General features: G+C 41.7%; 3 protein-coding genes across 3 annotated transcripts; 2 read left to right on the top strand and 1 right to left on the bottom strand.

Annotated features, from left to right (window-relative positions):
* Positions 1 to 22783: 22783 nt before the first annotated feature.
* LOC124135711 (eukaryotic translation elongation factor 2-like) lies at positions 22784 to 48804 on the bottom strand. Its single transcript, XM_046501195.2, has 16 exons — positions 48613 to 48804; positions 45924 to 46222; positions 41429 to 41613; positions 40363 to 40556; positions 38841 to 39074; positions 38194 to 38307; positions 37217 to 37355; positions 34387 to 34582; positions 32584 to 32722; positions 31995 to 32114; positions 31570 to 31821; positions 29249 to 29461; positions 28655 to 28837; positions 28014 to 28146; positions 26702 to 27403; positions 22784 to 23577 (listed from the first exon to the last, which is right to left on the bottom strand). Exons 1-15 carry the CDS (start codon positions 48613 to 48615, stop codon positions 27213 to 27215), a joined length of 2595 nt encoding a protein of 864 aa, XP_046357151.2. The 5' UTR covers positions 48616 to 48804; the 3' UTR covers positions 22784 to 23577; positions 26702 to 27212.
* A 12868-nt stretch (positions 48805 to 61672) lies between these two features.
* Positions 61673 to 87471, top strand: LOC124135710 (fanconi-associated nuclease 1-like). The gene is made up of 16 exons (XM_048395940.1): positions 61673 to 61798; positions 66008 to 67212; positions 68037 to 68252; positions 68762 to 68902; positions 69758 to 69962; positions 70731 to 70865; positions 71307 to 71405; positions 75045 to 75179; positions 78087 to 78315; positions 79275 to 79436; positions 79832 to 79991; positions 80460 to 80656; positions 82831 to 82929; positions 83103 to 83231; positions 83682 to 83787; positions 84951 to 87471. Exons 2-16 carry the CDS (start codon positions 66012 to 66014, stop codon positions 84998 to 85000), a joined length of 3264 nt encoding a protein of 1087 aa, XP_048251897.1. The 5' UTR covers positions 61673 to 61798; positions 66008 to 66011; the 3' UTR covers positions 85001 to 87471.
* Positions 87472 to 98044: 10573 nt separating this feature from the next.
* Positions 98045 to 127785, top strand: LOC124135709. The gene is made up of 15 exons (XM_046501192.2): positions 98045 to 98237; positions 107788 to 107889; positions 108526 to 108639; positions 115776 to 116002; positions 117076 to 117278; positions 117815 to 118836; positions 118967 to 119131; positions 119680 to 119844; positions 120374 to 120553; positions 120800 to 120950; positions 121251 to 121421; positions 121616 to 121779; positions 121939 to 122061; positions 122592 to 122774; positions 123586 to 127785. The coding sequence occupies exons 2-15, from the start codon at positions 107842 to 107844 to the stop codon at positions 123628 to 123630; spliced, it is 2961 nt and encodes a 986-aa protein (XP_046357148.2). The 5' UTR covers positions 98045 to 98237; positions 107788 to 107841; the 3' UTR covers positions 123631 to 127785.
* The last annotated feature ends 2756 nt before the right edge of the window (positions 127786 to 130541 follow it).

The following is a 130541-nucleotide window of genomic DNA, read 5'->3' as shown; positions in this document are numbered from 1 at the left end:
AAGATTGTGGATATGTATTCACCATGTTCACGACGTGATGGAACGATAACTCCCTTAGCTAAAAGTTTAGCGATTTCTCCACCTATGATGAAATGTTCTTGGGGTGAGAAGCTAATTTCTTTGGGAATATGCGACTGGACGGGCAACGAAGTAAAGTCTATGTAAGAACCAGTTACAGTCTGCAAGATAAACGGGTCTGAAGATAGTTCTTGCCAGCTCTGAACGTGAAATCGTAGTCTACCCGCAACAAATACATTGTGTGGTATATTGAAAGTGCTCACCTCTCTTGGGGTACCAGTTAGTGCCTCCCCCCTTCGAATTTCTTCTTGTGGAAGGGGCGACTCCTGTCTAAAAAACCCCTTCCTCTCACCGGGTTGCCATGGTTACGGCTGTTTGCATAAGAGGGAGTCTTGTATGCAGTAAACGGCTTGTGGTAGGGCGCCGGGCGCTGCTGACTGTAGGTGAGTTGTTGAGCCAATCTGTTGGTCATACTCATTGACTTGATCGTTTCCGCCAAGTTGTCTCCAAACAGCAGGGTAGACATAGGCGTCTGAGGTGAACACAACTGCTGGAATTGCTTATTGAGATGTGGTCTGATCATTTCCCGTCGGCGGTAGTTTAGCTCTGTGTTCACGTGAGCGAGCAGACTAATGGCATCAGTGGCCTGTTTCGCCAGTTGTTTGATGTCTAATTGCTGCACTGACATTTCCTTGTTCTTAACTTTTAGCAGGTCGCTGGCCAGGTGTAGCAATGGCACAGCTGCCCTAAGGACAGGAGCTTGGAGTTTCTGCATCTTTATGTCATTTGACCGTTCTTGTGATTTGAGCTTAGTCCAGATTTCTGGGTTGACTTTGCTCGTTTTCACCAACTCACAGTTGTGGGGAGACTTGTAAACTGAAAGTTTCTCTTTCAACTTTTCGTCAGGCATTTTCTTGAACATCATATTGTTCATTGCCTCTGCCAACTTTGGTTGTATAGGTGGGCCTAAGAGATCTTCGTTGGTATAATCCTGAAGCAGGGAGTCTAAGATATCACTACTTTCATCCATTTGCGTGGAGTCATCCGCTGTTCCCAGAGCACCTGCAGCCTCTTCAGCTGCCACCGCGCTAGAGTCGGCATCATCAAAGAGGTCTTCCATGGCGCCGTTCCCGCCACAGTCAGACAGCTCGTCGCTGGACTCATGGCCCATGGCGCTCCCCCCCTCCCCTCTTTCATCATATGGAGGACGGGTCACAGTTGCACTAGCAAGGCTGAGGGGTGGTGTCTGATTCACAAATGAAGCCATAGTGTCTCCAAGTTTGGAAATAGATGATGTCATACTGGATATCAGCTGCTGAGTGTTCATATTCTGTTGCATGACTTGGGCTAGAAGCCAGTCTTGACTCTCATTAGAGGGTGTAGTCGGGGACTTGCCGTTGGAGGCCTGGTTATCTGCCGAGTTACTAACCTCTTTGGCTTGTTTGGAACTGGATTTGGGTTGTTCCTTAGATGCCAGGGAGCGCTTTTTAGCGCTTTTAGGACGTGGCTTTTGACATCCTTCTCCACCTTTAGATGATGAAGCATTCATGTCATCCAAGATTTTGCCGAGTACATCATTAGCTCTGGGAGAGTGCTCCGCTGATTGCAGCATAGCGTCCGCCATCTTGGCTGGTACCCCCGTGGGGCTGTTGTTGATCACCTGTTCTGTTCTTGGTAAAGAACAGATGGATGTTGATGACCACTCAAACGGTAATTGTACACGCTGAGAGTAGATATTCCAGCTCAAACGGTAATTGTACACACTTTGAGCTAAAGGGCATAGATTAAGTCACTGAATTGTCAGAGCATAATCACCCTTGTCTTCTTCCTGCAAGGTTCGTTAACGCACTGACGCCTGGTTCGCTCTCGCTATCTCACGTGATCACGATCTACGTCGTGATTGGTTGAAATATAACTGTGACTGTGTCATCAGGAATCTCAGTGTGGGTAGTAAGGGGAAACAAATCAGTGGTTAGTGTTAGGGCTTAGTGAACACCTGAAAAGAGTGGTTCACAATCGCACACCCAGAACTGTGTAAAATAAGGAAAAACATTGCAAGAGGCAATGGAATAATCAATGACAGTTACGCCCTTACAAGTAACTTGCCCAAAGTTTCTATCTGAACCCACTCTTCCATTGATAATGTATAACCCATGATTTCTGCATATTTCAAATGGCTTACAACAATGATTATTGACATGATCTTTGTCCTGAGATGTTCTTGTAGATGGGAAGCCAAGGTTCACCATATGCTGCAGATCCTGATCATCGCTTGTCAGGCCCCGAGGCAGGTCTACGTTGGGTTCAAGCTCTCCTAGGGAGACGTTGTCTGGACAGGTACTGGTGCGTGCATTAAAGTCTCCCAAGAAAATTATGTCATATTCAGTTCTAAACAGTGCAATAGCATGCTCTAGTTGAGTAAAACAATCTATATTGAAATAGCGAGATCCTTCTGGGGAATATATATCATGCCTATCATAAGGTCTTTATGTTGTTAAAATGTTATGTTTAGCCATATACACTATTCACTGCTTCTGTGTATGATTATATGGGGTATATATTCCCGAATTGCAACTAAAAGTCCTCCTGATCGAATAATGCAGTATTAGGATATAGGGAAACTATGAATTTTGTACCCAGGAATATCAACCCTGTCAAGGTAGTTGAGATGTGTCTCAGCCGATTACATCACAATTGTTGATGAATTGTAAGAAATCAGGTGATAAAAGTCTAGTATTTAGACTGCATACAATTAGATACATATGTCGAATGCCAGGTGGACATCCAGGATTTCGTTTGTTTATGACCTGGTCAAGTCTGTTTACATTGTCATATTGAGGGAGTTGGAGGTCAAGGTGACCTCAGTGACATTCCAGTGCTGTATACATTAAACAAAGGAGATATAATTTCTGTGCACTTTGGAAATGTAGCAGGGCGTGTTGTCATCCCACAGATGACATCCTCACCTTGTCAGCTTGCTGACGGGGTTAACCTCTTTGGTCATGTGGACAAGGCGTCCGACCTCTGCTCACAAGGTCCGTGGTTCGAATCCCATCACGGGACACGGAAGTTTTATGGCCGCTACAGAAACCTACTGAAACAATTAGGTATTTTGGATAAATGACGTAGTAAAGGAACCTATTGAAGTGGTTTGCACCAAACAATACCCCTGAATGTCGTGGAGCTTTTGTCCCTAAAAGCTTTTAAAAAAAATATTGAAAGTACAAACATACAGTAAAATGCATTTCTCCAATCACAAAGATCAGTTTTTGCCTCAGATTGGTCAGAATTAGGACTCACTCATTTACATCATCTCAAAAAAGAAACAAGTGACGCCAGACCCATTGGACTCCCCTTTTCTTGGCAAAACGCAACCTTTAGGAAAGAATGTTCCAGACAGGTACAAGACGTCAATATCATTCAGCCCAGTCATCTGAATGGCACCCTCCCATTGTCATGGTTAAAAACGTGATAGCTCTTACCGCTTTGACGTAGATTATAGACACCTTAATACAGTTACCGATCCCATATTTTCCCCTCTACCACGTTTGGAAGGTATCGTTGATGCTGTAGGCCCCAGCCATGAGATAACTTTAGCGTTCTTAATTGTGCTAGTTGCTTTTTGGCAAATACCACTCCATCGAGACACAAAACACAAGTCGGCTCTCATTACATCAGCTGGTGTTTTTGAATGGAATCGCCTTCACTTTGTTCTAAAAATGCTCATTTCAGCAAACCATTTCAGAGGCAGTGAAAGAAATGAATTGGTGTTACATACTTATATATGTAGATGACATCATAACGTTTTCTGCACATGTGAATCACCTCAAGGCAGTATTCCAAAAGATCAAAGAAGCTGGACTCACCTAAAACCAATCAAATGTAAACAAGTCACCTACTTCAGGCATGTCTTCAGCAAAAATGGCATCCTTAGCTTGTCGATACTTCAAAAATTGATTCAGTCACACAGGTCCCAACCCCTGAAAATGTCCATGACTTGCATCATTTCTCAGGTTTAGCCTGGTGTTATCACGCATTTGTAGCAAACTTTTCTGGCATCCCCATGCCTGGCGAGGTTTACATTGTTTGTTTGTTGCTTATCGCCACACTCAGTAAAGTTCCAGCTTTGTGACGGGGTCTGTAAATAGTGGAGTCCTATTGTAACCCGATCTTCACAGGTTTCTACATTGAGAAGCCAGCTTGGTGTCGTCTGTTTTGCAGAGTCATGTTTAGTGGCACCAGAGCAAAACAAGCACTGCCCCGTCACTATGGTTATAAGTGTAGCTTCGCGTGGCACCAGAGCAAAACAAGCACTGTCCCGTCACTATGGTTATAAGTGTAGCTTCGCGTTACACCAGAGCAAAACAAGCACTGCCCCGTCACTATAGTTATAAGTGTAGCTTTGCGTGGCACCAGAGCAAAACAAGCACTGCCCCGTCACTATAGTTATAAGTGTAGCTTCGCGTGACACCAGAGCAAAACAAGCACTGCCCCGTCACTATAGTTATAAGTGTAGCTTCGCGTGGCACCAGAGCAAAACAAGCACTGTCCCGTCACTATGGTTATAAGTGTAGCTTCGCGTTACACCAGAGCAAAACAAGCACTGCCCCGTCACTATAGTTATAAGTGTAGCTTCGCGTGGCACCAGAGCAAAACAAGCACTGCCCCGTCACTATGGTTATAAGTGTAGCTTTGCGTGGCACAAGAACAAAACAAACACTGCCCTGTCACTATGGTTATTAATGTATGTGTAGCTTCGTATGACCCCAGAACAAAACAAACACCGCCCTGTCACTATGGTTATTGATGTATGTGTAGAAAACAGAGACTGACTCGTCACCATGGCTATATGTGTAGCTTCGTTTACCCCGTGAACAAAATAAACACTGCTTTGAGACTATGATCATATGTGTAGCTTCGTATGTCCCCAGAACAAAGCAAACACTGCCCTGTCACCATGGCTATATGTGTAGCTTCGTATGTCCTCAGAACACATCAAATACTACCCTTTCACTATGGTCATATGTGTAGCTTCGTTTGTCCCGTGAACAAAATAAACACCATGAACAAAATAAACACTGCTTTGAGACTATGATCATATGTGTAGCTTCGTATGTCCCCAGAACAAAACAAAAACTGCCCTGTCACTATGGACATATGTGTAGCTTCGTTTGCCCCGTGAACATAATAAACACTGCTTTGAGACTATGATCAAATATGTAGCTTCGTATGTCCCAAGAACAAACAAACACCATGAACAAAATAAACACTACTTTGAGACTATGATCATATGTGTAGCTTCGTATGTCCCCAGAACAAAACAAAAACTGACCCGTCACCATGGCTATGTGTGTAGCTTCGAATACATATGCGAACACTGCCCTGTCACTATGGTCATATGTGTAGCTTCGTATATCCTCAGAACAAAACAAATACTGCCCTGTCACTATGGACATATGTGTAGCTTCGTTTGTACCGTGAACAAAATAAACACCATGAACAAAATAAACACTGCTTTGAGACTATGATCATATGTGTAGCTTCGTATTTCCCCAGAACAAAGCAAACACAGCCCTGTCACCATGGATATATGTGTAGCTTCGTATGCCCTCCGAACACAACAAACACAGCCCTGTCACTATGGTCATATTTGTAGCTTCGTATGCCCTCAGAACACAACAAACACTGCCCTGTCACTACGTCATATGTGTAGCTTCGTATGTCCTCAGGACAAAACAAATACTGCTCTGTCACTATGGTCATATGTGTAGATTCGTATGTCCCCAGAACAAAACAAACACTAGCCCGTCACTATAATTATATTTGTAGCTTCGTATATTCCCAGAACAAAACAGACACTAACCCCTCATTATAATTATATTTGTAGCTTCGTATGCCCCCAGAACAAAACAGACACTAGCCTATCACTATAATTATATGTGTAGCTTCGCGTGGCACCAGAGCAAAACAAGCACTGTCCCGTCACTATGGTTATAAGTGTAGCTTCGCGTGACACCAGAGCAAAACAAGCACTGCCCCGTCACTATGGTTATAAGTGTAGCTTCGCGTGGCACCAGAGCAAAACAAACACTGCCCCGTCACTATGGTTATAAGTGTAGCTTCGTATGTCCCCAGAACAAAACAAACACTGCCCTGAGACTATGGTCATGTGTGTAGCTTCGTATGTTCCCAGAACAAAACCTGTAGTGTTTATGATAAACGTGCCGCCAGAAACTACGCTGGTGTGTCACCTCAGCTGTATTTTATGGATCTTCACAATATTTGGAGGAGTATTTGTGACAATGTGTACAATACAGGTGATAGTGATCTCCACACTCGAAACCCATTTATCTGCCGTGGAATAGAACGTCACCTACATGCTATCTCACATGCTTGACGAAAGACGCCCCTCTCCGGGGCAGAATACGTGTCATGGTCGTTTCATGGTGACCCATATTCGGGTCATGTTTGCCTGGTACAGACCCGCATATTTCAATACTGCAGGGATTCAGCTTGAATAGTACTGGTGCAGCATTACCCAATATGCATTCACTCATACATTCCACCAACGTGCTGTCAAACAAATAAATACTGACTTCTTATTATCCATCTGCTATACATGGCATTAGCATTCAGACCAATTTCTTTGTAGGGGCCCAGACTTGTTCATCTCAGGCCGGATTTGGCAACAGATAACGTCAGTGTGTACGTGCGTGTTACGTCGACCTGTGCTTCACATTCTTTTCACAACTCTACCTGAGGGAATATGTGGTACTCCACTGCGCAGGTCACGGGTAGAGGTGGCGTTTGAAGAGAGAATGGTCCACATTGAACACATGTAATCTAGCTTTAGCCTGTGTAATTAGTACCGTGTGTGAATCTGAGACATTGTCTCTGTGTAATTAGTAGGGTGTGTGAAAATGAGACATTATCTCTGAGTAATTAGGATCGTGTGTGAAACTGAGACAATGTCTGTGTAATCAGTAGCGTGTGTGAAACTGAGACATTATCTCTGAGTAATTAGGATCGTGTGTGGAACTGAAACATTTTCTCTGTGTAATTAGTAGCGTGTGTGAAACTGAGACTGTCTCTGTGTAATTAGTAGCGTGTGTGAAACTGAGACTGTCTCTGTGTAATTAGTAGCGTGTGTGAAACTGAGACTGTCTCTGTGTAATTAGTACCGTGTGTGAATCTGAGACACTCTCTCTGTGTAATTAGTACCGTGTGTGAAACTGAAACATTATCTCTGTGTAATTAGTACCGTGTGTGAAACTGAGACTGTCTCTGTGTAATTAGTACCGTGTGTGAAACTGAGACATTGTCTCTGTGTAATTAGTACCGGGTGTGAAACTGAGACATTGTCTCTGTGTAATCAGTACCGTGTGTGTTACTGAGACATTATCTCTGTGCAATTAGTACCGTGTGTGAAACTGAGACACTGTCTCTGTGTAATTAGTAGCGTGTGTGTTACTGAGACATTATCTCTGTGTAATTAGTACCGTGTGTGAATCTGAGACATTGTCTCTGTGTAATTAGTAGGGTGTGTGAAAATGAGACATTATCTCTGAGTAATTAGGATCGTGTGTGAAACTGAGACAATGTCTGTGTAATCAGTAGCGTGTGTGAAACTGAGACATTATCTCTGAGTAATTAGGATCGTGTGTGGAACTGAAACATTTTCTCTGTGTAATTAGTAGCGTGTGTGAAACTGAGACTGTCTCTGTGTAATTAGTAGCGTGTGTGAAACTGAGACTGTCTCTGTGTAATTAGTAGCGTGTGTGAAACTGAGACTGTCTCTGTGTAATTAGTACCGTGTGTGAAACTGAGACACTGCCTCTGTGTAATTAGTAGCGTGTGTGAAACTGAGACTGTCTCTGTGTAATTAGTACCGTGTGTGAATCTGAGACACTGTCTCTGTGTAATTAGTACCGTGCGTGAAACTGAAACATTATCTCTGTGTAATTAGTACCGTGTGTGAAACTGAGACTGTCTCTGTGTAATTAGTACCGGGTGTGAAACTGAGACATTGTCTCTGTGTAATTAGTACCGGGTGTGAAACTGAGACATTGTCTCTGTGTAATCAGTACCGTGTGTGTTACTGAGACATTATCTCTGTGCAATTAGTACCGTGTGTGAAACTGAGACACTGTCTCTGTGTAATTAGTAGCGTGTGTGTTACTGAGACATTATCTCTGTGTAATTAGTACTGTGTGTGAATCTGAGACATTGTCTCTGTGTAATTAGTAGGGTGTGTGAAAATGAGACATTATCTCTGAGTAATTAGGATCGTGTGTGAAACTGAGACAATGTCTGTGTAATCAGTAGCGTGTGTGAAACTGAGACATTATCTCTGAGTAATTAGGATCGTGTGTGGAACTGAAACATTTTCTCTGTGTAATTAGTAGCGTGTGTGAAACTGAGACTGTCTCTGTGTAATTAGTAGCGTGTGTGAAACTGAGACTGTCTCTGTGTAATTAGTACCGTGTGTGAATCTGAGACACTGTCTCTGTGTAATTAGTACCGTGCGTGAAACTGAAACATTATCTCTGTGTAATTAGTACCATGTGTGAAACTGAGACTGTCTCTGTGTAATTAGTACCGTGTGTGAAACTGAGACATTGTCTCTGTGTAATTAGTACCGTGTGTGAAACTGAGACATTGTCTCTGTGTAATCAGTACCGTGTGTGTTACTGAGACATTATCTCTGTGCAATTAGTACCGTGTATGAAACTGAGACACTGTCTCTGTGAAATTAGTAGCGTGTGTGTTACTGAGACATTATCTCTGTGTAATTAGTACCGTGTGTGAAACTGAGACACTGTCTCTGTGTAATTAGTACCGTGTGTGAAACTGAGACACTGTCACTGTGTAATTAGTACCGTGTGTGAATCTGAGACATTATCTCTGTGTGATTAGTACCGCGTGTGAAACTGAGACATTGTCTCTGTGTAATTAGTACGGTGTGTGAATCTGAGACATTGTCTATGTGTAATTAGTACCGTGTGTGAAACTGAGACACTGCCTCTGTGTAATTAGTAGCGTGTGTGAAACTGAGACACTGCCTCTGTGTAATTAGTCCTGTGTGTGAAACTGAGACACTGCCTCTGTGTAATTAGTAGAGTGTGTGAAACTGAGACATTGTCTCTGTGTAATTAGTACCGTGTGTGAAACTGAGACATTATCTCTGTGTAATTAGTACCGTGTGTGAAAATGAGACTGTCTCTTTATAATTAGTACCGTGTGTGAAATTGAGATACTGCCTCTATGTAATTAGTACCGTGTGTGAAATTGAGACACTGCCTCTATGTAATTAGTACCGTGTGTGAAACTGAGACACTGCCCCTATGTAATTAGTACCGTGTGTGAAACTGAGACACTGCCCCTATGTAATGAGCAGCGTGTGTGAAACTGAGACACTGCCCCTGTGTAATGAGCAGCGTGTGTGAAAATGAGACATTGTCTGTGTAATTAGTACCGTGTGTGAAACTGAGACACTGCCCCTGTGTAATGAGCAGCGTGTGTGAAACTGAGACATCGTCTGTGTAATTAGTACCGTGTGTGAAATTGAGACACTGCCTCTATGTAATTAGTACCGTGTGTGAAACTGAGACACTGCCTCTGTGTAATGAGCAGCGTGTGTGAAACGGAGACACTATCTCTGCGTGATAAGTACCATGTGTGAAACTGAGACACTGCCCCTGTGTAATGAGCAGCGTGTGTGAAACTGAGACATTGTCTGTGTAATTAGTAGCGTGTGTGAAATGGAGACACTATCTCTGCGTGATAAGTACCATGCGTGAAACAGGGACATTGTTTCTGTGTAATTAGGATAAATAAATATTGTTTTATTAGTAGATTTATTTATTTCAAACAAAAACATACTACAATTATTATATTTTATTATTATTTTAGGATGATGGCAGTTATAGAAAAGTGCCTTAGGTTTCAAACTTGTAATTGTAATTAAATGGAAATTGGGTTTGTCGAGTATCAGTTAATGGCCAACAGAGATTCATTTAACAACGAGCGGTAATATAACTGAAATACAGATCAAAGCGGCGCTCAACCCAACTCAATCACTCACTCACTCATTCACCCTGACTACTGACACGATTTCCTCAAAGGCAAAGCATATTCATTTATTCTGAATCAACCCATATGAATGACCAAGGAAATCCTCATTACCTATAATCCATGCAACGAAATTCTTATTACCTATAATCCATGCAAGGAAATCATTATGACCAAGGAAATCCTTATTACCTCATACAAACTCACACTGTTACTCTGGTTCAAGTAAGGAATTTTTCCGATCAATACAGTCGTTGCTTGGTGTTAGCATTTTGTCCCATCCATATTCGTTATATCCGAGGTCGATGTATTTCTGTCCATCAAACACAGACCACAAGTTTCAGACTGTGTCGTCATTGAAGAAACCGTCTCCTTCTCACAAGTCAGGCAAAGGCAATCCTTATTACCTTTAATCCATGCAAGGAAATCCTTATTACCTATTATCCATGCAAGGAAATCCTTATTACCTATAATCCATGCAAGGAAATCCTTATTACCTTTAATCCATGCAAAGGAAATCATTATTACCTATAATCCATGCAAGGAAATCCTTATTACCTATAATCCATGCAAGGAAACCCTTATTACCTATAATCCATGCAAGGAAATCATTGTGACCAAGGTAATCCTTATTACCCATAATCCATGCAAGGAAATCATTATGATCAAGGTAATCCATATTACCTATTTTCCATGCAAGGAAAGCATTATGACCAAGGAAATCATAATGATCCATAAAGGAAGCCTGAAGCTGGTAGAGAAATGAAACACAACTACAGTCAACATCTTTATTATACATCAATGTTCATTGTCTCCCAATAGTGTCATGTTGAGAAGGTCACCTTCAACACACCTCGGATGTAACGGATTTCACATTTGTTCGTTATATCAAAAGCATTCTGCTCTGATCAAAGCCGACGATGAAGACACAACACTCATACTGGTTCCAGATTCTTGGTGTTCATCGCTGCTTGGCATTTTGTCCCATCCATATTCGTTATATCCGAGGTCCATGTATTTCTGTCCATCAAACACAGACCACATGTTTTAGACTGTGTCGTCATTGAAGAAACAGTCTCCTTCTCACATGTCAGTATTCTTGAGTGCAGCAAAACAAAGATTATAATTCGGTTCTTTTGATACAAAGGGGTTAAGTATGTTAAATGTTTCCTTTTAAAAAAATAGATATTATTTTTAGAATATGGCACTGATACTATATATTGGATACAGTAACATAAATTGGAATTGATCAGCGGATATATAGTCTTTATCTGTCACAGTAAAACGACTTCAGTACCGTGTGTCCTGGACCCACTAAGTTTTCAGAACATCCAGTATGTCAAGCGAACAATATATTTTGTACATCCAATAGTCGTTCCTCAGGCACATTACCTACTCCTGCCCACTGTAGGTGATGAGCCACGCCTTCACTGGTTGAAGGTCATACTCCTGTGGGCCTCTTCCCCCAACGAACGTAATCACACCATCCAACACGATGTACACCCTTTCGGGAAAACAGAAGTATGTTTTAACCGCCTCGTCTGTTATGTCATCTAGAGCGACGGGACATCGCACATTCTCATCTCGCAAAAACTTTGCCGCCTGAACCCGGTCGTTCATGTCCTTAGCTGATTCAATGTAATAACTGTTTCTCTTGAAATGCCACCCGTCTGTTGGATGCGCTTCCTTCACGTATATCAGAAGAAAGTCAGCGATATGTCCATAGTTTTGAACAATGTCGTTGAACTTGCCCAGTTGGGCTATGAACGGAGGTCAGCTGCAGCTTCCAAAGTTGAGAACCAGAGGGCGCCCCTTCTTCATGAAGTCGAGCAGACGGTGTTTGGTTTTACCGTCTGCTGACCAGACGTATGGGTTACAAGCTTTGTCATTCTGTTCAGGATCCGGAAATCGCTGTTTCCACGCCATAATCAGAACATATTTCCAAGTTTTCAGACTGAGGAAACTATCATATAAATCTTCTTCACTAATAGATGCTCCGACAAGAAAATCTTTGAAATCCTTCAGGAAATTTCTTCGTAGAGGTGGACATATTCTTGAGAGGTTGAGTGTAATAAAGTAAATGACGACCTTCAGAATACAGGTGATAGACGCGAACATGTTGGAAAGTATCCATGGTATCTTCGTCGCCCTTCAACTTCCTGCTTCCTGCTAAAGACAATATTTACACTTAGCAACAATACCACACACACACACACACACACACACACACACACACACACACACTCTCTCTCTCCTAAACTTCTCCAACCCCCTCTCCCTCTCTCTCTCACACACACACACTCTCCTAAACTTCTCCAACCCCCTCTCCCCCTCACACACACACTCTCTCCTAAACTTCTCCAACCCCCCCTCTCTCTCTCGCTCACACACACACACTCTCTCTCTCTCCTAAACTTCTTCTCCCCCCCCTTCTCTTCTCCCCCCCCCCCCCCCCCCCCCCTTTCTCGCTCACACATACACACACCACCTACCGACCTATTACATATTTCCCGTATATCGACCAATCCTAGATATAAACCATTGTTTGTACTCCCCTATCGTGATCAACCAGACAGATTATGTAACTTACTAATAGTCTGTCCTCTAACAACGTAATAAACGGCACATTTACTTTCTGAAATGGACACATACCTCGGAGACCTCAATTTGTAGACAGTTCCGAGCCAAGCAGTACACGTCAACGAGCAGCCGATCGACATTGTGCTCAGAGGTTATATACTTGACGTTGCGTTTCGGCGCAACTTCCGCAATGTCCGAAAACCGTTAGGTAATGCAGGGGTGTGATTTTTTTGTCGTATGGCAAGCCGTTTCACATTTATTACGGAATGACAGATATCTTCAATTCTTTTTATGATATCCTGAATTAAGTTGAAGATATCTTCAATTGAATTGAAGATAGCGTGAATGGAATTGAAGATATCTTAAATACAGATAATTGTAGATATCTGCAATAAATTTAAGATATCGCGAAATGAATTAAGGATATGGTGAAGCGTATTACTGATATCTTGAAAAGATTTTGCTGATATCTTAAATTCGATTATTGATATCAAAATATCATTTAAAGATATCAAAATGTTTTGTTATGATGTCAGTAATTCAATTCCTGATATCTTGAAACAAAATACAGATATCAATAATTAATTATTGATATCTTCAATTGTTGCCATTATTAAAGACGTTACTTTAATAATTTTACTTAAATTAGATAACTGATATCAATAATTGATATAAAGATATCAAAATTATTAATGATATCTTTTATTGGATTTTTGATATCAGTAACGGTCAGAATTAATGATATCTTGAATTGAATTAAAGATATCTCTAATTGAAAAGAAGAAATCTAAAACGAATTAATGATATCTGTAATGCATTTGTAGATATGTTTAACTTATTTCAAGATATCTTGAATTGAATTTATTTCTAATGTATTTATGTACAGTAGGATGGGAATTGTTTAATGATATCTTAAATACATTTAGAGATATCGGAAACTAATGTGTTGATATCACCGTAACATTTTAACATATCAGTAATTGTATTATGGATATCAGAAATGAATTTAAGATATCTTTAACTATTTTTGATATCTTAAAAACATTATTGATATCTTTCAATAAAATACCGATATCTTTAAAACAATTGAAGATATCTTTAATTCCGTAATAAATGTGAAAACGGCTTGCCATATTGTCGCTCGCTCGCTTTGATAAACTTGTTAACACTGACCTTTGACAATCAATGCTTTTCGAAATATCGTGATAGCATGATCTGTTACATATTTTCATATGTTTCTCTAAGTATATTTGCCTGATTCAATACATGTAATTCACATTTGAATTACTCAGAAATAACAAATTCATAAAGGAAATGTTTATTCAGCAGCCTAAAGAAAATAATATATTTTGATAAACATATTTATTAGATACATATTGGTACAACACTTCATCAGATCGTGTTCACAAAGTAATAACCTTTCATATATTACACAGTGGTTTCACAATAATATTATTAAATATAAGCTACAAACCCCTTTCCTCTTCAAAAGAAAGCTCTGTAGAGTCGATTGTACGAGTCTAACAATACCATGAGCTTATGTTTATGAATCATTATCAAATAGTGATGATAATAGGTGTTCGCAAAAAGGTGAGTGTATCCTCCTCCACCAGTGGCATCCGTCACAAACACGTGCAAAGGCAAGTCAATTATTCACGTGAATAAACACATAAACATATGGTATAAATCAAAATATGTGACGCATTTGTCACTGATACGTCAATTTTGGAAATGGTCCCCACATGTCCGCCATAATGCTTTCTGAAAGCTTTACCGAGGTCTTGGTTGTTGTAACCTCGAGCAAAACAATTTCTGAGCAAGAATCGTATGAAATCTTCCTAGAAGGAGCATGCTCGATTGTGTCTAAACAATTGTGAAATGTAGACACCAAGGACTGGAGCTGCTGGAATATTGCTCGAAATAGAGGGTAAGTTGACTATTGGGAAGTTGAAGTGATTCCTCTTGTCACACAGTATTGTGGTGGGTGTTTTGGCACTCTGAATCTTTATGCATAGATCTAAAAATGAAACATATGAGACGGTCTCACTGGTCTCCTTTATCTCTAAATTGGTGCTTATAGGGTTGCCTACTTCTTGCCTAAATGTCTTACCCCAAATTTTTACATTGATGTTATCAATGATGAAGTCCAGCATTTCACATATATCTCTCTTTTTCAGATCATAGTTCGCGGTTCCGCTAAACAAAGATCTGAGGACATCCCTTTAGGGGTCACATCAGGACCACCTTTCATCCGACCAATCAGAGCTTCGCTTACCAGATCAGGAAAGTGACAGTGGGAATGTGTTTGTTTCCTATTCACCCAACCTCGAAAATGTTAACACGGGGTTTTCCAAACGAAAGTTACGGGCTGTACGACTGATTCAGTTAAAATCATACATTCGTGACCAAATCGTGTTATTCCGGGGCAAGCCGAATAGCGAATCGTGCCCCTCTCGTGGCCATTTTTGCAACCAGGTTCCGTCTAAGCGCAAAGGGGCATAGTTAAAAGAATTGTCTACTCGTTGCGTAATGATTCATATATCCCCATATATTATATAATTTCGGATGCGATTTGAAGCACATCGGGACATGCGGTATTATACAGCATGATTGAACACATAAAACTGTATCTTGTGTATATTTTTAGATGCAAGACATACGTAAAATCAAAAATTATTCCCGAGGGATTCTTTGACCGAAGAACTTAAAGTCATACGCGCATTTTGATTGGTTTGTCGTAGTTTCGCACATAACATTCATCGATAGGGGGACGAGTCTTCTTGCAGGTTACGGAAAGAGGCGAGTGGTGACGAATGAAAATCATCGTCTATCTCTTTCTTCAAAGGGATAGTTTAACGGAAGAGACCCGTGGGAAGCACTGCCATACGATCTCGACCTAACATTTGATATTCCAGAAATGTTCATTTGTTCAGTTTTCAAAATTTTAAGCCAGAACTTTGTCAACATATTTTTCAAGCGTAGTCTGGAATAGAAGTGTATAATCGAAACTAGTGTCGTATTGCTCGAGAAAGCTACTTTCTGATTGTCTAATATCGACTTCTTGTTAATCATTCAATTGGTCGGTCAAAGTTCACGAATGGTTTGTATGTTTGTTGTTTAACGCCGCACTCAGCAATAATCCAGCTATATGACGGCGGTCTGTAAATAATCAAGACTGGACCTCGCGAAAGGCCGTTCTGACGTGAACCGTCATGGGATGTCCTCAGATCTTTGTTTAGCGGTAGCGAGAACTTAGATCTGATGTTAATGAGATTGACAATTTATCACAAAAACTAAATCTGCATATGAATGACTGTAAAGATGTTTTAATTTTTAGTTTTTGTACCGTGTGGGAAACTGAGACATTATCTCTGAGTAATTAGTACCGTGTGTGAAACTGAGACATTGTATAATTAGTACCGTGTGTGAAACTGAGACATTGTATAATTAGTACCGTGCGTGAAACTGAGACATTATCTGTGTAATTTGTACCGTCTGTGAATCTGAGACATTATCTCTGTGTAATTAGTACCGTGTGTGAAACTGAGACATTATCTCTGCAATTTGTACCGTCTGTGAATCTGAGACATTATCTCTGTGTAATTAGTACCGTGTTTGAATCTGAGATATTGTCTGTGTAATTAGTACCGCGTGTGAAACTGAGACATTATCTCTGAGTAATTAGTACCGTGTGTGAAACTTAGACATTGTCTCTGTGTAATTAGTACCGTGTGTGAAACTGAGACATTATCTCTGTGCAATCAGTACCGCGTGTGAAACTCAGACATTATCTCTGAGTAATTAGTACCGTGTGTGAAACTGAGACATTGTATAATTAGTACCGTGCGTGAAACTGAGACATTGTATAATTAGTACCGTGCGTGAAACTGAGACATTATCTGTGTAATTTGTACCGTCTGTGAATCTGAGACATTATCTCTGTGTAATTAGTACCGTGTGTGAAACTGAGACATTATCTCTGCAATTTGTACCGTCTGTGAATCTGAGACATGATCTCTGTGTAATTAGTACCGTGTTTGAATCTGAGATATTGTCTGTGTAATTAGTACCGCGTGTGAAACTGAGACATTATCTCTGAGTAATTAGTACCGTGTGTGAAACTTAGAAATTGTCTCTGTGTAATTAGTACCGTGTGTGAAACTGAGACATTATCTCTGAGTAATTAGTACTGTATGTGAATCTTAGACATTGTCTCTGTGTAATTAGTACCGCGTGTAAAAATTGGGACACTGTCACTGTGTAATTAGTACCGTGTGTGAAACTGAGACGTTATCTCTGTGTAATTAGTACCGCGTGTGAAACTGAGACGTTATCTCTGAGTAATTAGTACTGTGTGTGAAACTGAGACATTATCTCTGTGTAATTTGTACCGTCTGTGAATCTGAGACATTATCTCTGTGTAATAAGTACCGTGTGTGAAACTGAGACATTATCTCTATGTAATTAGTACCGTCTGTGAATCTGAGACATTATCTCTGTGTAATTAGTACCGTGTGAGAAACTCAGACATTATCTCTGAGTAATTAGTACCGTGTGTGAAACTGAGACATTGTATAATTAGTACCGTGCGTGAAACTGAGACATTATCTGTGTAATTTGTACCGTCTGTGAATCTGAGACATTTTCTCTGTGTAATTAGTACCGTGTGTGAAACTGAGACATTATCTCTGCAATTTGTACCGTCTGTGAATCTGAGACATTATCTCTGTGTAATTAGTACCGTGTTTGAATCTGAGATATTGTCTGTGTAATTAGTACCGCGTGTGAAACTGAGACATTATCTCTGAGTAATTAGTACCGTGTGTGAAACTGAGATATTGTCTCTGTGTAATTAGTACTGTGTGTGAAACTGAGACATTGTCTCTGTGTAATTAGTACCGTGTGTGAAACTGAGACATTGTCTCTGTGTAATTAGTACTGTGTGTGAAACTGAGACATTGTCTCTGTGTAATTAGTACTGTGTGTGAAACTGAGACATTGTCTCTGTGTAATTAGTACCGTGTGTGAAACTGAGACATTGTCTCTGTGTAATTAGTACCGTGTGTGAAACTGAGACATTGTCTCTGTGTAATTAGTACCGTATGTGAAACTGAGACATTATCTCTGTGTAATTTGTACCGTCTGTGAATGTGAGACATTATCTCTGTGTAATTAGTACCGTGTGTGAAACTCAGACATTATCTCTGAGTAATTAGTACCGTGTGTGAAACTGAGACATTGTATAATTAGTACCGTGCGTGAAACTGAGACATTATCTGTGTAATTTGTACCGTCTGTGAATCTGAGACATTATCTCTGTGTAATTAGTACCGTGTTTGAATCTGAGATATTGTCTGTGTAATTAGTACCGCGTGTGAAACTGAGACATTATCTCTGAGTAATTAGTACCGTGTGTGAAACTGAGATATTGTCTCTGTGTAATTAGTACTGTGTGTGAAACTGAGACATTGTCTCTGTGTAATTAGTACCGTGTGTGAAACTGAGACATTGTCTCTGTGTAATTAGTACTGTGTGTGAAACTGAGACATTGTCTCTGTGTAATTAGTACTGTGTGTGAAACTGAGACATTGTCTCTGTGTAATTAGTACCGTGTGTGAAACTGAGACATTGTCTCTGTGTAATTAGTACCGTGTGTGAAACTGAGACATTGTCTCTGTGTAATTAGTACCGTATGTGAAACTGAGACATTATCTCTGTGTAATTTGTACCGTCTGTGAATGTGAGACATTATCTCTGTGTAATTAGTACCGTGTGGGAAACTGAGACATTATCTCTGAGTAATTAGTACCGTGTGTGAAACTGAGACATTGTATAATTAGTACCGTGCGTGAAACTGAGACATTATCTGTGTAATTTGTACCGTCTGTGAATCTGAGACATTTTCTCTGTGTAATTAGTACCGTGTGTGAAACTGAGACATTATCTCTGCAATTTGTACCGTCTGTGAATCTGAGACATTATCTCTGTGTAATTAGTACCGTGTTTGAATCTGAGATATTGTCTGTGTAATTAGTACCGCGTGTGAAACTGAGACATTATCTCTGAGTAATTTGTACCGTCTGTGAATCTTAGACATTGTCTCTGTGTAATTAGTACCGTGTGTGAAACTGAGACATTGTCTCTGTGTAATTAGTACCGTGTGTGAAACTGAGACATTATCTCTGTGTAATTTGTACCGTCTGTGAATCTGAGACATTATCTCTGTGTAATTAGTACCGTGTGTGAAACTGAGACATTATCTCTGTGTAATTTGTACTGTCTGTGAATCTGAGACATTATCTCTATGTAATTAGTACCGTCTGTGAATCTGAGACATTATCTCTGTGTAATTAGTACCGTGTGTGAAACTCAGACATTATCTCTGAGTAATAAGTACCGTGTGTGAAACTGAGACATTGTATAATTAGTACCGTGTGTGAAACTGAGACATTGTCTCTGCAATTTGTACCGTCTGTGAATCTGAGACATTATCTCTTTGTAATTAGTACCGTGTTTGAATCTGAGATATTGTCTGTGTAATTAGTACCGCGTGTGAAACTGAGACATTATCTCTGAGTAATTAGTACAGTGTGTGAAACTTAGACATTGTCTCTGTGTAATTAGTACCGCGTGTGAAACTGAGACATTGTCTCTGTGTAATTAGTACCGCGTGTGAAACTGAGACGTTATCTCTGAGTAATTAGTACTGTGTGTGAAACTGAGACTTTATCTCTGTGTAATTTGTACCGTGTGTGAAACTGAGACATTATCTCTGTGCAATCAGTACCGCGTGTGAAACTGAGACATTGTCTCTGTGCAATCAGTACCGCGTGTGAAACTGAGACATTATCTCTGTGTAATTAGTACCGTGTTTGAATCCGAGATATTGTCTGTGTAATTAGTACCGCGTGTGAAACTGAGACATTATCTCTGAGTAATTAGTACAGTGTGTGAAACTTAGACATTGTCTCTGTGTAAGTAGTACCGTCTGTGAAACTGAGACATTATCTCTGAGTAATCAGTACCGCGTGTGAATCTTAGACATTTTCTCTGTGTAATTGGTACCGCGTGTGAAACTGAGACGTTATCTCTGAGTAATTAGTACTGTGTGTGAAACTGAGACATTATCTCTGTGTAATTTGTACCGTGTGTGAAACTGAGACGTTATCTCTGAGTAATTAGTACCGTGTGTGAAACTGAGACATTATCTCTGTGCAATCAGTACCGCGTGTGAAACCGAGACATTGTCTCTGTGTAATTAGTACCGTGTGTAAAACTGAGACATTGTCTCTGTGTAATTAGTACCGTGTTTGAAACTGAGACATTGTCTCTGTGTAATTAGTACCGTGTGTGAAACTGAGACATTGTCTCTGTGTAATTAGTACCGTGTGTGAAACTGAGACATTGTCTCTGTGTAATTAGTACTGTGTGTGAAACTGAGACATTATCTCTGTGTAATTTGTACCGTCTGTGAATCTGAGACATTATCTCTGTGTAATTAGTACCGTGTGTGAAACTGAGACATTATCTCTGTGTAATTTGTACCGTCTGTGAATCTGAGACATTATCTCTATGTAATTAGTACCGTCTGTGAATCTTAGACATTATCTCTGTGTAATTAGTACCGTGTTTGAATCCGAAATATTGTCTCTATGTGATTCGTACTGTGTGTGAAACTGAGACGTTGTCCCTGTTTAATCATGTTAATCAATAATTGTTTAAAAGTTAGGTTCATTTAATGCAAAAAAAAATATAGAACATATTTAACAATATATTATTATAAGAGGATGACAGACATGGAAACGTTCCTTGGGTTAGAAAATTGTAATTGTTGTGTTAATAAATGGAATTTGAGTTCAAGGCTGGAGCCCTTTATGTGTATCAACAGTAATGCCATGCTTCGCTAACTGTGGGCTCAACATAAATTCCTATTCATTATTTTTACAGATATTTGGCGTAGAAACATATTTTGGTTGGATCAGGGTTAATAAATGTCGAAATAAATACGATCAATCAGTATGTGCAATGCATATGGTCCTATGTTGTATTTTAAATACCTTACTATATATTTTTGGAACATTCTAAATAAATGTTACAGTACTTGAACAATTCTCCCACAATAAAAATGTAATGTACATATTTTGTGCAAGTAGTTTGAGAAAAAGCAGTGTTGTAAATTGTAATATGCCTGCAGCGCAACTGGCCGATGCCCTATATTCAATAGACCGCCTCGTGGTTTAGTGGTAGGGCGTCCGCCGGAGAGAGGAAGGTCCGGGGTTAAATCCCCGGCCGCGTCATACCAAAAAACGTTAAAGATGGTATTTCACAGATAGCACACCTATATCGGGCCGACGTTGGCTATGCATCGGCAACCGCCGGCAATATCGTCATCGGCAAACTGCAGCGGTCCGCTGTCGGGCCAATGCTGGTGATTGGCACTGACATTACTGAACCTGATATATGATTTGATTTTGTTAGAATAACATAAAACAAAACAAAAACATTTGTCGATAACAATGTGGCAAATATTAGATCTAATATATTTACGAATAATACAATAATTCCATTCGAACTAAAAATATTAACTTTATTTTTAATTTTGAAATGAAATAGATCAAACACATACACTGACCATTTTGGCTGTACATATACGACAGAGAAGATACAGACGGGATTCGTCACATCTTACAATTCATTCTGCAAATTACAAGATGTTGGCAAAAGTTTGAAATATCGCGATCGGTTTTGTTACGTTGGTCCAACGTTTTCACAACATGCTTCAAGGGAAGCTACTCTTGTAATAGAGGGCGCTGTCACTCACGCGCGTCTTTTCAAGCAGACGACGCGAAAGGATGATACTTGGGCTGAGGGAAAATCTTTTTTTGCGGTAAGTGTTTACTTCATTACAGTGTTTACGAGGTGTTCAATTCATTTTCAAACCTTACAATTGAAAAGAGAAACAGTGTTCATTCAAAAGTGTCAACGTGAGTAGAGAAATCTAGGCCTTTATGTTTTGGAAATTAGAGAAACACACTGCCTATTTTACGCCAGTGACAAAATCCGAGGAATATGTCGTGACACTGCATCTTCACTATTTATATTTTTTAAACGCCATATACATATTTCTAGCAAAACGCGGGGACACGGGCAAATGCAAAACGTGACAAGATATGTTTTATTTTCATGTACGATGTACAACCCACGAGTCACAATCCCGGGGTGAGAGGATGACAGCGGCAAGCAAATGAATAGCCAAATAATTACTTACATTAGCAAACGCTGGGGCGATGTTGGGCCGTTGCAGTGCCGATGTAGGGCCGATGAGGTTTGCCGACGTTGGGCCGATGTCGATCCGATAAGCAAAACTTCATCAGCCCGATGAAGTTTGCCGACATTGGGCCGATGGTGTAGCCGACGTTGGGCCGATGCAGGGCCGATGATGGTATGCAACCTGGGTTGTTGTTACCCTGTTACAATGTGCTCGGCATTAAGGGGCTTAAACAATTACTGGTTGGCTCGGAGTCAGTATTCTGTGTCTGAGTGGGATATTCATGTTAAACTGCGGTATGGTATCTCAGTGAGCTAGTACTATAAATCGGCATCAGTCCGGACTAGTACAACCAGCCACACACACACACACGCACGCACGCACGCACGCACACACTCACGCACACACACACGCACGTGCATGCACGTAGCTATATAAGTGCAATAATCATGGACGCGACGTTAAACGCAATTTCACCTCACCTCACCTGTATTCAATAAAGAAATCATGAAGATATTGGTTTTGAGAAACGTTCTTAAGGATTCGCTGTGATTATGATTCATGGCTTTGTTAGTACCAAGATATGATCCGCTTCACTGTGGGCATCCCTTCCATATTAAGCTAACAAGCGGTGCTATGACTGAAAGTAGTGTTAAACCCAACTCTCCCCCCCCCCCCCCCCCCCCCCCTCCCTCATCCATTCACTCACGCTGACTACTGACACGATGTCCTCAAAGATAAAACATATTTATCTATTCTGAATCAACCCAATGAATGACCGACGAAGTGCCTATTACTTATAAACCATACAGAAAGCCTGAAGCTGGTAGAGAAATGAAACACAACTGTAGTCAACTTCTTTATTATACATCAATGTTCATTGTCTTCCATTAGTGCCATGTTAAGAAGGTCACATTCAACACACCTCGAATGTAACAAATTTCACATTTGTTCGACATATTTATAGCTGCTGCTCTGATCAATGCTGACGATGAAGACACAACACTCATACAAACTAAACTCACGCTGTTGCAGTGGTTCCAGTATGAGATTCTTCAGATCAATACAGTCGTTGCTTGGTGTTAGCATTTTGTCACATCCATATTCGTTATATCCGAGGTCCATGTATTTCTGTCCATCATACACAGACCAAAAGTTTTAGACTGTGTCGTCAAGAAACCGTCTCCTTCTCACCCCTCAGACACCTTGAATGGTCACGAATTTACTGCATGCAATTATCAGCTTGATAAGGAAATTGAGTTCGTGCGCCTGGAATAAAGATTAAGGCTTCCCTAAGAAATTTGACCAAGTGACCGCAGACTTGTTTGCGCAGGTCGTTTGTTCGTAATTTCGTTTGCGTCAAAGAACAGAATCACTCTTTCTGCATACCACGACCATTCTTCCTTATTTTCCTCAAAATCACCGATGACTCCCGCCATTGTGATGATCAATAGCAGTCCCACCATCATTTGCAAAACCCGCACTGCTGAATTAAACGATGTGGATCAACAAAGGCCAACTGTAAAATTCAACCTTGCACATCACGTAATATTTCCGTACTTTGAAGTTTTTATCGTCGTCGCCACTGTAGTGTATTTGTAAGACTGTACATCATGCACAGGTACTTGTACGACCCACACCTAACGTAGGAGGAACATCAAGCAACAGCCTGGAATAAAGATTAAGGCTTTCCTAAGAAAATTGACCAAGTGATGTCCAGGCTGAGACACGTACAGATAGATAATATTCATAATACTGACCATGCTCCAAGGATGTTAAACAATTTCTAGATAGCTGCGCCCTTCACATATGAGACTGACTGAAATCAGCACTTTACGTTTTAATTACCCAAATATAACACAACAAAGGCTATAACCGCAGTTAACTTTTTAATAAATATTGAGGAAAAAATTACCAATTTTACAAATATGACAATACTATAGTTTATACTGAACTGCTGAAGTCCGATAACTCCTTGATGGCTAAGCACGCCGGGAGGTAAAGCAGTCTTCCTCCACTTTACCTCGTTAAATATTTTTGTCTGTCTATATATCTTACGTACAGAAGATTTAAGAAATGAACGACAATACGATTCCAATAAAACAAAAAAATGTTTTATTCAACAGAACTTATGATGTCGCTTGCTCGTTTGTTGAATACAATGTACAAACAGAACAACATGCCTTAGAAATAGATTCTCCAGTGAAATGTATATAAATCATAACATATATCATATATCTTATATAATGTATAATCCATCTTCTAAATTTACTTGTATGTAAACAGCACTAACTAACTGTTAAATAATTAACAAAAATCAATGAACACAGGCAAATAAATATTTTCAGAAGTTAAAATATTCATCTTCTCTAAGCATCAATTTAGTGAGTAGGGTTTAACGCAGCTTTTAACAGTATTTCAGTAAAAGCTGGTCAGCTTGATGTGCGAAGAAGGCCCCGTGTTAGTCAGGTATCAGACGTTTACCACTTTGGCGAAACATATGAGCACATGTTTTGTGCTGACAAACCTGGAATCATAATCAGGGCCAATCTGGGTTTCGAACTCATGATCATAGGAGTTAGGCATGCCAAAGGGACGTAACTCTGCACGGCAATTACGACACCTTAGACGAGCTGGCTACTAACATCACTTTAATGATATATATCTAATTGCGACCCGAGTTCACTTCTATTCTGCTTTTAATTACTTGTTTCAGAGCTTCAGATGTGACTGAACCACAGATTCTCAAACTCTACATTTTCGCCCACGTATATACATTATACGTCGTACTATAACTGGAATACTGTTCAAAGCGACGTCAAACGCAACTGGCACACTCCCTATACACCGTTTACTATTCGGTGTATGAAAACACGAATGCTTAAAGCTCAAGCTCAAAAGAACAGCTTGAAAAGGTGATATCCATGTAAAAGTTCAAACCCAGTACTCATGCTTTAACCACTGGGCCATCCACACACACACACACACACACACACACACACACACACACACACACACCTTTTCAACACAGCCTCTAGAGATCTGAAATGTTCTTCATCACTTGATCCAGTCATCTTGATGACACACTACTTTGTCCAAGCCTTGCAATATCTGGTCCATTGTGGCCTGAAATAAGGCTGGTGCAGAGGCAATGCCAAAAGCAAGACGGGTATACCTGTAGTCCCTCGGTGTGTTAATTGTCAAACACTTCTGACAATCTGTATCAACTTCCATCTGTTGATATGCATGTGCTAAGTCTATTTTGGAAGCAAACAAATCTTCTATTTTGTGCAATGGGTACTTGTTAACATTCAACACTGGGTTCACTGTAGACTTGAAGTCCACACAAATTCTCACTGTTAGATCCCTTTTGATAACAGGTACAAATCGGAGTTGCCCACTCACTGTGATCCACTTTAATCAATACCCCATTCTTCTCCATTTGTGTAATATCTTCCTTCCCCATGTCCTGTAAAGCATAAGGTACCGGTCTTGCCTTTCATGAGCCTTCCTGAAACTCCCTCTTAAACAGACAGGTGAGCTTTAATACCTTTAATTTACCAATTTCTTCAGAGAAAACATCACAGTACTTCACAAGTATCTCTTCCAACTTTTCCTGACTTGAATCTTTTCTACACATGTGTTTGTCATCACCTAGCTTTTTCCAATCAATGTCCACATATAGTAGCCATGCTCTACTTAGCAAATGGGTCCCTTCCCCTTTTACAACATGCAAATCTAACTTGTTCACGCCATTCCCATTTACAACATCAACCTTCAGTATGCCAAAGTTTGAAACAACTGTGTAAGTTCTCGAGGTACTGTGGACTCGTCCAAGTGACAACCATTAAAGCAATCCTTGTACACTTCTTCAGTTATGATGGAATTTCGCGAACCAGCATCTAGTTCCATTCTTAGGTCAGTACCGTTCATGTTGACTGTGACCCACATCACCCTAGAACTTCCGGGTATAGCAAACCTCTGACTCAAACACTCCGATAAATCACCGACGATGAAATCATTATCATTGCCAGTTGTTTCAAAGGCATTTACGTGAGAATTGGGTTTTTTACCGCCATTGCCATAACTTGATCCTGGGTCACGACCCGAACCCTTCATTCGACAAACTGCGTGCAGAAGGCCTCGTTTGCTACAGAACGAACACACTGTATCCTTCAGTCTACAATTGTTGGCAAGGTGGAATGAGTTACCGCAACGATAACAGAACTTAGTGCTTCCAGTCCTAGGTTAACTGTTGAACTAAAACACCTCGGTAGATCCGTGTCTCTTGTCGCCGCCTCGGCAAAGCTCGTCACAGTCCTTTGCCGCTAATTCCATAGAATTTGCAATTGCCAATGCCTGGTCAACAGTCAGGTCATTTTCTGCTAACAATTTCCTTTCAATTGGAATAGTTCTCAAACCAAGCACAAGTTGGTCCCGCAGACTTGTTTGCGCAGGTCGTTTGTTCGGAATTTCGTTTGCGTCAAAGAACAGAATCACTCTTTCTGCATACCACGACCATTCTTCCTTATTTTCGTCAAATTCACCGATACGCCCGCCATTGTGATGATCAATAGCAGTCCCACCATCATTTGCAAAAACCCGCACTGCTGAATTAAACGATGTGGATCAACAAAGGCCAACTGTAAAATTCAACCTTGCACATCACGTAATATTTCCGTACTTTGAAGTTTTTATCGTCGTCGCCACTGTAGTGTATTTGTAAGACTGTACATCATGCACAGGTACTTGTACGACCCACACTTAACGTAGGAGGAACATCAAGCAACAAGACATCAGGTACATAGTCATGACGTCACTGCCGATGCTGGGGCACGTATGACGTATGACGTAGTAGCGCGTGCACATTGGCGCTCACAATATGTAAACAAACCAAACACAACACAGACAAGCCGGTGGTTGACATCATGAGCACCGATCTACGCAATTGGGATACGATGACATGCATCAACAATACCATTGCAGTTGACATTAATGATACCCTTCACACATTGTGCCCGTGTCGTCGGCGTGGGAAACAAACGCTTTAACCAATAGGCTACACCAATGCCTCACACAAATAGGACACTACGCTAAATATTAATAACATAATTTATGATGTATAAATCCATATGTGGCAATAACGTATGCGTCACAAGAGAAGTTATGATCTGAAAGGACAATGTTAAAATCGTGTTTTCTGTGCCAACAAATGTCATTCGACATGTCTCGAAGATGCAGGTGATTCTTGCTTCCTGGAAGCATCGGATGCCACTCAGTCCAGGAAGTCTTCTACAGACGGCATTTCCGGGTCCAGACCTTTCCGTTTCCTAATGGTCTTTATAATGGCTGTAGTCTTGGAGCGGTAGTCCAGCGGACTGCCGGCCAGTGTCTCCCAGTGTCCAAACGTGCACTGCACCAGTCTCGCGGCGTGGTCAGTTTTGGATGAGAGCTCCTTATCTAAACCTGAAATGAACAAGTTTTTAGTTCCCGTATTAGGTCAATACTGTTTCCAGTCGTGTGGTTCACTGTCGGTAGTAGTTCCAGGAATATTTGTCAGTGATTCAGGTTATACTACAGAATATTTACAAATAGATAATCTTCTGCCTTACAGAGACATATCGTTTTCCATAAACACCTGGATCGTTTCACAGGCTTCTGGAGTTACAGATTTGAAAGATTTAGAGAAAACTGATGCCCATAAACTTATGCTACTGACGGAAGTTAAACCTACTCTGCTCGGACTGTAGTGGGTCATGAACAACAGAGTGGACATTAAACATGAGATGACTCTAAAACCAACATTGGCCACACATCCGGCTACACAGAAACACATCTGATTTAAATCAACGGAGATATGGATGCGGACATTAAGAAGCACAAGACTTGTTTGCCCTTAGCGACGTTCCACAGAGCGACGTAGTACCAAGACGACCGTAGCTCCCATACTTAAACACAGACGTCAGTCGTAGCACCAATTTTGTTTTGTGGAACGGCCCAGCAGCTCCCTATCACAAACAGGCAACACTAACACAAGGATAGCAGTTCACGTATATCCATTGTTCGTGTGACCTACCGAAGGCCTTGCTGACGGGGATGTCTGCCTCCATGTAGTAGGTGTCCCAGTCCTTGACGCTCCGCTCCTTAGTAACCCGGCCCTGGCGACCGGTGATCACCTCGAACACTACAGGGGAGACGGACTCTGGACACTGGAACAGGGAAATCAACTTCCATAAAACCACCAGCCTACAAACTGTGGGTTCTCCAGGTTAACACTAGTTAACATAAAGAGCAACAACAAATTGCTTACAGGTTTATTCCGCGTGGAAGTTTCGGGGTAGCATATAGTAACCATCTCTCGTCCAAAAGCTGCATAAAATGAGAATAGGTGTGACTGCGTGTAACTGCGGTCGTAAGCCCAGGCTATGCGCACCTGTTGTGAGATACCCATTGATATGATGCATGGAATATCGGCTCTGATACCCGTAACAAATACATCACCATCGAACAGCCATTTCACATAGGTGTATATTTTCTTTTGCCCGGCAGTTTATTTGAAATGTCATCGCCCATGATGACACATAACAATGCTTTGACACAAAAGTTTCACATGGAATCCCCGTTTTGAGCCAATTCAGGAAACGTACCAAGTATGTGAACAACAGGCACAAACAAGACCATCACTAGACACAGAAGGATATAAAAGTGAGGACGCACCTCCAGGTAGGTCTTGAACATGGGCTGCATCAGTCTTGGTTTGGCTCTGAGTGTGGCTGCACTGAGCGCCCTGGCGGCTGCAGGGAATATCTCCTTGTTCCCTCGTTGCGTCTCGTCCGCGTGCAGCAGGACCTCGTGCAGGTTGAAGCGGACCCCTCGCATCTGTTCCTCACACAGCACACCCTGCAGACAACAGCTTCAATCAGAGGTCCCGTCATTACACAGATCGCAAAGGGTAAACAATAGTTGAGTGGTTGGGTTTAACTCCACTTTTGTCATAGATCATTACCATTAAGGTGAAAACCTCAAGCACGGGAATGGTGATGACAGACCAAAATTACGGATTATGGTAAGGGAGGCAACTCTGCACAGCTCATTGATGTGCGTTACCATTTGATGTTTCTAGGTTTGTCAGCACCATGCCCGTGCTCGTTTGTTTCACCAAAGTGGTAAACGAATAAGACCCACATCACCTCTGGCTCTGCTTCCACATGAAGCTCACTAGTCGTAATACAACAGTTACTGCAATAATGTTTAAAGGGGCGTTAAACCCAAATCCCACATCCAAGTTTTAACACGTGTCAAAGTAGCCACCTTCTTTGTCGTCCACTGGAAAGCTGCAATCACGGTGGGTTCTATGTCCTGCAGGTACTTGGGCTCTCCCTTCGTGCAGTCCATCAACAAGTTAGGTCCAACCCCCTCCGGCCCGAAACACCAGATCTTCTTAGCATACGTGAGATTAATACTATATTTACCGTCCAGGTACAGAGCGCGTTCTCTAGCATCTTGAAACGGGGCGATGACGCCCTGCAAGAGAAACAGCAACTCTACAGAGTAAGAGACTTTACCGTCCCTGCTGGAATATATGATGTCATAGATATATTCGCAGTGAAACGGTGAAAACATCACAGGACTATATTCCGTTATGTTATTACTAAAATAACGAGGGTGATGGAGTAGTTTCGTCTAAGCGTTCGCTCGTCACGCCGAAGTCCGGGTTCGGTTCTCCATATGGGTACAATCTGTGAAAACCAACCGTGTGTCCCCCGCCGTGATATTGCTGAAATATGACAAAAAAAGCAGCAAAAAACCCAAATATTTCACTCGTTAAAACGCGTCTGAAACTGCCAGTTGACCCTCGGTTATCCATACTAATTAGGATTCACTATCGAGGGCATTTGTACCATTTCAAGTGTTTCAAAACAGTTTTGCCATACAATTGCAATACAGGTACAAATTATTTAAACATGATTACAAAACCTATCAAGTCCTTCACGCCGAAGACCCGGGTTCGATTCCTGGCATGTGCACAATGTGTGAAGTCCATTTCTGGTGTCCCCCGTCGTGATATTGCTGGAATATTGCTAAAAGCGGCTTAAAATCAAACTCACTCACTCACTCACATATCAAGTCGTAAATTCATGACATTGTTAGAACGTTAAGAAAGGTATATCTTTGATCAACACGACTCTAACAGTTAAAGAAAACAGGCATTTTTCCTTGTATTACGTAAATCGATACGATCGATAGTGTAGCTGTGCCTTAAAACAATACGCTGGGTGTGGGTGTCTAGTCACACTAGTCTACATGCACTCTTTCCTCCAATTTATCCTGTATCGTTTGTTTCGGTTAACGCCGCATTCGGCAATAGATAGCGGTCTGTAAATAAACGAGTCTGGACCAGACAAATTAGTGATTGACATCATGAGCATCTATCAACGCAACCGGGATACGATGACATGCATCAACCGAATCACCGAGCATGAGCAACTGATCCCGTTAGTCGCCTCTCACGACAATTATGGGTTAATGAAGATCAGTCCAACCCGGATCTTCAGGGGTTTTCTATGCTTGCCGTAAAAGGCGACAACCCTTGTCGTAAAAGGCGACCACCGGGATGGGGTGGTTAGGCACGCTGACTTGCTTGATGCATGTCATCGTATCCAAATTGCGTGGATCGACGCTCATAACGTCAATCACTGGATTGTCTGGTCCAGACCCGATTATTTACAAACTGCCGTCATAAAGCTGGAATATTGCTGAGTGCGGCGATAAACAACAAACAAACAAACCAAACTGTAATAGCTGTCCAAGGGCAAACTAGTCTACATGCACACCTTCCCCCTGTCTAAACTGTGAAATTCCATTAAACCACAATCTAGTAGCCATTTATCGATTTCACATCCTACTGAAAATACGTCAGTATTCTCATTGTCTTCTCCATAGTTGGGTGGTTTTTATGCAACGCCCGCGAGGCAGTGAAGATATAAAGATCCACACAGCGTGTCCACATGCATGGAACTGACTGCAACGCCAACTATTGTTCATAGCAGTGTGATCACAGCGAGTTGGGGGTATTCGTAGCATGTGTCTGAATCGATTATTCCCTAATGATGCATTTCATGTGCTAGTGATATACCCGGCTGAACGACTCGTCATTCAATCTTGCCTTAAAATGTTAATGCAAAGTGGTGTCCCCGTAGGATAAATGGTCAATCAATCAATCTCAACGGCCATTGTGAAATGAATGAGCTGATAGATCAGCACTGAACAGTGTCTCAAGATTGTTGCAGAACGGGTATACATTGTATTAAACATTATTGTGTTAAGTGACATATCGAATACTTAAATTGCAATATTGGCAGTCATTGCAGTGAATAAGAATTTGTTAAAATAGATTTAGGTGCCTATTTCAGCAGCCAATACGTTTGATTGATATATTGTATTTTTGTAAAAAATACACCGTTAATCTTTTATACCCAGTTCCACCCCCAGCCCCACCTCCAGGATGTACAGTAATTAAATATTGATTAGTGTAGGGACATTATACATTTATGAAAGACAGCTGAATCTATACCTCACTCTGTGAGAGGAGTAACACTATCTGAAACAATATGTGGTAACCACAGCATTACATTTTCAATATCGTCGTTGATGCCGTTGGGGAGGTTTTGTGCCTTTAGGCAAATGTAGTTGCTGCCGTTGGGCGACTGCGACCGGCACATTTCTGTCGACTCCGCCGTCACAGTTTCTCTGTATGGAAGGAAGGGGCCCCTCGTCTTCACCTGAACTTTACCTAGTAGCTGGTTGAGTTGTTCCAGTGCTCGGTTGATATGGGCCTCGTTCACGCCGCTGATGCTGAGTTCTCCCTCCTGGGATAGCTCAGCCTGCAGATAATAATAATAATAATAATGTATACAGCAAGGTAATATAACTGTCTGGAAACTGTATTATCAGTTGCATCATCATCATCATCATCATCATCATCATCATCATCAATGTTGTCAGTCATATCCGCTTACTGATACTACCACGCTCCCCGAATGATTCCCCCATTTACCTCAAGTCGTGGATCTATTTTCTCCAGCTGCTTGATGCCCTTCATCAAAGTGGGCAGGTGCGATGGCTGTCGCGGCTCTATCCCCATGTTCACTACAGGGGGCACCGTGTATCGTATTGGCTGCACATGGAAGACAGGTGACAGTGTGTGAAGAGGTAGCGAACAAGCTCTATAAAGTCTTTGACATACATTTTCGCAATAACTAATGAATCTAAGAAAACTTGTTTCAGATATTGAGTTGACAATATTATTACCAACGGCACCTGATGCATGATACACACATTGGCAATAAAACGTGGTATTTACTTTAACATGTAACAACGACCGTGATGGTCAAGCACATACCTTGATGGCGTCTGTGTGTTGGTTCACGGTGGTGGTGAAGATAGTTCTGCCTGTTGGTTCACAGTGATGGTCAATATAGTTCTGCCTGTTGGTCCATGGCGATGGTCAAGCACATACCTTGATGGCGTCTGTGTGTTGGTTCACGGTGATGATCAAGACAGTTATGCCTGTGGGTTTGCGGTGATGGCCAAACACCTACCTTGAAAAGGGACTTGAGTGTTCGTGGTCATGGTCAAGCACCTACCTTGATAGTGTCTGCGTGCTGGCTCGTCGTGATGGTCCCCGACTTCATCAAATGTGTGTCCACCCCCAGCAGGCCGCAGATGTTTCCACAAGGGACAATATCCGTGTCCATTGGCACACCGTTGTAGATCACACCCACACTGAAACAGCCCATTTGAATACTACCGCAGTCAGATGAGACTTCAGATGTTGAAGTTAAATATTTGACAGGACAATCAGCAGCAGTAATACAGGAAAAGCCCATACGTCACCCGTGTGAATTCACCACGTTCCTCCATCACCGACCGCCTCCGTAGTCAAGTGGATAGAGCGTCTGCCCGGAGCGCGGGAGGTCGGGGTTAGATACCCGGTCGCGTCATATTAAAAGACGTTACAAAATGGAACTTGTTGTTACCCTGCCTGACACTCGGCATTAAGGGGCTAAAACAAGGACTGGTCGGCTCGGAGTTCGCATACTGTGTCTGAGTGGGGTATCATGTTAAACAGCACGCCGCTATATAAGTGCGACATTCTTAAACGCGACGTTAAACCCCATTTCACCCCACCTCCGTCATCACCCACGTAACCATAATGTCGCAGTGTAGTGTTGTCGATATAAATAAACCATGGTCTGGTGCCAGCGAGAGGGAATCTATCGGTAGCCCGGACCAGTGACCTCTCAGATAACATCGACCAATCGACATTTCTCGTGCTCTATACAGTTCGTCAGTATTAGGCAACTTTAGGTTTCGCATAACGTTCATAAGCGGAGTAGAGGTTATTCGACCTTCATGAGTTTATATGCGGCCTCATTTTCCATACTGGACACGCTGCAAAACACCCGACATCGTATGGAGCCTATTCACGGGTGATAGGTAGAGTATACAAACCCAGTCAAATATTGACGATTAGAAAAGTCTGGACATCGCCTTACCAATATTTGATCGGTCCCATTGTTGAATGCAGGCGCTTAAAGCCAAGTTGAGCAAACAACGTTCAGTTAGTAATATCCTTCAGTAAGCAGAGTTTAGCTATCAGTTAACCAGCAAACTGAACCTACGAGCTCGCAACGTTGCGCTACTCCTGATGTAGCGACCTGGAGCTGTCGTGTATATCTTTCCAGAAAGTGGATCGCAAAGAAGGACTTAGACACAGAATAGCAGATGAGGGTCTAGTATGGAATACTGTAAGGGACATTCTCGAGATCTCGACCTTTTGAAACGAGCTAAATATGCCAAAATTTCGAGAATGCGAGATCGCGAGAACGCGAGATTTGATCTCGCAGTGTGTGTCGTACTTTTGTACACAGCACATTTTGTCAAAAGTCGACAAGGCGAGAATGCGCTTTCCATCCACATGTCAAATTCTCGTGTTCTGAGAAAATGTCATAGCGAGAAAGTCCCTTACAGTATTTCATAGTCTGGAGAGACACACCAGAGAAACACAACACAACCACAGACACAGATCAACACAGTCCATTAACACAGCCCAGAAGAAGACAAAAGGTACTCAAATAACACATTCGGATGAACAATGTTGACGTCTGATTATGAAAGCGACTTTTTGCCAATGTACAGAATAGATTTCTTTTTAAACATGCTTTTGCTATGCTTACATTGCAGTGCTATCATGTTACACAGGACTCGGGGATCAACAGTTCACGACGTAGGGATTGATGTACATACACACAGGTACACTGGAAAGATCCAGATACAGGTGATTGGGCTGCCGAGGGGTGTCATTTACTACCATGAGTTCCACAGAGAAATATTTCGTCTTCAAGTCACAGAACGAACTACAATGTCAGAAATCTTTCGAAGAATACCTCTCGACAGTCTCCTCTTTTGATTCGTTCTTCTTCCCTGTTATGCTTTTTGGTCCTCTGACGTAAACCTTCTGCCCACTGCGGACGGTGCCAGAGTAGATGCGACCGAAGGCGTACAGACTTCCCTCCTCCGAGGAGGGCACCAAGCGGGAGATGTACATCATGAGACAGCCCTTGGGGTCACACTGCTTCATACCTGCAGGACATACACACACTGCTTCATACCTGCAGGACTAAACACACACTGCTTCATACCTGCAGGACAAATACACGTAAAGTTATACCTGCAGGACACATACACACTGCTTCATACCTGCAGGACTAAACACACACTGCTTCATACCTGCAGGACATATACAGACTGCTTCATACCCGCAGGACATATACACACACTGCTTCATACCTGCAGGACATATACACACTGCTTCATACCTGCAGGACATATACACACTGCTTCATACCTGCAGGACTAAACACACACTGCTTCATACCTGCAGGACATATACACACTGCTTCATACCTGCAGGACATATACACAGACTGCTTCATACCCGCAGGACATATACACACACTGCTTCATACCTGCAGGACATATACACACACTGCTTCATACCTGCAGGACATATACACAGACTGCTTCATACCCGCAGGACATATACACACACTGCTTCATACCTGCAGGACATATACACACACTGCTTCATACCTGCAGGACACATACACACTGCTTCATAACTTCAGGACACATACACACTGCTTCATACCTGCAGGACTAAACACACAATGCGTTATACCTGCAGGACACATACACACTGCTTCATACATGCAGGACACATACACACTGCTTCATACCTGCAGGACATATACACACTGCTTCACACCTGCAGGACATATACACACTGCTTCACACCTGCAGGACATATACACACTGCTTCACACCTGCAGGACATATAAAAACTGCTTCATACCTTCAGGACACATACGCGCTGCTTCATACCTGTACAAAACATACATACTGCTACATACCTGCAGGACACATACATACTGCTTCATACCTGCAGGACACATACATACTGCTTCATACCTGTACAACACATAGATACTGCTTCATACACATATAACACATACATACTGCTTCATACCTGTATAACACATACATACTGCTTCATACCTGCAGGACACATACATACTGCTTCATACCTGCAGGACACATACATACTGCTTCATTATTGTACAACACATACATACTGCTTCATACCTGTACAACACATACATACTGCTTCATACCTGTATAATACATACAAACTGCCTCATACCTGCATACCACATACATACTGCTTCATACGTGTATAACGCATACATACTGCTTCATACCTGTACAACACATACATACTGCTTCATACCTGTACAACACATACATACTGCTTCATACTTATACAACACATACATACTGCTTCATACCTGTATAACACATACATGCTGCTTCATACCTGTACAACACATACATACTGATTCATACGTGTATAACACATACATACTGCTTCATACCTGTATAACACATACATACTGCTTCACACCTGCAGGACACATACATACTGCTTCATACCTGCATATCACATACATACTGCTTCATACCTGCAGGACACATACATACTGCTTCATACCTGTACAACACATACTGCTTCATACCTGCAGGACATACATACTGCTTCATACGTGTATAACACATATATACTGCTTCATACGTGTATAACACATACATAATGCTTAAATACGTGTATAACACATACATAATGCTTCATACCTGTATAACACATTCATACTGCTTCATACGTGTATAACACATACATACTGCTTCATACCTGCAGGACACATACATACTGCTTCATACCTGTACAACACATACTGCTTCATACCTGTATAACACATACATACTGCTTCATACGTGTATAACACATACATACTGCTTCATACGTGTATAACACATACATACTGCTTAAATACGTGTATAACACATACATACTGCTTTATACCTGTATAACACATTCATGCTGCTCCATACGTGTATAACAAATTCACACTGCTTCATACCCGCATAACACATTCACACTGCTCCATACCCGCATAACACATACACACTGAGTTATACCTGCAGGACATATACACTGCTAAATAGCTGCATGTCAGATACACATTGCTTTATCCCTGCCCGACACAGACCCTCGTGTTTCATTGTGGCAGGGCAGGATTGGTTGTCACACTACCAACCTCTTGTTTTCATGCGTCAATATTGACTCAAGGGGTGAGTGAACGAGTGTGAAAATAGTCACCACGGTCTCCTGTACATAACAGAGTCCGGGTCAGGCAAACCAGATGTGAGCACCGATCCATAGCGCCGGGGTACAACGACAAACAATCAGCCTCATTCTGGTCAGCTCTGATGATCAGCTGTACGCTGTGGACATTCTGGGCCCGTTCCGCTAAGCCATTTTAGTGATACTGTGACACAGGCAAACTGCAGGCGTAGTGCTAAGATCGCATTGTGGAACGGGTTTCTACCCCGTATGTCCCAATGACTCGCCAACCAAATCATACATAGAAATACTGCACAAATAATCTATAATCAATTTGGAATACTTCATTGACATGATGGAATTGTTTTGAGATTGGGGAATTTTTAAATACAAATGACTATTACTTGTATTTGTAAATCGTTTCAAGTTTTAATGTAGCAAATGATTAATAATCACTTAATTCATTGGACGTATGCATGTATTGTGAACCTGTTAGTTGGTTGACATGACAAGATGTTAAAGAAGAATACACGTACTGGCTGCACAGTCGTCCGTCATGCTTCCCTCATACAGAATCTCCACCTTCCTGTCCTGGGCCGTGACGGGGGAGGGCAGGTGGAGCACCGTCATATCCAGGAGAGTTCGGCCAGCAGGAAGCCACTTCTTGAGGAGTACCTGTCAGAGGTCTCCATATGTTAAACGTCGTCAGTGGATTAACAGAACTGAGCGTATATATCAAGGTTGTAGTGGCTGACGTAAAGTACTCTTCCCGAGGCAAGGGATTTAACTGAATGTAAAAGTCAATTTTCCACCCTTGCCGAAGTAAGCTTGAATTTCTGGCTCGATCGTATCACCACCAGTGGCTATTACGATTTATGTCCCTTCTTTAGCCCTCCTTTTGACCAATCAGATTCCACCTCTCATACCACTTGCATTTGCTTTAAACAAAATGGCGGCGCCCAGTCAAGACGAACTGATCGATAATCAAAATCTACATTGTGATTAAACGGGTCTTACTTCGTAAAATGCAACAACTCGTGCGAGACCCTTGATTGGAAACATGGAAAGATTGGAAAGTATCTGTGGACGCCGAGTTGGCGGTACACATGCTTTGCAAATCCTGCAATCGACCGAAATTTGCACAGCAGTTTACGAACCGGATGTCGATTTTGTCACGATATTTTGATTGGGCTGTGCATAGACTCGTTGCTCCGGCCAAAATATAACTAGATGGGCAAGGGTGGAAACTGGACTTTAATAGTCAGTTAACTATCTTGCCTTGGGAAGATAAAGTAAAGTACAATGGTGAACGGCCTCACACAGTTCGTAATAATAACCCCCTATGTATCACACACGGGGCTTAGGTTAGCCTTACTCCTGCATAGATGTATGGAAGCGGGAAGACTATCTGATCATAACAGTGTGCCCGATCAGACTTGTTCTGGCCCATTATCCCCACTGGTTAGATATCTACCAACATCACTTAATACTATAGATTAATATGAACACCTACAAGTAAAAGGTCATTTCTTTTGAGTTGTTTCTCCGAGTCGGAGAGACTGAAGTTCATGGTGACGGCGAACTTCACGATGTCATCGCGACTCTTCCTTGTACAGACGTTGAACACCTGAAACATACGACAGTCTGAGATTATCACTACACGAGTGTGCGAGTGAGACTCAATGTGGCTTTAAGCCGCTTTTAGCAATATTCCAGCAATATCATGGCGGAGGACAGTGTAGGATTGGTGATGAGGAGAAGACACGACACGTGATGGAGGTACGTACACATGGTGTATACAAGCCCGTGAAGTATTGACGATTAGGAAAATACACTGGAACATTTGGAGGAACGTGAAATATTAACGATTCGAAAAAAGACAATACTGAATAAATTTTAGTAAGAGTAAGCAGTTTAGGAGAGTATATAGATTTTGAAAATACTGCAACAATTATCTCTTTGATCGGCCTCTTTAAATGGGACCGGAGAAAGCCTCTTAAGACTGAAAGAGCGTCGGATTAGGGGGAGAGGAAGGGGGGACCTACTATTTATAAGCTTGTAGGAACTTTATTTAATATGAAACTACAAATTTCAAAAGGGTGCTAATTTTCAGAGAGTTAATGAAGAAAGTGTCCTCCATATTCAATTAAGAGTGCTCACAGTGTATAGTGGCGTCAACACAAACTGTATGAAGCCTCGGGTAGTGTTAGGGTTTTCGTTGGTCGTCCACTTTCTTTCTCTTTGGTTGAAAAAGTTATTCCCCCACAGTTTCTCTTTCATGTCGTTGAACTCGATCCTGAATTTCCCCATGTACATTCGGGCAAACTCGTGAACTGTAAACGCCCATCCTTGCAATGCCGAGCCAAACGCGACTGATCCTTCACTAGGGGATACCTGGCGGGTGAAGAATAACCAAGAAGTACTTGAACATCGCATTGAAGATCTTAATGCCCCTCGGATAAATACTGCACTTCTTTGGTTTCAAATATGAGGAACCTCCAAGTATCTTTTGGAGTAAGTGACTTAAAATGTAACGTCGCATCGGCACTATTTCAGCTATTTTGCGACGAGAACAAGCAAATTTGGCACAAGTACGCTCACAGGTCACAAGTACTGAATCATATGATACTAGCTATACTTACTCTCGCGTTGGTACAAGTACGCTCACAGGTCACAAGTACTGAATCAAATGATACTAGCTATACTTACTCTCGCGTTGGAACAAGTACGCTCACAGGTTACAAGTACTGAATCATATGATACTAGCTATACTTACTGGTACGTTGGTACAAGTACGCTCACAGGTCACAAGTTCTGAGTCATATCATAGGATGCCAAGAAGTAAAAAGAAGCAGTTGAAAGGGCAAAGAAGCAGTCAAATAACGATTGGTGTGGAAATGTGACAAAACAAGTACCTAGATAATATATTTCGGTCTCTGTTTTGCAATTCTAGTACTAGTGTGAAAACAGAAACAAAAACATGTGTTTCATCTGAAAATTAATACTGGATACGATCTGGATTAAGTCATTTGGTGATACATTCCCAGTGATTATGAGGGGGCACGGGTGGCCCAGTCGTCGCGATACGCTGTGCAGAGTTGCGTTCCTTGGGCACATCAGAAACCTATGATTGTGGGCTCGAATCCCGGTTCGCCCCGATTATGTTTCTAGGTTTGTCAGCACCATGCCCGTGCTCGTGGGTTTCACCGAAGTGGTAAACGTCTGAGACCTGCATCACTTCGGGCTTTCCTCCCACATTAAGTTGACACGCCGTGATATAACTGGAATACTGTTAAAAGCGGCATTAAACCGAACTCACTCATTCCAAGTTATTATACTGTCCTTCGATGACAGATTTTAAAATATAGTAACATTGTATAACTTGCTCAAGTCACAATATGGCTGAATTATTGACGACGTGACTTTACAGTCTAACTCACTCATTCCGAGTGACTGTGTGTTGTCGTAGTGAATCGGTACTCACACTATCAACCACTGTTTTCCCTGATCCTGTCAAGAGATACCTGTACTATATCCGGCAACAAGGTGACACCAAACACCAAATTCCAAATAACATTCAAAATTCTGGTTTGGTTGACCCTTAAAAATAGTTTATACAAAGGTCACACATATATCTCGAAGTTCCTAATGCCTAGCTATACTTGTCTGCTTGACTACCTACCTTATATTCCGGCCTGCCGTAGACCTCGACGATCCTGTTGAATGTCCAGACATACTTGGCAATCAGCTTGTACAGATCCTCTGGTTCCAGCTCCAGCTCCATTATGGACACATCCAGGCGGTTCAGCAACAACACCGGGCGCGTCTCCTCCACAAACGCCAGCTTCAACACCGCCTCGGTCGGACCTCCTATACCTATACAATACGTTGACGTTTACTTTTGCGCTTAAAGGTGAGGTTAAATGGGATTTGACGTCGCGTCCAAGATTATTGCGCTTATATAGCATAGACGTGTGTGTGTGTGTGTGGCTGGTTAGCCATGACTGATGCCGATTTATAGTGCTAGCACACTGAGATACCATGCGGCAGTTTAACATGAATACCCCATTCAGACACAGTATACTGACTCCGAGCTGACCAGTCCTTGTTTTAGCCTCTTAATGCCGACGGGGTAACAACAAGTACCATCTTTTAACGTATTTTGGTATGACACTGCCGGGAATCGAACCACTGACCTTCCGCTCTCCGGGTGGTCTTACGTTTAAAGGCGACCATCGAGCGATACCCAATGCGTGACATAAAAAAGTCACTTTCCGCACACTACACCAATGTTATAACTACCAGATAGAACACATGTGTACAAACAACTCAGTGGCGCTAATAATAGCGGGATATTGTAAGTCTGCGGAGAACCAGTGCTTGGAATGACAACACTAGCTGACACTATTAAAACATTTTACTCCGTGACCAAAGTAAATTCTTCTCACCATGCGTTTGTTTCTACAAACGAGAAGTCCATAAACAATGCTAGTAAAACGCTTCCTGAATAGTTCTAACATCTGCCTTTTTGACACAATCCGAAGAGAGAAGGATAACTCATTTGAACTTTCAAAACGATTTCTAAAAGATTTGACCATTTCTTAAATTATGCAGATCCCCGTAACGAAAAAGGACCCTTTTTCTGACATTATTCTTTGGTTCTCAGATTTTAAAGCCAATCATTGATTGGTGCATTTTCACCCTATTATTGAAAAACGTCATATTAGATCTAGTCATGAATATGTTACCAGTAACGCAGTCTGCAACGACTATGCATCCATCGGTGATTCTGAGAGCGGAAGTGACCTCTGATGTGTTGTCCACGTGACCATCGGGGTCAATGAGGGTAATGAGAAATTCCTTGCTGCTGGTGTCCCAGTCAGTCACCAGCTTGGTGTCTTCATCCCGTATCTCGTAGCGGACGCTGGTGCACCTTGAAAACAGTGTGGGGATCAGTTGACGTGACAGTCACTGTGTTGTCAGTTGTGAAAGAATTGCCTTACCCTCACCTTATTCGACATACGTATACAATACTTGTTTTTATAGGTTTAAAATCAGGATTCGGCCGGTATTAAGTAAATTGTTTGATTTATGCTACCAGGGTATGCTGAGTCCAGGGCCTGTTTTATAAAGCGAACTTAGGGTAAAGCTTATTGAAAGCGTATTTAAAACGCACAATAGTAAAGTCAGTCATTGCGAAGGTCGTTGTGTATTTTCACGAGGTTCATGCATTTCTTGGGCTAGAATTCAGCCATATTACATAAGTTTGCCTCCTGTGGATTCCGGGTTAGAACTCGTTAGAACCCCAGTCAACTATGCTTGTCGTAAGAGACGGCTGGAAAGAATCGGGTCGTCGAAAACCTAACATAACTGAGCGTTAGTTCAGGTTATTGTAAATACGAATGTTCTTCGAAATTAACCAGTTTGTACCAACAACTGAAGCATAAGACCGATTTTCGAAGCAGTGCCTATTTTGATAATGATTGCCTTGTCCCTTCACGTTGATTTTCCAATAATCAGACCAGATACAACCGACGTTGTTAAATGTATCAGTGCTAAATTCCAGCGTGTAGTTAACTGAATGTGCGTTGCTATCCAGCCTTTGTCAGACCTCGATCCTATTGACAGAGGGTTTGACCATTGCCACAATCATTTAAAAAATCAAGACAGTGAAAATATGAACACAAATAAATCTAAACTAATGTCCAAAAGAAACCAGACCACACATTTTTCTAAATATTTTATTATGAAGAGTTAATTTTCGTCTGAAAAGGTACTTTTGCGTATCCTATGTTCCAAACCAAACGTATTCGGTCGATAAAACTGGAAACATTTGATCAATTGAGAAAAAAGCGTGCAATTTGCCCAAATGACGTTCCGTCCCGTAACACGAAATGCACGTGCATATCTTCTGTATAAAACTGCTGACCCGACACGTTGGGATCACAGCAACAAAAAGCACACAAAAGAAATGCCACGTTTGACAGCGATTGAGAGAGAGAGAGAGCCGTAGGAATGCTCCAACAGGGAGCTACGCAACGCGACGTCGCCAGAAGGTTAGGATGCGCGCGCATAACCGTCACCAGGTTAATGCAGCGGTTGCGTCAAACAGGTCGGACAGCAGACAGGCCGAGAACCGGGAGACCACGGGTGACCACGCCTATTGAAGACCGCAACATCCGGGTACTTCACCTTCGGAACCGCTTCGTAACGGCGACGTTAACGGCACGGACGGCACTGGGACACGTGATAAGTCGACAAACCGTGCACAGGAAGCTGCGGGCACATGGTATCCGAGCACGTCGCCCCTACCGCGGAGCGTTCCTGACACCTCAACACCGACTCAACAGACGGATATGGGCCAGGCGACTTCGACGGTGGCAACGGTGGAACTGGGCACGTGTCATGTTTTTTGACGAAAGCAGATTTTGCATCTTCAGGAACGACGGCCGGCAGCGTGTGTACCGAAGAGTAGGTGAACGTTTGGCACCGAACTGCATCCATTAAGTCATATGGAGGCGGAGGTTGAATGGTTTGGGGTGGAATCTGCGGTGACGTCAAAACGAGACTCGTCGTTATTCGAGGAAACCTGAATGCGCAGCGTTATCGTGATGACATCTTACAACCAGTTGTGGTGCCATTCATCCAACAACAGCCTAGTGGTATCATTTTCCAGCACGATAATGTGAGGCCTCACACGGCAAGGCTGACCCAGAACTTCCTAGCAAACGCCAACATTCACGTTTTACCATGGCCGGCATGTTCACCGGACATGAACCAAATCGAACACATGTGGGACATTCTCGGCCGCAAAGTCAGGAATCGCCCTGTGCCTCCAGTTAACCTCCCGGAATTGGAACAATGCCTCCTCCATGAATGGCAACGCATCCCCCCCCCCCCCCCCCCCCCCCAATGTCATCAGACGTCTGACGTCATCAGCCCTTAGACGTGTACTAGCGTGTTTTGACGCTCACTGTGGACATACCCGGTACTAACGTGACTTTGAGACGTGTGTTGTGACATTTTCCACACTTGACTCATCAACTGTGTTCAAATGAAATTTTCATTTTGGACCCCCCGCGTCTTTACATGTCTGTCCTCATGATTGTAAGGGATTGATTACAATGAATTTTTGTACACATACTGTGAAAACATGACTCCCAAGTCATATACCAATTTGAAATGTCTGTATCGTTTAGTTTTTTCGTAATGTCCTTTCAAACACGTGGTACCGTTTCTTTTGGACATTAGTTTAGATTCCAGGTTTTGAAGCGTAAAGTAATTAAAATCTAAATCCAATCATAAACTAACAAAAGTGCACAAACCGATTTTTGATGCTACTAGTTTATTTGTAAAATGAATGTAGATCGTCCCAGTGAAACCAATGGTTACCTCATTGAGGAACATGTGGTGGAGGACGACCAGACCGTGTACAGCAGTAAAAGCCTTTGAATACATGACGTACGGTGCATTGCCTCCCCCATTAGCACATTGAGACGAGGTTTTCATAGTCATGTTCTCCACCCGTGAAAATCCGGGTTAGAATAGATCTTCAGCAACCTTGCTTGTCGTAAGAGGAGACTATGCGTGTCGTATGAGGCGACTAACGGGATCGGGTGGTCAGACTCGCTGACTTGGTTGTTACATGTCATTGTGTCCCAACTGTGTAGATCGATGCTCATGATCTCTGGTCGAGGCTCGATTATTTACAGACCGCCGTCATGTAGCTGGAATATTGGTGAGTGCGGCGTTAAACAACAAACAAACAATGTCATGTTTCCATACCCTGAAGTACTTCATGCATAATAGTAGAACGACAATAAAAAGAGGAACAAGAAGGGTGGGTCAATAGAGTGCGCAATGACAGTTGAAACACATCAGTCTTCATTGCTTCTTTTCCCAAGTTAATCAATAAACTTCTTAATGATAAGCTTTACATTGTTTCATACGGTTTTATTTATTCGTGTTTGTGTAAAGAGCAGGTCTTAACGTACACTCATCGACAGTCACATTGTTCATATTATCGATTTGGTTAATCGATTAGACAAAGTTTGTTATTTGATTGCAAGTGATTCGGGATGATACACAAGAATGATTCCAAATGAGTCATTAATCACATGACTCTTGTCCATGTGTGGCATCGCGCAACGTCCCGAGGTAAAGGAGTTAAGTAACCACGAAAGACCAGTTTCCAGTAGAGATAGGGTTGCTTGGTTGGTCGGCACTCAGCAATATTCCAGCTATATGACGGCGGTCTGTAAATAATCGAGTCTGGACCAGACAATCCAGTTATTGACATCATGAGCATCGATCCACGCACTTGGGATCTATGACATGCATCAAGCAAGTCAGCGAGCCTGACCATCCTATCCCGTTAGTCGCCTCTTACGACAAACATAGTCGCCATTTACGGCGGGCATGGGTTGGTGAAGACCTATTCTACCCTGGATCTTCACGGGTCCACCTGTTGTGAGATACCCATTGATATGATGCATGGAATATCGGCTCTGATACCCGTAACAAATACATCACCATCGAACAGCCGTTTCACATAGGCGAGCCTGACCATCCGGTCCCGATAGTCGCCTCTTACGACAAGCATAGTCGCCTTTTACGGCAAGCATGGGTTGCTGAAGACCTATTTTACCTCGGATCTTCACGTGTCTATGGAAATAGGGGCAGTGGGGAAGCCTAAGTGACTAAAGTGTACGCTCGTCACACCGAAGACCCTGTTTCGATTCCCCACATAGGTACAATGTGCGAAGCCCATTTCTGTCATCCTTTTCACAGTCATCGGGTACCTCACATCAGCAAGTACTATTGTGAGCTTTTGGACACGCCACTAGAACTCGTTGTTAGCCGAGACAGTACACGCATATATCAATCGTACTACTTGTCGCGGACCACCTGATACCCCTTTCTTCACAATGGTACGCGCCCGTGGAATGACCTCATAGTCATACGGGTTAATTGTCAGGTCTCAACTCAAATTATCCTGGCTTACCAGTAGATCATCGATGATTAAACGTTTTGGGAAATACAACAGAAATATTTTTTGCCGATGTCGTCATAGCCGCAGTCGATTGTATATTTACATTATTAAAGGGCGTTAAATTAAAGTTAGATATATCGCCGTAGTCCATTCGCTCTTAAGAAAAAATAAACAGTGTTTCATAGCTATCAAACTTAAAATCTTTTTTCGATTTTCAAACAAACACAAGTAGAACAAATCAACACACTTACGTTGTTATTCCCAGTGGAGGGCCTTCATCTGGCGTATCCTCTTCATCCTCACTGTCAGTACCGCCATCATCGTCATATATAGACAGTCCATCCTCATCCTCCTCGCCCTCACCTCCATACCCCCTACTTCTTCCCCGCCTCCCCCCCTGGATACCACCATAAGAACTGTCATTGGCCCTGGCAATGATATCATTGGCGAACAAGGTCTTTCCTTGACCTACTTTGCCTACGACGCAGACGTTGCGAATGTTCTTTGTTCGACTAAGTAGCTTCTGTAGTTCCGCTGGGTCCAACTTCGGCTGTTGGAGAAAAAACACTGTATCATAATAAACAGGTAGGCCCAGAAATAGGTCTCCAAAAAGTACACATTATTGCGATACATCCGGTAACATCCATTACGACCGTTGTTACATGCTAGAAACATAAAACAAATATATTAGATTTGAGAGAGAGAGAGAGAGAGAGAGAGAGAGAGAGAGAGAGAGAGAGAGAGAGAGAGAGATGGCTAACCGTCTGTTGATTCCAGTGAAGATGTAAGAGAGGACTAACCCTCTTTTGACACCAGTACAGATGAAAGACAAGACTAACCCTCTGTTAATTTTAAGTACAGATGGAAGACAAGACTAACCCTCGGTTAATTTTAAGTACAAGTGAAAGACAAGACTCACCCTCTGTTAATTAAAGTACAGATGAAAGACAAGACTTACTCTCTGTAAATTTAAGTACAGATCAAAACAAGACTAACCGTCTGTTAATACAAGTACAGATGAAAGACAAGACAAACTGTCTATTAATTCAAGTACAAATGAAAGACAAGACTTACCCTCTGTTAATTAAAGTACAGATGGAAAACAAGACTAACCCTCTGTTAATACAAGTACAGATGAAAGACAAGACTAACCCTCTGTTGATATTAGTACAGATAAGGGGACTAATTCTCTGTTAATACAAGTACAGATGAAAGAGAAGACTCACCCTCTATTAATGAAAGCACAGATGCTAGACAAGACTAACCACGTTTTAATTAATGTGCAGATGAAAGACAAGACTAACCCTCTGTTAATACAAGTACAGACAAAAGAGAAGACTAACTCTCTGGTAATTAAAGTACAGATGAAAGACAAGACTAACCCTCTGTTAATACAAGTACAGATGAAAGAGAAAACTAACTCTCTATTAATACAAGTACAGACGAAAGACAAGACTAACCCTCTGTTAATACAAGTACAGATGAAAGAGAAGACTAACCCTCTGTTAATACAAGTACAGATAAAAGAGAAGACTAACTCTCTGGTAATTAAAGTACAGATGAAAGACAAGACTAACCCTCTGTTAATACAAGTACAGATGAAAGAGAAAACTAACTCTCTATTAATACAAGTACAGACGAAAGACAAGACTAACCCTCTGTTAATACATGTACAGATGAAAGAGAAGACTAACTCTCTGTTAATTAAAGTACAGATGAAAGAGAAGACTTACTCTCTGTTAATTAAAGTACAGATGCTAGACAAGACTAACCACCTTTTAATTAATGTGCAGATGAAAGACAAGTACAAATGAAGGACAAGACTAACCCTCTGTTAATACAAGTACAGATGAAAGAGAAGACTAACTCTCTGTTCATTAAAGAACATATGAAAGACAAGACTAACTCTCTATTAATTAAATTACAGATGAAAGACAAGACCCACCCTCTGTTAATTAAAGTACAGATATAAGAGAAGACTAACTCTCTATTAATTAAATTACAGATGAAAGACAAGACTCACCCTCTGTTAATTAAAGTACAGATGAAAAAGAAGACTAACTCTCTGTTAATACAAGTACAGATGAAGGACAAGACTAACCACCTTTTAATTAATGTGCAGATGAAAGACAAGACTCACCCTCTGTTAATTAAAGTACAGATGAAAGAGAAGACTAACTCTCTGTTAATACAAGTACAGATGAAGGACAAGACTAACCCTCCGTTAATACAAGTACAGACGAAAGAGAAGACTAACTCTCTGTTCATTAAAGTACATATGAAAGACAAGACTAACTCTCTATTAATTAAATTACAGATGAAAGACAAGACTCACCCTCTGTTAATACAAGTACAGATGAAAGACAAGACTAACCCTCTGTTAATACAAGTACAGACGAAAGAGAAGACTAACTCTCTGTTCATTAAAGTACATATGAAAGACAAGACTAACTCTCTATTAATTAAATTACAGATGAAAGACAAGACTCACCCTCTGTTAATACAAGTACAGATGAAAGACAAGACTAACCCTCTGTTGATGCAAGGACAGATGACAGTAAGAAAAAGACAAGCCAAAATACTACTGGATGCAACATGAGGTTCGCCCCACACCCCACCCTGTTTGTCAGGGGATCCTTCCACATTCAATCCCCAAACAAACTATGCACACACACGCCCGCACAAAGGCGCGCGCACACTCTAGCATATCTCCTCTTTCGTGTTTAGTGTACCGGTTATTACATTAGATTAACACGAGAACTTCAGACATGGATTCACCATTGCGCCATCATCGATACATTCATCATCACCATGACCATCATGATAATTATCATATTCATAAATACATAAATACAACAAAAGCCATGACGTTTTTTTCTGTCTAAAGACTCCGCCACTGCTACAAACCAGACAATCCTGATATACAGCATGCAAACTTACCATAATGTCGATGCTACCACTTGTGCCACCTCGATGGCGGACACTCTATAAGCACCTGATTGTGCGACAGCCTGGTTGTCTGGAATCAAGTTGCTTCTGAATGTTAACGTGAACGACGAGTTATATCGCCAGGCATCGTTAACAGCCTAGGCCTGTCAACAACTTCAGCGTAAGCATGCGTGACCAACAACCTCTCGCTCGTTTCAGAAAATGACACTATTCAGACATACCGTTGTCGGTGCGGGATCAATACAACTTGTTTTGCTAATGAATATTTCATCCCTTGTTTTGCATCACAGGAAGGAGTGCCATTGAAGAGGTGGGCATTGAAATGTGTTTTTTGACGGGTACCACCGGTGGAGCAGGATACGCGAACATTTGGACACATTTCTCGTGATCATGGAAATGCCTTTGTCGCTTACATTTATGGAAGTATTTGACGAATAGTTACCTGATCCTCGTTCTATCGGAGTTGTAGGGCCACGCCTGTCAAGTCCATGTCAAATGGAAGATGTTTTACAGCATGTTTGGTACGATCGCATTGTGGAACGGGGAGGAAAAGATGAAATCTGAAGAATTGTTTTAGATGATTTAAAACATTCAATGTACTGGTCAGTTGGTTTGTTTTTAAAGGAATCACAGGACAAATATTTGGATAAGAAATCATTTCAGATGTATTGAGGGCGCAGAGATGATATATATATGCATAGCTTCAGTGGTGACACAACCTTCCTTATCAAAGAAAGGAAACGTATCTGAGCGAACACAGAAGCGTACAATAAGAAGGTTATAAGGGTTCAAATATCTGGCGAAAAAATATAAAAATACTATAGTTATTTTTACATCTTACTATGATCATTTCACAATTGTTAACATGACGTGTCATGATGCATGGACCGCCTCCGTGATCTAGTGGTAGAGCGTCTGCCCCGAGAGAGGAACGCCTGCCCCGCCTCATACCAAAGGTCGTTAAAAGATGGAACTTATTGTTACCCTCTCTGGCGCTCGGCATTCAGGGGCTAAAGCAAGGACTGGTCGGCTCGGAGTCAGTACACTTGTGGCATTGTGTATTCATAGTACACTTGTGTCTGGGTTGAGTATTTATGTTAAACTGCGGCATGGTATCTCAGTTGGCTAGCATCCAAGGTATCTGGCGTGCTGAAAGGACGCATTTCTGCATAGCGAATTGCGGATCATTTCATTTCTAGGAGGCGAGTGTAATAATGAATAACATAGCTCATTATTGTACGTACAACTACATCAGCCTTCATCTGATTGAAAATAATGATCTTAGCCTCATCAAAAGATCTTAAAATCATTATTGCCATCCTCGTCAGTGCAGGGTATTTCGTGAGCAAAGCCATAATCTTTGACAGAGAGACATGAGCATGAGAGACCGTATGCCTGCTACACTTAATAAATAATCATTTCAAGCCTTTCAGTTCAAGATGCCATATCATGCAAGTCACTGTGTTGTATCCTTAGACAAGGTTACTAACTCCGTTTGTCCCGCTGTGATATGACTAAAACAGTTCTTAACTGTGATGTGCCCATTAAGCATCATTTACTATTGCTTAGAACAACAATACAAGCAACAACATATACACTCTTCAAAAAAAGAAACGCATAGTTAAAAAATAAGGATATTTATTAAGCGGATATAAAAGTATCTACATAGAATGTGCGTGAACACAATCAAATGAAATTAGACACAGTGATCGGCAAAAGCATTGTCGTCATTGTCAGCATTAATTCAGTTCAGTCATTGCACATGTGTAGCCACAAGGGGGCGTCATGGTCAGTACCTGGTCACACCACCTCTTGCAGCCTTCACTGCTCGACACCTCCTTGGCACAGATTGCACAAGTCGTCGGATTTTTTCGTGGGGAATTCTTCGCCATTCCTCCTGTAAGGCGTTGGCGAGTTGTGGCAGTGTGTGGGGACGCTGGTGACGTTGACGGACGCGTCGATCAAGTTCGCCCCACAAATGTTCAATCGGGTTGAGATCAGGCGATTTGGACGGCCATGGAAGGACATTGATGTTGGAACAGCTCCCTCTGGCGGTCCAAAGTTGGGAGGAGGTGAGGACGCAGAATTTGGTCTATGTATCGGTTTGCTGTAAGATTGCCCTTGACAACCACTAATTGTGATCTACCCGTGTAGGATTTGGCTTCCCACACCATGACACCCCCTCCACCAAATCGGTCCACCTGTCGAACGCATTTCGGTGCAAAACGTTCATGTCGACGTCTTCCATCCCGTCGTTGAAGGAGAAAACGTGACTCATCGCTGAACCAAACGCGTCGCCAGTTCCTGAGATCCCATGCCTGTACTCTGTTGCACCACCGGACACATCGTTGACGGTGTAGACGTCGCAAGACAGGTCCAACTTTTGGTCGTCTCGCTCGAATTCCCACTTCCCCCAAACGAAATTCTTCGCATACCACCCACTTGTCCTGCAGTGTCCGTTGCTGTAGCAAATCGATTCCGAAGGTGATGCAACCGGATGTACCGATCCTGAGCAGGGGTGGTCACTCTTGGTCTTCCATTTCTCGGATGATCTTGAGTCGAATTAGTGCGGGTATATCGATCCCATAGTCGAGATATGGTGCTTTGGTGAACGTTGAAGTGTCTTGCAACGGCAGACTTCCCTGCTTCCAAACGTCCAATGGCGATATTTCGGTCAGCTGCAGTTAATCTTGGCATTTTTCGATCTCCGTTCACGTCAGAAAATTCGTAATGAACTGATAAATATTGTATAGTCAGTGTCTCTAATCTTGTTTCCAACGCTTTGCACGTGCATTGTGCTGAAAACTTTTTCTGAAAGCAATATCTGTGCATCCTTTGCATTTTTGCTGATAAACGTTTACAAAAAACATTTTGAGATGTGTTTGCGCGCAATGCACAACAAACATGACATGATTAACGGGAATCCAACATAAGAATTGTCTTTATGACGATTGCTAGGAGAAAAACTCAAATTGGAATTCTCAAAACACCTATGCGTTTCTTTTTTTTTGAAGAGTGTAATTAAATAATAACAGTTTATTGCAATAACCTAAACTGAAGAGTGAGTGAGTGAGTGACTAAGTGAGTAGGATTTTACGCAATATCTCATCGGTTGACACAAGAATTGAGGCAAATTAAATTCACTCATTGTACTCATGTGGGGAATTGAACCCGGGTCTTCGGCATGGCTAACCACTAGGCTACCCCACCGCCCCTAAACTGAAGAGCAAAATCGTTACCAACATTGTCTGTGCCACCAAAAACGAACAGCACACATGTCAAGGAAGATACTTGTATTGTCAAAAGATTAACAATATCATTACAAGTTATGCCGTGAATGAGAAGGAAAATGAAGGTATTGTGCCCACAGTTTGGAAGATGGGGTCAATTGTTCAGTATTCGATCAACCATCAAGACTGAAATCAGCACATGAAACTCCTTATGATCCTTCAGAATGTCACAATTGTCAGTCAATATCGTGTATGCCCACCGCTGGCACCAGTGCAAGCTCTAACACGACGACGGGATGTGAGACGTCTGGTGACAAGAAATGGGATTCGATGCCATTCTTCTCGGAGCATCTTCCCGAGGCAAAAACTAGGCTGGAATTACTGGGCTCGATCGTAGCGCCACCAGTGGCTATTACCAGTTATGTCCCTTCTAAGCCTCTCCTATGGACCAATCAGATTCCATCTCTCGCATCACTTGCGTTTACTTTACGCAAAATGGTGGCGCCGAGTCAGGACGATCTGATCGATAATCAAGATCTATATTGTGATAAAACGGGCCTTACTTCGCGAAATGCATCAAATCACGTGAGAAGCTTGATTAACAACATGAAAAGATTTGGAAAATATCTGCTGACAACGAGTTGGCGGTGCACATGCTTTGCAAATCCTGCAATCGACCGAAATCTGCATGACAGTTTACGAATCGGATTTCGATTTCGGTGCGCGATTTTGATTGGACTATGCATAGACTCGTTAATCCAGCCAAAATGTAACTCCATGATACCAGCCTAGTTCGGCAAGGGTGGAAACTGGACTTTTATACTCAGTTAACTCCCTTGCCTCGGGAAGAAGAAGACCGCCTCCGTGGTCTAGTGGTAGAGCGTCCGCCCGGAGAGCGGAAGGTCCAGGGTTCGATCCCAGGCCGCGTCATACAAAAAGACGTTAAAAGATTGTACTTGTTGTTACCCTGTCTGGCGCTCGGCATTAAGGGGCTAAAACAAGGACTGGTCGGCTCAGAGTCAGTATACTGTGTCTGAGTGGGGTATTCATGTTAAACTGCGGCATGGTATCTCAGTGAGCTAGCACTATAAATCGGCATCAGTCCGGACTAGTACAAGCAGCCACACACACACATACACGTGCATGCACGTCGCTATATAAGTGCAATAATCTTGGACGCGACGTTAAACCCAATTTCACCTCACCTCACCTCGGGAAGAAGACTCGGAGAGGCTGTGCTAACTATTCCCTGTTATAAGACTTAACTGGTCGTGCTCTTATGTGTTGGTCAAGGTGATACCACCATGTGTTCTATAGGTGATAAGTCTTGTAATTGTGCTGGCCAATGCAGAACGTTGTATGGAGTCTTATGCTATCTTGCTGAAACCAGTTCCGGTGATCCTCTTGCAAGAACGGAAGTAGAACCGGGCGGAGAACTTAGTCAATGTAACGCTGATCAGTGATATTTTCTTCATTAATTTCCAGATCTTTCTTGGCTTAGCCACACATTCAACCCAAACTATAATACTGCCACCTCCAAACAGTTCGATGTCTTGAACGCAACGACGTTCGTCCTCCGTATCGGCAGAAGACACGAGTTCTACCATCTGCTCTGAAAATCTGGAATCCTGCTCTCGCCTGTGAACATGACTGTTGGCCAGTTTCTGTTCTGACAGTATCGCACTGTTGGAGCCCACAGATATCTTTGACGCCTCGTAGTGATCAGTAAGTCCTGATTGCATTGTTTTCTGGACTCCGGGAAGGTCAATGTCTGATTATAAGGAGGATACGTAAGCAGAATATTGCTGAGTTACAGTCACTCGTTGTTGCTATCATTTGTAAAGATATTATTTCAACTCATTTTGTATTCTTCACAATGGAACAATAAAGTCTAATGTCGACCGTGTTCCTAATATGAAATCAGTTAAATAATACCACTAGGGTAGAAACGCCAAGATCGATGTTTGTTAGTGGTACATGTCTCAGTTCTCGTGATTGGCATATTGTGACTGTGCCGGACCTTGTCTCTGCTGCAAGTCTTCAGTAATGACGTGTATTGATCATACAGATAAGGTTTTTGTTTGACCTTGTGTTGATATCCGGTGTATTAAATATTGAAGTACGGTTTTGATATGGCATTGTGTTGATAACGAGGTGTATTGATCATGGTTTCAAAGGTTCTGTATGGCGTTGTGATCAGATCCCCTTACATTGACCATAGTATCAATGGTTTTGTATGACCTTGTAATGACATCCCGTTGAATCGGACCATGCGTGCTGTAAAAGGCGACTATGCTTGTCGTAAGAGGCGACTATGCTTGTCATAAGGGGCGACTAACGGGATCGTGTGGTCAGGCTCGCTGACTTGTTTGATGCATGTCATCGATCCCAATTGCGTGGATCGATGCTCATGATATCAATCACTGGATTGTCTGGTCCAGACTCGATTGTTTACAGACCGCACGTCATATAGCTAGAATATTGATGAGAGCGCCGTTAAGCAACCAACCAACCAACCAACCGTTGAATTGGCCATCTCCTAAGAATTTGTGTATGACCTTGGGATGATATCCCGGTGTACTGATAATCGCCTCTGATGTTCTGTATGGCCTTGGAATGATATATCCTAGTGTATAGACCATAACCACAGGGGGTCTGTGTGGCCTTGTGATGATATCCCGGTGTATTGACCATAGCCTCAGGGGGTATGTGTGGCCTTGTGATGATATGCCGGTGTATAGACCATAGCCTCAGGGGGTTTGTGCGGCCTTGTGATGATATCCCGGTGTATTGACCATAGCCTCAGGGGGTCTGCGTGGCCTTGTGATTATATCCCGGTGTATTGACCATAGCCTGAGGGGGTCGGTGTGGCCTTGTGATGATATCCTGGTGTATTGATCATAGCCTGAGGGGGTCTGTGTGGCCTTGTGATGATATGCCGGTGTATAGACCATAGCCTCAGGGGGTCTGTGCGGCCTTGTGATGATATCCCGGTGTATTGACCATAGCCTTAGGGGGTCTGCGTGGCCTTGTGATGATATCCCGGTGTATTGACCATAGCCTCAGGGGGTCTGTGTGGCCTTGTGATGATATGCCGGTGTATAGACCATAGCCTCAGGGGGTCTGTGCGGCCTTGTGATGATATCCCGGTGTATTGACCATAGCCTCAGGGGGTCTGTGTGGCCTTGTGATGATATCCCGGTGTATTGACCATAGCCTCAGGGGGGTCTGTGTGGCCTTGTGATGATATCCCGGTGTATTGATCATAGCCTCAGGGGGTCTGTGTGACCTTGTGATGATATCCCAATGTATTGACAATAGCCTCAGGGGGTCTCTGTGGCCTTGTGATGATATCCTAGTGTATTGACCATAGCCTCAGGGGGGCTGTGTGGCCTTGTGATGATATCCAAGTGTATTGACCATAGCCACAGGGGGGCTGTGCGGCCTTGTGATGATATCCCAGAGTATTGACCATAGCCTCAGGGGGGCTGTGTGGCCTTGTGATGATATCCCGGTGTATTGACCATAGCCTCAGGGGGTATGTGTGGCCTTGTGATGATATCCCGGTGTATTGACCATAGCCTCAGGGGGTATGTGTGGCCTTGTGATGATATCCCGGTGTATTGACCATAGCCTCAGGGGGTCTGTGTGGCCTTGTGATGATATCCCGGTGTATTGACCATAGCCTCAGGGGGTCTGTGTGGCCTTGTGATGATATCCCGGTGTATTGACCATAGCCTCAGGGGGTCTGTGTGGCCTCGTGATGATATCCCGGTGTATTGACCATCGCCTCGGGAATTGATGTTTGCAGTTGGTTCCTATGGTGTTTTTCGAGTCAGGGTCAGGTTTGCAAGAAAATGTGATGGTGTTTTGGTTTCTACGTGTGTTAAGTTTTTTAGTTGCTTTGTAGGTGCTATGTTTTTTAGATATTATCTGCCAGTGTTATTTGTTCGAGAGCCTGTTATGCAAATGTACAGGTACAGCTTCTACTCTTTTCTCCGACAAGCAAAAATATGAAAAACCTACATGCTTGTTTCCCTCCCCAATATAATATCAGTAAACAATCAATAATAGTAATTAAAAGTACTAAATATTAAAGACACCAGACAAAGCATTAATCTGTATAATTAGATACAATGCCGTATTGCTCTGAACGTCGCTCTATCTTAAATGACAAAGACCGCGATCAATATTGATAGATACAAGTTTGCACTGAACAACAAATGCTATTATAAGATCTTATAAAACAACGTTCACAAGAGTGCGCGCAAAGGTTATTGGTTATCGACAGAATCCACACAAACATCCTCCCATGCCTGTATAAAGTATATATGCAAAAAGATTGCTTTATTCATCAAGATGTAACAAGATTCGACCTTCTGTCTGGCGTGTTTGCTACTTATATTTGCCCATAGTGAATCGATATTTCACAATCGACATGAGGCGTTCGAGCCGACCTCTTATTTTACTCCTAACAAGAGTGCCTTTGTTGCTAAGAGATCTCACGCTTTGGAAAACAAATGAAAAGTGAGCCATCTAGGGGGCATCAGCTATATAGAGAGGTAGAGAGGTATTTTGTTATACATCGTCAACTCCGTGCGTGATTGTATCAAAGTGCTAGACGTGGTGTTACTTGTAGGTTTCAAGCATCCGGAGACACTGGTTTTATTTATCCTTATTTTTTAAAACTATTGTAAAATGTTCTCATATATTTTCACGTACATATATTTGAATAAACATTAAGTGAATGAGTGGGATTCCAAGTCGCTTTAAGTATTACTATATGGCTCATGGGATCATAACCAGTGAGCTTCACACGTTACATCCAAGTGGGGAATCGAACCCAGATCTTCTATGAGGCTATCAGGCTACCCCTCCTCCAAATTAACATGAAGCCTAGCTATTTCTACTGAATACAGAAGATGGTTTATCAAAAATATATGATACATTCTGATTGATATTCACGCACAGAGAGACAATTTGTTTGCATATTTGACAAAAGGGCAATGGTGCCATCTATACATTGATATCGTACATGGTTGCAGCGCATCGTAGTTTCATAATACTAGCATATAGAACGGGTTTAAAAATGCATTTTCATAATAGATTTATAGTTGCTTCTTAACCCTCATGTGAATCTGAGTGATATTAATCAATAACATTTTCATATTTAGTACTTACGCGGTATAATAGATCCATTGATTGTGATAACTGTATGAGGTTCTAATTATAAGAATATCAATGAAATAGAATATTCATTTCATGAAATAGAAATATTAATGAAATAGAATATTCATTTAACTGAACCACACCTAAAGGCATAATAGATACCTGTAGAAATTGATAAACAGTTTCCTCATTATAGCAGGACTTCTATTCTTGAAATGGATGGCATCATATACTTGGACAAGCCAACTTTCAGACTTTGAAATGTAAACGTTATGGACAATTGTCTATTAAAGGTAATTTAATAAATTGATGTACAACAGTTGGGATGAACAACTGCTGCGTATATGAACAGCTGAGTTTCCTTGACGAAGTTTTGTTTCATCTGAGGATACATTCAGCCTTGACAGTTGTCTATACCACCTCACGCTCCACCACACCACATCAGGCAACTGAAGGCACTGACACAACACAGTGATACATTCAGCTCTGACAGTTGTCTATACCATCTCACGCTCCACCACACCACATCCAGCAACTGAAGGCACTGACACAACACAGTGATACATACAGCCCTGAAAGTTGTCTATACCACCTCACACTCCACCACACCACATCCAGCAACTGAAGGCACTGACACAACACAGTGATACATTCAGCCCTGAAAGTTGTCTATACCACCTCTTGCTCCACCACACCGCATCCAGCAACTGAAGGCACTGACACAACACAGTGATACATTCAGCCCTGGCAGTTGTCTATACCACCTCTTGCTCAACCACACCACATCAGGCAACTGAAGGCACTGACACAACACAGTGATACATTCAGCCTTGAGAGTTGTCTATACCACCTCTTGCTCCACCACACCACATCCAGCAACTGAAGGCACTGACACAACACAGTGATACATTCAGCACTGACAGTTGTCTATACCACCTCTTGCTCCACCACACCACATCAGGCAACTGAAGGCACTGACACAACATAGTGATACATTCAGCCTTGACAATTGTCTATACCACCTCTTGCTCCACCACACCACATCAGGCAACTGAAGGCACTGACACAACACAGTGATACATTCAGCCCTGACAGTTGCCTATACCACCTCTTGCTCCACCACACCACATCAGGCAACTGAAGGCACTGACACAACACAGTGATACATTCAGCCTTGGGAGTTGTCTATAACACCTCTTGCTCCACCACACCGCATCCAGCAACTGAAGGCACTGACACAACATAGTGATACATTCAGCCCTGACAGTTGCCTATACCACCTCTTGCTCCACCACACCACATCAGGCAACTGAAGGCACTGACACAACACAGTGATACATTTAGCCTTGGGAGTTGTCTATAACACCTCTTGCTCCACCACACCGCATCCAGCAACGGAAGGCACTGACACAACATAGTGATACATTCAGCCCTGACAGTTGTCTATACCACCTCTTGCTCCACCACACCACATCAGGCAACTGAAGGCACTGACACAACACAGTGATACATTCAGCCTTGGGAGTTGTCTATAACACCTCTTGCTCCACCACACCACATCCAGCAACTGAAGGCACTGACACAACATAGTGATACATTCAGCCTTGGGAGTTGTCTATACCATCTCTTGCTCCACCACACCACATCTAGCAACTGAAGGCACTGACACAACACAGTGATACATTCAGCCCTGGCAGTTGTCTATACCACCTCTTGCTCCACCACACCACATCAGGCAACTGAAGGCACTGACACAACACAGTGATACATTCAGCCTTGACAGTTGTCTATACCACCTCTTGCTCCACCACACCACATCAGGCAACTGAAGGCACTGACACAACACAGTGATACATTCAGCCCTGACAGTTGCCTATACCACCTCTTGCTCCACCACACCACATCAGGCAACTGAAGGCACTGACACAACACAGTGATACATTCAGCCTTGGGAGTTGTCTATAACACCTCTTGCTCCACCACACCGCATCCAGCAACTGAAGGCACTGACACAACATAGTGATACATTCAGCCCTGACAGTTGTCTATACCACCTCTTGCTCCACCACACCACATCAGGCAACTGAAGGCACTGACACAACACAGTGATACATTCAGCCTTGGGAGTTGTCTATAACACCTCTTGCTCCACCACACCACATCCAGCAACTGAAGGCACTGACACAACATAGTGATACATTCAGCCTTGGGAGTTGTCTATACCATCTCTTGCTCCACCACACCACATCTAGCAACTGAAGGCACTGACACAACACAGTGATACATTCAGCCCTGGCAGTTGTCTTTACCACCTCTTGCTCAACCACACCATATTAGGCAACTGAAGGCACTGACACAACACAGTGATACATTCAGCCTTGACAGTTGTCTATACCACCTCTTGCTCCACCACACCACATCCAGGAACTAAAGGCACTGACACAACACAGTGATACATTCAGCCTTGAGAGTTGTCTATACCACCTCTTGCTCCACCACACCGCATCCAGCAACTGAAGGCACTGACACAACACAGTGATACATTCAGCCCTGACAGTTGTCTATACCACCTCTTGCTCAACCACACCACATCAGGCAACTGAAGGCACTGACACAACATAGTGATACATTAAGCCTTGACAGTTGTCTATACCATCTCTTGCTCCACCACACCACATCAGGCAACTGAAGGCACTGACACATCACAGTAATACATACAGCCCTGACAGTTGTCTATACCACCTCTTGCTCAACCACACCACATCCAGCAACGGAAGGCACTGACACAACACAGTGATACATTCAGCCTTGAGAGTTGTCTATACCACATCTTGCTCCACCACACCACATCAGGCAACTGAAGGCACTGACACAACACAGTGACACATTCAGCCCTGACAGTTGTCTATACCACCTCTCGCTCCACCACACCACATCCAGCAACTGAAGGCACTGACACAACACAGTGATACATTCAGCCTTGAGAGTTGTCTATACCACCTCTTGCTCCACCACACCACATCCAGCAACTGAAGGCACTGACACAACACAGTGATACAATCAGCTCTGACAGTTGTCTATACCACATCTTGCTCGAACCACACCACATCAGGCAACTGAAGGCACTGACACAACACAGTGATACATTCTGCCCTGACAGATGTCTATACCACCTCTTGCTCAACCACACCACATCAGGCAACTGAAGGCACTGACACAACACACTGATACATTCAGCCTTGAGAGTTGTCTATACCACCTCTTACTCCACCACACCACACCGCATCCAGCAAGTGAAGGAAGTTTAAAGTACGACAGTTATTTCTTAATACAAGAGATAGAAAAGATTGATGTTGAAATTTTGAGAATTCTATCTCGGAGTGGTTAATTTTGAAATCTGTGTTGCTACAAAGTATACAGCCCGCAACACACAGTTTTCTGTTAAAGATCAGACGCGAATCACATGAAAAGATATTGGATATTTTATAAGCGCTTCCAACACAAAGTGGGGATCTCCTTGCGACAACCACACACACAAGATCAATCGATTCTTCAAGCGAACAATACCATACATGAGTGTGAGTGCGTTGGGTTTAACATGGCTATGAACAGTTTTAACAGCCATATCAGTGAGTAAGTAAAGCCGCTCTGAACAGTAGTTACAATACTTATATCTACTAAATGTCTTTAAATCACTTCTCACTATTTACACTTCATACAACCTCAACTCGTGCTTACTACACTGAAACAATTTGGGGTACCGACTGTTCGTTCTTTATAACGCCCTTTATTATGCCTCAAAGAAAGTGAGAATGACCAATCAGAGAGCAGAATAACTAACCCCATATGAGCCCGTATACCGTCAGCAAAAATCCAAGATGGTTGTTACTGACCTAATATGAGACCGAATACCGTCAGTAACAGCCATCTTGGATTTTCCAACACCCACCTCACATCTTTCACATGGAAATTGTGATACAGAATTTCGTTATTCGACACTGTTTTGTGTTTTAATATCATTTATTGTGATGCACAAAGACATTATTTATTACAGAAACCACGTTCGTGACTATAGAGAAAAAGCGATGATTCAAATGTATCACACCGTGTCAGGTTAATGTGAGGGAAAGTTCGAGATGACCCTTGTGAGTCCGCCTTATAGACGCTTACCGGTTAGGTGAAACCAACGAGCACGGGAATTCAGGGCGGTGCTTATGTTCAAACTTCTGGTAACTGAAAACAAAAAAGAGACCATCGATGGTGGAGGGCATAGGTACACAATTCGTGAAGTTTCAGGGTGCCAGCTTCATACTGTTGAGACAGAGTTCGATCTAAACAAAAATGGACTGCTTACGCCCTTCGGATTTTTTATTTATGTGATTGTCAATGGTTTTGTACTGAGATGAAATTAATGTTCAGATCAATTTCAGGAGTGTGCATCATTTTTTAATTTCATAATATCCATTGTTAAAGATGGATTGAATAAACGTCTCGTTTTTTTGTAAACATAAATTTGTGGATACGATGTCTGTTTTAGTAGTCAATTGGTACATGTAACTGAGGTAGTGTGTGGACGTTGGTACACGGCTGTTTATATATAGATCCGATTATTTGGTCCAGTTTGGGTCCATTGCCCGGATTTTATATCATAAGGGGACGTAACTCTCATTTACTGTTATGCAAGTTGGAAACATGCCGTTTGTTTACCGAAGGAAGCCTCATAATCAAATAATTGCAATGATCGGTTTTCGGTTAGATCGATAAGTAGAAAACGTCAGGTATGTTGTCTCTAAATCAACAGTCGCGCGATCGGCCAAATGAAAATCACGAAATGACACTGACATGACTGATTAATTTCGTGATTAGTTTCTGATGATACAGACAATCAGTGTTTACTTAGTTTTATTTACATGTCAACTTGCCAAAACCGTGTTATCAATCAAGCCACTGTTCCAATGTAGAGCTAGGTTACCTGTAGATTTAAACCCGCTAAATTTAATTTAAAAATTTAAATGTTAAATTTAGCGCGGTTAAATCTACAGGTAACCTTGGTCTACATTGAAAACACAGTATGTCTCCATTCTACCTTGACTAAATAAAACGCGAACTCTTTGATGTTAGCAAATATACTGAGTGAAGCGGCATGGGTTGAGTCCAGTGTTTTGAGTGGGTTGTCGATGTGAATTACGGATTCACCGAACAAAATATGGCACTGTATATACTGAAGCAGTTTGTTTACACCGTAATACTTCACTTGAACATATGACAGGCATTTAAAGCATATAAGTATGGCAACTTGGTAAGCTAACATGAGGTGGGCATCCCTAAAGAAAACAAAGCAAGCTTTGCAAGGCTTTTGCTCTTCATCACAAGTCACCATTATGACGTTATATCGCTCATTGTGACGCAAAATATATGACGTCACAGTCGTATATAGAAAAGTGCCAAAATTCCAAGCTCTCTGTTGTCTCCAAAACGTAAATACATTCCCTTTGTAGATTGCTATCGTGTTTTTTGCATGAAATGTATTGCCACACATCCTTTGAATATTGTAGTAACCACATATGTGCATTTTGTAACCTGTAATTGTAGATGTAATTATTTAAATATGCCTACCGACAATGACTGAAAATAGTACTATTCTATGAGTATCAGCTTCCGCGGTGATGCGGCTGTCAAACCAGCTGTTTCAATCAGAGGGGGTTTATTGTGATTTAATAGCCTCTGATTGACCAATCAGAATCGAGTAAATTCCAAATTCATGGTAGAATTGGGAGTAGTGCACTTTACCGGGCGCACTTTTTCAGATCCCATTAGCGCTGTGGGGGCTCGAACTCGCTTCACCGGCTCAACAGCTTGGCTAATTAATGCGTTAATTTGCCGACGCTCTGCCACTGGACCACGAGTGCTATCACATGTTATCAGTGCTTGTTTAACAGGTCATTAACACCCCATTAACAAGCATGCATAATTCAGTAAACAATGAATTGCGCATGCGTGTGACGTCACAGTCAGCTCAACATTTCGTCTTTTCTTGAAACCACACCCGCCATTGTTTATGTCAACATGACGGACCAATCAGATTAACCAGATTTTAGGGCTAACCCTTGCCCAAAGCAAGCTAACCCTAAGGACCGAAAAGTGGTGTTGGATCGTAAAGACGTGTAAGTTTCCCTAAGACCTAAAAGGGGTGTTGGATCGTAAAGATGTGTAAGTTTCCCTAAAACTGAAAAGGGGTGTTGGATTGTAAAGACATGTAAGTTTCCCTATGACCGAAAACGGGTGTTGGATCGTAAAGACATGTAAGATTCCCTAAGACCGAAAACGGGTGTTGGATTGTAAAGACGTGTAAGATTCCCTAAGACCGAAAACGGGTGTTGGATTGTAAAGACGTGTAAGTTTTCCTAAGACCGAAAACGGGTGTTGAAAACGGGATTGTGAAGTGAGTCATTGGTATAAAGGTATAGCAAGACAGCGGTGGCACTATAGCGCAGTAATTGACTGGATGGTAGAGCTCAGGCTGCACCCGGTAAACTGCATTGTTGCCCAACAATTATTTAAAAGTTATACCAATGTCTTAGACTCTTACTTGAGTTGCTGACTAGATCTACCGTAATTATCTAAATTATTTGATTCATGTTTTAAGTATATTGTATATGTCTTGTACAAGCCGAGAGCCGCAATGGGGTCCTATAGTCAAGACATGACCATTGGGAGTCAGGACATGACCGTTGGGTCCCCATCGCAGCTCTTGGCTAGATCTGTACAAGAAGGGTACTGTGAAAAAGTGCTTTTTGTGTAAGAGTTGGTTTTCATTCAAGGCCAATCATATGTTTATTGATTTTGTTCAGGTGGTTGTTTAGAGACAGTTACTTAAGAATATGTACCCGAAGCACCTTTCTAATAATTTCTATTCTTGCTTTTTCTGTTATTGCGGGTTCCCTATTCTCACAGCAACACCTATTTAGTTATAAACAGAAAGGAACATCCCAAAGCTCTTGTTTACCATGATTTCATAACAAGGAATTCAAGTATAGGTTTGGAATTATGGAGTTATATATTGGTGGAATAACAAGTCTATGCATAGTCCAGTCAAAATTTCGCAACAAAATCGACATCCAGTTTGTATACTGCCCTACAGATTTCGGTTGATTGCAGGATTTGCAAAGCATGTGTACCGCCAATTCTGTGTCAACAGATATTTTCCTGTTTTTAATCAAGATGCTCGTGTGATTTGATGCACTTTGCGAAGTAAGACCCGTTTTATCACAACATAGATTTTGATTATCTATCAAATTGTCTTGACTGGGCAACGCCATTTTGTTTGAAGCAAATGCAAGTGACATGAAAGGTGGAATCTGATTGGTCAATAGGAGGGACATAGAAGGGACATAACTCATAATAGCCACTGGTGGCACTAGGATTGAGCCCAGAAATTCCAGCCTCGATCCAGCAAGGGTGGAAACTGAATTTTTCCTGTCAGGTAACTCCCTTGCTTCAGGAAGATGGTGCAATTAATCTGTATCACAGAATCATAAGATCAGTGTCCGAATCTCGAGGTCATGTTACTATCTACAGATAGAAATAAGGGCTATGATTACAGCATCATAATATTGATGTCTGCATACTGACATATGCCATAAAGTATGAGGTACTTTTTAAACTTTGAAACATACAAAAATATTTGATAAGTTAAAATTTCCCCTGTGTTTAACATGTTTAATTTGTGAGAATGTTCTGTGACACGTTAAGTCGATTCGAAAATTTATTGAAGAAGCATAAACTACGTTCACTGAAAACACTTATCTTGTAAAATATATTTAGAATTCAACTATATCAAAATTAGATTCTTAGATTTTTGTTTCTTTTGGTTAAAGATTAAATATATCGGGCAGTGTTCCTGTTATTTTTAAACATACTGGTTTGTGCTGCAGTAGATAACATATTTCGTTTGCTGCGAGAAAAGGGTTGTCTGACAGTCCTGATGGGGTTTGTACCATGTGTACTGTTTGGTGTAAAACGATTTAAAAAATCTATCGTAAACGTAAAATGAGTCAAATCTTTATCATAAAAGATTACCTTAAAATGTCCATAAAAAATTGTTGAGCGTAAATTAAAACTTTACCATGTTTACTGTTTATCGCAATTGTTCTAAATCTTGTAGATGTCCTGCATATAAACTATAAGTCTGACAACAGAACAGAACCAGTCTGTGCAAAATGAGAATTACAGTAATGAAACGAAAGCAGAACTGTCAGTTTCCCTACAGACCTTGTTTCCCTACAGACCCACGATCTGCATTCAACACATACACAAGTATTTGATTTCTATTCAGGTGAATGATTCTCAAAAGTTCTCCTGCTTTCACTCATGCTGATAGATTCTACTGCAGTAAAAGCAACGTGTTACTGGGTCTCAGTTCATGTAACTGTCTACACTTTCTCCTGGTGTTGTTCACATTTCAAAGTTATGAACAAAATATATTACCTTTTAAGACATCTTTCAAACTTTCTGACATAATGTGATACGGAAAACTGGTTCGTGCCATTTTTACTGGCTAAGCCGAATGATTAATGACTACTGACTAAAGACCCAAAGTTGTACTTACTACTGACTTGTGACACTCCCATCAGGACCCTCGTATCTCCCTCTGAAACAATGGCGGCCGACATCGCTGTTTTAAAATAATGGGGAAATAAATGATTTATTTGCAATCTGAATAGCAAATATTCAGAAAAACAATATTTAATAAAGAAACGGATCTATCTTAGTCAGGTAAGCTATCTTTATTTCGGTGTGATTCTTTGGGACTGTGAGTATAGGGGAACACCTTGACTTAAGCACAAATGTACAACAGGTAACTTTCTGTGCACATTTTTTAAAATTTTTTTATTTTTATTATTTTCATGTGTAGATGATGCTATATTTTAAGTCTGATAATACCATGTAAATACTATACATACTAACAAGCTTGTTTTTTCTTTAAGGAGAATGAGTTCAAAACGAAAAGTCAAGTTGTCAAAGGATTTAAAATCTCCGAAAAAGATAGGGAAGTCAAAGAAAGAACAAAATCAAACCGTTATTTCTATGTTCAAGAATGCCAAAACTGTATCAAAGTCAGGGGATAAGAGAAAATCAAGCAATGAAAAGGAAATTGTGATATTGAGTGACCGTGAGGATGAGGATGATTTTAATTTGACGAAAATACAATCCAAATCCAAATATTTCAAAAGCAGCGTTAATAATGATGGAGATGATCCTCTTAAAGCTGATACATCCGGTGTTGAGAGAGCTCCTCAGCTGCCATCAACATCAAAGTCTAGAAGACCAAGTCTACGATTACGCTCTGCCAGTAACAGAAATCTGTCAGACAAATATCAAAAGGATACCTTGGGTTCGTCTCAAAAAGAAAATGAAAAGAAATGTCCTCCAGCTGAGCCTTTTTGTTTAAAAAGGCCGGATGAGGATGGTGAAATTGTTCCAGAACAAATAACCTCGAAAGAATCAGACAGTCTAAAATACCATGATGCTCTCTCATGTAGTGTACGTGGATCTGATTTGAAGTTAAGTCCATCAAAAAAACTGTCATTGATGAAAAGGTCATCCCAGAGTGAGGGAAACTGTCTTCCTAAAGAGGAGAAAAAGCCAAACAGACGATCACTGTCATTAAAACATAACCTCTCAACAAACCCTATAATAGACTTAAGATATGAGTCCACTGGTAGTTCGGCCTCCATCACTGATGATGGCAGTGGAGATGACTTTGATGATCTTGCCAAGAAAATAAAATTGAGTTCAAAATTAAGCCTACCAAAATCTTTAAAAAAATCCAATTCAACAAATGTTCAGTCACAGCAGAAACTAAAGATGAAAGAATCTGTTTCTAGACAACATAGAACTTCTGACATGTCTGAGGTGAAGGCAAAATTTGTTTCAAGTGATTCAAGGGAAAGTTCAAAAACATTGTGGAACAAACTGTTCCAAAGTAAAAAGAAGGAAGAGGAGAAAACAGGGGATGAAAAATTGTGTGATAGAAGCTCAAATGTGGCCAACTTGCACAGTGCAGAGACAGCAAGTTTAACCAGTGATGGAACAATACCTGAAGGTCAGCAGCTGGGGGCAGAACAACCACCACGCAGGGAGCTGGAGGCAACGGATGATGCAGCTGGTCTCCCCGAGCAAGAAGAACATGGTGAGATTTGTTGAGAACTTCTCTGTTCAGAGTAACTATCAGTTTCCAGTATGCAATGACTGGCCTGCATAGGAGAAAATAGGACCTCAATACTACATAGTTCACCTTCATGAGTATTGCAGGAGAGCGTCAGTGTTCCCGTTTACTGGTAAAATTAGGCATGGACCGGTAATTCATGTGACTGCCAGGCCCCGTGGACCGGCAAATAAAGTACCTTTTAAATCTTTGTTGTTGAACTAAACATCGGCGATATTCATATAAGTATATTTTTTTAATACAGTCAGCCTGACTGTTACCATCAGGGTTTCCTCTTGTCTATTTTTTGCATTACTTCGAGGTTAAATATATATTTGTAGCGATTTAGTCTAAAAATATTCAGACAAAGAAGAGAAAATTGTGACTGAACTTTGTGTAAATGACGGGTAGATCTAACTACGTTACTTCAGAGATGACATCATTACATTGAACACGATTTGGAAGAATTCAAACCAGGTAATTTTCATATTTTTTTTAATTTATTGAAAGTTGAAACTGACAAAAAATAAGGGGGGGCTGGAAAGTTGCCATAGTAACCATTGTTTTGCATGGCCCTCATTTGATTTCTGACAGGATTATTGGAATAAAGCTGTAAGGTTAATTTTGCAGAATGCTGAAAAAACCAAAGGTGCACCCATTTTTACTCTCTAACTAAACAGTAAATCTGTGTTTTTTGATTGGTTATTTAAGTTTATGATATGAAAATTTCTTTACACTGTAGTTCATCATGATGTTGTAATAAGCACATATTGAAATCCGTTCCTCCATTTCCCGCACATGTTCTGAAGACAAGACAGGAGCCGGGGAGGGGGCAGAAGGAGGTCCTCCAGCTGACACGGGGGACAAGGGGGACACGGACGACAAGGGGGAGGTGAAGTATCGGGTGCCGTACTACCTGGACAACTTCCGCACCGTCCTCACTGCGGTGCTGGCTGATGAAGACAACTGCAGGCTGTTGGATGAGGCTGACAACAAATGCATCAAAATATTCCATACATTATCAGGTCAGTTTGATAAGGCTTCAAGATGAATGACCTCAGATCTACTTCAGTGTATGGTGGGATCCAATTAATCCACAACCTGTTAGTTCAGAAATCCCACTTTTAGGAATATCTCTGTCAGGAATGTCTAATCTAGATTAAGGCTTCCAATCATATCAGACGAGAGATCACCCTGACTGGTATGTATGAAATATTTGGTCATTGCAGTAAGGATGCTATTGATGAAGTATAGCTTCATGTCAACCATAGTCAACCTTGGGTCTTTTGTAGTGAACATGTTGAAAGAGTGAAGACATTTACCCTGATTATCCCAGATTCTACTTGTCTGAGTGCTCTTCACAGTGAATAATCAGTATGATCAGTCCGCATCTTGGTGAGGCCATGAGAGTCTGAAAGTTTAAAATTCAATCCTAACAGTGTTAGATAATTAAGCAATTAGACCCAATCGAATGAAAAGTCACTTCAACTTTTGTTGATATCTAAGACTTCCATATTTTCTGTTGTTATATCAGAATCAGGGCAGAAGCTGTATGTTCGACTGTTCTCGCGAAAACTGTCGTGGTTGCCAGTGGGTAAGATCTCGTACCCAGAGATCGGCAATGATCTGACTGATGTCCTGCAGGAGCTGGTGGATGCTGGGATGGCCATGACTGGTGAGTAGAGTGCTGTGATCAGCCAGAGCATATGTAAGAGTGAATATTATCCTACTCTATTTTTCATCCCGGGGATGAAATTCTCTAGTGTCTGGATGATTCTCCCCATTGAATTTGAACCCATACCAGTGTGGCGCTAAGGTAGGATACTATACTCTAGAGTAAAATGTCCCCCAGGATAATATTTAGGTAGGATATAATCCATGCTTACACATACTCCCAATTCTTAAGGATTCATGAACAGTCACATAATGCTTAGAGACAATGCTTGATTAATGACATAGTTTCTTTTAACCTTGAATGTATTGAGAGGATATGTGATCAGTTACATATATTTGCTAGTTGGAAAGGAGGCCTTGCTGGGTCAGACATGACCACTAGTCCTTCAGTCCAACATCTGGATTAAGTTGTTTTTTCCAAATGTCAAGTTAAGTACATCAAAAACAAGTTTTGTTATTTATTGTTTAATGTCAACAATGTTCCAGCTGGATCATGTATACCTGTAAGTCATCATTTACTGTATGGGCCAAACAAACCAGTGATTGATATTATAAGAATCATCCCACACAGTCAAGTCACTCTGTCTGACCATCTTTTCCATTATGTAGCCTCTTTCAACACACATGGGTTGTAGAGGACGTATTCTAGCCTGGTATCCCCTTGGGTGTCCTATTGAGATGTGGACTATGTGCATATCACAGTTGGTTTTTTTTCAGTGGATGTATACTGGACCTTAGATTTAATGAAACAAGTGGAAAAATATTACAAAGGATGGCCATGTGAAGTTGCCTCAGTGTTTCTGGACTGGCTGTCTTGTGATTGTTGTAAGTAACTCTCTTTTTGTCTATTCTTCAGAATCTGACCTTGTTGACCTTGAGCAGACTCTGAAGGTCATGTCTGCTGGAGATCTCAAGACATTGGCCAAATCATTCCATATCAATGGGTCAGGCCTGACCAAACCACAGACATGTGATGCCCTGTTGAAGAAGAGCAAGCAGAGCACAGTGACCTCCATGTTCGGGGGAGGAGGGAAGGGGTCAGGGGCAGCCATGTTGGCCAGGTGCAGTACACTGACTATATCATGTATAGATATGTTGAAAATGTTCAACTAGTCTTTTAATTCAAACAAAGAATCACTCATGCTTGGTTGATCCGTGTTCTACCAAGCAAAAACAAAGGGTTTTGACAGTTACATGTCTATTTTGAAGTATAGGAATTGTGTTTGACATATCGCACAGATTACACTGTTGAATGAGGTCCATATCTCATTGTAGAGACACCATAAGAGTAAATCCAGTCAAATATTCTCCATTGCACATTATTATGATTGTGTAACAATTAATTGAACAATCGATGCATTGCAAAATATCAGTTGTTGACACCAATAGATTCCATGGACATAAATACAGTGAAATAAATGCTGATGAATTTATCTACCCAGAACATGTAATCAACATAATATCAGACAATAAATGGTGTAGATGGACAATAAAAAGTCTGTCCCTCCAAAACATTTCCTGCGACCTACAGAACCTAGGACATGGTATACATGCGAGGACATGGCATAATGTAAAATACAACCAGAGAATCTATATTGTTGGAAGGGAAAGGTTCACATCCTGCTATAGTCACAATACAGTGGCAATAGGAGTAGAACTAAGGCAATAGTATGAAAATATCATTTGTAAATATTGCAATGGATAAGCTGTCTATTATCACTTATATCAATGTAGATTGTTCACAAAATACCAGATGAAGCAAAGAGTTATTGTTATCTAATCATACACATCTCAGTGCATGATGAATTATTAATTTTCACACTGAACAGAGCCAAAAAGCTGCTAGGTCGGTCATTCCGCCTGCTGGACGGTCCAAGGCGGGTGTTTGTGAGGTTGCTGATGTTGTTCTCAGTCATCCACTCATGGCTGGAGGAGGACCAGGGCAGCGGAGGAAAGACACAGCTGTGAGTAATTGGTTTAATGTCACAATTTGCAACGTTCCAGCTATATGACCATGGTGACGGATCAGTTCTGTACCAAGGATTGTGAGAGTAACAACCCACCCTGTCAGGGTTTGATGACTTGCTGTCAGAGCCTGACCATGAGAGGCTTTCAGTCACCTCATACAACCAGCATGGGCTGATGGGGATCTATACTAACCCAGGACCCCTTAGGGGCTGTTGGTGGCATTACTGTAAGCAGGGACAGGGCATTCCTGGGCCATTTACTGCAAAAATGATAATGATATGAAGGTACATTCTCAAATTGTTGCAGAATGGGTGATGGGTCATTAAGATGATGAGGCAACATCCAGGCACCTGAAGACATGATGACTCAGTTTAAGTTCCCTTCTCATGCTTCACTGTGTAGTTACAACAGTTATCACTGCACTGTTGATGTTTCAGTTACCAGATGCTGCTGGTCAACATGGGGAAGGTAGTGTATCCCCAGTTCACTGTCAACAAGCAGACGGCTCTCATCAGGGACAGGGAGGGGCTGCTGAGGTGAGGCACAGATACAGGGGCAAATATACAGTAGTGTGTGGCTGGGACAGGTCTGTGTGTTGCAGCACACAGCTGGAATGTATTCATGTATGACATAGCACACAGCTGGAATGTATTCATGTATACCCTAGCACACAGCTGGAATGTATTCATGTATATCCTAGCACACAGCTGGAATGTATTCATGTATACCCTAGCACACAGCTGGAATGTATTCATGTATATCCTAGCATACAGCTGGAATGTATTCATGTATATCCTAGCACACAGATGGAATGTATTCATGTTTATCCTAGCACACAGCTGGGATGTATTCATGTATATCCTAGCACACAGCTGGAATGTATTCATGTATATCCAAGCACACAGCTGGAATGTATTCATGTATACCTTAGCACACAGCTGGAATGTATTCATGTATACCCTAGCACACAGCGCTGGAATGTATTCATGTATATCCTAGCACACAGCTCGAATGTATTCATGTATACCCTAGCACACAGCTGGAATGTATTCATGTATACCCTAGCACACAGCTGGAATGTATTCATGTATACCCTAGCACACAGCGCTGGAATGTATTCATGTATATCCTAGCACACAGCTCGAATGTATTCATGTATACCCTAGCACACAGCTGGAATGTATTCATGTATACCCTAGCACTGGGAATGGTGCTGTGTGGATTAATGGGATTATTCTGAGGATGATGCTGTGTGGATTAATGGGATTTCACTGGGAATGGTACTGTGTGGATTAATGGGATTTCACTGGGAATGGTACTGTGTGGATTAATGGGATTTCACTGGGAATGGTACTGTGTGGATTAATGGGATTTCACTGGGAATGGTACTGTGTGGATTAATGGGATTTCACTGGAAATGGGACTGTGTGGATTAATGGGATTTCTCTGAGGATGCTGCTGTGTGGATTAATGGGATTTCACTGGGAATGGTACTGTGTGGATTAATGGGATTTCACTGGGAATGGTACTGTGTGGATTAATGGGATTTCACTGGGAATGGTACTGTGTGGATTAATGGGATTTCACTGGGAATGGTACTGTGTGGATTAATGGGATTTCACTGGAAATGGGACTGTGTGGATTAATGGGATTTCTCTGAGGATGCTGCTGTGTGGATTAATGGATTTCACTTGGAATGGTACTGTGTGGATCAATGGGATTTCACTGGGCATGGTACTGTGTGGATCAATAGGATTTCACTGGGGATGGTACTGTGTGGATAAATGGGATTTCACTGAGAATAGTACTGAGGGATTAATGGGATTTCTCTTGGTATTGTACTGTGTGATAAATGAATTTCACTGGAAATGGTACTGTGTGGATTAATGGGATTTCACTGGAAATGGTACTGTGTGGATACATGGGATTTCTCTGAGGATGATGCTCTGTGGATTGATGGGATTTCACTGAGAATGGTACTGTGTGGATTAATGGATTTCACTTGGAATGATACTGTGTGGATTAATGGGATTTCACTGGGAATGGTACTGTGTGGATTAATGGGATTTCACTGGGAATGGTACTGTGTGGATTAATGGGATTTCACTGGGAATGGTACTGTGTGGATTAATGAGATTTCACTGGGAATGGTACTGTGTGGATTAATGAGATTTCTCTGAGGATGCTGCTGTGTGGATTAATGGGATTTCACTGGGGATGGTACTGTGTGGATTAATGGGATTTCTCTGAGGATGCTGCTGTGTGGATTAATGGGATTTCACTGGGGATGGTACTGTGTGGATAAATGGGATTTCACTGGAGATGGTACTGTGTGGATAAATGGGATTTCACTGGGGATGGTACTGTGTGGATTAATGGGATTTCACTGAGAATGGTACTGTGTGGATAAATGGGATTTCTCTGAGGATGATGCTCTGTGGATTAATGGGATTTCATTTGGAATGGTACTGTGTGGATTAATGGATTTCACTTGGAATGGTACTGTGTGGATCAATGGGATTTCACTGGGAATGGTACTGTGTGGATTAATGGGATTTCTCTGAGGATGCTGCTGTGTGGATTAATGGATTTCACTGGGAATGGTACTGTGTGGATTAATGGGATTTCACTGGGAATGGTACTGTGTGGATTAATGGGATTTCACTGGAAATGGGACTGTGTGGATTAATGGGATTTCTCTGAGGATGCTGCTGTGTGGATTAATGGGATTTCACTGGGAATGGTACTGTGTGGATTAATGGGATTTCACTGGGAATGGTACTGTGTGGATTAATGGGATTTCACTGGGAATGGTACTGTGTGGATTAATGGGATTTCACTGGGAATGGTACTGTGTGGATTAATGGGATTTCACTGGAAATGGGACTGTGTGGATTAATGGGATTTCTCTGAGGATGCTGCTGTGTGGATTAATGGATTTCACTTGGAATGGTACTGTGTGGATCAATGGGATTTCACTGGGCATGGTACTGTGTGGATCAATAGGATTTCACTGGGGATGGTACTGTGTGGATAAATGGGATTTCACTGAGAATAGTACTGAGGGATTAATGGGATTTCTCTTGGTATTGTACTGTGTGATAAATGAATTTCACTGGAAATGGTACTGTGTGGATTAATGGGATTTCACTGGAAATGGTACTGTGTGGATACATGGGATTTCTCTGAGGATGATGCTCTGTGGATTGATGGGATTTCACTGAGAATGGTACTGTGTGGATTAATGGATTTCACTTGGAATGATACTGTGTGGATTAATGGGATTTCACTGGGAATGGTACTGTGTGGATTAATGGGATTTCACTGGGAATGGTACTGTGTGGATTAATGGGATTTCACTGGGAATGGTACTGTGTGGATTAATGAGATTTCACTGGGAATGGTACTGTGTGGATTAATGAGATTTCTCTGAGGATGCTGCTGTGTGGATTAATGGGATTTCACTGGGGATGGTACTGTGTGGATTAATGGGATTTCTCTGAGGATGCTGCTGTGTGGATTAATGGGATTTCACTGGGGATGGTACTGTGTGGATAAATGGGATTTCACTGGAGATGGTACTGTGTGGATAAATGGGATTTCACTGGGGATGGTACTGTGTGGATTAATGGGATTTCACTGAGAATGGTACTGTGTGGATAAATGGGATTTCACTGAGGATGATGCTCTGTGGATTAATGGGATTTCATTTGGAATGGTACTGTGTGGATTAATGGATTTCACTTGGAATGGTACTGTGTGGATCAATGGGATTTCACTGGGAATGGTACTGTGTGGATTAATGGGATTTCTCTGAGGATGCTGCTGTGTGGATTAATGGATTTCACTGGGAATGGTACTGTGTGGATTAATGGGATTTCACTGGGAATGGTACTGTGTGGATTAATGGGATTTCACTGGGAATGGTACTGTGTGGATTAATGGGATTTCTCTGAGGATGCTGCTGTGTGGATTAATGGGATTTCACTGGGGATGGTACTGTGTGGTTCAATGGGATTTCACTGGGGATGCACTGGAGATGGTACTGTGCGGATAAATGGGATTTCACTGGGGATGGTACTGTGTGGATCAATGGGATTTCACTGAGAATGGGACTGTGGATAAATGGGATTTCACTGGGAATGGTACTGTCTGGATTCTAATTTTTCTTCCAGGTTTGAGCGTGCGATGCAGTGTGACAATGACCTGTCTGGCTGTGTGGAGAAGAACAACTGGGCTGGGGCATACAGCTTCTATCTGGAGGCCAAGGAGGATTTCCAGGCACTCATGAAGGACACACAGCTTGTCAGGTAGGTCATATAGCATCTCATGAAGGACACACAGCTTGTCAGGTAGGTCATATAGCATCTCATGAAGGACACACAGCTTGTCAAGTAGGTCATATAGCTTCTCATGAAGGACGCACAGCTTGTCAAGTAGGTCATATAGCATCTTATGAAGGACACACAGCTTGTCAAGTAGGTCATATAGCATCTCATGAAGGACACACAGCTTGTCAGGTAGGTCATATAGCATCTCATGAAGGACACACAGCTTGTCAAGTAGGTCATATAGCATCTCATGAAGGACGCACAGCTTGTCAAGTAGGTCATATTGCATCTCATGAAGGACACACAGCTTGTCAAGTAGGTCATATAGCATCTCATGAAGGACACACAGCTTGTCGGGAAGGTCATATAGCATCTCATGAAGGACCAACAGCTTGTCAGGTAGGTCATATAGCATCTCATGAAGGACACACAGCTTGTCAAGTAGGTCATATAGCTTCTCATGAAGGACGCACAGCTTGTCAAGTAGGTCATATTGCATCTTATGAAGGACACACAGCTTGTCAGGTAGGTCATATAGCATCTCATGAAGGACACACAGCTTGTCAGGTAGGTCATATAGCATCTCATGAAGGACACACAGCTTGTCAAGTAGGTCATATAGCATCTCATGAAGGACACACAGCTTGTCAGGTAGGTCATATAGCATCTCATGAAGGACACATCACTTGTCAGGTAGGGCATATAGCATCTCATGAAGGACACATCACTTGTCAGGTAGGGCATATAGCATCTCATGAAGGACACATCACTTGTCAGGTAGGTCATATAGCATCTCATGAAGGACACATCACTTGTCAGGTAGGGCATATAGCATCTCATGAAGGACACATCACTTGTCAGGTAGGGCATATAGCATCTCATGAAGGACACATCACTTGTCAGGTAGGTCATATAGCATCTCATGAAGGACACATCACTTGTCAGGTAGGGCATATAGCATCTCATGAAGGACACATCACTTGTCAGGTAGGGCATATAGCATCTCATGAAGGATACATCACTTGTCAGGTAGGTCATATAGCATCTCATGAAGGACACATCACTTGTCAGGTAGGGCATATAGCATCTCATGAAGGACACATCACTTGTCAGGTAGGGCATATGGCATCTCATGAAGGACACATCACTTGTCAGGTAGGTCATATAGCATCTCATGAAGGACACATCACTTGTCAGGTAGGGCATATGGCATCTCATGAAGGACACATCACTTGTCAGGTAGGTCATATAGCATCTCATGAAGGACACACAGCTTGCTAGGTAGGTCATATAGCATCTCATGAAGGACGCACAGCTTGTCAAGTAGGTCATATTGCATCTCATGAAGGACACACAGCTTGTCAAGTAGGTCATATAGCATCTCATGAAGGACACACAGCTTGTCGGGAAGGTCATATAGCATCTCATGAAGGACCAACAGCTTGTCAGGTAGGTCATATAGCATCTCATGAAGGACACACAGCTTGTCAAGTAGGTCATATAGCTTCTCATGAAGGACGCACAGCTTGTCAAGTAGGTCATATTGCATCTTATGAAGGACACACAGCTTGTCAGGTAGGTCATATAGCATCTCATGAAGGACACACAGCTTGTCAGGTAGGTCATATAGCATCTCATGAAGGACGCACAGCTTGTCAAGTAGGTCATATTGCATCTCATGAAGGACACACAGCTTGTCAAGTAGGTCATATAGCATCTCATGAAGGACACACAGCTTGTCGGGAAGGTCATATAGCATCTCATGAAGGACCAACAGCTTGTCAGGTAGGTCATATAGCATCTCATGAAGGACACACAGCTTGTCAAGTAGGTCATATAGCTTCTCATGAAGGACGCACAGCTTGTCAAGTAGGTCATATTGCATCTTATGAAGGACACACAGCTTGTCAGGTAGGTCATATAGCATGTCATGAAGGACACACAGCTTGTCAGGTAGGTCATATAGCATCTCATGAAGGACACACAGCTTGTCAAGTAGGTCATATAGCATCTCATGAAGGACACACAGCTTGTCAGGTAGGTCATATAGCATCTCATGAAGGACGCACAGCTTGTCAGGTAGGTCATATAGCATCTCATGAAGGACACACAGCTTGTCAAGTAGGTCATATAGCATCTCATGAAGGACACACAGCTTGTCAGGTAGGTCATATAGCATCTCATGAAGGACACATCACTTGTCAGGTAGGTCATATAGCATCTCATGAAGGACACATCACTTGTCAGGTAGGGCATATAGCATCTCATGAAGGACACATCACTTGTCAGGTAGGGCATATAGCATCTCATGAAGGACACATCACTTGTCAGGTAGGTCATATAGCATCTCATGAAGGACACATCACTTGTCAGGTAGGGCATATAGCATCTCATGAAGGACACATCACTTGTCAGGTAGGGCATATAGCATCTCATGAAGGACACATCACTTGTCAGGTAGGTCATATAGCATCTCATGAAGGACACATCACTTGTCAGGTAGGGCATATAGCATCTCATGAAGGACACATCACTTGTCAGGTAGGTCATATAGCATCTCATGAAGGACACATCACTTGTCAGGTAGGGCATATAGCATCTCATGAAGGACACACAGCTTGCTAGGTAGGTCATATAGCATCTCATGAAGGACACATCACTTGTCAGGTAGGTCATATAGCATCTCATGAAGGACACATCACTTGTCAGGTAGGGCATATGGCATCTCATGAATGATACACATCTTATCAAGGAGGACATTTTCTTAGAATGTTGTTTTAAGGTATGTTGGGGTATACTTATTTCACAAATCATCTGGTAGACCTGCTTCCAAGCCTGATGAAGTTGCATGTTTCATATTTAATGACGATGGTGATCCTGCTCCAGTTTCGACAACTCCCTGCCCTCCTACCTGCGGTCGTGCACTGCCGGTTCTGTCCTGACTAAAGTCCTTAACCAGGGTATCGAGATTGTGCAGCGCAGGAAGGACTACCCTGCAGCAGTGGCACTCCTGGAGGAGCTCCTGGGGCAAGATGTGTACTGTGCTGACTACCGGGGGTACTGGTGGGAGAGACTTGCCCTCAACCTGGAGGTCCATCTCAAGAAAGCCCAGGAGGTGTGTTGATGGAGAGATTGATGGTTGGAGGGGACTGGCCCATGAGTTGATTGTTTGTTTTGTTATGCCACACTCCGCAACATCCAAGCAATATAACTGCAGCCTGTAAATAATCGAGTTTGTACCAGACAATCCAGTGATTGATAACATGAACATCGGTCAGTGCCTTGGGATATAATGACAGCACATTTAAACAAGACCCTGAGACTAAAGGCGTGATCCATTTTGTCCCCTCTAATGACAAGCATAGGTTGTTGGAAATCTATCCTAACTCAGACTCTGCACTGGTACCATGTTTGTTTGTTTCTTAACGCTGCACTCAGCACTCAGCACTCCAGCTACTTGACAGCGGTCTGTTAATCATCCAGCCTAGACCAGACAATTCAGTGATTGACACCAGTATCAATCTACGCAATTGGGTTGGTTGGTTGGTTGATTGTTTAACGCCACACTCAGCAATATTCCAGCTACGTGACAGCGGTCTGTTAATATTTCAGCCTAGACCAGACAATTCAGTGATTGACACCAGTATCAATCTACGCAATTTGGTTGGTTGGTTGTTTAACGCCGCACTCAGCAATATTCCAGCTACGTGACAGCGGTCTGTTAATCATCCAGCCTGGACCAGACAATTCAGTGATTGAAACCAATATCAATCTATGCAATTGGGATACGATGACATGCATCAACCAAGTCACCGAGTCTGATTAGCCGATCTTGTTAGTGGCCTCTTACGACAAGAATGGGATCAATTCTAACCCGGATCTTCACAGGTAGCTGGTGCCATGTTGGCAGGTAGAGAGTAAAGAGATTAGTGGTGGGAAAGACTCTCAGTCAGTCTTTAGGTCCACCTTTAGAAACGCCAGTAGGTGAGTTGATGGATGAACAAAATGCTACGCTACCCCTGTGTAAAGAGGACAGTTGATGCTTAGCTCATGTGATGTTTGTGAACGTTTCAGGCCCTGAAGGCTATCTGTAAGGGCCTGGCTGACCCTGCTGTCAAGGTCGGACATCGCCTGGCCTTGTACCAGAGGGCTGAGAAACTATGTACTGGGCCAAATTCCAAATACAAGCACCGGATGAAGGAGTTCTCACATGATGAAGTCATAGAGGCACCAAAGGTGAAAATTGGTAGATACCATTAATTCCCAAATGGGGGCACGGGTGGCCAATGTGGCACATTTGTTTTAGGAGATGCAATCTTGCTGTGCAGAGTTGCGCCCCTTAGGCACACCAGAAAACTATAATTGTGGGTTTGGATTCTGGTTCACCAAGATTTGGTTTCTAGCTTTGTCAGCACCAGACCCAACCCAATCAAATTTCCAAATGTTTTATAACATAGACTTTATATTTATATTTTTGTCTTGTGGTTGATAAACAATAATCATGAGCACATGCATCAGGTACATAGTAATGTTTAAGAGTAAATACCACATGTCATGGAAGAAAGTTAAGATATCAGTTGGCTGGGATTGCAAATAAATGTGTTTGTGTGAATGATTTTATTCATTTGTAGCAAATTCTAGAAGGCCGCGTGCTGCCTCACTCTATTCCTGGTCTCAAGTACAGCTTCATGACGGAGGACTCCTACATCGACGGCAACTCGGAGGATGTGACGGTGTGCGCGGTGGAGGAACTTGTCCTCAGTCACTACAAGAATCACGGGTACCCTGAAGGTGACAAACACTGATGTCTTATGATGGAATACATTGATGAAGGACACATAGGGGATTCTGTACCATTACGTATATGAGTTGAATGTTATTTGCCCATAGGACTTCCAATTGACCTGAATCAATTTTCCTAATTTTCCCGAGCCAATTCTCCCTTGAAAGCTACCTCTGTGCCACATCTTTCTTAAGAGTGAGTTTTATTTCATGACACAGTCATCAATATTCCATGTGGCACATCTGTTTGTGATTCACCTAGAAGTGTTCATAAAATCCTTCTTAAGTCTCTGAGTCCTAAAGTTACCATCCCCCTGAAACACATGATGTCTGACTACTGTATGTTATTTGTGAGCATTTTGATTAAAACTTTGTTATACCGGTTCTGGCTCTCCACTCTGATCCTGGCTTAATTAGCTGTCTAGCTGGTAGTGGAACAACAGATTCCTCCATATTAATTCAACAACTTGACCCCAGGTCTCCATGCTGAGGGCTCAATCATCAGCAACCTGTTCAACCTCTACTTCTGGGATGCTCTCTTCATGGACATCCCTGACGCCTTCCACAGCCCATACCAGACTCAGCCCCTGGACTTCCACAGCTGCTCCTTCTACAGCCGGCGACATGATGCCATCGACACTCGCCTACAGGAACTGGAGGAGGCGACAGTGGAGGTGACAACCGTACAAACATCCCAGCAGGAGGTGACACCATCCCAGCAGGAGGTGTCTCCTCATTCAAACATCTTCTGCTGGGGTCTCCTGATACAAACATCTCCTGCTGGGGTCTCCTTATTCAAACATCTTCTGCTGGGGTATCCTCATTCAAACATCTTCTGCTGGGGTCTACTTATACTAACATCTCCTGCTGGGGTCTCCTCATTCAAACATCTTCTGCTGGGGTCTCCTCATTCAAACATCTCCTGCTGGTGTCTCCTGATACAAACATCTCCTGCTGGGGTCTCCTGATACAAACATCTCCTGCTGGGGTCTCCTGATACAAACATCTACTGCTGGTGTCTCCTCATACAAACATCTCCTGCTGTTGTCTCCTGATACAAACATCTCCTGCTGGGGTCTTCTCATACAAACATCTCCTGCTGGGGTCTCCTCATACAAACATCTCCTGTTGGGGTCTCTTCATACAAACATCTCCTGCTGGGGTCTCCTAATACAAACATCTCCTGCTTGTGTCTCCTCATACATACATCTCCTGCTGGGGTCTCCTCATACAAACATCTCCTGCTGGGGTCCCCTCATACAAACATCTACTGCTGGGGTCTCCTGATACCAACATTGCTGGGGTCTCCTGATACAAACATCTCCTGCTGGGGTCTCCTTATACAAACATCTCCTGCTTGGGTCTCCTTATAGAAACATCTCCTGCTTGAGTCTCCTCATACACACATCTCCTGCTGGGGTCTCCTGATACAAACATCTCCTGCTGGGGTCTCCTCATACACACATCTCCTGCTGGGGTCTCCTGATACAAACATCTCCTGCTGGGGTCTCCTCATACAAACATCTACTGCTGGGGTCTCCTCATACAAACATTTACTGCTGGGGTCTCCTCATACAAACATCTCCTGTTGGGGTCTCCTTATACAAACATCTCCTGCTGGGGTCTTCTTATACAAACATCTCCTGTTGGGGTCTCCTCATACAAACATCTCCTGCTGGGGTCTCCTGATACAAACATCTACTGCTGGGGTCTCCTGATACAAACATCTCCTGCTTGAGTCTCCTCATACACACATCTCCTGGTAGGGTCTCCTCATACAAACATCTCCTGTTGGGGTCTCCTCATACAAACATCTCCTGCTGGGGTCTCCTCATACACACATCTCCTGCTGGGGTCTCCTGATACAAACATCTACTGCTGGGGTCTCCTGATACAAACATTTACTGCTGGGGTCTCCTGATACAAACATCTCCTGCTGGGGTCTCCTTATACAAACATCTCCTGCTTGGGTCTCCTCATACACACATCTCCTGCTGGGGTCTCCTCATACAAACATCTACTGCTGGGGTCTCCTTATACAAACATCTACTTCTGGGGTCTCCTCATACACACATCTACTGCTGGGGTCTCCTGATACAAACATCTCCTGCTGGGGTCTCCTTATACAAACATCTCCTGCTGGGGTCTCCTTATACAAACATCTCCTGCTAGGGTCTCCTCATACAAACATCTACTGCTGGGGTCTCCTGATACAAACATCTACTGCTGGGGTCTCCTTATGCAAACATCTCCTGCTGGGGTCTCCTCATACAGACAACCCCTGCTGGCGACTCTTGGGTATGCCAGAAACCTATGATTGTGGGCTCAAATCCTTGTTCACCCCAATTCTGTTTTTTCGTTTGTCAGTACCTGCGCTTGTGGGTTTCACCAAAAAGGTAAACATCACTGCAACACGACCTGCATCACTTGGGGCTTTCCTCCCACATCAAGCGGACACTCTGTGATATAACTGGAATGTTGTTACAAGCGGCGTTAAACCCAACTCACTCACTCACTCCTTCTACAAACATCTCTTGTCATTGCCTTCCTTTACAAATATGATTTCTACATTCTGCATTCGGCCAAACCAACATTTCAGTGAATCAAGTTACCCAATTTGCGATTTTACCTTCTGACTCTTGGGGACATTTTGTGAGGCATTTAGACAAGCCAGCACAAACCATATAGGACAGCCTTTGTATGTCCAGATTTGAAAAGTGTAACCAAGTGTCCTAACAACTTCAACACTTAATGGTTTGAATACATCTATGACCAGAGTTTGGCTTTCCTCTGCACTGGAGCTGAAACACTTACATTCCCCCTCTCACACACGCTCTCTCCTTGCCAGGCTCTACACGAGATGATGGCCGCCACCTGGGATGCCCACAATGGGGAGATGTGTGCAGGACTCAACTGGGAGAGGTTCAAGAGCCTTGAACATGCTCAGGTACTCTCACAACATGATGTACAGCCATTCACTACTACAAGATCTGTCTGACCAACCACATGTAGATGCAATGTTTATGATGCTGCTGTTTCAAAGTGTGGCCACTGACACTAATGTGTCCATGGAAATCAGAAGGGTATTTAGTTTGTGAGTCTGGTGCTGTCTTCCTGCAGGGGCTGGTCAGCTGTATCGGAGGGAAGGTGTTGGCAGGGATGATGAGACGGTACGCCATGGAACCTCGTCATACACGCAGCGGCTTCCCCGATCTCACGCTGTGGAACACTGATACGAAGACATTCAAGGTACAGTTACCAATCTCACTGTTTCCTGAGGTCGTAGCATATCTTAAGTACTATCGGAAATGCTTGGAAAATACTTTCCTGGTTTCATTTTTTAAATATGTATCATAAGGCTAAGAAAATAGCATACATTACTATAATGCATATCTACCTAATCTAACATATCCTAACTGACACTGTGATAAGCCTAAAACGGTACTTTTTCGCTTGGTAACAAAATGGGATGTAATTTGTACCAATAGGTCTTTGTGAATAAATCTATCAACTGTTTTGTGTAGATCTGTAATATTTCTATAATAAATCTTGAAATCTATATTAAACTTTAATAAATGCATATTTAATTTAACTTTGTAAGATATTTTCATGAAAAATCATTTCATTGAATAAAGTGACCTACAACAGTGTCCAGCACAATACAGTGTAATGTTTCCATAAGTGCTTCATTCCCAACAGATCTGTGAGGTGAAGGGCCCTGGGGATCGTCTGTCACACAAACAGATCTTGTGGCTGGACGCCCTGCTGAAACTGGGAGTGGATGCTGAGGTCTGCTATGTTAAAGGTAAGGGCTTCATGAGACATAGTAGTCTGTCACATTAGTTTCTGTGGCTGGACGCCCTGCTGAAACTGGGAGTGGATGCTGAGGTCTGCTATGTTAAAGGTAAGGGCTTCGTGAGACATAGTAGTCGGTCACATTAGTTTCTGTGGCTGGACGCCCTGCTGAAACTGGGAGTGGATGCTGAGGTCTGCTATGTTAAAGGTAAGGGCTTCCTGAGACATAGTAGTCGGTCACATTAGTTTCTGTGGCTGGACGCCCTGCTGGAATATTGCTGAATCCTCTTTTAAAACAAGAAACAAACAAATTGTTAGAAAATACTGAACACTGTCCATTCTATCTTAATTTGATATGATTATCTTGATAATGTATAAGCTGCCCATTTTATTTTTTAGGCATGAAACTTTTGAATTATTATTTGTTGGTCTTTCCTTTGCCCAGAAATGCCCATTGTATTTTGATTGAGTATAAATTGTATGGATAATAGTATTTGGTAAAAGTAGCCTGAGGGTTGAGGGTGTAATTATGTCAGACTCAATTGGTTTACAAAATGTTTGGCCCCAAACTCAATCTAGGTGGTTGAAGATTAAAATGCATTTCCATTTTTACTTTCTGTCAATAATTAAAAGACAAGTAAGCTTTGCTTGGCCTGGTGGCAGGACACTGACTCTTGTGCTTGTAGTCGATGGTTTGACACTTGTGTCACCAGATTCCTCATCTCTGTCAGCAAGTGTGTTCACCAGGAGTTTGGATCCTGGCAGAAAGTAGTTTCAGGTTCAGTGTTTCATTCTCCTAATACCTGGTAATTATACCAACACCTCATCATGAAACAGTGTTGGCTCCAAAAACATTTGTCATTTTTTTTTAATATTTTTTTTATATTATGTTGGTCGTTTTTTTAAAACTAACTTATAAATATTAAAAGGTGTAAGTATTAATGGGGCGGTGGGTAGCCAAGTGGTTAAGGCATTTGCTTGTCATGCCAAAGACTTGGGTTTGATTCCCCACATGGGTACAATGTGTGACGCCCATTTCAGGTGTCCCCTGCTGTGATATTGCTGGATTACTGCTAAAATCAGTGTAAAACCATACTCACTCCCACTTCCTAAGTATTGATGTAAATCGCAGCTTAGAGAGAACATTCCATGACGACATGTTTGCTGTTGCAGCTGTTGGTGCCAAGAAACTGAAACCAGTGGCCAGTACTTCAACTTCATGAAGACTTCCACAGCGGTTAAACATTCAACAATCATCACTCACAACTCTAGTTCACAGTGGCAGGCCCATGAAGCAGAACTTCTAAACAAGCTCTTAGTTTTGACTGGCAAACATCAGCCACTGGGCTACTGTGTGGCATTATTTATAGATACAGGACTATTAAACTGGGCATGTTACAGTCATCATATTTGCGTCTCCTTAAATTGAAGATTACAGACTGTAATGCTCCGTGTTGGTAGGTGTTTGTGTGACAAAGTTCTTGAAACCAATTCACACATCTAGCAAAGGGCTTTTATTTGAAGAAATTGGCACATTAATGTGTGTAGGTGTGAATAGAAGAAGTTGGCGCTGTCCAGATGTCTACTTCCTATTCCTACCACAGCCAGCATGCATTGTATGCCCTGTGTGTTGATGTGAATGGAATGAATGAAATCTCTCTCTCTCTCTCTCTCTCTCTCTCTCTCTCTCTCTCTCTCTCTTTCTCTCTCTCTATCTCTCTCTCTCTCTCTCTCTCTCTCTCTCTCTCTCTCTCTCTCTCTCTCTCTCTGTGTATTTTATTATGTACTAAGTTTAAAATATCGTTGATTATATATTATTATGTATCTCTTCTGTGATGATATTTGCCTGTTGTCAACATGGTACACATTCTCTTCAAAGCTGAAGATATGAAACTTAAACATCTACCAAACTAGAAACTATATTTGAATTATGTTATTTGTACCTGCAAGAGATTCTACAATTAGATATTATCATTTTTCACAAAGTTGAGCAGTGATCTACTAGTGATCTACCAGCATTTATTCTACGTACTTGATTTTCATGGTTTGTATCAAGTGATTCAGAGCTATGAGACGTTGATGGAAATAGGCTGAAACAATGGCTAACATCTAGGTTCCCACAGTCACATGGTGACAGTGTAAAAACATTGTGAGAGCATTGAGTGTAGAACACCTACACTCCGGGATATTGCCAGTCCTAACAAGCTTGAATCAGTTGATTCAGGTAACTCTTTACTATACTCTATACATCAAGTAAATTATTGTAATACCTGGTGATAGAATTACATACACACCATAGATAAGATGAAATAGAAAACGTGTACCACTTAAAGGGATGGGAAGTCAACGGTTCTGAAGCTTTGTTTGTAAACAACAGCAGATAACCCTCAAGCTTACTTGGCTCTGCTCGCCTTATTCCGTTTCTGTTGAGTGACCACACCACGAGTGTAGGCTTATCACGTGACCGGACTTTCCACTTTGTAAACAAACTCACTTATTCTCAAATAAGAACAGACGGGCCTAATGCAAGCCTTTTTGTGTATTTTACATATTGTTTTGAGTAATTATTTAGACATACTTCTACACTGCGACAGTGAGGTGGATGACAATATAGCTTCATACATCAAAGATACCGTATATTGCTAGCTCTCGGTAGGGCGTTGATGAATGGACGTGGAAGATAAATACGCAAATGGAAATAGTTTTTCCCATTTGAGGATATTTTCTCAATGAAAGTTTAATGTTTCATGACATGTTTATGTAGCTGTGACTCGAACAAAATTAAACATAAAAAACATATGAATGGATTGTGTAAGATGGTACGCAGCTGGCCTCAAGGAACTCTGGGTAGGAGAGTGATTGACTTTATATTGTAATCTAGGCTTTGATAAACACTGGCTTCTAATCTAATCAATCTGGCAATTAGTATTTTTGTTACTCAGCCTTAAGAAAAGCACACAATCTTTCTCTTCAATTTGCCTCTATTAAAAACAAGACTGAATTCAGTTTACTCTGCACAGCGCTTGCGTTGTCGGCTTCACTGTGCAGAGCTCTATTGCTTTGGTTTGAGAATTGAATTGGGCATGTGAGTCACACTCGGAAATTATTTCATGCATGATTTAAGAACACAGTGCCCCTTTAAGACAAGTCTGTTAACTTGTGATCCAAGATCAGTTACTTGTAGAAACACTAGTACTTCCTCTTGGTAGATGAATGCATCAGTTTGTCTGTAAGTCACATTGTCTGGTGATACAAATAAAATGTCACCAAGTGAAGGCAGTTCAGCGTCTGGGAAACTACTGAACAAGAAGATATACCCTACTCCCTACTCCCTAGTCTCTGTTGTTGTTTTTAGATTTTGGAAACCAAGTCTTAAAATAAATAGTCGTTGGAGGGTTGTTTTCAATTGCAGTCTCTTTTTTAAATGGGCAACAATGAATATATATGTATTTTTCATTGACCTTTTAAAAAAGAGTCTGAAAGTGAAAAAAACCTGGTTCTCCAATAGGGAGTACAGATATATGTGAAGTGCCCTTACTACTGCTAGCACCATTGTCTGCCTCAACAGACACTACTTTTAGGAAGATGTTTATAGCCTTGCTGGTACTATGCAGACCTAAAAAACACAGTTCTATTCACAAACACTTTATGTATTTGATACACAAGGACATGTGAATAAACCATGACAGTCATATTGATGTGTTTATTTGTTCTTTGAGGAAAGAATAATGAATTAGTCATGAGTTTCAGTGAATGTTTCCTCAGCCGGAAATACTTAGATGCATCAGGTCACAGCAGACTATTTATGCCACCCGACTTTGGTGGGTTAAGCAAGTGCAGATACAGCTGCTTGAGGAAGGGTGGCAGGGAAGGGAAACAATGTTTTGGAAAAGGCAAGGTGTGTGCACTTAAAATATGTAATGATGAATGAAAATAATTTGGACACTATTTGCACATGTTTGCCAAAAAGGCGTTAATAGTAATTTTGCATGTCACCAAATGATTTAGTTGTATTTTCATCATGAATGGTGTGTTTAAAAAAGTGGAATGCACACCCATGCACCCTCACTTTAGATCTGCGTATGAAAAGAGAAGCTACAAATTTACACAAAAATACTGAATCATAGATCACTGTAAACTTGTTTTCGTGACACCATGTGTTCGAGAAAGGAATATCATGTCCTGCTAGTCAAACCAACCCTAATGCCTTGGGTTGTAATCCATTTACTATTTCTGTAAATGGGGACCTAGTCAATAACAAATGTGACCACGACACAATCAGTTTCTGTTTCTGTTTGTATTATTCCTTGTGGACGATATCCATAATAGAATCTTGCCTTGACTCGGACATCTGTACATCTTGTTTGTCTAGGGGAAGGTGATATAAAATGCAATACTGCCAACAATTGATTGGAGGCAGTAATGTCAAGATCTGAAAGCTTCACATCAATAAATGTGATCAGTTGACATTCACTGAGTGAGCGGATGTTGCTTTCTGCCAGCATCTAATGCTCACAATTTGTTGTGAAGTTGCACCTTTAGGTATGCCAGAAACCTATGATCATGCTTTTAAATCCTCGTTAGCTGTTATTATGTTTCTAGGTTTGTGAACACCCAAGCTGTGCTCATGGGTTTCATCAAAGTGGTAAATGTCTCAGACCTGCATCCAGGATCTGGTGGTCATCCTAGCTGATTTGGTTGGATCGATGTTCATGATGTCAATCACTGGATTGTCTGGCCCAGACTCAATAATTTACAGACCACCGTCATATAGCTGGAATATTGCTATATTGAGTGTGGCGTTAAGCAACAAACAAACAAACAAACAAACAGACCTGCATCAAGACATAGAAGTACTGGTCAAAGTGGCATTAAACCCAAATCAATCACTTAAGTAAACCCTTGACAGAAATATAACACATGCAGATGCTTTTCCATATCATTATTTATTAGGTTGCCTCTGTTCAGCGCTTGCTTTGATTTGTATTGATTTCCTCGGTTTGTGGTGGCTTGCACTATAACAATATTTTCTGAGAGATGTAAAGAGTGAATCAATCAGGTCAATGTAACGACCTGATTATCAAAATTCAGCTCTTGATTAAGACATACATGGAATACTTGGGACTCATTCTTCCCAGAAATCCCATAAAACCCACCAGACATAGATGCTAAGATAAACCATGATAGATACCTTGGTAACCATTTTGTATTCATATCCTTTCTGTCTATACTGAAACCAGAAGATTTCAAAGGATACTTTATGGAATAAAGATACCAAATACCCTGTCTTCCTACCTTGACCATCAGACTTCGATCCACAAACCTCAACCACCTGTCCATTACCATTAGTCCTTGACCACCAGTCCATGACCATCAGACCTCAACCACCAGTCCATTACCATCAGACCATCAGATCATGAACCTTGGTCACCAGTCCATGACCATCAAACCTTGACCAGTCTATGACCATCAAACCTTGACCACCAGTCCATGACCATCAAACCTTGACCAGTCTATGACCATCAAACCTTGACCACCAGTCCATGACCATCAGACCTCAACTGCCAGTCTATTACCATTAGTCCACAACCACCAGTCCACAACGATCAGACCATCAGATCATCAACCTTGGTCACAAGTCCATGACCATCAAACCTTGGTCACCAGTCCATTACCATTAAACCTTGACCACCAGTCCATGACCATCAGACCTCAACTGCCAGTCTATTACCATTAGTCCACAACCACCAGTCCACAACGATCAGACCATCAGATCATCAACCTTGGTCACAAGTCCATGACCATCAAACCTTGGCCACCAGTCCTTGACCATAAAACCTTAGTCACCAGTCCTTGACAATCAAACCTTGGTCACCAGTCCATGGCCATCAAACCTTGGCCACCAGTCCTTGACCATCAAACCTTGGCCACCAGTCCTTGACCATCAAACCTTGGTCACCAGTCTATGACCATCAAACCTTGGCCACCAGTCCTTGACCATCAAACCTTGGTCACCAATCCATGACCATCAAACCTTGGTCACCAATCCATGACCATCAAACCTTGGCCACCAGTCCTTGACCATCAAACCTTGGCCACCAGTCCTTGACCATCAAACCTTGGCCACCAGTCCTTGACCATCAAACCTTGGCCACCAGTCCTTGACCATCAAACCTTGGTCACCAGTCCATGACCATCAAACCTTGGCCACCAGTCCTTGACCATCAAACCTTGGTCACCAGTCTATGACCATCAGACACTGACCAACAGTCCATGACCATCAAACCTTGGCCACCAGTCCTTGACCATCAGACCTTGACCACCAGTCCTTGACCATCAAACCTTGATCACCAGTCCATGACCATCAAACCTTGGCCACCAGTCCTTGACCATCAAACCTTGGTCACCAGTCCATGACCATCAAACCTTGGCCACCAGTCCTTGACCATCAAACCTTGGCCACCAGTCCTTGACCATCAAACCTTGGTCACCAGTCTATGACCATCAGACACTGACCAACAGTCCATGACCATCAAACCTTGGTCACCAGTCCATGACCATCAAATCTTGGTCACCAGTCCTTGACCATCAAACCTTGGTCACCAGTCCACAACCATAAGGCCATCATACTATGATCACCAGACGTTGACAAACAGTTCTTGACCATCAGACCATCAACCTTGGCCACCAGTCCTTGACCATCAGACCTTTACCACCAATACATGGCCATCAGACACTGACCAACAGTCCATGACTATTAGACCTTTCTTCAGACCTTAACCGCAGCCCATGACCTTCAGAACGTAACCACCAGCCCACGAAGTCATAAACAAATACTATGTAACTAAGGCAATCATTGTAAATACATGCTTTCCATCGCACACACTCATCTTTGAATTATTTAGATAATAGGCAGCTATGCCTGTTGGTACTTGATTGCACTGCTCTCGCAGCTGGTTACGTAAATACTATCAATACGTAAATACTATTGCTTGTTGGTGGATAACGATTTATTCTTGCATGATCACATACAAGTGCACCGGAAAAAAATGTTTATATGAGTTACGGCCTGTGTTCAAAATGGCACAATGATACAGCCTCGTTTTAGTACCAAACGCTTGGAACGAGCACCCGATGGCTACCTTTAAGACATCTGAATAACACTAAGTTAACAATTTTTAAGCATTGTTCATATACTTGCAGCTTGAAGTTGTACGCTGTGATAAGAAACATTTTCCTAGTGTTGTCTATTTAATGTTTTAGGACATCATGACATCAGCGTAAAGTCCGGTACTGATGACCGTATGGCTGTGAAACATGGATTACTCTTTGTTTGTTTGTCTGTCGTTTAACGCCGCACTCAGCAGTATTCCATGACGGTGGTCTGTAAAAAATCGAGTCTGGACAAGACAATCAAGTGATTAATATCATGAACACCGGTCCACGCATTTGGGATACGATGACATGCATCAACCAAGTCAGCGAGCCTTACCATCCGATCCTGTTATTCGCTTCTTTCGACAAGCATAGTCACTTTTTACGGCAAGTATGGGTTGCTGAAGACCTATTCTAACCCGGATCGTTACGATCAGGGGTAGCATATGTGGACTACTACCTGCCATATGGTGAATAAGGTATCGAAGGTGTTTTAGTGTGATTTTAAATAACTCTTGAACCTCGACTATACATTTATAAATAAGTCTATATATCAGTTTACTGTCAAACATTATTGCACAAAATGAAATTCATTGGAATGTAAACAATCGACTTTAGCATTCTGTAATGTCATTATATAGAGTTTGAATAATACAACCAAACACAAAGCAAAATCAAAAACAAGTTTGACCGAATTAAGAATATATGACAACAGAAAAAGTTTTACCATTTCGAATGCCTTGAACAATTATAAGTCTTGATATATCTCGGTAATGATAAAATGAAGGCACATCCCTTTTGTCAGAAAATGTGAATTATTTTCTAAAAGCGTATTACTTAAACATGCCCCGAGTGAGTGAGTGAGTTGAGTTTAACGCCGCTTTTAACGGTATTCCAGTTATTTCACGGCGTGTCAGCTTAATGTGGGAGGAAAGCCCGAAGTGATGCAGGTCTCAGACGTTTACCACCTCGGTGAAGCCCACGAGCACGGGTATGGTGCTGAAAAACCTAGAAACATAATCGGGGCGAACCGGGATTCGAACGCACAATCATAGGTTTCTGGCGTGCCCAAGGCGAAACGCGGCGCTTTAGACGACTGGGCCACCCGTGCCCCCTAACATGCCCTGAAGAACGAGTTGTGGTCTTTCCATGGTTTCAGCTCACTGGATCTTCTGGTTCCCGAGAAGAGAATTCTTAAACATTAAAAACACTTTGGTTATAAACATTTTTCAAAGTATGTTAAGACAGTTCATTAACGACTAGACGACAAACAAAGTACAATGTCATAATCACATGTTCTGGTGAGCTACAAATCGAAATCTAACAGCAATAACGCTTATTGACTTATTTCACCCTGAAACCAATTCAACCCTTGTGTACATCAGGATATATAATCTTTATTCATCGCAGGTCCTATAAATCATCATGTAACATATGTACCCCCGAGGCTCGAACCGTCTATCATATATAACATCTTCAAACAAAACTCATATCGATTCTTCAGTAGGTATCATGGTGGCTGATATAACCAAGGCGTCATCCCTCTATGTAACCTGAATCACATGACTTCTGCGACGAGGAAAGCGGTGACTTTTTGTAGTCCCTTTCAATCATTGTTTAATGCCCGTTCCTTAGCAATGTCAACTGCATGGTCCACAGGGTCTGATCTGCTCGATAACAAGTCTACAGAGATGTATTGGAACGGCCTTGAGCGACATGTCGGATTTTTTGTAATGGTTGTCAATATTTGTTTTGTTTGAATAAATCGTTGATCTACATACGACTATTGTTCTTTCAGGCACTGCATTTCAAGGATCAGAATGGACTAAAAGTATTAAAACATTTTGAAATTGTTTTAGGTTTGGTAGTAGGAACTGATTTGGTGATCCTCAAAACTATCTGTTTTACATATTTACATGATCCTACCAGCAGATAGTTGAGCTCAGTTGAAATGGAACTTCAAGTGGGCTTGACACGTCGTGATACTTTGTCCATAGTCCGCCTCTACGTCGTTAGCTTTTATTGTTTCAATAGCACTCATTGCCTATTACTCTGCCATTTATGTGTAGTGTGTGCAGTAAGAGTGTGGTAGGCTCAGAAACGAAACTTTGACCCTCTTTCTAGCAATTATTGATGGATTAATATGAAATATACTTTGCATGACCTTCAGATACGAAGGAACCATTACTCATGTTGCATATTTCTGTTCACCTTTGTTTTATGATGATTATTTGTTGATGTTGTAATTGTTCTCCCAAATTCAGGTGAGCTACAGAGCCTTGTAGCTCATGTTAAAGCTTTTATAATGAAGCTTTTGTTTCTTTGTAATCACACAAGAGACATTTTGGTTTTTGAATACGGTTTGATAAACAGTCAGTATATGATAAAGCACAACATAAGTAAATCACCCCAAAGAGATTGAATCTCAGACAAGATCATCTAGCTGTCTTGCAATGACATGGGATATGTTTTGCACAAAGTTATATTCACTGTCAAACATGTAGCGGCTTGATTAATATAAAAAACACACATAATGTTAATTAATTTTGTATTCCAGTCCCAGGAGAACTGCTGTGTGGCAGGCAACAAACAAACACTTTCTGTTTTATTCCTATTGTATGAGTGTCGGGTGCTACGTGTAGGGCAGGACATGCTTACCCTCTTCGCGATCACCTGGTGTCATCGTTGATTTTCAGTGATCCATTCATATAATTTTCTCATTGTTCGTTAATTGGAACTGGCCCATCCGTTGACAACAATTTGTGAAAATGATCACGAATCAACCTTGAGAAAGTGACTTCATAACCGCTACATGATTTGTCTTTGAATTGAATGGTGTTCTAAAAGGTAACTGGTATCATTACATGTCCATTTTTATGCCTGAATAAAGGAAAGATCCACTTAGTAGGAAATCGATCACTGTTGTCAGATTGATTTTCTGTACCCTTCGTACACTAACCTAGACTGGTATATTGATATTTATCCAAGTGCTACGGGCGTGCCGTTACCGATTATTGTCATAGTCGGTTCAAAATTCGCCATTTCGATCCAACTTGTCGAGGATGCTATTCTGCATCAGTTCTCAACACTGAACAATGTATCTGCTTCTGTGAAAGTATCTCTCTGTAGTTTCAATTTCTACTTGATGCCGTATTGATGTGGTTCAAGCAATGCGCCTCCTACAACTCAATGTCGATGTATCAATCATCTAATGTTCGCCTACTACTAATGTTGATAATGTTCCAATCCGTTAAGGCGTGGTCGGTTAGCCTAGTTGTTAAAGGGTTTCGCCGAAGATCCGGGTTCGATTCCCGACATGGGTACTATGTGTGAAGCCCATTTCTGGTATCCCCCGCCGTGATATTGCTGGATTATTGCTAAAAGCGTCGTAACACCACACTCACTCACTTCAATCTGCTGACTTCTCCTACTACTAATGTTAATGTGCCAATCCGCTAATGTTCTCCAACTACTAATGTTTATGTACCAATCCGTTGAATTCTCCTCCTTTTATGTTAATGTACCAATCTGCTGATGTGTTCCTACTACTTACGTTAATGTTACAATCCACTGATGTTTTCCTACCACTAAATGGTAGTGTACCAATCTGCTGATGTTCTCCTACTACCATATTAATGTACCAATCTGCACATGTACTATTGCTACTCTTGTTAATTTATCCATCTGCTGCTGTTGTTTTTCTACTACTAAGTGTTAATGTACCAATCTGCCGAGATTCACCTACTGCTAATTTTAAGTTATCAATCTGCTGATGTTCTATTGCTACAAATGATAAATGGACAAAGCTGCTGATATTCTCCTACCACCAATGTACACATTCCATCCGCTGGAGCCCATTTCTGTTGTCCCCCGCCGTGATATTGCTGGAATATTGCTAAAAGCGGCGTAAAACCATACTCACTCACTCTATTGCTACTCTATATTCTCCTACTGCTAATATTAACTTATCAATCCGCTGATGTTCTTCTACTACTAATCTTAATTGTTCGATCAACTGATAATCTTCTAATACTAACGTTATTATGGATAAATCCGCTGATATTCTCCTACTCATAATGTTAATTTAGTCATCCGCTTATGCTCTATTGCTAATAATGTTAATTTATCCATCTGCTATTTTTCTATTGCTTAATTTCTACCTCCGCTGATGTTCTCCTAATACAAATGTTAATGTATCCCTCCGCTGATGTTCTCCTAATACAAATGTTAATGTATCCTTCCGCTGATGTTCTCCTAATACAAATGTTAATGTATCCCTCCGCTGATGTTCTCCTAATACAAATGTTAATGTATCCTTCCACTGATGTTCTCCTAATACAAATGTTAATGTATCCCTCCGCTGATGTTCTCCTAATACAAATGTTAATGTTTCCCTCCGCTGATGTTCTCCTAATACAAATGTTAATGTATCCCTCCGCTGATGTTCTCCTAATACTAATATTAATGTATCCTTCCGTTGATGTTCTCCTAATACTAGTATTAATGTATCCCTCCGCTGATGTTCTCCTAATACTAATATTAATGTATCCCTCCGCTGATGTTCTCCTAATACTAGTGTTAATGCACCCATCCGAGTTTTCCTACTTCTTTATGTCATAATAGCAATGACGTTCTCGTATTAGTTTATCTAAATGTAAAGGCCTTAACTATCCGTTAATTTTCGCAAGAGCCGACTAATGTCGATCCGGTGGTTAGAATGTGGACTGTGTAGATTTAGAATTTTATTGATTAGAACTTTCAACAAGTGACTGGCTTCACTGTTATTGTCATATCCTTATTCTCCTTTCGACATGTCGGTGTTCTCCTTTGATGGGTCTTATGTTTGTAGCAATCGATGTAGAGAGTGGAAGCAAATATCCTTTCCCTTTGCACCTTAGAATCAAGTCTATTTACCTTTTCCTCGATGCTCACATCTCGCGGTTCATTTCTCCATTTCTCGATGACAGGCAAGTATATGTATATTTTCCACATTAGATACAAGTTAACTTGCCAAATGACTTTCAGACGTTAGTTTCTTGTCACATTTCCCCGTCACGTGTTATCCTGTACCACTGTCCTCTAAACGTGCACCAGTAGATGCATTGATCTTCCTATTTCCATCATCAGTCTTCATTTTGTTCACCTCCAGATGCAAGAGTCTTCCCACTTTACACCACGAGACACAAGTGTCTTCCCATTGTACACCACAAGATGCAAGGGTCACCTCACTTTGCACCACCAGATACAAGGGTCATCCCACTTTACACCACGAGAAACAAGGGTCTTCACATTGTACAACACGAGACACAAGGATCTTCTCACTTTACACCACAAGGGTTTTCCCTCTTTGCACCACCAGATACAAGGGTCTTCCCTCTTTGCACCACCAGATACAAGGGTCTTCCCTCTTTGCACCACCAGATACAAGGGTCTTCCCTCTTTGCACCACAAGATACAAGGGTCTTCCCTCTTTGCATCATCAGATACAAGGGTCTTCCCTCTTTGCACCACCAGATACAAGGGTCTTCCCTCTTTGCACCACCAGATACAAGGGTCTTCCCACTTTGCATCCCGAGATACAAGGGTCTTCCAATGGTACACCACAAGATACAAGGGTCATTCCACTTTACACTGCGAGATACAAGTGTCTTGTTACTTTACACCACGAGATACAAGGGTCTTGTTACTTTACAACAGGATATACAAGGGTGTTCCTACTTTACACCACGAGATACAAGGGTCTTCATACTTTACACCACGAGATACAAGTGTCTTGTTACTTTACACAACGAGATACAAGGGCCTTCCTACTTTACACCACGAGATACAAGGGTCTTGTCACTTTACAACAGGATATACAAGGGTGTTCCTACTTTACACCACGAGATACAAGTGTCTTGTTACTTTACACAACGAGATACAAGGGCCTTCCTACTTTGCACCACCAGATACAAGGGTCTTCCCTCTTTGCACCACCAGATACAAGGGTCTTCCCACTTTGCATCCCGAGATACAAGGGTCTTCCAATGGTACACCACAAGATACAAGGGTCATTCCACTTTACACTGCGAGATACAAGTGTCTTGTTACTTTACACCACGAGATACAAGGGTCTTGTTACTTTACAACAGGATATACAAGAGTCATCCTACCTAAAACCACGACATACAAGGGTCTTGTCACTTTACACAACGAGATACAAGTGTCATCCTACTTTACACCACCAGATACAAGTGTCATCCTACTTTACACCACCAGATACAAAGGTCATCCTACTTTACACCACCAGATACAAGTGTCATCCCACTTTACACCACCAGATACAAAGGTCATCCTACTTTACACCACCAGATACAAGTGTCATCCTACTTTACACCACCAGATACAAGTGTCATCCTACTTTACACCACCAGATACAAAGGTCATCCCCCTTTACACCACGGGTCGTCACACCAGTAAATATTTCGCGGTATCATTTCAAGATCAAACTTCGCAGTGAGTATGTATTCCTGAATGTCAAGGAGACGAGCATGCCGACAGTGACGACACCGACGCCAATAATAATGATGGCATAAATACAACTATTTATTACGAAAATGAATTAATGCATCCATAAGCATTTCATTAAATACGTCGTGTGTCAAACCAAACTGTTATTGTGTATCAACACATCAATGACCAATCCTCCTGTGCATTACTGTATTGGCATTTTGAACTCTAATCGATTTTTCCCCAACAAGGCGTGTCTATACTAAACGTTATGACAGCGTCAAATAAAATATGCATGATGCTCAACTATATATCTGCATTATCTACAACATTCCAACTTAAATCTATAGTTATCGATCTGAAAGTGACGGCTCTGTAAAGACACTATGACAGAATCACCTCTCCCCATCCAAAACCCAAAGCCCCTCCCCCGTTCGGGTTTCTAGGCAGTAGATACACACACCCTTTGCAAGACTTCAACTAATCGTTGAGGCCATTCTCTTCACGCCTCGCTATCTCTTGCTATTTGATTAGTCAATTTTTCTACTGTTTTAGAAACTTTGTTTCCGTGTTGCTCAGCAACATCACAAAGGGAACCTGGCGCCACTTAATGTTATATTTTGTCTGACATTGAACAACTGAAGAGGCGTGTGTCATATAGAAGATATTGAAACTAACAGAAGGTTGTCGGGATTGAGATTATTTCACATCCGGTGCCCTTAATATACGTTTGACTTTAAAAAACATTCCTGGATAACAAGCAAGTGTATTTGTAACAGCGTCATTCGGGATGTAACGTTCCTTCATACGCTATTGGTGAGTTTTTATTCGTATTGAGAAACTAGTCTATGTGTAGTTGTTTTTCGCAAGGAGATTATTGTACATATACATATACAACCACGTCTCATAACATCACTTTTGTAGTCTACGATTTTCAGTTGATGCATTTCTACTCAATTTTAAGTCTCTTTTGTAGCTTAAGATATTATTATAACCAATTAAAATAAGTTCAGCAATATGCTCGTACCTAAAGGTAATGACGCTGAAGATTCAGTGAGAGAATACGGGTGCGATATGCAATGAAGACAGCGACGTAGTTCCCTTGTACCATTGTGACCAGCCAGAGGCTAGTTATAGTCAGAATTCACCAACAAAGCGTGTTTCACTGGTCTTACTGTCATTTTATGTTTTCCATTTGCGTTTAATCAATGTTCTCTTTATCGCCCCTCAAAGTGTTCACCATTAAACAGTCTATAAAATACTGATTGCTTTGAATTTTAGCAACATGATATGGCTGAACACCAGTTTGGTCTGTTGAAAATAACTACACATATATCGACTTTCACAATATTGATATCCATAATCATCATTGTCCGACGATTCATTTTATGTAATCCCTAAATTAAGAATTGGAGTCTATCATATATACGTTTAATCATATCTATCATAAAATCCGGGGGCACGGGTGGCCCAGTCGTCTAAAACACTGTAAGTCGCTGTGCAGAGTTGCGTCCCTTAGGCACGCCAGAAACCTATGACTGTGGGTTGAAACCCCGGTTCGCCCCGATTATGTTTCTAGGTTTGTCAGCACCATACCCGTGCTCGTCGGTGGTAAACGTCTGATATACCTGCACCACGTCTGGGTTTCTTCCCAAGGGGGCGGTCGGGAAAACCTAGTGGTTAAACCCTCACTCACTCCCACATTAAGCTGACACGACGTGATATAACCGGAATAACTCACTCACTACAATAAAAACGTCTTTTCAAAAGTGTATATCTATGATTTAAATGAATTATGATCACTCACAGGAGGTGAGTATGGTTTTACACCGCTTTTAGCAATATTATAGCAATGTCACGGCTGAGGACACCAGAAATGGGCTTCACATATTGTACCCATGTTGAAAATCGGACCGGGTCTTCGGCGTGACGAGAGAACGCTTTAGCCACTAGGCTACCCGACCACCCTCCACTCACAGTGAAACAGAGGAACCGCGTCACCTCAAACAATCCCCGTGTACATACCTGCACACCACAATATAATCTTCTGCACAGTTCATACCTTTGATCATGTGTAAGAAGTGAACACATCATTGGCTCAGAACATTCCTTTCCTTCAGACATGACCCCTTCTGTATCTACACAGACCCTGGAACTACTGGTGAGACAGTCAGAAGAAACGTGCGGATTATTCATAATAATCCATTCTTAATCAACAAAGTCTGAGACAATTAACATCAGTTGTAGGTGAATGAGACGCCGAAGTAATAGAAATGTCTAGGTCCTTGTTCAATTTTGTTTTATATATATATATATTTCGGTTTGGTGTCAACGTCAACAGGCAACTGTAGTGGAAGCTCACTAGATAGACTTGGCGATCGGAGATCAACATTAATCAACGACCAACACAAAAATATCAGAAACTCGTAACTATTGTTTTTTTGTATGTGTGTAAAGTGCTTTAAAGACGATATATTCCGAACAAATTCAGTACAGTATGTGTTATCACTGGTATTTCTTTCTGTCTTGAGTGTAGTTTAATGTATGAGGAAAGATTTACTTGGGTCGTAGGTGTTAGTAAAGTATGGCGCTGGCAGTGAGTTAGTATTGTTTTACGCCGCGTTTAGCAATATTTTAGCAATATCACGGCAGGGGACACCAGCAATAGCGAATAAAACCTGGGTCTCCGCCATGACGAGCGAACGCTTTAACCACTAGGTGAGCCCACCGCCCCTTATAGCACTGATAGATCAAGGACTAAAATCGGGCCGAATCTAGGAATCAGTGACAGAAGGATCCTGGACAGCAAGTGGTCGCACTTTTGGCAACCCATGCTAGCTGTCTCGAACTGTTTATGTCAAAGTACTTGTAATAGAACAGTCCTAATGACCCGGCAAACCAGTTGTCCCTCCCATTCATCCCATCAAACAATCAACCCAAACACAATTCCTGTCACTTATTGGTTAAGTTATGGTAAATGGACACAGCGATGCAATGTGCGTCAATAACAAGGAACGTTGTGGTTTCACAATTGTTATGGCCAAATTGACAAGAAGACAATGATTTCCAATAATTATTATTTCCGTGGTACGCATATAGAATGAACGCGCGTCTAAATGTTCTATTTGTGTGCCCATTTCTAATTTCGTGCCTGATTGGAAAAAAATAATAAGACAGGAGCGGCCATGAAGTGATGAAATATTCATTTGCTGTTAAGTACATAAAAGTAAACAGAAAGCACTATCAGCACTTCTCTATACACTGATCGGACGGTGTTCGGCAAGATAAAGGTAAAATCTAAGATATTTCAATCCCAATGTGGACATGTTCACCCTTAATAGGTTGACATGTTTACACTTAATAGGTGGACACGTTTACGCTTCATGTTTACCCTTAATAGGTGGACATGTTTACCCTTAACAGGTGGACATGTTTAAACTTAATAGGTGGCCACGTTTACACTTAATAGGTGAACATGTTTACACTAAATAGGTGGACATGTTTACACTCAATAGGTGAACATGTTTACACTTAATAGGTGGACACGTTAACACTTAATAGGTGGACATGTTTACACTTAATAGGTGGACATGTTTACACTTAATAGGTGGACACGTTTACACTTAATAGGTGGACATGTTTACACTTAATAGGTGGACATGTGTACGCTTCATGTTTACACTTTATAGGTGGACATGTTTACCCTTAAAAGGTGGTCACGTTTACATTAATAGGTGGACACTATTTACGCTTCATGTTTACACTTAATAGGTGGACATGTTAACCCTTAATAGGTGAACATGTTTACACTTAATAGGTGGACACGTGTACGCTTCATGTTTACACTTAATAGGTGGACATGTTTACCCTTAATAGGTGGCCACGTTAACACTTAATATGTGGACACGTTTACGCTTCATGTTTACCCTTAATAGGTGGACATGTTTACCCTTAATAGGTGGACATGTTTAAACTTAATAGGTGAACATGTTTACACTTAATAGGTGGACACGTTAACACTTAATAGGTGGACATGTTTACACTTAATAGGTGGACATGTTTACACTTAATAGGTGGACACGTTTACACTTAATAGGTGGACATGTTTACACTTAATGGGTGGACATGTGTACGCTTCATGTTTAAACTTTATAGGTGGACATGTTTACCCTTAATAGGTGGTCACGCTTACATTAATAGGTGGACACTACTTACGCTTCATGTTTACACTTAATAGGTGGACATGTTAACCCTTAATAGGTGAACATGTTTACACTTAATAGGTGGACATGTTTACACTTAATATGTGGACACGTTTACGCTTCATGTTTACACTTAATAGGTGGACATGTTTACACTTAATAGGTGGACATGTTTACACTTAATGGTGGACACGTGTACGCTTCATGTTTACACTTAATAGGTGGACATGTTTACCCTTAATAAGTGGACATGTTTACACTTAATAGGTGGCCACGTTTACACTAAATAGGTGGACACGTTTACGCTTCATGTTTACACTTAATAGATGGACATGTTTACCCTTAATAGGTGAACATGTTTAGACTTAATAGGTGGACATGTTTACACTTAATAGGTGGACATGTTTACACTTAATAGGTGGACACGTGTACGCTTCATGTTAACGCTTAATAGGTGGACATGTTAACACTTAATAGGTGGACATGTTTACACTTAATAGGTGGACATGTTTACCTTTAATATGTGAACATTGTTACACTTAATAGGTGGACATGTTTAAACTTAATAGGTGGACACGTTTACACTTAACAGGTGGATATGTTTACACTTAATAGGTGGACATGTTTACACTTAACAGGTGGACATGTTAACACTTAATAGGTGGACATGTTTACACTTGATAGGTGGACACGTGTACGCTTCATGTTTACACTTAATAGGTGGACATGTTTACCCTTAATAGGTGGACATGTTTACCCTTAATAGGTTGACATGTTTACCCTTAATATGCGGACATGTTTACACTTAATAGGCGGAGATGTTTACACTTAATAGGTGGACATGTTTACACTTAATAGGTAGACATGTTTACACTTAATAAGTGAATACTTTATGACATAACACTATTTACAGCACGCGAACAAACTATTCTGATTTGTGTCAAATGCTAAATCTGGGTTTAAGCTGCAACCCTGACAGCTCGTGTATCCCTGATATGCAATTTTATATGCGCTATTCAAGTGGTTTTACAAACTCTGATATGCATACCGTCACAGGTAACATATCATCATTCTCATTGCTTTATTTTGCCTTAATTGTTGTTTTTTATAAGTTAGATGTAACGTTTTATTAGTGTCAACTGTCGTATTTATGTCTTAAAGTATTACACGGAGCGCGGATAGTCGAACCCCGGCCCCTCCATTCCAAGAGACGTTCAAAGATGGAGTTTGTTCGTCAATGGCGGATAATACAGACTGTCAGTAGCACACAATGATTGGAGCTTGGCATTAAGGGGATACAACACAGTCTGGTCGCCTCGGTTGGTTTGTTGTTTTACGCCGCACTCAGAAATATTCCAGCTATATGACGGCGGTCTTAAAATAATCGAGTCTGGACCAGACAATCCAGTGATTAATATCATGAATATCGATCCACGTAATTGGGATCTATGACATGTTTCAACCAAGTCACCTCGTACGACAAGCCTAGGTCGCCTCGGAGTGAGTAGGGTATCCATGATGAAATGCAGCATTGTATTCCAGTGGGCTAGTTCGGTCGCACTAGTCGCACACACACCGGCATTCAAACGCTGAAAGGAAAATATACACAGATGGACGCATGCACATATGTATAGACCCTGACACACAGATGCAGACAGTTGCAGACGAAAAACCCTCCGTCTTATGAGCATGAACACTGATAGATATGCAGGTTGGAGAACGCACACACACGCATACATGATATGCAGACATACGCACGCTGTCATGCATACACACGCATACAGGATATGCAGAGATACGCACGCTGTCATGCATACACAAGCATACAGGATATGCAGACATACGCACGCTGTCATGCATACACAAGCATACAAGGTATGCAGACACAAGTACGTTGTCATGCATACGCAAGCATACAGGATATGCAGACATACGCACGCTGTCATGCACACACACGCATACATGATATGCAGACACAAGTACGTTGTCATGCATACAGAAGCATACAGGATATGCAGACATACGCACGCCGCTGTCATACACACACAGGCATACATGATATGCAGACACATGCAGACATAGCACTGACAGCCAGCCATACAGACACGCTGACGACCAGGGATTGTATTACATGCACGGACAAATAGTAGAACACCGGTACACACAGACACATTGATCGTGAGAGGTTACATGCAACATTCAGCTGTCTATCTTCCAAAATAAAATCTCTCAGGTTCAGTCCAACAATTATATACTTAACGTAACCTCCAACAACAATAGGGAGTGTAACAAAGGTGGCACACATTACTCCTTTGCCAATAACCAACTTGTCTGGCATCATTTATTTGTTGTTCCATTTACACAGTCGGGCGTTCTTCTATACATCCCAATGGCAACCGGCACCACAGACCAAAACATTTTGTTTCTAGGAGTCCAACTGTCCATCGTTTCCTTGGTGAACCATAACATTTATACCCTCATGACAAGGATCAATATATAAGTGTTGAACACGACACTGTACAACTTGTATTTGCTTTATCTCAATGTTAGCACATCAAATCTTTCTTGTCAGACCATTTACGAAGGGTTTTCTGAACCAATAACCTGTATCCAATAAAATACGTTAAGGAGTTGCCAAGGTGATGTTCATATGTAGGATTTCTTTGTGTTTGTTTCAGTAACAAAGGCGGAAACGGTATTTACGTTGTTGCAAATTCCATTTACAAACCTACACCTATTGAAATGATAGGGCGATGACAGATGTTAAAATAGGTGGTCTCTTCTTGAGTTCAAAGCGCCGTTAAACTCATTGACTCTCTTCCTGAACATCTTGTAATCACACTATATAGGTGCCAACAGAATCAAAAGTTGCCAAATAAGCATTTTTGTTTTACTCCGTAGTTCCTGTGGAAATCATTTTTTGCCATCCCAAGTTGGCAAAGAATCGATATTTTATCACCAGACCGTGAATAAAACCTCTGCTTGTGCTGATCAGAAGAAATTGCATCAGAATAAAGTGTATAATTTCTTCAAAATCACCATCTATCCCAAATTAGTTGAACAAATATATTAAAACATAACCGGCACAAGAAGTCTATTTTAAAGGGTGTTTCTATATCTGCGGACAGTTTTTATTCGTTGCACCTGGTGGGCGTACCGTAACATGATCATCTTCCCATGATCAGTGTTTATTGATCTGTTATAAACAAACAATAGATTTAAAGGTAGGACGTCATTCCTCAATTTGTTTTAATAGAATAATGTATATTGTAGATAATCGAGTACTTGTATAATGAGATTTCAGTTTCATGAACAACAGAAAACTGCTGGACCAAAGAAAGTACAGGTATCCTAGTGAGGCAATTTGCCATGCCGTGGACCGCAGCTATTGATTCAGTGAACATACGTTCCGGTTCCAGCCGGTAGAGTCTGTCTTAAGTCACTAGTTAACCGTGTTAACCGTAAGCCTTCACTAATTTTAGGGTTAATAATGTGTTCATGGTTGCAAATAAATATAATTTGTTTATCTGTGCGTAATTAATACGGGTAGAAGCTACATCAATGACGTTATCAAGGGAATTTGATGTAGGTGAGGTGAGGTGAAATTGGGTTTAACGACGCGTCCAAGGTTATTGCACTTATATAGCGACGTGTGTGTGTGTGGGGTGTGTGTGTGGTGTGTGTGTGTGTGTGTGTGTGTGTGTGTGTGTGTGTGTGTGTGTGTGTGGGTGTGTGTGTGTGTGTGTGTGTGTGTGTGTGTGTGTGTGTGTGTGTGTGTGTGTGTGTGGGCGCGCGCGCGTGTCTGCTTGTACTAGTCCGGACCGATGCCGATTTATAGTGCTAGCTCACTGAGATACGAGACATGAATACCCCACTCAGACACAGTATACTGACTGGGTGCCGACCAGTCCTTGTTTTAACCCCTTAATGCCGAGCGCCAGACAGGGTAACAACAAGTACCATCTTTTAACGACTTTTGGTATGACGCTCCCGGACCTGCCGCTCTCCGGGCGGACGCTCTACCTCTAGACCACGGAGGCGGTCAATTTGATGTATGAATTCTAGTAACATGATAACTAGTTTTCGAAATATCAATTTCTATGGCTTTGTTTTACTGTATGCTCAAGTTAAACTAAAGGATGAGGTGTATAAGGGGCTTTTGGAAAACTTAGATATTGGTATAAAGTTATCAAACATGTTTCAAATGTCTTACAAATGGTCAGTTTACTTCAGGGGTATAATCGAGCATGTTCTTTCGAGAAGAGCCTCATACGACCCTTGCTCAAGAGTTGCCACGGGGTGTCACTGGTGGGGCAGGATACGCTCACCTTTTCCCGAACACCTGGCCTCCATTCCGCAAAGCGATCGTATAGGACTTATGGTCACCTGAGCGATACAATCGTTATGTGGAACGCGGCCTTGGTATCGTCACTATAGGATAATGGTTCATAAACACATGCTCATGATGTAGTCGGAATCGTACAATGGACTCTGCTTCTAGCAGATATCTCTTATGGTTTTGAAAATCTTACACTTGCAAGATGTGGACTTTGACGTGGTCAAGTACATAGTTATGTCTAAAATAAGTGAACTATGCATATTTTTCAGACCTAAAAGAATATTTTACTATCTTCGTGACCCAAGATGAACGTTTTACCATGTGCCCATTCTGCACCTCCCAATAAGAAAATCGGCTAGGTTGACAATTTGATTATGTTCAAATATTACAAAATATAAATGCTTCCCGAAAACCTCCAATTTGTCACGTTTGACCTATACATTTAGTTATAGTTAAAAAAACCCGCCTTCCTCGGTTTTGGACGAAAATGTAAAACCTCAGCGAGCTGAAGGTTTTACATTTTCAACGGAAACGGAAGGGGAGTGTCTTCAGTAACCAATGAATCGGCGAAATGCAAGGAATACCGGAAAGAATAAGAAAACATCGGAATACCAAAAAGTGAAACATAGGTAGTCGCGGTATAAACGAATTCGATGAAAGCGCGTGAGGGAACGACCACGTGCAGCATGATAAGTTATGACATGTAAGATTGAACACCCTTTTATCACTTGCTCCGGTGGTTCAGTGGGAGCCAGTGGGGTACAATATTAAACGTGAGGTTGCAGAGTCTATTTCATGTGAAAAGACGTTGAGGCTTGTAACCAGACAAACATCAACATTAGATGTACATTAAATGGCTTTTAAAACAATCCAAGCAGGTCTTACAATTCAAATATAAAATCTCTCAAGAAGTCTCACTTGAAAGTAGTACCTCACACGGTAACTATGAGATAACAAGATACCTACAATATTATAGGCAAGAGTGGCAGTTGGTTTATAATTGTTTTTTGTAAGCGTATTCATATGAACACACGTGGGCACATATTAAAACAAGAGATTACTTGACTTCAATTTTCTAATAGTCAACTTTGCCCTAATGTCCAACAATAATCCCGCAACTCCAGCCCTTGGTGTCTACATTTCACCACTTTTCAGGTACAATGGAACATGCGCTTTCTACTAAGATTTCAATGAGCGTCATACAGCCCCTACTCAGACGTTGTTTGGTCAAGGTTACAACATTCAAGGCCTAAGTGAAGCTTTCAAAAATGTATTATGGTAGATATATAAAGGACATTTCCAAATTTGACGCATCAGAGACAAAAATGATGCCCGAATAATCTCTATTTTTACTTGTACCATTATGTTCTCGTGTTTTTTTCAGGTGATCAAATTGACTTGCTTTTGCATGTGTTTGTGACGGGTGTCACCGGTGGGGCAGGATACGCTCACCTTTTCGCGAACTTATCAAGACTATTTAATAGTCTTTCATAAACACATGCTCATGATATAGTCGGAAACTTACAATCGACTCTGCTTTTAGCAGGGTTTAGAGGCTTCTAGAAACAAGCAATATTACTGTTGACGATGAGTCAGGTCGTCACTGTGCTCACAATATGCATTTCCATTAATCATAACAGCAGCAAATGCATAACAGTAGTATTCATCATTGTTCATAGCTAACAACGATGCAGAGAAAACCATCTTTACCATTGGTCATGAAAGAGACACGGACAAGCACCAATGCAATAAGTGGGGGCAATTGGCTAAAATGAATTGCTTTAAAGAAAACTGCCCAACTAATGTACCAGTATTTGTGTTGCAGTCGAACATGTCCTGATACCGCGGTACTGACGTAACAGCAAACAGACTCGCAGACATGGGGACAGCCTCCAGCACAGACAACAAAGGATCGGAAATAAGTCCGGTAGGTGGAGTTCAGAAAGGGAAACAGGTTAACAAGGGAACCGTCAGGTTTAGTATATTCCTGCACCTTAAGATGCGAAATGAATATAAAATGCAGTCTCCAGCTATACGAGCAATGCACCTTGAAATGAAAATTTTGAATACCTAATTAGCAATACTTTGTTTTAGAAATTGAGTAAGGTTTTGAGGCCGCTTTTGGCAATGTTCCAGCAATATCACGGCGCGGTACACCAGAAATGGGCTTCACACATTGTACCCATGTAGCGAATCGAACCCGGGCCTCCGGCGTGACGAGCGAACGCTTTAACCACTAGGCTACACTACCGCTCAGTTATCAATACAGGTATTAGATATAATCTTCAGGAAGTTATTGAGTGTGGGTTCCAGGTAATGCATAATATATCAATATATACTGCCATAGCAGATTAACTATAGTAAGATGACAGAATCGGATGGTCCTTAACATTTTAAGTTTATAATAAAAAACAACAACACCATGTTGTCAAGTAGCTTAACGAAGGTGATATTGGTGCATCGTCTGTAGATGTTTGAACTGGGTATGGCAGAACGAATATTCTGTATTCTTTGTTCATTCCATCTTTATTATGCATTATTGTCACACCTCCCGTTGTTTCAGATCAGCGTCCCTGACTCCCTCGACTCCTACCCCCCTCCCAAGCCACCGATCAGCAGGAAAACAGACGTGTTCAGAGAGGCGGATTATGCCCACGTCGACAGTCACGCCAAATCGGTAAGAATAACCTTTTTTAACTGCACATGGAACGTCTGCCATCCCCACGCGATGCAGTGATTCAGGTGACACGTCACGGTTGCCATCATTTGTGAATGAATCAACTGATAACACGGCTAGCACATACACAGTTGCACCCATCCATAAATTCCTTCTTCAACGTTTCTTTCACGGCGTAATTGAAATCTGACAGTATCGCCTGTCGTCGATAGTTAACGATTAGACAATCGATGATGATTTGTTTTATTTCAACTTGACCAAGGAACCAGATGCGATAATGATTGCTTACTGGGTTATATTATAATACCAGGTTACCTATATAGCACCAAACTCCACACCACGGAGGGGCCATGTTATAATTCCTCACGTCGTTAACCCCGTCAACGAGTCATTGCGCATTACAAATGACATCACAAGCTTCCTGTACACGATCCAGTCTGTCTGTTAGCCGCTAGAAGTGTTTGCATCCACTGGTCGATTTTATCCTACCGGTAACCCATTCGCATGTGGGTGAGCTGGGGCATTTGCCTAAGGAGACACCACAGGTAACAAGAAAGTTAAGTATGTGGCAGGGCCGAAGCTCCAGAAACACTCGGGAGTCAAGCTTACTGATCGTTTAACCCATACAACTGCCCTCCGCCGCCAGCGTTTACGAAGCGCAAGATTTGTGATCTGGTATGTTACGATTAAGTGCCGATAAAAATGGTGAGGAAAACTTGTGACATCCATTATAAGTTATAGGGGCGCCTTTTTCAAACTATAGCACATAGCCTGATGTGTAGCAGATAAAACATGCTGGTTTTGTAATCGTTGGTTCGAAACTTTAAATTCTTTTTCGTAAAAGTAGTTAATTGTGATCAAATTGTGCGGAAGATGATCCTCACTTGGCAAGTCTTCGAAAAGAGGAAAGTGTTTACAGATCGATACTTAAATTAACGCTTTGAACAGTTCACTATTATAAGATTATCGGATTTGTCAGAACTCCAGGACAACCATTACTGAAGTTGCGTTCCTTATACCACTGTCCAGACGATGATCGGTATCTGTAAACTAATCTAAGAACACATTTTAGTTGAAGTTGACCCATTCCCAACCAAATCTACCCATGTTTAGCCTCGTGTCTCTCCATCTCGTATCCCGGTTATATAGAAGTTCCCCCGTGCCTTCGATATATCGGGAGACGGCTGTTTATAACAAACACAAACAGAAATTGTTTTGCAAATACATGTAGCGCTGAAGAGTCACCATTCGTATTTGCCTATATTCAACTTCAAGGGTAGCCAACTTGTCTGAGACGCTGTGCTGTGTTGCTTACCTTGGCTGTGCCCGGACCTGCAGCATCATACCCATCTCTTGCGCCAAAGCTCTTGTTCAAAACGCGTGTCATTTGGGGCTTTTGTCGCACATCAAACTGATAATCAGTCATATAATTAAATTACTTTTCAACTCAGACGCTTATCCACATCGAGTCTATCATATACCTATTTGAGAATGTCAAACCATATCAAACCATTTAGAACCACTCGTGTGTATAGTGCCAAAATATCCATTAAGTAACCACATGTATATTGCAATAATTCCCTCAATAAAGGCTTTGTTGCCATATGTAAGTTATAGATGAAGTTAAGCGACACATACCCGTTATAGTGAACATACAGAACATCTCCTCAAACTTAAACATTATTCAGTTCTTGCTCCATTTAATCATAATTTATAATTTCATAATCCAGAGAAGTCATCAAACATTTTCTATAATAATGTTAATTTTCTAGAACAACAAAGGAGGTTGAATATTAAAGTCTTGAGGTTGTGCTTCCTGCCTATTTATCATCTGTAATTCCATAAATTCGTAAAGATCGCAAAAATAAATGAGTCGTCAATAAATGACATTGACATTGTGTCAGATCACACACCTACATACGTCACAGCACCACTAAGTTTAAATAAACATGAGCCTTTATACATATCTTCCTATTTCCCTTCGACGGTGGTAGCGATGGCAACAATAAAACCTCCTCCTCCGAGTCTTCACCAGACATCAACACACAAATCTATGACTGTGTTTTCAGCACTCTGTGTTTACATTTTACTATGGGTACGAACGATAAACATCCCCACACACTTACACTAATGAAAGTACGCATCGAGGACCGGAGTTTTCTTGGTGATTAGTTCGGTTGGGTACAGTCATAATATCAATAAGTAAACATCCAGTTTTTTGTGTCATATTCTTCAGCACTTTTTCAAATACATTTTCCTAAATTATGTAACCCTATGATTATGAAGCGGTTATGCTCTATTGTAAGAGATTAGTACCCCTCATGCACTGTTGTTTCGTTACATCCTACATGCTCTCAAGCTACATCAAATGCATTTTGTCGAACATAATGCATGATGTGAAAACATGACATATTTCGAGCTATTTCTGCCTCTCTCAGAAACTACAGTTTTGACGAATTAGCATTAGCTGCATTAGCACTGTTAAGCTACAATACATTGTTGTTGATGAAAAGCACAAGTTTTGTTGTTCAGACTGTATTGTTCTCGAAAGAGGGAATGAATAGGTGAGTTTGATTTAACGCCGCTTTGAACAGTATATATAACAATTATATCACGTCGTGCCAACATTTTTGGGAGGAACAGTCATATGTTTCTTGCACGCCTAAGCGTCTTAACTCTTTACAGTGAATTACAGTGACGTAGATGACTGGACACTCGTGTCCCTATTGTTGTTTGGTGGTCGGGCTCGCTGACTTGGTTGTTGGATGGCATCGTATCCCCGTTGTGTGGATCGATGCTCATGATGTCAATCACTGTATTGCCTTTCCAGACTTGATTAATTACTGATCGTCGTCATATAGCTGGAATATTGCCTAGTGCGGCGTTAAACAACAAACAAACAAAACATTTATTGTTGTTATGGAGCATCATGTGTTTTGATGTTGAGGAACAGTATATGTGTCTTCATCAAGTGTTTGCTTGTCGGAGGCTAACGTCGGAGTACGATGATATTCAATGTCTTAGACTACGGGGTACGGTGACACACAATGTCTGAGACATTTTTCCTGACCCAGAGGCTTAAAACACATCATTTGCTTGTTAGAGCACACTCACACACATACATCATCGAAGACAGTTTGTGTCACCGTACCCCGACGTCTCAGACATCGTGTGTCACCGTACCCCGACGTCTCAGACATCGTGTGTCACCGTACCCCGACGTCTCAGACATTGTGTGTCACCGTACCCCGACGTCTCAGACATTGTGTGCCACCTACCCCGACGTCTAAGACCTTGAATATCATCGTACTCCGACGTCTCAGACATTGTGTGTCATCGTACCCCGACGTCTAAGACATTGTGTGTCACCGCACCCCGACGTCTCAGACATTGTGTGTCACCGCACCCCGACGTCTCAGACATTGTGTGTCACCGTACCCCGTAGTCTAAGACCTTGAATATCATCGTACTCCGACGTCTCAGACATTGTGTGTCATCGTACCCCGACGTTTCAGACATTGTGTGTCACCGCACCCCGACGTCTCAGACATTATGTGCCACCTACCCCGACGTCTAAGACATTGTGTTTCACCGTACCCCGTAGTCTAAGACATTGAATGTCACCGTACCCCGACGTCTTAGACATCGTGTGTCACCGTACCCCGACGTCTAAGACATTGTGTTTCACCGTACCCCGACGTCTCAGACATTGTGTGTCACCGTACCCCGACGTCTCAGACATTGTGTATCACCGTACCCTGACGTCTCAGACATTGTGTGTCACCGTACCCCGTAGTCTAAGACATTGTGTGTCACCGTACCCCGTAGTCTAAGACATTGAATATCATCGTACTCCGACGTCTAAGACATTGAATATCATCGTACTCCGACGTCTAAGACATTGAATATCATTGTACCTCGACATCTAAGACATTGTGTGTCATTGTACGTTTGTTTCAAAACGTCTTAGACATTTTCTGTCATCGTGGCCCGAAGTCGATCGTTGTCAATGCCATTGGTTTATGATCCAGACTCTATGTAACAATATCAAAATTTGTCATGGATCAGAGGTACGGTTTCTACGAGTCTCGGGCAATAGAGCTGGTCCAAATGTAAAAGATGTGTGCAAAACTATGTACCTCAAGTGGAGAGTGCGGGTGAATAAATTTATTCAATTTAGGCTTGGATTGCTCTAATGATAATGAAGGAAAAAAATGTCCACTGAAACATCGAAGAGGTTATGCCCATTATGTCATTCAGCTATAGAAAATGAAATTCATTTACTTTTGTATGTCCTTATTATCGTGATCTAAGAAAAGGTTTATACCAGAAGGCTATCTGTCAAACTACCCTGTACCTGCATTTATCTCTCTTCTCTCTTAAAAAGATGATGCTGTCACATTAAAACTGGCTATATATTTTAGAAATGAAAGTTCCCTCAGAAACGAATTGGTAAACATTAGTATATATCCAAATATGTAAAACTACTTACATGTAACTCCTTTGTATATGGGCCGGAGTCCTTAAATACAATAACTATCTCCGACTTTGACTTGACTTTGACCACTGCGTATGTTTCAGTATATCACCACGTCAAATGCCTGTTATACGAGTGTGGAGATGGTAGTATGTGTGGAACAATCAGTGTGTACCAAATGATGCAGGTTCTCTTCTGCTATCGATAACACAAACTCTTGAAGATGTGTGCTTTTAAGTGGCTTTAATTTATATTCCCCTCCAACAAATGCATCAACACAGATTTATCTTTTTGAGGTTAATTTGACACAATATCAAATAGTTCTAACACACTTTCGATGTAGATTGAGAATTTGTGAACTTACCTGCAATGGAGGATGTATACCATTTCCATGTAGTATGTAATATGACTATTTAAGTGAAGTTGCAAGCTGTAAATCCCACCTTAGATTAATTTACATCCATTATGTCATCTGTTTACAACAGTTTATATTCGTTCGTTCGTTCATTCATTCATTCTTTATATAAATGGCTTCATCTCATGAAGGTATATTATATATTAGCTAACACATAGGTTTGTCTGTATGATTAGACATAACACTATTAGGCCAAATTTTGATGTCAGAATAAGTTCCATTTCTCGTGAGACTCTAAATCTATATATCCATCCATCTGGAGCCATTCACAAAGAATCGGCGTCCTCCTTTGGCTTGATGCATACGTTAACCTCACTAAACCTTTTGTGCCCAAGTGCGTATGTCCGTTCCCATGGTGATATATGAAAGGATGCCACAAAACAAAATAACACGGTCCAGGCAATAAAATCGCTGTGGCATGCTGACCTGCTACACGCCTACAGCTGATTGAACGATGTCAATCAAACACGTAACGCATGATAATGTTGTCTTTCGCACAAACCCAGCATGACATCGTTAAGCGTAAAAGTATAAATTATGCAGATCTAATTCCACAGGCCAAAAGGAAAAGGACATGGAGCGTGCACGGAATAAAGATATAATTTACATAAAAGCTCTATTAGAGACATAAAGGCCATGAAAGTAACCATTTGTAACTGTGGGGCTTAATGAGTGTTGGTTCATGTCTCACGAAGGATTAAGATTAATTGGTACCGATCTTGTTAGAACTATTTGTGTTTCAGTAAATGTGGAGGAGTTTGTAATAATGGGGTTTGAGTGCACATATTTGTTGACATCATTTCAGCAGTCAGTCGTCTTACCTTTGGATAGGTTTGCTAATCAGACACAAATAGACTCAGTGTTGCCGTGGTACTCTCCCCGCATCTATTTGGCTCCACAGCTAATCTTTTTTCAAACTGCTCGTATCTACCAGGGGGTGCTGATTGTCTTAGGGGTTTGAATTCGGAGTTGCGTTCCTAAGTCGTGCAAGGACCCGTTGAAAGTGGGTTCTGATCCCAGTTTCGGTCTCATTTTGATCCTTGGCTTATCCTCACTAAACCCATCGAAAACGTGAAGTCTCGTAAGCGTCAGTTTCGTCTTGCCACCCACATTAAGCTGACATACCGTTACATTCTGAATTTTATTTACAAAGTGACGTTGAACTTAACTCACTCACCCATGTGGGCCAAAATTCTGTATGAGGTTGTTAAGTGTCTTTGCCTTTGTCAGTTATCCATACAGCATTTCTTCGTCTCCAAATCAGAGTTTGCAAGTTTTAGATAATTTTCAATTTGATAAAACTGGTTACCTTCACTTCTTCTCAAATAGACAAAACAAACATATAAATAAAAGCGACAAAACCATTTCCATATTCATAAGAAACATCTGCTAAAAGCAGAATCGATTGTACGATTTCGTACGTGCGCATGTGTTTATTAATCACTATAAAATAGTGATGATGCCATGTGTTCGCGAAAGGGTTAGAGTATCCTGCCCCACCTGTGTCACCCATCACCATCACATGCATATGCAAGTCAAATGTGACCATTGCATTACACATGCGATGATTGGGAAGTTTATGAATTGCACCACATAGTCAATGTCAGACCAGTCAAAGTGTCATTAAGGACACTGCTTATTTTAAGGTCCCAAGTCCTTCTTCTAATTTCGGGGGCACGGGTGGCCCAGTCGTCTAAGGCGCCGCGATTCGCTGTGCAGAGTTGCGTCCCTTGGGCACGCCAGAAACCTATGGTTGTGGGTTCGAATCCCGGTTCGCCCCGATTATGTTTCTAGGTTTGTCAGCACCATACCCGTGCTCGTGGGCTTCACCGAAGTGGTAAACGTCTGAGACCTGCATCACTTCGGGCTTTCCTCCCACATTAAGCTGTCACGCCGTGATATAACTGGAATACTGTTAAAAGCGGTGTTAAACCCACTCACTCACACACTCTTCTAATTTCACCACTCCATTTCACCAGTAACAAAATAGCGCAAGGTAACTCCTCAGAAGCAAGCGCGTGCAAGCCGCCAGGTCCAAGATTCCTGGGGTTTGTCATTACCATGGGGGTTCTAATAGTCGGTCGGGAGCCCCGGGTCCTGAGCTAAAGAAATAATTCTAACTTTATATCACTCTAAGAGTAATCTTAACCGTGGACACAATCAATGAGTTAGTGACGACCCTCACGTATAAAAGTAATGATGATAACAATCCTGTCTCTAACGTACCCGTTACTGACATTCCAGGCGTCGTCCTCCGTGACGTCAGACTACGAGTCCCTCCTCAACTACCTGTTCGAGGACCTGAAGACGGACCTCCAGATGGTGCGCGCCATCTTCACCTGGCTGGGGACTCAGCGCATGGAGCAGATGAGGCTGGGGAACGTCAAGGACCCCAACACCCCTGTCGGCTACATGAAACTCATACAACAACAGCGTGGAAGCTATGCGGCGTTCTTCTCTCTGCTGTGCAGGTCGGTGTGTGATGCACTTACATTTAGCCTTCATTCAGTGACCTTGTGACATGTCGAGAAATCAATGTGACGTTTCAGTGCAGCCAAGGACACGGTGAGGAAGTTTCAATCTATCTTCGTGTACACATCGACTCAATATCATGGACTTTTCATTTTCTAAAACAATTTTTCTAAGTCTTTTATTTTGATTTCATAACCTGGTAAAATGTCACCCTCGGTTACATGATCATGTTGACTACCATTGGCAAAGTTAAGCATAAATAGAAGCGACAGAAACAAACATCAATGGCATTGAATGGCAACTTCTTTGTTATGAGGAACACAACGTTTCGGAGTATATGCTCACTCCTTCATTCACCTTGTGAAGGAGTCAGCATATACTCCGAAATGTTCTGTCCCTCATAATAAAGAAGATAGGATCAACAAATTTTCACTCTTAAGGGGTGGGCAGGTGCTGAGATCGTATCCCGCCAGTGACCGGGTTGTTATTCAGCCTTGGGACCAACAATGTTTACAGGTCTTTACAGTGTTGTGACTACCCCTAGTACAGAGTACTGCACCATGTGCACTCAAAAGAACCTACTCGTCCGATGGTAGATGACCAGATGGTGGAAACACGAATACGTACATACACCCGAAACACAAGTGTGAAAACGTATGGTGTCACCCTGGGCAAGTGACTTAGTTCAAATGTGCCCCTGTTCACCCAGCATCGATATTTAAGGTGGATCTAAAAACCCTCTAGCGCCCGTAGGCAGCTCAGGTTATATACCCCCCAAGGGGTTGGGAATGATAACTGGAATGCAAACGGATCCACTGGTCGGGGAACAAGTAGAAAAAACAAACGCATTTGAGCAGATACTAGTACCTGGATAAGCACAGTTTATAAATGTATAATATAATAATAACAATAAAACCAAACATTTTGGGAGAATATTAAAAAAAGTACGCGTTCCAATGATAAAGACTCGAATCTTTTCGAGTTGCTTACCTTACATCAGGAGAACGTCATGTCCGTGTGGAGACAAAACATCATTCAGAAAATACTTCACGGCTCCTTATTTCGCTTTCAGAGCTGCCAAGATCCCATGTGTTGTGTTGAGAGGCAAGGCCAAGGCTGTTGGGTACGAGCCTGGTGATGAGGACGTGTCAAAGTTCAACAGCAAGTGGAATGCTGTACATGTGGGAGGTCAATGGCGGCTGGTGCACCCCCTCTGGGCCTTCACTGGGGTAGAGGGACACAGTAATGGCAAGTGGACGATGATAGAGAGGAAAGGTATGCATACAGGTGGAAGTAACTTATTTATCGCATTGGCCACATACATCTCAATAACGTCATGCGTTTAATGTTCATAAACGGTCTCTTCCAAAATATATGAAACTATATATTTCTTCTGGCTGGTGCATACGTGTGACCATGCAAACGACCTACTGCTTCATGTTATTGACGTGATAAGAAATACCCCCAATGAAATTATTACTTCCTAGTGGTGCTCGAGGTTTAATCGGTGTTGGTTTGATATATATTTCTACGTAATATTCTGAAATGAATGCATAGGTCACCCCCCCCCCCCCCCCCCCCCCCCCCCCCCCACACACACACACACTCCACTCTCCCCCATCCACCCCCCACATACCCTGGAAATCCCTGGGATATGACACATAAAATGACATGTACTTCTCGTGATACTGCTACAACTTATTATATACAGCATTTGTTATAGACAACTATTTTTGTGTTAATACTTAGCTCAACTATTAGTTCAGGATGCAAAGTTGATTTCGTGTTTCATTTCCTTCTCTTTTTTTAAGGTGAAGGTCAACGTGAGAAAGAAATAGAATACAAGGGCAAGGACATCCGAGCAAACGAGGATTTTTTCTTCCTCACTGACCCCGAAAACTTTGTGAATTTCTGCCGTGCAAACAGTCAACCATGGCAGCTCCTCAAGGAACCATGGAGCGAGGAGCAGTTTGTCAAAGCACCATATCTCACAACAGAATACTTCAATTCCGGACTTAAATTGACAAGCCAACAAACATGTTATCTTGTTGCAAAGAACGGCAAAGAAGCCATACGATTCGAACATGCGAAAGACAAAAATCCATCTCTCTCCTATGATTTGTTTTGCGATGAAGATGAATCAGATGAAACGTTGCCGGAATCGGAGGAACTGGAACGATATGTTCTTGAGAACACCCAAGGCACAACGAAGTCTCTGTTCCTTAGATTCCCAGTGAGGGGACTCTATAAACTCCGTGTATATGGTGGCAATGGATCCAACCCACCCCATATCTGTGACTTTCGTATCCGCTGTGAAGAAGAAGGGAAGAACCCTAACCCTTTCCCTCTAAAGAAGGACATAGGCTATGGCTATAGCCAAGAAGCCAAGGACGCTGGTCTTGTCACCACCTCCGCCTACAGCGGCATTGTAGTAATGGAACACGGACAGAAGATGACGTTTGAGTTTGATGTTGACAAGCCTGTCGAGTTTGAGACGAAGATGCATCATCGAGACAAGACACTTGATGAACTCGACAAATATGTCGAGAAAAACGTCACCGACAAAAAAGCTGAGATAACCGTGACAATGCCGGAGGAAGGTCTAACTAGAGACTCGGAATATGCTCTGGAGATTAACACTAGAGAGAAGGACAGCCACGACTCCTACAGGAACGTTTGTAACTACTTCCTGACGCCGGACAAGGCCCAGTGGAAGGATGATTCAGACGCCAAACCCAATAACCGTGTCCAGCAGAGGCCAGCGCGTGCACAAGTCAGGGTCCAGCAGAAGCCTGCCCCGAGACAGCGGCCACGGACACCGGTCAGATCTGAGGTACAATTGCACTGTTATGAATCATGTTATCTTACGCCAATAGTAAATCTAACCTGTTAAACGTTATTTCATAATGTATAGATAATAGACACGTGACTAGATACTTCTATCTGTCACTATGTGTTACCAGAGTCCCCGGTTCCGCATGCGAGGTGCCACCGATCAAGATTCCATCGAGGATCTGGAGAGAACCATCAGGGACTTTGAAAAGTCAGATTTGGATGAGAAGGATGAAGATCTTACCCGAGCCAAGGAGAGGCTTGTGCAGCTCAGGAACAAAGCTAACAAGGATGAGGTAAGAGTAAATTAAATGTAATTGGAATGATCAGTGTTCCAGTTATAACGACGTGTCAGATGTGGGAGGGAAGCTAAGATGCTGGTCAAAGACGTACAACCTTGGTGTTACCACCACGAGTTTGATGAACAGATATTAGAATGCGCGATCATGGGATGGAACTCTGCACAGTGAATTTCGGCGCCTTAGATGACTGGGACACCCATGCCATAGGAGAGTTTCTTGTACTAGTTTAGTAAACTGTGAATGCCACGAGCTGCTGCGCCTTCACCGACTCGCTCAAAGTGCATAAAGATCATGAATGGCTGATATTACTTTCAGATTAATGTAAATAGTTACCAATTTGATGAAACCCAGGATCATCAGTATGTGGCTGACTTAAAAATCAAAGATTAATATGGGGCCTGATCTTAAATATGAACCCATAATCCGCCGATCCTGGCACAAGTAAAGAATGAAACATAGAAGGGAATTTCTAAAGGCCATCAACCATCTTGCATACACAAATCTCCACTAATGCTCATGACTATGTTTGTCTCCCTACACAGGCCATAAGGAAGCGCATGCGTGATGCCACAAAGGAAGACTCTATCGAGGACCTTGAACGGGCAATCGAAGACTTTGAGGATGGAGACCTGGATGAAAAGAACCAGGATCTGACCAAGGCTAAGGAAAGGCTGAAACAGCTGAAGAAGAAGAAGGAAGAAGAAGATGTAGGTGGAATATAGAGCACAATTAGATAGAGCTAATTCCACATGAATAGTGTTCTGTGTTCACTTGATCATTTCATATTTTTGTTCAATAGTCAGTTCAAGACTGTGGGAGAGAATTTATGGATGTCAGCTTCTTTATTATGAGGGACGCAACGTTTCGGAGTACATGCTTTCTCCTTCATTAGGCATTCACCTAATGAAGGAGTATGTATATACTTCAAAACGTTGTGTCCCTCATAATATAGAAGCTGACATCCATACAATCTCTTCCTTACGTGTATCACTTCTAAATGCCATTCAAAGACAGTTCAAGACTGTTTTTCAAGGAATGTTTTTCCCTTTGAGTTTGACACTTTCATATAGCTAGATATATATGAATTTAAGCCTAACTAAACTGATAATGATAGACATTGGTGGTTCAGTATAAACTCTTTGCCTGGTGAATCTTACGCTCTGATGACAGATAGTCCTGCAGACATAATGTAGATTAATTACACATTGAGAGTGAACTTTTTATCAACGTTGACAGGCTATCAGACAACGAATGAGGGACGATACAGATGGAGATTCTATAGAGGACCTGGAGAAATCTATCCGTGCCTTTGAGGAGGCCGGTATTGACGAGAGGGACAGAGACCTAACCCTTGCCAAGGAGAGATTGAGACAACTGAAGAACGATGCATACCAGGAGCCAGAACCAAAGGACGAGGTAATGTGGTTTCTACGATTATTGATGACATAGTGGTCATTATAATGATAATAAAGAAGTATTGCCTATGCTACGATGAGATCTAACAGAAACACAATTTATTAAATATATGTTCTATATTTGTGTTTGATTTCAGGACAGCTATTTCACAGAATGTACAACAAAATGTGTGTTGGGCGTTTCTGAGGTCTGATATTAATCATTGAGGAAAATGGCTGATGTTTATTTGTTGCATCTCATCCTCAGAGAGCACGCGAGGCGATGCGGGATGCCACGGAGAATGCATCTGCAGATGAACTGGAGAAGGCCATCAAGGAATTTGAGGACTCAGGCCTTGATGAGAAGGACGAAGACCTAACTAAGGCCAAGGAGAAGCTTGTCAAGCTCAAGGCTAATAGTAAGTCTAGTTACGGAGCATAAACTCGTAAAGAAGAGTCCAGTATATGCTGACTTGGGATGAACAGCCATGCAAAGTATATTTTAAAGGCGATAAATTAGGATCACGACCATCACCAACGCTTCGTATGACATTTATAACGATAATGGTAAAATGTGACAAATAAACGAGAATATTTCAACGTTAAGAATTTATTTCGACTTGTAAATGTGAAGCTGAATGTGTAAAGTTGTGTAGTAGAAACGAAACGAGAAGATGCACACGTGAAAACATTATGACGTTGTCTTTAACTCCATCTAGAACTAGTGAAGTCCGAAGAAGACAAGTTGCGGAAGAAGCTGGATGAGGCGCAGGCTGGCGACAACATGGATGCTCTGGACAAGGCTTTAGAGGACTGTAAGAGAGCTGGGCTGGAGGACGAGGGTGACATCACCAAGGCTGAGAAGACCCTGATGGACATGCACAAGGAAAGTACGTGGACTACAGTATCAGAGTGTGCAGCAATGCCATATGTTGCCATACATCAACATGTTAATACTATTAACTAAAGACAGTATTATTTAAACAACCAGTTTTGGCAACTTTCCGTTGTCACCTTGTAAGGATACCAAAACGCGATGAACACTTAGGCAAGTCATTCAATTTTTTTTTTCATTTACCAAAAGAGCTAGAGGAAGCTAGGAGACAGCGTGACGCAGAGAAGCTCCAGAAGGCTCTAGAAGATGCAGAAAAGTCGGCCGTGGCGGACAAGCTGGACGACACTGAAGACTTCCAGGAGGCTAAGGAAACAAACGAGCAGTTGGCCAGGGTCAAGAAGTTCAATAGACAGGTACTAAACATGTAATATTTGTGTAGTCTGATGTTTTGTGCTGGACCTTCCATGGGATGGACAATTTCGGTGAAAATTTAATTACTTTTATAACCTTAAAATGTCAAACTCCACGTATGTGTTGTTTTATTGGCCTTAACACCTTTCTTCTGAATGAAGGTGATGGACCTGAACCCCCGTCTGGTGTCCGAGATTGCCAGCTACAAGAGACCTAAGCCATGTATCCAGGACGTGATGAAGGCGACCTACATAGTCCTGGGAGAGAAGCAAGAAACTCTCGATGTGAGTAGGTCGTGATGTAATGTAGAACTGGTGTTGACATCGACACGTATACTCATAAAGGTGGACGTATGTGTGAACACTGATTAATCAGCACCACAGGGCTCTAAACAGCGCTGAATTAGCGTGACACAATTATTGTGGGCCACGTATTGGGTTGGGTACTTGGCCATCGGTGATGAAGCTCCATAGTCTGGATATATTTCGGGCATAGAAAATCCATCTTTTCACACATTCAAACTCACTGGACAAACACAGAGAGTTTTCTTTTTAATATTATATCTTAATGTCATATTTTATGAAAACTGTTTTAATAACATGTATTAAAGTGCACTTTGAGCTTAATATCATCAGGAAGCTTTCCAAACACAAAAATTATAATCATTATGTATTATAAAGCATCTTAAAAGTGACTTAAGTAAAATGTGGGTTTATGCACTTCCTAATAAAACTATGATATTGTGTCTCTGACTATGACTGCACCCATTTCGTATATTAAGTAAAATCACAGCTCTCATATTGGTCATATTCAGTGGCAGAGAATCGTGAAGCTGATGAAGACAATAGGTCAAAACAATGTCATCAGGAGGGTTGGTCAGTTTGACATTGTCGGTGTCGAGGCGGGACAAGCCAAGACGGCGAACAAACTCATCTCCAAGTACGACATGGACGACGTAAAGAGAAACAGTCACGGAGCTGGAACATTCTACTCTTGGGTAGGTCCTGAATCGAGGAACTGTGATAGTTAACACTTGAGTAGACGATGAATCTTAGAGCTGGGATGATTTACATTTAGGTAAATACTGAATCGGGAAAGTAAGATAGTATACACTAAGTCATGGTAAGCTCCTGACTCGAGGAACTGAGGTAGTTTACACTTGAGTAATCTATGAATCTTAGAGCTGAAATAATTTACATTTCGGTAAATACTGAATCGGGAAAGTAAGATAGAATACACTAAGTCTTGGTAAGCTCCTGAATCAAGGAACTGAGGTAGTTTTCACTTAGGTAAGCCCTGAATATTGGAACTGAAAATAATCTAGTCTTCTTGGGCAAGTCCTGGTTAGGGTAACTGGAAGATTCTCCTCTTAAGTAAATACTGAATCGGATTTGGAACATTCTAGTCCTGCGTTCTAGTCAGGAGCGTTCACCAAGGGCGTGGGCCAAGATCATTCGTCTGTGAGATCGTAATCCCTTGGCCAATAAGCATTAGTCAATAGATTATTGAAAAATCACTGACACTGCAATTATCGTCCCAACCAGGCTCTTTTTCAAAACAATGAAAGAAATAACATTATTCTCCCCAGTGTAGTATCCATAAGAAGCTTCGCTGTTGTCATGTCCATCGTAGCTTAGTGGCTAAAGCGTTCGCTCGTTACGCCGAGAATCCAAGTTCGACCCCTCACACTGATATGCTCAGTTTACCCCTGGTGTTCTTCGATGTGCCTGCGACACTGCTTCTATCTTCCAAACTCACCTATGTGTCTCCTTGGGATTGCATTTCTCTACCCAGGTTTTCTGTTTCAGACAAGAAATGTGGTTAACGAAGTGAACAGAAAAGACGAAGAGTAAGGACCGATGTTTCCACATAGACAGCGGAAGCGGAAGTTACCTTTCTCCCTTATACTAGTGTATATTTTTGTGCCTTATTATTGTCTTTGAAAAGGATCCCTTAGATCCCTGGTGCCCATTTCCGCTGCAATTAGTGCCTTTTGACGTCTTTGTAATTACGTATCATTTATTGTTCCATTCAAATTTCCTAGGACTGCAAGTTGGCCGAGCCTAGCACCTCTTTCAGTCATAGAGCCACAGACACTGATATACACTCACAACAAACACTAACCAACAGTAATACAGGGGTACAGATGGAAACAGTTGTCTAAGCGCATCAACTTATTGTTGAACCGATTCTCCATTGGTCGCGGGTTCCAATCCGAGATTCGCCCCTCATGTCGTCCAGGTTTGTTGGATCCATTATCGTGGGCTTCACTACAGTGGCAACGTATAAAACTTACCCGTCACGTTCCCCTCACGTGAAGCTGACACGTCATGGCCTATCGTACGTGAAATAGTGTCCGAAGCCGCGTCATCTCCAATCACACGATGATACGTACATGAGTTCATATGCTTTCATTGCGTATTCCTTACAAAACTCCGTGTAAGGCACTAATAAATGGTGTCGTGTATATATATATTAATGTATATTAATATTTTGCTCTATTTTTAATGTCATATTTAATTTATAGCAGGCAGTGATTTATATGTATACTTATACTTATACATACTTATAATCACAACTACATGTTGTTATTATAATTTCATAATTTGTTTCTAAATCAAAAGATATTGTACGCTATCTCCAAGTACACTCGTTTCAAAAGCGGTATCTGAAAGAGACTCATTTTGTGATATAAAAATGTTAATACTTGATTTATTACTGTAGTATATTTGAAGCACTATTTCATATCCTACAGACTGATGCTTGGACCACATTACAGACTAACATCTAGTCTCTGAAATGAACATATTTTACAGATCAAGACAGTTGTGAAATTATCTTAATAAAATATAAGAAAAGGGAGCCCAGATACTTCATATTGCAGTAATCTAAACTTTCCCGCTAATGTAAACTTGCATGTCTGTATTGCATATGTTTCTTTCAGGGTCCGCGAGACACTCTGACCAAATTACACAGCCCATAGCTGAATCAAGTTAAACCCAGTCAAACCAAATAGTAATATTATTCAAAATCTTCTTCAACCACACGACGATAACACGACGGAATAAGGTTGTGCTCAGTTCTATTAAAGTTCAAAATACACCCATTCGAATAAGGGTAAGTTGCCCATACAATATATACAACAACTCTGTACATAGGGCAAGCTAACATTAAGTTGTAATCCGTATATTCCATACGCTATATTCCAAAGTCTGTGCCGGTCTTCGTTCAGTGTTCACTTTGAACACATATTTTACATTTCAACACATTCACATTAAATTAGATCGTATTTTCATGCGTTGTATTTCAAAGTCTCTGCTGTTCTTCTTTTAGAATAACCTTTAACATGTTTTTACATGTTTTACGTTACAATTGTGCCCAAGTCAAAATGTTACTATTATTTGGTCATTTTGTTATGATTTGTTAACGGATATACCATTCGTGATGCGGATATGCATACAAAGGTTAACGCGTGTTACCATGTACGCATATAAACGCTCACATAGCATAATGATTCTGCACAATGCTTCCTTAGTATAACATCTTTGGCTATTACAGAAATGTTTGTATTCAAGCAATATTATTCAAATATATTCGTAAGCATTTGTCAATGAACACATCTGGGGTAGTAGATTCACACCTCGATGTACTGGTGTTTGTATGTACATAGATGTATAGAAACGGCTTAATGATACAGTCAGTTTGTGAGGTAACACTATGGGAGAGAGAAGACAAATTTGTTCATGTCATAAAGCTCTTAGTGTGGGGGGGGGGGGTTACTGCTGAAAGGGGAAAGGTGGAATATCGGGATATACCAGTACCCGTAACTGAAAAACTGTTCAAAGAGGCTAGGGATCACTAGCGGATCCAGGTGGGTGGGGTGTCTAGGGTTTCCTGTATATATATACATGCTCATTCATTAGTCTGGCAAGTGAAACTATGAATTGGTTATGTCACACGCGAATTATAGTCTACCATTACAAATAAATACAATAGGCTTCGCAGAGAACTCTGTCTGCTTGAGGACATCTTCGAAGGAGTACAGACTTTAAAACTATTATAAATACTCAGCCTGAAAACCAATGTCCACGTGAAAGCTGTTGCTGTGAACGTTCATCTCGGTTGTTTAGCGTTAAACATATTTGCAATCTTTGAAACATCAATCGATGTTCCATGATGATTGTGCATGGCAGCTAAATCTGTTGGGTGGTACTCTCCCACTGGACTCGTGTAAGACTCGTGTAAGCCTTGGTGTAAGTTCATCTGAAACTTTGCAAAAGCTACCAAATTATTCAGTAAGGTCAAATCACATATTCGGAGATCACGCACTTATCAGTGTTACTGTGGTTCTGCTTCAGCCGCGTATATGCATATACAGTTCAAATGAAATTATTTCTGATCTGACCGTGTACAAGAGGTCAAAGTGTGTGTGACACGGCCAATCCTTCTTCAATAATCACCATACCCGTTCCTGGTTTCCAGACAGCGTGGAAGGACGTATTCGTCTGGTGTCAGATTGTTTCAGAGAAATACTTATCATATTTCTAAAATGTTTAAAATGTGTTAAATCAAAGTACGTTCTTGTCACGGCTTGCAGGAAACAACATCCAATGAAGATCAGCTGAATCGTGTATGAACTAGGTCTGTTTCGAGAATATAGTCATAGTATCATAGGTTATATATATACCCCCTCCCCACATTGTGACAATGTGTTATTTGTCTGGGTTGTTTGTATATAGAGGTTCCTTAGTGCACTGAATATAAATAATTCACAGGTCGGCATTTCGCAATGGAACTCAATTTTTAACTTATGCTAGTGTTTTGGACACTTTGTTTAGCAGTTGAACCCACGGTAGTTGTAATGTTTTGAAACATGGATGTGTTCTATCGTAGAATATCCCTTCATATCTGTGCTGTGTCATGAGTCTAAACATTATGTGATGTATGTTTTGGATATTTACAAATAAATCACAAATAGGTGGAACAAACCAAGGAAGAAAACATACACTTTGCCATGAAGCCCCGAAGAGTTTTGAATGTCATTCTAACACATCTGGACATCAAACCTTCTTTGTAAAACTGTGTACCAACAGCTAAATTTCGCGACACAATCAAACAATATATAATATTCTGTTGTTAAGTTGTATATGTCATCGAAATCATTCATTATATTATATATTATGCACCGGTAATTGAGTGGAGCTAACGATGGAAACGTCCCACTCTTGTTATAATAGAATCGTGGTCAGAGTCCACAATGAAAAGATCTTGTTTAATGACACCACCCTTGCGATCCGTGGCCAAGTCATCTGAGGCTACAATTCGCTATGCAGAGTTGCGTCCTTGGACACCCTAGAAACCTGTGATCATGGGTTCGAATCCCGATTCGCCCCGATTTTGTTTCTAGTTTGTCAGCACCAGACCCGTGCTCGTGGTTTTCACCAAAGTGGTAAACGTATGAGACCTGCATCAATTTGGGCTTTCCTCCCACATTACACTGCTGACACGCCGTGATATAACTGGAATACTGTTCAAGGCGGCGTTACACCCAACTCACTCACTCCTTTTGATTCACGTTCTTTTGGAGAAGACCCAGATAAAATAACTTGAAATAGATGTTTACCTTTTGGCACAAGAATTGCGGGTAGGTTGACAGGAGTCATTTGTATATCCAAACAGTGCATTGTCGATAGAATGACAAACATAATTGAAATAATGTACAGAGTTTGAATGTATGACCTCCAGTCAACATAAAGCGCTGATTTTATACTTTGGGAAAAATACATTAAACATGTATACAGTAGGTGCATGCTGCTCCTATTTAACGCCATGAACTAGTTTTGTATTTTACATTTGGAGAGAATTCATATTGTACTTTATATTAATTTACAACAATATAACTAAAATTCAAAACAGTACGATTTCTATATATTTATCAAAGTGAACTGTGATATGACTTCAAAGTGCTGGAACTGTCTCTTGTTAATAAAGCAAGCTTCATCTATTTATTCGATTGTTTGTTGTTTGTTGCCATAGAAACCTGATAGATCTGCTGCGGAGTGGGCTCGTTGTGTTATGCTTACGGCTTGTAGGGTTTTTTTAGTTTCCAGATCAATTTAATTTACATCCACCGCGGGATGGATATTGATCTTTGAGGTAGACTGTCACGCTTTGCTAGGTTAAAGCCCATGAGCACTGGTGAGGCTTGGGTTAACACTACAGGAGAACAATACGAAGCACAAAGAAAGAATTGATCTGTTGTCGAAGTGTATCTTTAGTTGTCGAACAGTTTCAGGCAATGTCACGAACTGCAAATATTAAGATGACATCTGCAATCAATTCGTGTATGTCCGATCACCTTCAGCGGGCAATTCGTCGTGCAGAGTTGCGTCCCTTGGGCGTACCAGAAATCTATGATTGTGGGTTCGAATCCCGGTTCGCCACGATTATGTTTCAGGTTAGTCAGCACAATATCCGTCTCATGGGGTTCACCAAAGTGTTAAATGTCTAAGTGCATCGCTTCGGACAAATAGAGGTGATGATACATGTTCACCTTGTCTCACTCCAACATTAAAATAAACAATCACTGGTTGAATTTCTACAAGCAACACAAAGTTTTATATATTTATACATGTACTGTATTATATTGAAGCACTTCCCTTCGGCATGAGCAGTGACAAGTTTTTACCAGAGGCTTGCTCTTGAGGCGGCGTCAAATGCTTCAGAGAAATCTATATATACACCAATATAATTGGTCTTTTCCAGTTGTGGAACAATGTGAAACAATGTGAAAACATGATCGGGAGTGGAATATCCTTTCCTGAATCCAGGTTGTACTTCTGAAAGTTACCCGTGAAGATTCGGGTCTTCAGCAACCCATGATTGCCCTAAAAGGAGATTCTGCTTGTCGTAAGCGGCGACTAACGGGATCGGGTGGTCAGGCTGGCTGACTTAGTTGATGCATGACATCGATCCCTATGGCGTGGATCGATACTCATGATGTCAATGACTGGATTGTCTGGTCCAGAGTCGATAATTTACAGACTGCTGTCATATAGCTGGAATATTGCTGAGTGCGGCGTTAAACAAGAAACAAACAAACCATACTTCTGAAAGTAACCCACGGCTATCTTTCAATGTTGTAAGACGAGTGTTTAGGACTGAAGTAAATATTTTCCCCATGCAGTTTAGCAAAGTGACAGGTCTGTAACTTTCCGACTTTGATTTTATATATTGCTCTTATCATGCCCGTTAGCAACGATTCATGAACTATTTCACTGTCGAATTTTATGTCAAATATTTTGAAACAATTATCTAACATTGCATCTACTGAATTGCTAATATGCTCATTAATGATGCCGTGAATGCCAACAGACTTTCTTTTTTTTCAACTGTTGAGCAGCGCATTTTATTTCATGTTTTGTAGACCGTCTCCGTGGTCTTGTGGTAGAGCGTCCGCCCGGAGAGCGGAAGGTCCAGGGTTCGATCCCGGGCCGCGTCATACAAAAAGACGTTAAAAGATTGTACTTGTTGTTACCCTGTCTGGCGCTCGGCATTAAGGGGCTAAAACAAGGACTGGTCGGCTCGGAGTCAGTATACTGTGTCTGAGTGGGGTATTCATGTTAAACTGCGGCATGGTATCTCAGTGAGCTAGCACTATAAATCGGCATCAGTCCGGACTAGTACAAGCAGCCACACACACACATACACGTGCATGCACGTCGCTATATAAGTGCTATATAATCTTGGACGCGACGTTAAACCCAATTTCACCTCACCTCATGTTTTGTATCAGCAGAGTTTAAAATATATTCTATTCTGTCACGCCGTGATATGATTTAAATACTGTTCAAATAGACGTTGAACTCAAGTCACTCACGAATAAGCATTTGTCGATGGGAATACTGAAGGCCTTTGTGGGAAGCGATACTACTCCCAGTGGTCTAAGACAAGGTGATACGCTATGCAGATGCGCCCGGAGTATGGTCTTTGATTTGTCATCACAGTCCCTTTTGGTCACTCTGAGCTTTCATCCCACATTTATCTGGCACTTTGCCTCATATTCTGTACAAGCGGTGGCGTTAAACACAACGCACTTACTGAAATCAGTTGTAACTTTGACCTATAAACGATTCGACTTTAGTTATGACAATCGACAACAACAAAGGTCATGTTTGTATTAACGTGACAATTTGTTGAATGGTACAAATAAGAATAAAAGTAAACTGGTACGAATATTTTTCGGATATGTAGATTATATATTATTATATACATTCTCCTGTCAAAAATGACCTAACTTCGACCACATGAAATCCTACTACACTCGTGAGTATTCCTATCACATGCAAATATTGCAAACACAATCTGACACAATCATGTCGGTACATCGACGCCCGACATCATACTCTGACAGTGTGGGACATTGCTCAAAATGTAACTGGTTGTCCAGACAACATCCACTGACAGTGTGGGACATTACTCATAATGTACTGGTTGTCATGACAACATACACTGACGGGTGGGACATTACTGATAATGTACAGGTTGTCCAGACAACATACACTGACAGTGTGGGACATTGCTCAAAATGTACTGGTTGTCCAGACAACATACACTGACAGTGATGAACATTGCTCATAATGTACTGGTTGTCCAGACAACATACACTGACACTGATGGACATTGCTCAAAATGTACTGGTTGTCCAGATAACATACTCTGACAGTGTGGGACATCGCTCATAATGTACTGGTTGTCATGACAA

This window comes from Haliotis rufescens, unplaced genomic scaffold, assembly GCF_023055435.1.
Source record: "Haliotis rufescens isolate VD_foot unplaced genomic scaffold, xgHalRufe1.0.p SCAF_1, whole genome shotgun sequence".
NCBI classification, from domain to species: domain Eukaryota; kingdom Metazoa; phylum Mollusca; class Gastropoda; order Lepetellida; family Haliotidae; genus Haliotis; species Haliotis rufescens.
Note: the sequence above shows the minus strand (reverse complement) of the source record. Positions and strands in the feature narration are given on the sequence as shown.

Excerpts from the sequence above, each read along its gene's own strand:
- LOC124135711 (XM_046501195.2), bottom strand. Across the intron at positions 34,583-37,216 it reads GACGGACGACTGTGCAGCCA|GTATGAAGCAGTGTGACCCC; the intron begins GTACGTGTATTC and ends TATGTCCTGCAG. Across the intron at positions 32,115-32,583 it reads AGCACGCAGACACTATCAAG|CCAATACGATACACGGTGCC; the intron begins GTAGGTGCTTGA and ends TTCCATGTGCAG.
- LOC124135709 (XM_046501192.2), top strand. The coding sequence starts at position 107,842 with ATGGGGACAGCCTCCAGCACAGACAACAAAGGATCGGAAATAAGTCCG. Across the intron at positions 120,951-121,250 it reads TGTCAAGCTCAAGGCTAATA|AACTAGTGAAGTCCGAAGAA; the intron begins GTAAGTCTAGTT and ends AACTCCATCTAG. Across the intron at positions 122,775-123,585 it reads CTGGAACATTCTACTCTTGG|ACAAGAAATGTGGTTAACGA; the intron begins GTAGGTCCTGAA and ends TTTCTGTTTCAG.
- LOC124135710 (XM_048395940.1), top strand. The coding sequence starts at position 66,012 with ATGAGTTCAAAACGAAAAGTCAAGTTGTCAAAGGATTTAAAATCTCCG. Across the intron at positions 68,253-68,761 it reads AATATTCCATACATTATCAG|AATCAGGGCAGAAGCTGTAT; the intron begins GTCAGTTTGATA and ends TTGTTATATCAG. Across the intron at positions 82,930-83,102 it reads AGAGCCTTGAACATGCTCAG|GGGCTGGTCAGCTGTATCGG; the intron begins GTACTCTCACAA and ends GTCTTCCTGCAG.